The 144,179-nt window shown below is 38.9% G+C and overlaps 2 protein-coding genes across 19 annotated transcripts; one reads left to right on the top strand and one right to left on the bottom strand.

Moving 5' to 3' along the window:
- The first annotated feature begins 35,315 nt into the window (after positions 1–35,315).
- Positions 35,316–46,410, top strand: LOC112670174 (regulatory factor X associated protein). Its single transcript, XM_049101460.1, has 5 exons — positions 35,316–35,537; positions 35,641–35,764; positions 35,853–36,658; positions 42,141–42,248; positions 44,393–46,410. Exons 1-5 carry the CDS (start codon positions 35,316–35,318, stop codon positions 44,501–44,503), a joined length of 1,371 nt encoding a protein of 456 aa, XP_048957417.1. The 3' UTR covers positions 44,504–46,410.
- Positions 46,411–62,535: 16,125 nt separating this feature from the next.
- SMAD9 (SMAD family member 9) lies at positions 62,536–138,246 on the bottom strand. Of its 18 annotated transcripts, none has more exons than XM_049101265.1 (11): positions 136,013–136,423; positions 127,609–127,816; positions 120,578–120,664; positions 102,939–103,024; positions 102,632–102,820; positions 90,055–90,822; positions 83,608–83,871; positions 80,175–80,285; positions 78,428–78,649; positions 71,333–71,589; positions 62,536–66,002 (listed from the first exon to the last, which is right to left on the bottom strand). In XM_049101265.1, the coding sequence occupies exons 6-11, from the start codon at positions 90,464–90,466 to the stop codon at positions 65,859–65,861; spliced, it is 1,410 nt and encodes a 469-aa protein (XP_048957222.1). In that variant the 5' UTR covers positions 90,467–90,822; positions 102,632–102,820; positions 102,939–103,024; positions 120,578–120,664; positions 127,609–127,816; positions 136,013–136,423; the 3' UTR covers positions 62,536–65,858. The 18 variants fall into 18 exon arrangements, with proteins under 18 accessions (XP_048957222.1, XP_048957225.1, XP_048957224.1 ...); XM_049101268.1 differs by having other exon boundaries at positions 102,650–102,820; XM_049101267.1 differs by lacking the exon at positions 102,632–102,820 and having other exon boundaries at positions 102,897–103,024.
- Positions 138,247–144,179: the final 5,933 nt, after the last annotated feature.

Raw genomic sequence — 144,179 nt, 5'->3', positions numbered from 1 at the left:
AATGTCTCTCTGGAAAATGTAATAGAATTACCCAGGAGTTTTCAAAGATATGCCATTGTGAGTCAAGATGTTACTGAAGCATCCATCAGGTATACTGAGGAGGAACAAAACTGAGAGGAAATGGTATAGAGAGAGCTCCCAATCAGCATGCCCATGACACTGTGCCTTAAATGGGCTGCAGGTCTGTGGCAAGAAATTGATACTCTCAAGCTTCATTATAGCTAGTAGGGTTTTTTTTTTTTTCAGTAGATTCTTAAGGGGTCAGAGCTATCCAGTTTTCTTCAGCCACAAACAGCTTCAATGTGAAACTCCTTGCAGAGTGGCCAAAGCAGAGCAGGATCTGATAATGTGCCCTGTGGAACTCGCACTGTCCCGTTGTGGCCATCAAGAATTTGAAGAGATAATTATTTTAAAAGTCTTGGTTAGGGGGACATAAACCATAGGAGACTCTTAACTATAAGAAATAAACTGAGGTTTGCTGGAGGAGAGGTAGGTGAGGGGATGGGGTAACTAGGTAATAGGTCTTATGGAGGGCATGTGATGTAATGAGCACCGGATGTTGGAAGCAACTGATGAATTACTGAACTCTGTATCTAAAACTAATGACACAATATATGTTAACTGATTGAATTTAAATAAGATAAGTTATATAAAAAAGGTCTTGTTTAGGAATTGCAAGCCATCCAAATTTATTCTATGAGGTCAGCATTACCCTGATACTAAAATCAAATAGAGACTCCACTAAAAAGAGAACTACGAGCCAATATCCCTGATGAACATGGATGCAAAAATTCTCAGTAAGATACAAGCAAACCAAATCCAACAGTACATTAAAAAAGTCATTCACTACAATCAAATAGGACTTATTCCCGGACTGCAAGCATGATTCAATATTCACAAGTCAATCAATGTGATGCCCCACATTAATAAAAGAAAGGATAAGCACCATATGATCCTTTCAATTGATGTAGAAAAAGCATTTGACAAAGTACAACATCCATTCATAATAAAAACCCTCAACAAAGTAGGAATAGAGAGAACATACCTCAACACTATGAAGGCCATATATTAAAAAACTCACAGCTAATATCATCCTCAGTGGGGAAAAACTAGGGGCTTTCTCTCTGCGGTCAGGATTAAGATAGAGATGTCCAATCTTGCCACTATTATTACTATGGGAAGTCCTAGCCATAGCAATCAGATGACACAAAGAGATAAAAGATATCCAAATCAGCAAGGAAGAAGTAAAATTTTCACTATTTGCAGATGGCATGATACTCTCTATTAAAAACCTAAAAGACTCCATCCAAAACCTATTAGAACTGATACACGAATTCAGTAAATTCGCAGGATACAAAATCAATGCACAGAAATCTGGTGCATTTCTAAACACCAACAATGAAAGAGCAGAAATCAAGGAATCAATCCAATTTAGAACTGCACCAAAACCATAAGGTACCTAGGAATAAACTTAATCAAAAAGGTAAAAGATCTGTACTCTGAAAACTATAGAACTGATGAAAGAAACTGAAGATAAAACCAATAAATGGAAAAACATTCCATGCTCATGGTTGGAAGAACAAATATTAATAAGATACCTATATTGCCCAAAGCAATCTACACATTTAATGTAATCCTTATTAAAATACCAATAGCATTTTTCACAGAGCTAGAATAAACAATCCCAAAATTTGTATGAAACTACAAAAGACCCTGAATAGCCAAGGCAATCTTGAAAAAGAAAAGCAAAACTGGAGGCATCACAATTCTAGGCTTCAAGTTATATAACAAAGCTGTTGTGATCAAGACAGAATGGTACTGGCATAAAAATGGACACATAGATCAATGGAACAGAATAGGGAATCCAGAAATGAATCCTCAACTATATGGTCAATTAATCTATGACAAGTCAGGAATGAAAATCCAATAGAAAAAAGACAATGTCGGGACACCTGGGCGGTTCAGTGGTTGAGCATCTGCCTTTGGCTCAGGGCTTGATCGCAGGGTCCTGAGAACGAGTCCCACATCAGGCTCCCCACAGGGAGCCTGCTTCTCTCTCTGCCTGTGTCTATGCCTCTCTCTCTCTGTCTCTCTTGAGTAAATAAATTATTTTTTAAAAAAGAAAAAAAGACAATGTCTTCAATAAATGGTGTTAGGAAAACTGGACAGCAACATGCAAAAGAATGAAACTGGACCACTTTCTTACACCATACACAAATTCAAAATGGATGAAAGACCTAAATGTGAGACAGAAAACCATTATAATCCTAGGGAAGAACACAGGCAATAAATAAACTCTTTCATATTGACTGTAGCAACTTCTTACTACATATGTCTCCTGAGGCAATGGAAACAAAAGCAAAAATAAACTATTGGGAATACATCAAAATAAAAAGCAGGAAACTATATACAAAACTAAAAGGCAACCTATGGAATGGAAGAATATATTTGCAAATGATATATCTGATAAAGGGTTAGTATCCAAATTTTTTAAAGAGCTTATCAAACTAAACACCCCCCATAATGAATAATCCAGTTACAAAATGGGCAGATGACATGAATAGACATTTTTCCAAAGAAGACATGCAGATGGCCAACAAATGTATGAAAAGATGCTCAACATCACTCAAGGAAATACAAATCAAAACTATGATGAAATCTCATCTACCACAAATCAGAATGGCTAAAATTAACAACATGGGAAACAGTAGGTGTTGGTTGAGGATGTGGAGAAAGGGGAAGTTGCTTATACTATTGGTGGGAAAGCAAACTGGTGCAGCTACTCTGGAAAACAGTATGGAGGTTCCTCAAAAAGTTAAAAATAGAATTATCCTACAATCCAGGAATTACACTATTTACCCAAAGGATACGAAAACACTAATTCAAAGGGATACATGCATCCAGTGAACATACCAATGTTCATAACAGCATTATCAACAATAGCCAAATTATGGAAAGAGCCCAAATGCCCATCAACTGATGAATGGATAAAGAGGATGTGATACACACACACAGACACACATACACAGGGATATTACTCAGCCATAAAAAATGAAATCTTGCCATTTGCAATGATGTGTCCATCTGTCCTATTACCTGGGCTCAATTTCGTTTCCTCCAACTCCTTCAGGAACTTTCTCTATCAAGTGTATGCCTTCATCTGCAGTTACAAATATCTCATCTTTAAACTTGCCTCTGCACTGGCTATTTACCTTAGAAATACACTCAAGTCTGACATCCCCTGATCCAGCTAGAGAATATTATGTGTCTAGCTAGAGAATATTATGCTAAGCAAAATGTTGCTTGGAGATTTTACTCAAATGTGGTATTTAAGAAATAAAACTAACATGGGGAAAAAAGAGAGGAAACCCAAGAAACAGACTCTTTTTTTATATATAGGAAGAATTCTTTTTTCTTAAGATTTTATTTATTTATTCACAAGAGACAGAGAGAGGCAGAGACACAGACAGAGGAGGAGCAGGCTCCATGCAGGAAGCCTGATGTGGGACTCGATCCCGGGACTCCAGGATCACGCCCTGGGCCAAAGACAGGCGCCAAACCGCTGAGCCACCCAGGGATACCCAAGAAACAGACTCTTAACTATAGAGATTATTATTTTATGGCGTGGCCCATGATATGAAAAAGGTTGAGAAGCACTGAGATAGACAAGGGGTATAAAATCAGATCCTTCTGAAATATCTACATTACAGAAGAAGAGATAGTGAGGAAAAGACACAAAGAGAGTAGGTATCCAACATTTGGGAGCCAACCCCTGCCTCAAAAGGTATAAAATTCTCCAAAAGAAATGGATGTAGATGCTGGGCCACCAAAACAGGTAACATTTGTCCAAAACAGCTGAGCAAAGCCAAATGTCACAGAAAAGTGAAATAAAGACTGAAAAATATCTACTGGATTTGATAATTAGAAAGCACTAGAAATTCTAGTAAGGTCAGTGACAGGACAGGTAAGGACAACTCTCTCTTCCACACCATAGAGAGATGGTGGGGCAAATGGGAGAAGATGTGGACAGAAAGAATAAACTGTTCTTTTAAGAAGGTGATTTTGAGAAAAGTGGTGGAAGTGGAGAGGGCCAAGATCAGGGGACGTTAGACTTGAGTATATTTCTAAGGTAAATAGCCAGTGCAGAGGCAAGTTTAAAGATGAGATATTTGTAACTGCAGACGAAGGCATACACTTGATAGAAAAAGTTCCTGAAGAAATTGGAGGAAACGAAATTGAGCCCAGGTAAAAGGACAGGTGGATAGATGTTCACTGGCTGAAGAGAAGGCAGGCAAGGATATTGCAAATAATTTTACCAATGGGAAATTAGGAAGTTGAGGTGGCTGTGCCTGGGATATCTCTTTTCTCTGTTTTCCAGGGATATAGACAAAGACATATTAGAAATGTAAAAACTGGGTTTGGCAATCAGAAGGTCACTTGTGACCTTTGCAAAGGCAGTTTTATTGCTTTATTGAGCCAACAGGTATTTATTATACAGGTGAATAGGGTACTAGACTGGAGGTCCTGAGATAGGAGTCCTAGATTTTAGATTTAGCTTTTCACTAAATTAGTTCTTCATAAGTGAAGGTATCTTTGGGGACTTACTTCCCCAGAATGAAAGAACTGGAGAATATGATGACTTCAGCCATGTTCAACACTTAAAATATTGTCTACTATATACAAGGCGCAGGACTGGCCAAGTTTGAAATACAAAGATGCAATAAGAGGCAGTGTTAGGACCTCAAGGGCATTGTTACCTCCAAAAGCAAATTTTACTAATAAGAAGTCATTTTGTTCTAGGAAGTGTTCCTTCCTGGGTAAAGGTCAGTTGTCAGGGGAAAAGCATTGGAATTTACATTTGAAAAGGAAAAGTGTGACCAATTACTAGTATGATTTTTAGAACTCCTCAGTATCAAACCTGGATTAAACATTTCAAGAGCTGGGATGCCTGGGTGGCCCAGGGGTTTAGTGCCTGCCTTTGGCCCCAGGGGTTATCCTGGAGACCTGGGATTAAATCCCACATCAGGCTCCCTGCATGGAGCCTGCTTCTCCCTCTGCCCAAGTCTCTGCCTCTGTGTGTGTGTGTGTGTGTGTGTGTGTGTGTGTGTGTGTCTCATGAATAAATAAATAAAATCTTAAAAACAAACTTCAAGAGCTTTGGCAACCTAATAATGTTATTTCTCAACATGAGAAATCTGAGAAAGAAACGAGTCACAGATTTAGGGGTCTTAATAAGTGGGAAAATTGGGTATTACTTTGAACACCACAATTATTTTCTGACTCTGTCCCTTGGATATTTAGCACAATACACTAAATGGAAAGTTGTGACTGCATATGTTCTATTTTTTAACACAATATAGATTCTGCCAACTTCTGAGCTAAAGGAACAGAAAATATAGGCATACATAATGAGGACTGTCGAAATTTGGTATTAAAAAAGATGTATTATGTTATCTGATACATCTTCCCATCAACATTTTCATTATAATGCATTCTTTTGTTCTATCCTATTGAGAATTTCTAGCTGTCTGTTTGTACATTGATTTTGTACCTCCCACCACAAATCTTAGGAACATTGACAAGCACCTTCCCATACTCTAAAATGCTGCAGTATGAGGAGGAGGACATTTCTATTGCTATAATCTTCATAAAAAATGCTCACGTGGCTAATGCATTCAGTCTTTCCTATCTTGTCACCCCTTTTGAATGTAAGGATGTCGAGGCTGAGTTCTTTCTCCCAAAAAGGATCCATAGTACAGCTCTGATTAGATTCAAAGTGCTACCGAGCTCTTTGTGGAAGAAAGAGTATGTTAGGAGTACAGATTATTCCCGAGGTGTGTCCATACTATTTTAATCGATCATTATCAAGATATGCAAATCTCCCACCATTGATAATTAATTCTCTGTGGCAAATTAGTTTGTGATTGCTTACCTCACCTCCTCCCAAAGTTCCAGTTTCTATGTCAAACATCACTGAAATTCTCCCTAAGGGGATGGAGTTGCTTCCTTGTTTCATGTCTTAACACATGACTGTTGAATGAGAGGCAGTTGGGCAGCCAACTGACTGCAGAACTGAATTCAGAAAACCTAACTACAAGCTCCTCTCCTGCTACTTATAAGCTGTGTAATGTTTAGCAATTACTTAATCAGAAGTTCAATTTATTCCTCTGTAAAAGAAAGATTAATAAAACCCACCTAATCTATAACATGGGGCTGCTGTGAAGAAAAAAAGGAAATAGCTGACATAGAACATTTTATAACCTACTCTTATGACTTGACTTGTTATGGTGGGACAGCAAAGACAAGTAACCTGAGTGCTGGTTTTCTTTCAAGTAGGCCAGACCTTTCCTTGTGCCTGGACTGCTTCCTCCTCTGAGCAAGGCCACCTGGGACCACCCCTTGAAGGTTAATGGATGCAAGGGCCAACCCCGCTTCCTACACACCTGTCCCCATATTCTGGTGTCTCAGGGACATTAGGGCTGGGTTTTTTTTTGGGGGGGGGGTAATTTCAAATCTCTGTTCTGGAGCCCTATTCTTCAGAATTAGAGAAGTAAGAATAGTAATTTGAAGTAGATTTTTATATTTTATTTTATTTATTTATTTTATTTTATTTTAATTAATTAATTTATTTATGATAGTCACACACAGAGAGAGAGAGAGAGAGAGAGGCAGAGAAATAGGCAGAGGGAGAAGCAGGCTCCATGCATTGGGAGCCCAACGTGGGATTCGATCCCGGGTCTCCAGGATCGCGCCCTGGGCCAAAGGCAGGCGCTAAACCGCTGCGCCACCCAGGGATCCCGATTTTTATCTTTTATATAACAAAAAACACTATTCAACAAGGAATCATTGGTGTTCACATCAAACAAAATTATGACACTTAAATTTATCTAAAGCTTCCTGTTTCTGTTCAACATACTTACCAAATCAGTGCACAGCTCCATCCTATTTTGGAATCTGGGATGGGGCCCAACCTGGTCTAAGAGTAGCAGAGCACAATAGACTATTGGATTTTTTCCCACCAAAAGTCACTGCTGTTATATTTATATAATGTGATGAGCTTCAATTAAAACTCCTGAAGTAAATTTTCAAATATTCTGAACCCACAGCTATCCTCTTAGTCAAATTAGGATCCCAATGATAGACAAATTCCCTATGTTAGTGAAGATCAGTTATGACTGTGTATCTGTTCCTAGAGTAAAAGCTGAACCATTGACTTCAGAAAATAGCATCCAGTATCACTAACATGAATTGCCCTATGAATATGTCTAACTTCCAAAGAAAGAGATATCTCCTCAAAAATCAATGTTTTAAAAAACAGTTATCTTATATTAATCTCTTGAAATAATATGACATTTTATGATACCACGTTAGTATCCAATCACTTCTTTTAGAAAGTATTTATATTTCTCTTAATTTCATTTTCACCACATGATTCAAAATAAATAGCATTCAATTATAAACAATGTTGTCACATGTATTACCTCATTTTAATCTCAATTACTGTCCCTATCTCACAGATAAGGTCTCCATGTCATAGCATAATGCTCATGCAAAATATATATCTGAATGAATGAATTAATAAATCAATCAATTTTAAGTGACTTGCCCAATCTTTAATAGCTAGAAAGATCAGACTTGAACCTATAATTTTGACACACTGTTCTTTTCCACTGCATCTTACCCCCCCTCCCCACCCCCCGCTCTTGCTAACAAAAACGTTTAAGGTAATTGTCATATATAATACAGATTTACAATCACCTGATTATACTTCCTCTCAAGCACATATGGAAGTGCTGATTCTAGATTCCAAGGATATACTGAAATGGAGTTCATTATGATTAAGAACTAGAAATTCTCTTGCCTTTCTCTCTTCCCTGGATACTCCAAAGAAAGTGTAAATTTTACATTTCAAAACAGATTGTTCCCTTATTCCAATCCTAGAACTCTTACCATTGTTGAGAATCCTAGTAAGTCACATGTAAACATGTAGTTGCAGGCTAAGGATTAGGTAGGAATGTAATTCGGCAATAACTGCTTTAGAAATCAGCTAGATATATTATGTAGATTGTGCATCCCTTTCCCAGTAAGATCTAGGAAGGAAACACAGCAATCATGCAATAAAGAGATTTCAATTTCCTTCCTACAGAGCAAAATTTCTTTAAAAATCTGAAGGTCATAATTGAGAGGACTCCTTTATCAGGCTACTGCTAGATATCATGTTATAATATCATCACACTGAACAGAGAGAGAACAGAGTGTAAAGTGTGATGAGGAATTGAATGACCACTAAAGAGGCCAGATGTCCTGATCTTAGCCCTTTCCATAATATTTTAAATATAATCACAGGGGCGCCTGGGTGCTCAGCAGTTGAGCATCTGCCTTTGACTCAGGGCGTGATCCCGGAGTTCCGGGATCAAGTCCCACATCAGGCTCCCTGCATGGAGCCTGCTTCTGCCTTTGCCTGTGTCTCTGCCTCTCTGTGTGTGTCTCTCATGAATAAATAAATAAAATCAAGGGGCAGCCCAGGTGCCTCAGTGGCTTAGCGCCACCTTCGGCCCAGGGCGTGATCCTGGAGACCCGGGATGAGTCCCACACGTCAGGAACCCTGCGTGGAGCCTGCTTCTCCCTCTGCTGGTGTCTCTGCCTCTGTGTGTGTGTGTGTGTCATAAATAAATAAATAAATAAATAAATAAATAAATAAATAAATAGTCTTTAAAAAATATATATCACAAAGCAAGTTCTGGGCAAACGCCAATGTAAAATACAGTATACCTCATACCTCATTACATATCTTTCACAAAATAATGATCCATTTTCTCCTGCATTAAAGACAGGATAAATCAAATAGTACTACATTACCTGATGAGATTATACCCTGACGAACATAACTCTAAGCATATCCCATTTATTGACTGGCATTGAAAGGCAGGTAAGATTTTACCCACTGAAAAAAAAGATAATCAACAGCCTGTATGTGCTATATTCATTTTTCAAAGTAACTGAAGGGCTGAGATCAATTTCCAAGTTTTTACTCACACATTCATAGACTCAGAGTGAGGGTTAGGACTCACAACCAATTCTTGAAACATATGGGTGAAATGGGATATTAATGAATCCTTGATATGACCTTGATATTCTTTATAACCAGTCGCCAAACACATTGGATCCACTGCAGTGCGGTGGAACATGTGTGCTGTGCCATTTTTGCCTTTGTGGTTGTTATTCAAGACATTCAAGAGTGGAAATGTACAATTTCATTTTGTCAGAGAACTTACAAGAAATGTATCCTCCATCTCACCCTCTCTGCCCCAATAAAACGCAAAGAAATCCTGCATACTTCTGTTGCTCACTTCCATGTGATGTGGCACTGAGCATTGCAAAGCCTTAGGCTGTGCATATACTTTCCTAGTTCCTCTAGGGGGTGGGGTGTGCTGGGAGAATGCATGAGAATCACAGATGTATATGGTCTCCAACTGCAAATCCCCTTGGCAGCTTCCTGGATTGGGGGTGTGTATGGCCCTGTAGTAAATGAGTGAAAGGGCTATGGCAAGTCTAAACTTGATCCTTGCTTCCATATGGAGTCTTCCTCCCCCTGTCCCCCCACACACAGAAAAAAGGAATAGACATCATTAAGTCATATACCTTTTAGCAGAAGCAAGTGTAAAATATGCTATGACCTAACTGAGCAAATTAAAAAAAGAAAAACATTTAGGTGATGAATTACTTTGGTTATGGTATTTTCCTGCTAATTAAAGATTTAGCAAAAAAGTTTCTGTTTAAATGCTTGTTATTTTACGTATTTCTACATTATATTAGTTGATTTCCTACCTTAATATGTACAGCATATTCAAACTGTTCTATGACAGGATTACATAGTTCACAGGAAGAGTAGAAGATGGTACCATGATGAGTATTACACAAAGTGTTATGAGAGTATAGATTAGAAGCATAGGATGCTTATCGAACTCAAAGGGGTAAAAGGTACAGGGAGAGAGAGGGAATGTCTCTGTTTTTAGGCAGTGGTTCTTAATGTTCTGATGGCCATAAATCCCTTCTCTGACAAACTATATACACAGATGAAATTCTGTATATAATTCCGCCTGAAGCTATCTATGGAAACTGGGTCATATACTCTTAACTCTTAAAGTTCCTTTATTTATTAAATGTATAAAAACTAATTTACTTCGGATACCTAGGTGGCTCAGTGGTGGCTCAGTGGTTGAGCATCTGCCTTTGGCTCAGGTCGTGATCTCGGGGTCCTGGGATTGAGTCCTGCATCAGGCTCCCCGCAGGGAGCTTCTCCCTCTGCCTATGTCTCTGTCTCTCTCTATGTCTCTTGTGAATAAATAGATAAAATTTTTAAAAAACAAAACTAGGGATCCCTGGGTGGCACAGCGGTTTAGCGCCTGCCTTTGGCCCAGGGCGTGATCCTGGAGACCCGGGATCGAATCCCATGTCGGGCTCCCGGTGCATGGAGCCTGCTTCTCCCTCTGCCTGTGTCTCTGCCTCTCTCTCTCTCTCTCTCTCTGTGTGTGACTATCATAAAAAAAATAAAAAATAAAAAAGTCTTAAAAAAAATAAAAAACAAAACTAATTTACTTTCAATTTACTTTTTCCCATTTCTCCAAAGGGTGACACACAGGAAATAAAAACAAAAACAACTTTTCATCTTCATTTCTAATTAATAAAGCATTACTTTTAGCCTTACATTTACCTAGTTATTTTTCTTCATAAGATATTTATTCAAATATGTTTTTTAAAACTCCTCTAGGACCCCAAAAAGCAAGTAGGGAAAATAGTGTTAATTTATACTTCATAGATCAGACAACAGAGCGCATGGAGTTAAGTTTCAGAGATAAGACTAAAACTCTTTGCCCTCTGGCTTGGCTTTCTTTCTACCAAGTCAGCATTCAAACTACCCTCTGAGCACCCTTTTGGGAATCCATGGAGATAGGGAAACTCAGCGTTTGGGTTTTACCCATGATATCCACTTGTTTCTTATTTCTACATGTTGGGTTTCTATGTTAGTATTTGAATAAAGAGTTACATTTATTTGGTTACATTAAACATTTTTTAATTAATGCACTTATTTCTTCTTTATTCCATATAGTATTTATTATTTACTGTATAATGTGAAAAATGTAAATACTTGGGTAAATGTCAAATCTATGATATAAAAACTATACAAAGTGTCATCATAAAACCCTAGATTAAAAGAAGCTAGGCCCCTTCCTTGGTAAGACTTCTGAACTTGGTAGGAATGAACAATTTGAAATGAAACAAGTCCAAGGACTGATCCCAGTCTCTGGAATAGTGGGTGCTGAAGTAATGGGCTACATCTCAAGTAAGAGCTTAGCTCTCTTTCCTGGATATAGCAGACCAAGCCTACAAAAGGCAGCAACTGAACCAAAACTGAATAAAAAGTTATTAGAAAAAAAAGGAATAGTGAGGGAGCACTTAGGCTGCGGTTGGGAGGATGGGGGAGTGTGGGAAAACAGTTCACAAAATTGATGAGAAGGAAGAGAGTTGAAGAAAAAACAGAAAAATATATGAGAAGGAAAACATGATAGCTTTATGATTCATTGTTTATCAGGAGAAGGAAAAATAAAGGAAAAGAACAATTTCCAGATTTTCAGTTCCATGGAATAGGTATATGCTAAGCCTGAAAATAGCAAGAAGCAGTGAGTCTGGGGAGGACGATGAAGAATTTAGTGTGGGATATGCTTAAGGTGAGTGGCTGTAGGATATCCATGGAAAGATGTAGATCTGACAGTGCGTGTATGAGTACCTAATGGAAAGGTCTACGTGAGCTGAAGATATTTAGGAGTCACCAGCATCCACATGCCTATTAGAGCTATGAGAGCAGAAGAGAAAAGCCAAAGAGTACACGACCTGGAAAGAAAGGAAGCCAGGGAACACCATGAAAGGGCCTGTGACAGAAATGATAAGGGGAAGCTGAAAAGATGGGGGTGGGGGGAAGCAACTAAGTAGTATAAAGAAAAGGGAGTTTCAAGAGGAAGACATTCACATTCAGCAGAAAGGGCTTCTACACATTGAAAAGAATCCTTTGAATTTAGTAATTAAGCTGTTGGTAAACTTACTGGGGGCAGATTGATAGTGTGAGATGCTGGAGTTTAAGAAATTTGAATTGGAAAATTCAAATGACAATAAAATCCAGTGGGAGGCGGGGTGCCAAAGTAGTAGGACTCTAGAATAGAAAGAAATTAAAATCAATAGAGTTAAAGGCACAGAACTAGATGTTCTGTTGAAATATTCCAAGATGGCTAGTTGGGAGTGAATAAATAAGGTGCCAGTCTCCAGTGGAGGTTGCAGATAACTGGCCCACTTATTGAAAGAGTGTGGAGGAAAGGACAGGGTGTAGTATGGTCACATTGCCTAAGCGTTAAAAGAGGACAGGAACTGACATGAGAAGTGGAGTAAGATAATAAGAATCAGCAAATGGGGATCTCAGTTGATGCTGAACAATCATACTCTCCACTAGCAGCAAGCCTGAAATTTCTTGGGTATGGGAAAATAATAATTCCTCCCACTGGAGCTGGAAAAGATATGGTATCTTGTAGGGATGACAGGTAAAGAGAATGTTCTATGAAGATGTCAAAGAAATAGAGGGTGTTCCTTAGAACATGATTCCCCAGTCCCTACTTGGAGTAATTGTGATCCATTAAAGTGTAACAAGGAGATGGGGTGCTGAGTTGAAGAGTAGTGGGTATCTATATAAGAGATGATAGGTGATGAGGATGAGATGTGAAGGAACTTGACAGGAAGCAGGGATGGAACTGATTGGCCTCAACTTCCCAACACAGGCTGTTTGGGTGTCCAAGTGGACCTAGCATCCCTCATGGCAACTGGGCTTAGATAGGGTGGGAGGGATGGTGTGCCCCTTCTAGCTGCCTGACTGAATCTGTTTGCTTCTGACCCTGAGAGAAAATGATTAGAAAGAGAAATGAGATTTAGCAATTCAGAGTTTTGTCTCTAGGATGGTTAAGTCAAGAATAGGATAAATAGAGACGAAAAGTTCATCTCAGCATTTGCACCTTTCTATTCCCTCAGGGTTACTTTTTTCCTCCTTGAATCACCATCATGACACTTTTTCAAAAAACTGGTTTTCATTTGCCAACATGGCTTCTCTGAAGTCAACAGAAGAAATATCAGGTATCCATCCCACCTTGATGCCCAGAAACCAAGGAACAGTAACTGACAGGGGTGGAGAAGGGGAAAGTCAGGGGATTCCTGGGGGGATGGTCTAGATGGGGAGATGTCATTATTAGAGGAGGTGCAAGTGTTTTTCCTTCATTCCAAACTTTTCATATTTTATTGCTACAAGGATCAAGAAAGAGTTCTCACTACTCTTAAAAGTTCTATGTGCTTTTTTTCACCATGCCCTTTTCTTCCAGAGTCATAAACAGTCACCCACCATCCCCCTTCCTTCACAAATACCTTTATACTCACTGGGTATTTCTGTCTGAGCCCCTCACTGAGCTCGAGACTTAAGGGAGCATATCAAAATGTCCTTAGTATAAAGGGGCAATGATGGCTGAGAGGTAGTGGGGAAATAAAGCCCTGGAGATGGAGTAAGAAAGCCTGGGTGTGAGCCTTAGCTATTCCATTTAGTAACTTCATGGACTCAGGCAAGATATCTAACCTGATTACTTCAATTTTCTCATTTGTGTAATGGAGATAATAATGTGTACTTCAGAAGGATTTTATGATAATTACATGTCATGTGTCAAATTGCTTTTGAAATTATAAAATCCCTACAATGAAATATGGTAGGTGGAGGAATAAAAGTCCCAATAGAATTATTTGGATATTTGTAGAAGACAGCACACTCCCCACCATATGTTATAGCTGATACTTGACTTATGGTTTTACTATTTAACAGATATAGAAAGACCTTAAATCACAGTTCCATGTAAACAGTCTCAGAATTTCTTCTCAGGTAAAGTAGGCCAACAGTCTGCTCAGTAGTATTTTGTAGGCTAAAACTGCAAGTCACAAATACTTACTCTTTATTCCTTGTAAAGGGCTTCCTTAAGTCAGGCAAGATTCAAATAAATAACTTCATTTATTGAACCATGGGAAAGACAGACCAAACACCTCCTATAGAGATAGGAAAGTCTTACATTTTGTTAGCCTCAAAGAACTTTTGGTTGTAACCATATAGATGTCACTGTGAGAGTTGAACTTTTTCATGTATTGCTATCCTAAGCCCCCTTATACCATTATAAAGTCCTTTCCAACACTAAAAATCTGAATACATGAATAATTTTTGAATTGCAGCAAGTTTTCACACTTGTGAGTAAAAGCCAACCTCATTAAAAAATTACAAAGGAATACTGATTCCAGTCCAAGAAAGGCATTTTATCTGAATTGCTTAGAGCACTCCTTATTCATACTGTGAATCATGGGTGTAAAAATACAGATTAAAAAAAAAACTGTCAGAAAATGCGAATGTCTTTAAAAACATCTTTATGTGAGAAATTATTAATATACGATGGTGAGACATCAAGTAAAAATGAACTGCACAGATAAGCATAAGCAGACATTACTCTTAAAGCAATTTACATAGGATTTGTATTTATTTAAATTTCAATGATTACTAACATGTATCAAATATTTGCTTTGTAGAAGGTATAATTATAGCCATTATACCTTTATTAATTCACTTAATCCTCACAACAACCTTCTGGGTTTGAGGAACCACCAAGCTGTTTTCCACAGTGGCCACAATCATTTTTTTTTTTTACTTCCTTTTAAGGTATTCAGTTTGAACATTATAAATAATACAACATAGTATTTTGTTACTATAGTATTATCATAGTGCTTGATTAAAAGTCTGCAAATCTTTGTAGTAACATATTTTAAGTTGAAAAATTACCTCAAAAAAGTATATATGAAATTGTCAAACTCACAGAAGCAGAGAGGAGAATAATTGTTGCCACAGGTTGGGAGGATATCATACAACATAGTGCCTATAGTTAACAATATAGCATATTATATACTTAAAATTTTACTAAGAGGATAGATCTTATGTTAAGTGGTCTTTTTATACATACATACAAAATATATTAATAGTAAATAACAAGGGCAGGAGAAAATTTTTGGAAGTGATGGATATGTTTATGGCATAAATTATAGTGGTGGTTTTTTTTTTTAATTTTTATTTATTTATGATAGCCACAGAGAGAGAGGCAGAGACACAGGCAGAGGGAGAAGCAGGCTCCATGCACCAGAAACCCAACATGGGATTCGATCCCAGGTCTCCAGGATCGCACCCTGGGCCAAAGGCAGGCGCCAAACCACTGCCCCACCCAGGGATCCCATAGTGGTGGTTTTTAAGAGTATATACTTATCTCCAAACTCATCCAGTTGTATGCATTAAATGTATACAGCGTTTTTATATTTTTTATTTTTTTAAAAGATTTTATTTATTTATTCATGAGAGACACAGAGATAGAGAGGCAGAGACACAGGTAGAGAGAGAAGCAGGCTTCTTTCAAGGAGCCCAATGCGGGACCCAATCCCTGGACTCTGGGATCACGCCCTGAGCCAAAGGCAGATGCTCAATCACTGAGCCACCCAGGCGTCCCTATACAGCTTTTTAAAAAAGATTTTATTTATTTATTTGAGAGAGAAAGAGAGTGCATTCAAGTGGGGCAGGGGCAGAAGGAGAAGCAGACTCCTTGCTGAGCAAGGACCTCAGGATCACAACCTAAGCTGAAAGCAGATTCCCAACCAACTGAGCTACTCAGGTGCCCCTGTCTAAAGCTTTTTGTATGTCAATCACACTCAATAAAATCATGGGTTTGCACTAAAGGAAGCAAATGACCACAATAATTTCAGGCATCTAAATATTCCAAATGTGAAATATCTTTTAAAAAATCAGCAAGTTGCAATATGCAATCTTAATTTTTTTGAAGGGTAGAGATGCTTCTAGTTACTTAACAATCCATTTTATCTCCTGTCTTGATTGTTGATATCTCCTGGTCCTTCCAAGAGAACACTTGTTAGAGGTGAAATAAAATGACTCTTTTAAGGATCTGAGGGCCTCATTACTACCTGAGTCTGGTGTACATGACTGCTGTGGGAGTTTTGATAAAAATTCCAGATCTCAGCAGGTGAGTGTATGTGGGGAGAGTGTTGCCTGTTTCTTTCTCTTTCTGAATCTGGTATTCTTGCCCTTTCACTGCTTCTATGAAATCCCAACATCCTTCCCATACACTGTTTTCTGTAATCTCAGCCAGGGTGGGTTTCTTTTGTTGTCACCAGAGAAGCCACCATTCTCCTGGCCAGCTCCTACTGTTCTTTCAGGCCCCAGCACATATGCTGTTATTTTTATCCTGTCCTTTACTTCTGTCCCTTTCTTCCCCTACTTCAAATGGTTAATGAGAGGAGTGAACTCATATTACTTATATATTATTATTCATTCTCATAACTCTGTTTCCTTATTTTCAACAGTTTTGTTTTATGTTGAATTTTTTGATTATAGTTACACAGTAGCTATATATGCTTAAGACCCTATACTTCATTGATTTTGGTTTTCTACTCTTCGGTTCTTAATTTTGAACCCCTCAGTCAACAGGGTATCCACAAGCAGTTTCTAGGCCTCTGTCTTTGCACAGAAACATACTTTGTCTGAGAATGGAATTTTTCATTACATTTCCTCATCTTAAAATATTTACAAATTTTCCATTATATTTAGGAATTCAGTATTGCAAAGAAGTCTGAAAAAAGCAACTTAATTTTGTTCTCTTTTAAGGACAGCTATTCCTCCTCCTTGGAAAAAAATATATGCAGGATTTTATAAATATTCTTGAATTTTTTTTGACAAGGCATGTCTATTCTGGATATTTAGAATTAATTTAGAATTTGCTTGGACTCTAATGAGCCATTTTGCCAAATTGACTGCTTTTTATTTTTTTAGCATATGGAGTTATTCTATTTCCTGTATTAATCAGGGTATAATCAAGGATACAAATTCAGAGGGAATACTATTTATTACCAGGAGAGAAGCTTTAGAGTTTCAGGAAAAGTCTTTCCTTAAAAGAGGCAGAGTTTTAGCTGCACTATTTCTCTGCTTCTACTATGTTTTTTCACCTAAATTGGCAAAGATAGTAAAGTTCAATGTGTATTTCACAAAGCAATGGCATATGAGATTTCAGCTTTAAATTGTTAATGTCAGGCTCACATAGGTAGTACCAGATCTCACCTCTTGAATTCTATTCTACATTCAGAGCAAAAGAGGATTTTTTAGAGAGGTTAATTTTAGACTCATGAGGATTGTCAACAGTCTTGAGTCACCCAACAATGCAGAATCAAGTTGGCTTCAAATTTAATTCCATGAGCTCAAACCCAGGCTTTAGGATTCATTCTAGAATTATGGACTCAACCATAAAAGGATGATAGATTTTATTAATAAAACAATAAGGACAAATGGGCATTTATTGAAAAATATGCCATCTTCTTATATTACACTAGAGAAATAACTGAAAGAAATTCTTGCTGACCCAAAGAAAACAAAAATGCTGACAGGTTTAGAATACTGTCTCTAGGGAACATGATTGCTCCAAATACCACAGGAAAGCAGAAGAGAATTAAAATAAAGGAAGAGACAGGTTACGGTAGAGAGAAAATATTTCCTTAGAGTAGGGTTGAATCTTAGGGGACATATTAAAGAGAAATTAAACTAAAAAGGAGATCTTAATGGCCTTCAGATATAAAAAAGAAAGGAAAATGCAATAAGGTCTAACTGGTTTTAAAGAGGATATCAGATTTAGGGAAGATGTTTAGTTATCATTAGGTCAGAAACAATGAGTCAAAAAGTTTCAAAATTATCCTAAAAAAATCTATTATAGACTGAACTGTGTCCCTTGAAAATTTATATGTTGAAGTCTTAACTTCCATTGTGACTGTATTAAGATAAAAGGTCTTTAAAGAGAATAATTAAGGTTAAATGGGGTTATAAGGGAGGGTCACTGATCCAATAGGAGTAGTATTCTTGTAAGAAGAGGAAGAGATACCAGGGATGTGGACACAGAGAAAAGACCATGTGAGGACACAATAAGAAGAGACACCTGGAAACTCAGGGGCTCTCGCTCTCTCTATCCCTGTGTGCACAAAGAATAGGCTATGTGAGAACAGAGCAAGATGGTGGGCACCTATAAACCAAGAGAAAAGGCCTCGGAATGAAATCTACCTTGCTGGTACCTTGATCTTGGACTTCCCAGTATCCAAAACTTTAAATAATAAATTTCTTTGTAAAAGCCACCCAATCTGTGATATCTTGTTATGGTAGCTCTAGCAGATTAATACAAAACTGAGACCAAAAAAAAGTCCACTAAAATAACACATGAGAGAGCTAGGGTGCAGGAAAGTATTAAAAGGTAGATTCTTAAAATTGCTAATTGAGAATCTATAGTAAAATTAATTGATTTCCTAGCCTTCCATTCTATACCCCTCTAATCCACTCATTTCTAAGAATCTAATTGTGTCAGTTCCTTACTCCAAAGCCCCCCCACACACACACACATACAAAAGCCCAAACTAATTAGCTTAAAAGACAAGCCTTTCCAATACCTTGCTCATCACAAGTGCCCTCCTTTATGCCCTTCACCCATCTATCCCAGCCCCCCACCCACTTCCTCCATCAACCCTCAGTTTATTCTCTATTGTTAGAGTCTCTTATGGTTTATTTTCCTCTTTTCCTTCTCTCCGCTTTCCCATATGGTCATCTGTTTTCTTTCTAAAATACCACATATGAATGAGATCTTATGATATTTGTCTTTGACCTGTTTCATATAGTATAATACATTCCAGCTCCATCCATGCATGGCAAATGATAAGATTTCATTCTTTTTGATGGCTGAGTAATATTCCTCTGTGTGTGTGTGTGTGTGTGTGTGTGTGTGTGTGTGTACACATATCTTCTTTATCCATTCATCAGTCAATGGACATTTGGCCTCTCTCCATAGTTTGGCTATTGTTGATAATACTGCTATAAACATCAGGTGCATGTAACCCCTTCAAATCTGTATTTTTGTATCCTTTGGTTAAATGCCTAGTAGTGCAATTGCTGGGTTGTAGGATAGCTCTATTTTTAACTTTCTGAGGAACTTCCATACTGTTCTCCAGAGTGGTTATACCAGTTTGCATTCTCACAAACAGTACAAGAGGATTCCTATAAGGGGCATTTTTGGTTATCACAAGATTGGGGGTTTGGAGGAGCACTATAAACATACAATGGGCTGTTCCAGGGATGCTAAATACCTTGCAATATGCAGACAGTCCTTTATAAAAAAAAAGGCATCATGTCCAACTTTTGAATGTTCCACTAGACTTTCATGTAGGTGAAAAACTTATTTATAACTGAGTTGAGATTCAAACTCTGGTTTATATATCACCCAAAATATGATTGCATGCTGTTATATAATGAATTCACAGGAATATAACTACTATCTAAATTGAGGAAAGAATGTACTTGGTTTTTGTTCAGAACTTTACCAAGTTATTCCCATTTCAGAAAGTCCGGTTACCAACAGTAGCACTGTGAGGGGTATTTGAGTCAGTCTGTATTTGTCACTAGAGAATCATGGTGATTATAAGTAAATGTACAAATTTCCTTGTTTGGATCTTATTTCAAATGTCATACATAAATTTAAAATGTAGGCAAATATTCAGTTAAGTATTTGAAATTGAATTTTATAGCTATTTGAACAAATGAAGTCACCAATGTACCTACTTTGCCAATTCATTTTTCTAACCAAGCTAACGAACCCATTCATATTAAGTGACTATTTTACAAAGGAACATGTTGATCAAATTGGAAAAGATACATACATATTTAATACATATATATTGGAAAATACCGAAAACTGCAATACCATCACTGGAATGTATGACAATGTTCCTTGCAAAAGAAGATAGATCTCGTTTCCTTCAGAGCAATGTAAATGATCACAAAATATACTATGCTACACAATATTCAAGAAAAATTAATCTTAACAGCTGTCTAAAAGACTACTACAAAATGATGAAAATAAATCCTATTAAATGATTTCCTCTATTCCAATGTACTATTGCCTTAAGAAAGTTACAAAAGTTGAAACCATCTGAACAATAAATCTTTATTACAAGTAGATGAAAAGCATCCTGTCTCACAGAGAGGCTTTACCATTTGCATATGTCAAGTTAGAAAGGGCAGAAAAAATTGTAGAGAAAGTGTTATTTTCAAAATTACTGACAGTGAATAAGAAAGAATTATCAATTTTGAAACCCTCAAAATTATTTAAAAGAAAAAAACACTTTCCAACATCATAGCTTATTTAACAGAGCATTAGCAATGATAGTTTAGAGCCAGGACACCTGCACCCCAATGTTTATAGCAGCAATGTCCACCATAGCCACACTGTGGAAGGAGCCTCAGTGTCCATCGAAAGATGAATAGATAAAGAAGTTGTGGTCTATGCATACAATGGAATATTACTCAACCATTAGAAACGACAAATACCCACCATTTGCTTTGACATGGATGGAACTGAAGGGTATTATGCTGAGTGAAGTAAGTCAATCGGAGAAGGACAATCATTATATGGTCTCATTCATTTGGGGAATATAAAAAATAGTGAAAGGGAATAAAGATGAAAGGAGAGAAAATGAGTGGGAAATATCAGTAAGGGTGACAGAACATGAGAGACAAGGGGTAGTGGAAGGGGAGGTGGGAAAGGAACAAGGGGTAGTGGAAGGGGAGGTGGGCGGGGGGATGGTGTGACTGGGTAACGGGCACTGAGGGGGGCACTTGACGGGATCAGCACCAGGTGATATGTTATATGTTGGCAAATTGAACTTCAATAAAAAAATATATACAAACAGAAAAAAAAAGTGTGTGCATTTATTTCATTAGTAAACAATACTTTCCATCTCCACACATTTAACCCTTAACAAAAGATAGAATTACATTAAATCTGCATCTGTAGAGAAGATGAGTTCAGAAAATGAGCTTAAGAACATAAAGCAGTGGGATCCCTGGGTGGCACAGCGGTTAGCGCCTGCCTTTGGCCGAGGGCGCGATTCTGGAGACCTGAGATCGAGTCCCACGTCGGGCTCCCGGTGCATGGAGCCTGCTTCTCCCTCTGCCTATGTCTCTGCCTCTCTCTCAATGTGTGACTATCATAAATTAAAAAAAAAAAAAAAAAAAAAAGAACACAAAGCAGTGTGTTTTCTTTGGGAATAAATAAAATGATATATGAAAAAATGTTCTGTTACTCTTACTTTCCTCAACACAGTACTGAGCTTTGCCTACCTGTTAGGAATACAAATGAAAATGATTTTAATATCCGAGGTATTTCCTCATCTTCAGTTATTCTCATACATTGCCACGATGTATACCTTCTTGGGCTACCACCTGAAAGTATTTTTAAATTCAACTCATGTTTAACTCAGCATTTATGTTAAAAAGCAATAGTCATGAGATCATGAATTTGATATGCTAAACGTACACTACTCATCAAAATACAACTATTAGTATTAAAGTAAAATAAAAAAATATATATAGGTTAAAAAACTCAACTGAAATGATAAATAAAAGACAGACATTACTTGGGGTAATGACATTTATAAATTTGTTCATTTTCTAGTAAATTCACATTAAAATAAATGCCAATTTTGAATGCCAATATTAGCAAAATTAAAAATATATATATTGATATATAGCTGTCTAAAAACTAAACACAATTTTTCTTGCAAATGTTCCTTACTTCTCATATAACTACAGTAAAATTCTTAATTTAGTAGTGTAATTATATGTCAGATTTTTAAAATTATATAATTCTATAATAAATATGTTTCACAAATGCATGTAGAAATAATTAATTTCAGAAATATATTTCTACTGTCTAATTGGTTCTGATTTGAGTTATTATGTATCATTAATATTCCCTATAAAATCACAGTTTGCAAATAATAGCTGAGATGCATCATATATACCTAATACTTAATCTGAAGTACTGATTTTTCACAAAATGTATGTTCTTAATAGAAGGGAAAAGTATGTATTTTGAATATATATATAGCTTATACTAAGTGATAACTATATTTGCAAATGTGAATATTAAAGGAAATCAGGAAGAAAGAAGCACCAAATGTTTTTAAAAAGTCATTTTGTTATTCATCGGTAATAATTACTAAGAATTTTTGAGATAGAGTCCACGGATCAATGAATGTTCAAAAGTAATCCCTTCAATGGTAGATCATCCATAATCTATCAAATGTCAATAAGGAATCTGAATGTCTTATCCAAAGAAGATGGTTCTCGACAAATTTTTTAAAGAAGATTTGGATCACATTATGGACTTCTGTGGAATTTTTTGATGTAGTCAATGAAAAAACAAATATCAAATTTGAAATAATGCAAAAGAGTGAGGTACATCCTCCAAGCCATATTTGAAAAGGTACTTCTCTTTATTCAATTTATAATTATTTTAATTTACATATTATATTTTAATATGTATATTTTTAAATAGACAGAAAAGCTGAAAAACCAGGACAATAAACACCTATATCCCCACTACCTGGATTCAAGAATTTTAAGTGTTTTGCCTTAATTGGCTCCTATTTGTATGTATGTATATTTTGGCTAAAACGTTTTAAGAAATATGTAGATATCATGCTGCTTTAACCCCTAAATTCTCAAACATAAATCTCCTACATATATGGATATTCCCTTATATGGCCACAACAGCATTACCACATCTACAACAATTTGGAATAATTTACCATATCATTTTCAAATGTCTCCAATTGTCCTCAAAATACCTTTTATAATTTTTTGTTTTTAACAGGGACCTAATCAAGGTTCACACTTTGAATTTATTTTGTTACACAATTCTTCCAGTCTCTTTTAATCTAGAACATTTCTTGAACCTATCTTTATTTTTTATAAAAGATTTTATTTATTTATTCATTAAACATACAGAGAGAGAGGCAGAGACATACGCAGAGGCTCCTCGCAGGGAGCCCGATGTGGAACTCAATCCCAGGACCCAGGATCATGCCCTGAGCTGAAGGCAGACACTCAACCACTGAGCCACCCAGGCGTCCCTTGAACCTATCTTTAAAAAATAAATTGTAGCATTGACTTTTTTCCAGTAGGCCACTTGTTTTTTACAATTCCACATTCTGGATGTTTCTGATTGTCTCCTTGTGGTGTAGTTTAACTTATTCCTCCCTCTCTCCCCTGTAAATAGGAAATTCGTTCTACAGGCTTAATTAGATTCATGTTTAACGTTTTTGGCAGAATACATTATATGCGATGCTTATCTTTCATAGGAGGTAGGAAAGAGCAATTCTTCCCATATTAAACTAATGCTATTACATGGGTAAAGAGGGACAGTCAGATGTCTCCACTGGAAAGATTTTTATAGCATCAATGAGCTCCTTCTTAAATTTTAAGGAAAGGGGACCAATCTTATTAAAGTTGAAGGGAATTCTCATGGCTTTTTCAACAAATGAAGTAAAAAATAACCTGGCTCACTGAGGACTTTCACAGTTTTCAGCTTTGCAGTATAATCTATCTCACATGAAGACAGATTAAAAGATACTTGACTCAGAAAGATATTGCTCTCATTTGGATGCAATGATAATTAGACTTAAAAACAGTTAACATTTTACAATAGCAGAGAGGGCAGTTTTAAACAGATATAGAATATGTCAGCCAGCATTTTCAAAAGAAATGAATTTATCTTCAAAAGGACTTGAAGACAAACTAGGACTTAATAAATCTAATTAAAAGGTTTAGGATCCACCTAAGACTTTCACACCCATCTGTCTGAAAATAACCCAAATTATGGCAAGCACTTCCTGCTGTCTATATAGTTGAGAGTGGTTTCAGTCAGTATGCTCATTGCAAAGATGTGACAGGACATTTTAAACTAACTTTAATAGACTCAGTACAAAATATTAAAACACAGACATCTCATTGAATTTCAATGAAATTTTTCAAATATTTCATACTTACATATGTTAAAATTTTTTAAGTACTCTTATAAGACATACATGTTATAAACTTATATTTTGAAACTATGTGCTTATTTTTTGGTTACTTGTTTTGTTTTGTTTTGTTTTCTATTTAACTCTGATACTGAGGTCCCAGAGAGAGGCTTAATCTCTCCATAGCCTCTTATATGACTACTTCTTTTACTAGTCTATTTTTTTTACTAGTCTATTTTTATTCATTGTTGCTTATTAAAAAGTAGTCTTTGACATATTTTTAACTTTTAGAAGCTGAGTGTATAACTTAATAAATTATAGAATTTTTAATAGAATAAATGTTTTCTGAAATGTCTTATTTATCTTGGTATTCCCAAGGCTTATACCACTGTGTAAATAATAGAAGTTTAATAAATGTTGCTAAAAACAAAACCACACACCATAAATGGCATCACTTAAGATAGGCATCACAAGGTCCCAAGTCAGTAAGCCAAGACTTAATATCTAATCTAATCGTAGTTTCAACCCACCAGAAATATAACCTTTAACCAGTCAACCTGGGGATTTCCTGGTCAGTACTAGGAAATTTACTGACCACTTTGGTTTCCCCTTAGGAGGGTAACTTTGCCTAAAACAATGGGTTTTTTGCTAATAATTTCTTCTTTTCCATTACCTCTACCATTAAAAACCTTTCCTTTTCTGTAGCCCCTTACATAACTCTAAATATACTAAAAAAAAAAAAAAAAAAGTTGAAATGTATACTGAAAATAGGTGAACTTATGGTATGTAAGTATCTCAAAGTTTGTTTTTTTTTTAAAGAATTATTGACTGATTAAATAAATCACATAACTTGTAGTTCCTAACCTTGACAAGTCATCTAGGACTTTATCAAAAGTCTGGCCAATTATGATTTTATTTTTTAAAAGATACTATTTTTTTAAAGATTTTATTTATTTGACAGAGAGAGAGAGAAGAGTGCGCATGCACAAGTAGGCAAAGCAGCAGGCACAGGGAGAGGGAGGGCAGGCTCTCTGCTTAGCAGAGATGGAGGCTTGATCCCAGGACCCTGGGATCATGACTTGAGCTGAAGGCAGACACTTATGGATGGAGCCACCCAGGTGCTTCCAATTATGATTTTGTAATTTCATTTGAAATGTTAAGTATTCTCAGATTATCAGATACATTTTATATCCAAAGCAAAATATAAATTACAATTTTACTTTACTTAACCATTCAGAACAAACTTTATTCAGTGCACCAATTCAGCAGCATAATATAAATTCAAGAGAAAGGAAATACGGAGTCATTTTCTCCTATATCAATAACTTACATGAAGCTCAAACAAGAAAATTATACTTAAGAAGTAAGGAATAACTTGTTCAAGGCAGGTGCCTTGTGGGCACAGCTCCACAGAAACCTGTTATAGTGAACTGCATAAGGAATATGCCTCTGATATCACCTCAGGAGGAGTTGGTGTGTTTCCTGAGCTGGAGCCAAGGTTCTGTTGAATCACACTACCACTGGATCTTAGATCCTTACCATGCCAGGGGAGGAGCTGGTGCCCTCTGCTTGCAATTTAAAGCCCCATAACCCAAGGGCCTTGGATGGATCCCTCTCCTAGTATCTGGGAGGTTAAATAACATGCTATTAATCAATGAATGGGTCAACCCGGAAATCAAAACATACTTTGAAACAAATGAAAATGAAAACAACAGTTCAAAATTTCTGGGATATAGGAAAAGCTGTCCCAAGAGGAAAATTTATAGCAATACAAGCCTACCTGAAGAAGCAAGAAAAATCTCAAATAAACAACCTAATCTTATAACTAAAGGAGCTCGAAAAATAACAAAATCCAAAACCAGTAGAAGAAAGGAAATAATAAAGATTGAAGCAGAAATAAACAAAATAGAAAAAAAAAAAAAGAACAGAACAATGTATTCAGGAGCTGGTTCTTTGAAAAGATCATCAAAATTGAGAAACCTTTAGCTAGACTATCAAAAAAAAAAGAGAGAGGAGATAAAAGAAAAATTAGAGAGAGAGAACTCAAAATCAGAAATGCAAGAGGAGAAATAACAAACAACACCACAGAAATACAAAAGATTACAAGAAAATATGAATAGATGCCAACACACTGGACAACCTTGAAATGGATACATTCCTAGAAACATATAACCTACCAAAACTAAAGGAGGAAGAAATAGAAGATTTGAAAAGACATAATCACCAGAATTAAATTGAATCAGCAACCAAAAAACTCCCAGAAAGGTCCAGAACCAGATGGTTTCACAGGTGAATTGTACCAAATCTTTAAAGAAGCATTAATATCTATTCCCAAACTATTCCAACAAAAAAAAGAGGAGGAAGGAAAGCTTCCAAATTCATTCTGTGAAGTCAGCATTACCCTGATATCAACACCAGATAAAGACACGACAAAAAAATAACTGTAGGCCAATATATCTGATGAACATAGATGCAAAAATCTTCAATAAAATATTCTCAAAACAAATGAACAATATATTTTAAAAAATCATTTACCACAATCAAGTAGGATTTATTCCTGGAATACAAGGGCGGTTTAATATTTGCAAATCAATCAATGTGATACATCACATCATTAAGAGAAAGAATAAAAACCATATGATCATTTCAATACATATGCATAAAAAGCATTTGACAACATCCATTCATTGATAAAAAGTCTCAGTAGTAGGTTTAGAAGTCATTTATGAAAAATCCACAGCTGGGGCACCTGGGTGGCTCAGTGGTTGAGCGTCTGCCTTTGGCTCAAGTTGTGATCCCAGGTTCCTGGGATGGAGTCCTGTATCAGGATCCCCATAGGGATCCTGCTTCTCCCTCTGCCTGTGTCTCTGCTTATCTCTGTGTGTGTCTCATGAACAAATAAATAAAATCTTAAAAAAAAATAAATCCACAGCTAACATCATACTCAATAGTGAAAGAAACTGAGAGGTTCAGGAACAACACAAGGATGTCCATTCACACCACTTTTATTCAGCATAGTACTAGAAGTCCTGGTTATTGGAATTAGATACAAAAAGAAATAAAAGGCATCCAAATTGGTAAGGAAGAAGTCAAACTTTTACTCTTTGCAGATGACATGATACCATATGTAGAAAATCCTAAAGATTCCAAAAAGAACTACTATAACTGGTAAGTGGATTCATTAAGCTTACATGATACAAAATCAATATACCGAAATCCATTCTATTTCTCTATACTAATAATGAAGTAGCAGGAAGAGAAATTAAGAAAATATTCCCATTTACAACTGTACCTAAAATAATTTTTATTATTTAGGTATTTGTACCTAATAAAAATATCTAGGAATAAACTCAACCAAAGAGGTGAAAGACCTATATTCTTTTTTTTTAAGATTTTATTTATTTATTCATGAGAGACACAGCGAGAGAGAGAGAGAGAGAGAGAGAGAGAGAGGCAGAGACACAGGCAGAGGGAGAAGCAGGCTCCATGCAGGGAGCCTGATGTGGGAATCGATCCCGAGACCCCAGGATCACGCCCTGGGCCGAAGGCAGGTGCTAAACCACTGAGCTACCCAGGGATCCCCAAGACCTATACTCTTAAAACTATAAATCACTGATGAAAGAAATTAAAGATGACATAAACAAATGGAAAGATATTCCATGCTCGTGGATTGCAAGAATATTGGTAAAATGTCCATATTACCCAAAGTAATCTACAGATTTAACGTAATCCCTATCAAAATACCAACAGCATTTTTCACAGAACTAGAACAAATAATCCAAAAGTTTGTATAGAACCAAAAAGACCTGAATAGACAACACAATCTTGAAAAAGAACTAAACTGGTATACTGAAATTTCAAGATATACTACAAAGTTGTAGTAATTTCAAGATATACTACAAAGACTTCAAAGACATACTACAAAGCAATTGTAATCAAAACAGTATGATACTAGCACAAAAACAGACATATGGATCAATAGAACAGAACAGAAAGCCCATAGCTAAACCCACAATTATATGGTCAATTAATGTGCAACAAAGGAGGCAAAAATATACAATGGGAAAGACAGTCTCTTCAACAAACGGTGTTGGAAAAACTGGATAGCTACATGCAAAACAATGATACTGGACCACTTCCTTACACTATACACAAAAATACACTCAAAATGATTTAAAAACCTAAATGTGAGATCTGAAACCATAAAAATACTAGAAGAGAACACAAGCAGTAATTTTTCTGACATTGGCCATAGCAATATTTTTCTAGATATGTTTTCTGAGGCAAGGGAAACAAATGCAAAATAAAATATTGGGACTACATCAAAATGAAAAGCTTCTTCACAGCAAAGAAAACAATCAACAAAACTAAAAGATAACCTGATGAACAGGAGAAGATATTTGCAAATGACATATCTGAAAAAAAAAGGTTTGTATCCAAGATATATAAAGAACTTATACAACTGGACACCAAAAAAACAAATAATCCAATTTAAGAATGGGCAGAAGATATGAACAGACATTTCTCCAAAGAAGACATACAGATGGCCAACAGACATATGAAAAGATGCTCAACATCAGTCATCACCAGGAAATGCAAATCAAAACCACAGTGAGACATTACCTCATACCAGTCAGAATGGCTAAAATAAGAAACACAAGAAAGAATGTTAACAAGGATGTGGAGAAAAAAAAGAATCCTCTTGCATTGCACTGTTGGTGGGAATGCAAAATGGTGCAGCCACGGTGGAAAACAGTATGGAATTCCTCAAAAAATTAAAAATAGAACTACCATATGATCCAGTAATCCCCCTACTGGGTATTCACCCAAAGAATATGAAAACCCTATCTGAAAAGACATATGACTCATGTTTATTGTAGCATTATTTACAATAGCCAAATTATGGAAGTAATTCAGGTGTCCATCAATATATGAATAGATAAAGAAGAGGTGGCACATATATACAATGTAATATTATGTAGCCATAAAAAGAATGAAATCTTGCCATTTGCAACAACATGGATGGAGCTAGAAGGTAGGATGCTAATGAAATAAGGCAGTAAGAGAAAGACAAATATCATATGATTTCATTCATATGTGGAATTTAATAAACAAAAAAATGAAATAAAAAAGAAACAAACCAAAAAAAACCCAACTCTTAAATATAAAGAACAAACTGATCGAGACCAGAGGGAAGGTGTGGGGAGATGGGCAAAATAAATGAAGGGGATTAAGAGTACACTCATTGTGATGAGCACTGAGCAATATATAGAATTGCTGAATCAGTATATTGTACTGCTGAAAGTAATACAATGCTGTATGTTAATTACAGTGAAACTAAAATTTAAAAAATAAAATATAATTTCCCAAGATTGGACACCAGCCATTCATCATCCATAAACATACTAATGCTGCCTACCTGTTTGTCTCTGTTATCTGGCCTTCCCTCACCAAGAGGCTGTGACATTTGCCTAGTTTGAAGACTGGCCCCATACAAAGTTCCAACAGAATGCAAGATTGGTTTTCAGTACCCTACTTGTCACATAAAGTCCCCTAGAATTTTGAAGGCAGAACCTCTGATCCACAGGATAAAGAAGTTTCCCTTACCTTGCAGGAACATTAGAGTTATATTTAGACTGAAACCAGGTCTGTGAGTCAGTGTTTTGGCTTGGGTATCCGAAGACCAATCCTTTTATATGCTAGATGGATTCATATTCTCAGCTTTTCTCTTGGAATCAATGTATTCATTGCCTACTGCTTTATAATAGTAGACCATAAAAAAATATATGAACAATCTAAGTGGCACAAGATAGGATTTCCAAAATTACAACGACTTTCCTTCCTGTTGTCTCACAGTTCCTGCCGAGCCTCCAAAGATGAGAACAACAGGTGTTAAGTGCTCACACATAGGCGCCAGGATATCAATGTGGTTCCAAGCTGGTTCTGTAATCTGAAACCCATTCCCGACTGTCATCCTCCCTTTGCATGTAAGAGAATTTAAGAGTATGACAAGAATGAAAAGGATTGAAGAGGATTTTTGGAAGGGAGTTGCACGTGAACTGTGTGTTTTCCCGTTGCATCTTTCAAGATGAATGTTCTGAGCTTAGAATATTTCAGAGAAATTGAACATATACCCTAGAGTTCAGGGGATAACAAGGATTGTTAACTGAATCTTCCTTAAAAGTGGCTGAAGCTGTCTTCATAACACAGTGAAAAGGTAGGAACAAGAACCAGTGCTCTTCCATCCATCAAGGTAGCTGACCTTGAGTTATCCTGAAAGGACCATGTCCTGTGTTTTGAGGTATACCGATCTGTTAGCAGAAAGATGCTACAGAAATGATATCACCAAAATCAGGAGAACAGAACTCACTAAAGCACCCACCAGAAATAAGGCCAGCATTAGCGCCTCTATCACATGAAGGACTCTACCTGTGGATTACAATAACACCTGCCACATAAGCTTTTGTTCTTCAAAAGCTCCCCTTATCCCTATGCCTGACTTGGAGGGGTCAGAAATAGCAATTATAAATAGGGAAGAAAGTGGAGGGTGGGAGAAATGAAGTTTTGATATTATACTTTATCTGGGGTTAAAATCTGAAAATGAGACTGTTCATTAATCTGTGAAAGTGAACAGAAAACAATGGGATATTCCCAAAACATTGTCCAGGGGTGGAAAAGAAAGCAGATACATGAGGTTTAAAAACGGCAGCAGAATATGTAAGTACTTTCCAAATCCTACAATTCAGCTCATTTAACAAACTGCTTAGCCTGCTGTTATCCTTAATTGAGCACTTATTAAGTGCCAGAATCTTTTATTTTTTAATACTTATAGTAAACATATGAGACAGGCTAGTTCTCACAGTCTCCTGCTAATTTAGGAATAATATTCTTTTGGGGTTTATTAAAAAGAAATTTTAAAGGGATTTCATAAAGAAAAAAAGAAAATATAAAGATGAGCTCCATTGATGAGGAGCCAGCACAACCATGTTTTCAAATGCTTGGATAACAGGTAATCCTCTCCCTAAGATAATTCCAAACCCGATCCTCCCAAGTGGGTCCTTAAATAAAACATTTCTTCTCTGAGAGGCAAAGCCTCCAGTTCACCTCTTATCTGGACAAAGTACTTATGAATTGAGGTGGATTTACACACAAACGATGATGATTAAGCTCTGTATTTCTCTTTCTTCCTGTCAAAGGCTGGGAGTGGAGCAGCAATGTGTTCACATGGGCATATGTTTTTGTAAAATTTGCAGAAGTAAGTGATTTAATCCTAATTGAGACCCCTGTCTTTTTCTACTTGGACTTCCCTCCTGTCACATTTCTTCTTTTGCTGGGTGGTATTGAATAGGCTCTAGGCATGTGGGGATCTGATTGGGGGAAGTTGAGTTGTAATACAATTAATTTGGGTTTAGTGGGATATATTTATGTGGTTCATAGTTAAGGGATTGCTAACTCACTTTCTCTCGTAACTCTTCATGTAGTAGAGTTTTCAGGAATGTTCCTACTGACTCTTTGGGCACCAAGACAAGAAAGTGTAGGATCAGAGGTCGAGTCACAATAATGATGTGACAAATGTGTCCTATGGCTCCTAACATGAGACACTGGAAGACAAAAAGGGTTTGAAATGTATGGATCCAGGTACCAATTGGAAAATTATTCCAAGTGCAGCAATTTTCCACCAAGTGGAAAATTATTCTAGTCAGCAAACCTGTAATATCATAAGCCCAAGATTTGGCTTCTATCAATAGCTAGTCAAACAGAAGTTCTCTCCTGTTATGAATATGGCATATGCAATTATAAATATAACATGTATTTCCCCCCATTTTTTATGGGAACTGTACAAAGTAGAATTTACCAGAATGCTGTGTTTTTAGGCATAAACCTAGCAGTACAACCAACAATAAGTACATCAATAGGTGAAATACATGTTTTATGTATCATACGATTGTGAGTCTTTCCCTGGCTTCCTATTCTCTTTCATGTGTCCTTTCAAATCACCTGATATTCCCTTGGTGAAGCTGTCATGCTAAGGCTGATGCCAAAACAGAGCTTAAGGCCATCAGACTGAGGTGTCTCAGAACAAATGTTACTTCATACATTGTGCTACCAGAGTTTGTCTCTTTAATCTGTCATTAGCATGATGTTTGTTTGTTTTGTCTAAAAATTATCTACTAAGATGGACCATTGATAAAGTAACCCATTCACACTTTTGGAAAAAGTAATGCTTCTATAAATTGATGGGGTATAATGTCTTATTTCAGTTAATCTTAAAAAATCCTGATTACAAAAACAATTTAGTTGTATAATTTAAACTAAATCATGAAGCCCCCAGGAGTTTTTCATGTTCTCCCTGTCTCCACACACAGCTCAAGCAGGATGAGAAGATAACCTGTTTTTCAATGGAACCCAGACTTTTACCGCCATACTAGATGGGTCCAGTTGCCAGCTCTATGTTCATATAGTCAAGTGCTGCCTCTCATTATTCTTCCTGGGACCAAACTTAACTGAATCACTTAGAAATAGTTTTTTAAATGTTTCCCTGTTTATGTTCAAATGAGGACTCAGTTTGGTAGTATATCTGATAACATCACAAATGCTATGAATATACATCATATGGTGATAGAAGAACTCTCTGTTTAAAGAACCAGAGGAGGTCATCTTTTTTTTAAAAAAGAAGATTTTATTTATTTATTTGAGAGACAGAACACGATGGGGGGCTCAATGGCAGGATTCCAGAATCACAACCTGAGCCGAAGGCAGATGCTCAACCACTGATCATTGAGCCACCCAGGTGCCCCTAGAGGAGGTCATCTTGTAGAGATTCCCCTGCTCTTCTGTATTTTACTAATATTTAGGTAATATATTTTGTGACATTTGTGTTAGGCTAGATTCAAGGATGATTTAGGGTATGAAAGATCAAATACATAGGCATGTAACCTCTGACTAAAGTCAAAACATCAGGCACTAACAGGATATTTCCTCTCCTAAAAGTCCTCTACTCTTACACTCCTAACATAAATATCAAAGTATTACATACCCAGCAACTCTTTGAAGTCCTTTTTCTTTCTTTTTTTTTAATTTTTATTTATTTATGATAGTCACACACAGAGAGAGAGAGAGAGAGAGAGACAGAGGCAGAGACACAGGCAGAGGGAGAAGCAGGCTCCATGCACTGGGAGCCCAACGTGGGACTCGATCCCGGGTCTCCAGGATAGCACCCTGGGCCAAAGGCAGGCGCTAAACCGCTGCGCTACCCAGGGATCCCTGAAGTCTTTTTTCAAAGGAGGTTATCTCCTAGCTCTCCTAAACAAAATGCACACAATGTATCGAGAAGTCTAAGCATAGTCTGTTTTTTGCTATGGTCATGCATTTATCTATGGACTGATAGATACAGGAAATATAAATATGGTCTTAATAAGCCTTTTGCTTATTCTAGTTGGCTATCAAATAGGGTAATATTAGTGTGAGGTGTAAAATTTAGTGATTCATCACTTACATATAACACCCAGTGCTCATCACAAATGCCCTCCTTAATACCCATCACCATAAATCATTTTCTTAAGCAAAGGAAGAAGCCTAAATCAGAGTTAAGTTATATTAACACTGAGAATGGACGATTAAAGCAGTGCAGGAGTCAATTGGTCCCTGCTGGCCCATATCATTAAGTTGCATGCTTACCATGGGTTGGGTTTATGATACGTAAATTATCTCAATAAAATTAAAAAAAAACCTGCTGTCATTTATTGAATACCATAACAGGAATTTATACTACGATTTAAATAAAACTGCCCTCAGTGATACGCTTTGTAAAATTTTTAAAAGGAGTTAACTGATAGAAAAATGTTTAGCGTATGTTTTACAAATGATAAAAATCACAAGGCTCTTTATTGTAAATTCCATACACCCACACTTCAGTGTGACTTGCTACTTCTTGCAAAATCCACTATCAGTTTTTATAATTATTTCACCACAGCAGTGTCATGAATTCAAACTATAAATAAATGCTTGATTTTTATCCAATACAGCAAAGAAGTTGTTCACATTACTGACAGAGTGTAGTTCTGAGATGAATGTTGGCTGATATTTTTGCTTATATGAGTAAAACAAAAGTGAAACAATGATGATGTGTTCCAGAACTTATTCTTCAATGATGTAATAAGCAACTTCTTTGCTGAAAACATAATAGTTTCTAAATACTGAAAGAATATTTCCTTAATTTTGGGAGGCTACTGACAATGTGACAGCCACAGACATCAAACATTTTAAGTTGAATCTTCATTAACATTTTCACTATCACTTTAAGTCTGAAGACACTCGACAGGGAGTTAAGTTCTGCTTTGTGCATCATTTGACAGTTTCGATAGTACCAAATACTCTTAACCATAGGTAGTTTCAAGCAACCAATGTGACATCCCTGAATGCAGAGTTGGGACGAGATGCACAGTGTCGCATCACTAGATTTGGGATCCCGGGGTGGCTCAGCCGTGGAGCGTCTGCCTTCCGCTCAGGGCTCAGGGCTCAGGGCTCAGGGCTCAGGGCGTGATCCCCGAGTTCCGCAACCGAGTCCCACATCCGGCTCCCTGCAGGCAGCCTGCTTCTCCCTCTGCCTGTGTCTCTGCCTCTCTGTGTCTCTCATGAACAAATAAAATCTTAAAAAAAAAAAAAGTGATGAGTTTTGAGATTTTAAGCTTTTAAAAATAATTTGTTTATGTAATTTAATTTTTAATAATGACAGTGTTTAACTTCCGGCTCATTAAATTCCTGATATTTTAACAACTGGTTCTCATCGATTTGGTCTAGCACACCACTGCCTGACCCTGTCACCACTGAGAAAGCCAAAGCTCAGAGGCTGTCACTAACTAGACCTGGTCACACAGGGCAGTGCCACCCAGGTCTGTCTAAGTCCACACTTTCTTCTACCCGCCATACCTCTCTTGGAAATGCAGCTGCTGATCTACTCACACATCAGCATCTAAACGCCTTAATGTGCGCGCACTTATCATTGGTTGGATAGTCATCGCTTTCCTTGGCAAAAGGTGGAGTGCAAAACCCGACGAGGCAAGGAGCAAGGGATAAATGGAAGGAGCACAACCCCTTGACAGTTTCGTTCAAGACCTGTCAGGATCATTTCCCCCCCGTGAGATTTGGCTAATTTAAGATTTAGCAACCAGCAAGTGGGCAACAACTGGCAAAAATGACAGATCATTTATTGTTCTCTTTTTTAACATTTGTCATCCACGGTTGCCTTTCACGCATTTTCACTGCTATGAATGAAAACGTCATTAAAAGACCTACCCTAGCAGTCATAGCAAATGACAGTAAATGTCAAGAGAAAAAACAAATTTATCAGGAACAAATCATGTCGGATCTCAACACAAATTGAACTTGGGCCCCAAGTGTCCTTCTCCGCTATCCCATTTTCAAACGGGCCGCCTCTGCCGTCCTGGACTGATGCCCCGAGCCCCGGGTTGGGACACCGCCCACCACACCCCAGCTTCGCATTCCCGACTCCAGGCAGCGTGGGGCGAACGATGGTCAGTAGCGTCCGAACGCCACAGACATGAAATCGCTCAGGAACAAACTCTGCACCGTGGAGTTCCAGCTCACAAGTGTTCTGAAACTTTTTAAACACAATAGGTTGCAGCAAAAAAGCGCCGTCTTACCGGGCGCCCAGGAGCTTCGCGTCCACACACAGCGGGCAGCGCGGCCGCTGCGGCGCCGACCAACCCGCCGCCGCCGCCGCCAGCGCCGCGCTTGCGCAGTCAGTTCCTGCGCGGGGGACTGAGCCCCGCCCGTCAGAGACGCCGCGTTCCCAGAAAGGCCCCTGGCGTGGGAACGCTCCCGCGCAGGCGCAGGCCCAGGCCCAGGCGCAGGCGCAGGCGCAGTCGGGGCTGCCCCGCGGAGCCGACCTGTTTCCCGCCGGCTTGCGCGGACTCTGGGGTGCGGAGAGCCGTTGGGCCCTGCGGGTGCTGAGGGGCTGGGGTCGTGGACCCCGCAAGGTGTCAGCAGCACGGAGGTGCAGGGTGTCGTCGACGGTGCGGGGCCGGGCGCAGCCTGCGGCGCGCTCCGCCCCGGGGCCCCCACCCCCGCCCCCGCCCCCGCCCCTGCTCCGGGCCAGGCCCTGGCTCCGGCCCCTGTCCCGGCCGCCGCCTCGCAGTTCGCCCTCCTGGTGATGCACCCCTGCGGCGGGCAGGACGACTCCGCGGCCGAGGGCGTCCCGAGGCGGGCTCCGGCCCTGGGGGACGGCGCCGGGGCGGGCAAGCCCATTCGGTACCTGTGCGAGGTGGCGGGGGCCGGCGAGGAGGAGGCGGGGGACGACGAGGCCGACCTGCTGGACGCTTCTGACGCCCCGGGGGGAGGCGAGAGCACGGCTAGTTTGGAGGACCTGGAGGACGAGGAGACCCACTCCGGGGGCGAGGGTGGCAGCGGCGGAGCCCGGCGACGGGGCGGCGGCGGGGGCAGCACGAGCAAGACCTGCACCTTCGAGGGTTGCAGCGAGACCACGAGCCAGGTGGCCAAGCAGCGCAAGCCTTGGATGTGCAAGAAACACCGCAACAAGATGTACAAGGACAAGTACAAAAAGAAGAAAAGTGACCAGGCCCTGAACTGCAGTGGGGCCGCCCAGGCCGGCAGCACAGGAAACGTCAGACTGGAGGTATCAGACCTTAGCCGGGGCCTTGGGCTTGGGGGAGTGGGAGGTGGTTAGAAGAAACTCCACTCTTAGCCGCCGCCCCAGATGGGCCGGGTTGCTGTAGCTGGACTTGTGGCTGAGAGTGAGTGAGTACTTGTCCTAAATTAAAGTTTATACAGACATGTGCAAAAGCCTTAGCAGTTCTGTTGCATCCTTGTGATAGATGAATAGATGTCCGCGGAAATGATGTGACACATCAGCAGCTCCGGCATTTCAAACATCTGGGATATGGGCTGGAAGGAGAGATAGTAAGTGATTGATCTGGTTCATCGTTAAAGGAGCAAAGAGACAGGAACCTCGATGAAATCGTACTTTGGAGAAGGTGATCTTTTCTGATTTCATTACCCTATTCACAGCATCCTGTTGTCAGTATCCCTATTCTTAAGCAAGCTGTTCTAGTACCCCTGTGCTTGGTATTCTGTTCTTGGTGTCCTGTTCTCAGTTAATCTTATTCTTTGTACTGTGTTCTCAGTAAATCTGGTCTCGGTAGCCTTATACTTAATAGACGTGTTCTCAGTACTCCCATGCTTAGTACCCTGTACTTTATACCTTGTTCTCAGTATCCTTGTTCTTAGTACCCTATTCTCACCTTTTTTTAAAGGTAATAATTACAGAATTTTTATTTCTTTTAAGTTTTTTTTTTAAGATTTTATTTATTTATTCCCGAGAGACAGAGAGAGGGACAGAGAGAGAGAGAGAGAGAAAGGCAGAGAGAGAAACAGCCTCCATGCAGGGAGCACAATGTGGGATTCGATTCCGGGACTCCAGGATCAGGCCCTGAACTAAAGGCAGACACTCAACCACTGAGCCACCCAGGTCGTCTCTGTCCCTTACTAGATCTTTTCTTAGTGCTCTTAGAAAAGAAAATGGAATAATAATAATGAGGTGTAAATCTCAGAAAGATTTTTGGAGTGTTTGATTTGAACTATGTTGAAGGTTAAAGCCAATGCTTTACAAAGCATTGCTTTTTTTTTTGTTTGTTTACATGCATTTATTTTATTCTATTCACATTGTACAATTGTTATACAACCTACAAAAAGTACAAAAACCTAATCCATTTTCCAATGCCAAGTCAGAGCAAAGTTACAAGGAGAATTTGGGTGTCCTGCACAATTCATACTGCCTGTCACATGATGTATTTAAAGCTGTAAGTATTGCCACAGGAGAATCTCTTGTCTTTGCAGCGACCGCACAGATCCTGTCGATGAGGCCTCCTTAGATCAATTATGTCTTTTCTTTTGAGGACAGGAACAAGACTTTGAACAGGTCTGACATTGGATTGCTTCTACTCGATAAGGGTTAAAACTCTTTTGGCATTTGCAACATGGTTGTTTGAAATAAACCTTATTAGTTCCAGAAATCTCCATTCTATCATTTGCTGGTTGTGTGACCTTGAACAGGCTATTAAACTCTTAAGCTCAGCTTCGTCTGTAAAATGGGTATTAAAATGGTATGTGGTTCATAACATTGCATCGGATATTTCACATTGAGGGTTCACACAGTATCTAACAGAAAGTAAAAGTCAGTAAACCTTAGCCACTATTATTGTCATTATTAGTGGTATACTTAGAAGTTATAGATAAGCAGGTATTTCATCCTGTGTGCTTTCCTCCTTTTAATAAAAGCTATAGTTCCTCAGTACATTTTCATTAAAATATTTAATTTTGTTAAAAATGATCCAGAAAATTTTTTAAACTGATAGCTATCCTACGATGTATTTTCAAACTCTTTAAATTTCTTAGTTTTTGCTAGACTTGAACAGCTGCCACATTGCTAAAATTTTAGACTTTGGAATAGTTTATAAATGTGATGTTCTAAAGATTTTTAAAATCTATAGTCATCAGTATGTCACAGTTCCCACTGATTAGAGTCCGAGTGACATCTCTTTCCTTTTCATCCCATTGAGTCTTAATCTGTTTAGGGTAAAATGACTTATTTGAGAATCTGATGAAACCTAATGGACCCTTTTCCCAGAAAAATACACATAGGTAGGCACTTAATTTTGCATACACATTATAGAGTTCAGGACCCCTGTGGATCTTAGGTTTAAAACCTGTATCCACATCCTTGTAAAATATATTTTAGCAAATCTTGGATTACACGTAATTATGGAAATAAGCATTTCACTTACTACAGACTTAGTAAGGGCCATTGTTTGCCCTCTACACATTCCAAATTCACTTCAGAATTCTTCACAGAAAGAAAAGATAATGCACTTCTTTTCAAGAAAGAAGTATTTTATTTATAGCTACCTTCTCCTTCTAACTATCCAGCTTTTACATCTACTGTTTGAGGAAAATGTATTAAAGGCAAATAGATACTGAATTAAGTCTCCCTCACCACCTCCCACAAAAAGAACCCTAATAATTTTCCTATTCTAAAATAATTTATATGAGTTTTTTTTTAGGAAAGAAAAGTAACTGCTATAAGCAAAAATTAATACCCTGCTATACCATTTGTCTTATGTTATGGGACACTCTACCAGTTCTGAAGAGATGTCAAGAGCTATAAGTCTTTGTTGAACTGGGTTGTAAACACAATAACCAGCAGAGACCATCAGGATAGTTAATAAGGGCCAACTATGTAGTATTACTTTAATAGTGGAGAGGATAGATCATTATAGGCTGGGATACTCTGGAAAGGCTGCAGAGAAAATATAACTCAGTGTACACCAGAAAGGGTGGCTAATAGTTTATGCTTAATCAGCTAAGTTTCTTACGTGCCAGGCACTGTGCTAAGCTATAAATGGAGTCTCATACCCTTTAGCAATGCTACATAGATGCTATATATTTTTTTCTCTTTTTTAAAAGATTTTATTTATTTATTCATGAAATACACAGAGAGACAGGTAGAGACATAGGCAGAGGGAGAAGCAGGCTTCCCGCAGGACTTAAATCCCTGGACCCCAGGATCATGACCTGAGCCAAAGGCAGACGCTCAGCCACTGAGCCACCCAGGTGTCCCTAGGTGCTATATTTTATGGAAACTAAGGTACAGAGATTAAGTAACTTGGCCTAGGTCATATGGCCAGCAGGTATTCAAACCCAAGCAATCTGATTCTAGATCCTTCGCTCTATACTATATTGCTTCCCTCAAATTTTTTTTTTTAATTTTTATTTATTTATGATAGTCACACAGAGAGAGAGAGAGGCAGAGACACAGGCAGAGGGAGAAGCAGGCTCCATGCACCGGGAGCCCGACGTGGGATTTGATCCTAGGTCTCCAGGATCGCGCCCTGGGCCTAAGGCAGGTGCTAAACCGCTGCGCCACCCAGGGATCCCGCTCCCCTCAAATTTTGATAGATGAAAGAGATACACCTCTTAGTAAAGAAAGGGAAGTGGGAATACAGAAGACACTTTTGGGAAGAAGCAAGGAGACCATTCTAACTAAAGCAGAATATTTATGTGGAAAACTCATGAAAAATAAATTTGGAAAGAGAATTTGAGGCTAGTTTTTGTATAGTATTGAATGCCAGACCATGAGATTTGGGTTTGGAGTCTTCAAATGAAGTTTCTAATTAGGAAGTAACAGGGGATCTACTCTAATAGGGTAGATTAAAGTCAAGGCCTATATATTTATAGGTTCTTTAGGAGATTATTGTAGTAAGACTGATAAGTGGTGATAGGGATCTTCTGTAGTGTGAAAAGCAAGATTAGAAATTAAGGTTTTAAAGTCATTTACATAAATCAAGTTTAATAAGGAACAAATATATATGACATTTAGTCCATGCATGTAAAATTTATGTTATAGAAGAGACACATAAAGGAACTGGGGTTAGAAGAATAGACTTAGGAGAGTGATCATTATCCTTAAATATCTAAAAGGCTATCATTTGGAAGAAGCAGTAGGTTTATTTTGCATAGTTCTATGTAACTAGTACTTTTAGGTGAAAATCACCAGTTCAGTCTACCCAAATGTTGGAGTTATTTAAAACTAAATGGGATGCCTCAAAAGTTGGTGAGCTCCTTAGGACAAAAAGTGTTGAAAATTTTTGAAAAGAGAATCCCAACATTGTAGAAATTTGGACTAGCTGACTCAAGGTTATTTCTGTGATTTTGTGACATTAATATTGTGAAGCTACATCATGCTTTGAGGTTGTAAGAATATAGGGTACTCTGCCATCAAGTCAGTTTCATGATTCCATTTCTTCTCCACATAAAAATGAAACTGCCACACATAGTTAATCCAGTGGAGAGAGAGGAAGAAATTATTTTTGTTTTTATCTGGTTATCAGAATGATAAACTTCCCAGACTAAAAGAGAGAAAGTAGAACTTAGAGGCCAGTCGAGAGAGGTCAAGAGAAGAACAGAGCTTCAGTAACCACCTAAATGAAGAGCAAAGGGAGAAGAATAAATTTACGTATGGAATTGCTTGATGGTAAAACACTTATAGTTTTAGACTTGTTTAGATGTTTGTTTGTTTGTTTGTTTATTTATTTATTTATTTATTTATTTATTTATTTATTTATTTATTTATGATAGACACAGAGAGAGAGAGAGAGGCAGAGACACAGGAGCCAGGAGCCTGACGCGGGACTCAATCCCAGGACTCAAGGATCACGCCCTGGGCCAAAGGCAGGCGCCAAACCGCTGAGCCACCCAGGGATCCCCAGTTTTAGACTTGTTTAGTCAGAATTTTTGGATGTGGTCAGTATTTTATGGTTTTATAAGAATCAGAATATCTCCATTAACTACAGTATTTAGTTATGCCAGGAAAACTGTAAGTATTTAAAATTCTGTCAAGTAGCGGGATACAATAATTAGGGCTGCTGATTTTGTTTGGGTAAGCATGTCTTCAGAGAATGGTTTTCATTTTAGGACTTGGCTATTTTGTCTATACTAGTGGCAGGAGATTATTTGTACCAGTGCTTTCCAGTCTTTTCAAATCCAGTTTGTCATTTTTTTCCTAATGACTTCCAAATTTTGAAAGCTTTGTATCGTGTTTCTTTACTATTTTACTGCCCCCCCCACCCCATTTAATTGTCCTTAACTGGACAGAAAAATTATCAGTGTCTCTAGCAATATGTAAATTGCCTTTGAGTTTATGTATTCCATCCAAAGGCAGGCAAACTTTGTTTTGGCCTGGATAGCTTTATCAGAAGGGAATGTTCAGTTTCCACCTGGCATTTTTAGTGGTACTGAAAATGGCTCACAAATAACTCTTTGGTCCTCCCACTTTTGCCTCAAAATCTATTGATTTTGAGACCTTCAAGAGACTGGAGATCTGTGGTTGGAAATAGTGGAGGGAGATGGAGTGAGGAGTATTCTGTAAGATTAATTGCCAACATTTTATCTATGACTTAGTGAGGGATTTTCCCAAAGTTTTACAGGGACCGGGCAAGAAGGAAGAGAAGCTGAGGACCCATTCATTACATCATTAAAAGTGTACAGTCATGGATTATTATGTTGACTGTTAATCTTATTTACATTTTTATGATTTATTCCAGGAAAGTACAGATAACATACTCTCCATTGTTAAACAAAGAACAGGAACCTTTGGGGATCGTCCTGCAAGACCTACTCTTTTAGAACAAGTGTTAAATCAAAAAAGACTGGTGAGTATCTGTAAAGTACTTACAAATTTATTAACAAAAGTTGTTAGAATTATTTAGGTTTTTGGGATTTTAAAACTTGTTAAACTGGTCATCAGAAGAATTGTTCCTCTGCTAGTACACACTGGAATCTCCTAATGCTTTCTCAAAACTATATGAGCAGAAACACCTTTATTCCTATATCTTCATTGACTAAACCTTGAATATTTGAGCAAGATGGAGTTTTTTGTTTTTTTTTTTAATTTTTATTTATTTATGATAGTCACGAGAGAGAGAGAGAGGCAGAGACATAGGTAGAGGGAGAAGCAGGCTCCATGCACCGGGAGCCTGATGTGGGATTCAATCCCGGGTCTCCAGGATCGCGCCCTGGGCCAAAGGCAGGCGCCAAACAGCTGTGCCACCCAGGGATCCCCAAGATGGAGTTTTAAAACAGACTTTGTTCTGAATTCTGTGGTTTATGGAATAATGCTTTAGTGGTATGGAAGTAGAATGAGACCAACATTTGATAAAGATCTCTATTAGAAATTTGCTAGAAGGCATCAGAATTCAATCAGAAAAGGAGAGATTTTTTTCAATAAATATGGAAATAATTGGGTAATAATTTAAAGACAAAAAAGAATTTAGCCATATCACTATACATCAAACTAAATTCCTGATAAAGATTTTAAAATAAAAAAATAGAATTGAGACTTAATCTTAAAACTTTTTCTAGCTTGAAAGAAATAGACGAAATTATAAAGAAATGAATACTGTAGTCAAAAATGGTGGTGAAAATACAAACTCCAATATAGCATACAGGAAAAATATTTGCAACACATATAAGACACTATGGTTAATATGGTTGACATTTTTAGCTTACAAAAAATATTCATATAAATTGATAAAAAATTTTTGGCTTCAATACATTGCAAAAAATATATACAGAAAAAAAGCAGAAATGCTCTCATTAAATGATATAAAAAGGTATTCAGTGTCAGTAAAAATCACAATAAACAATACCACAAATGAAAATTATTTAAATGATCGCAAACAGTGATGTTAGGGTCTTCATGAAATGGACACTGTTGATGGTATTGTACATTCATATCAGACTTCTAGAAAGCAGGTGTTATCAGGAGTCTCTAAAATGGTCATCCCTTTAGCTCAGCAGGAAATAAATCCTGTATATGGATAAAGTTAAGCATAAAGATGATGCCAGAAATGTAATTATCACAAATAGAAATAGTTGAAACAACTAGCTGAGTATACTATCACACTTTTACTTAATAGAATATTGGTACATCTTTACAAATAACTTTTTTATTGAAGTATAGGTGACTATAAGTTTTAAACAAAACAAGTAACTAAAAAATGTACTGTGCTGTAATGTTAAATTTTTAAATCAGTGTTTAATGATAGTTTTTCCACCTTGCTCGGTTTATCTTTTTTAATTTTGGGGAACCAAATTTTCTTTTCCTCATCAATATATATAAGTATTTTATTATAGTAAAAGCATATTAATCACAGTCTGTTATATTTGTTATATGACTATATTTAAAAATGGTAGGTGTACAAAACTATATTTTTTAGATCATTCTGTCTTTTCTGAAATTTTTGTGATATGCTAATACTGCTTTTATTAATACCTGTATACCCATACACACACACACACACACACACACACACTCTTTAATTTCTTCAGAAAGACTTAATAGGCTAAGTCAGTGAAATTGAATCCTTAAATGGGTCTCCAAACTGTCATCTAACTGCCATTTTCACAAGTGGCCCCTTTTCATAACCTTGTTTTTCTTTGCTGTAATCCTGGGCCAGTGCTATTTTTGGCTGTTTGCTCTTATGCTTCATAGATAATATATATGCTGGCATCACATATAAAGCATTTCCTTTGTATACAGAGTCACTGATAAGATTAGGCTTTACCCATTACTCTTAGGTTTTAGTATTTGATGTATGACATCAAATTTTATTATCATTAGCTTGCAGTTTAATACAGTGCATTGGGTGCAAGTGTGAGTTCATTTCAGGCACAATTTGTTTTATAAGCATATTGTGCCTTGGTAGAGAGACCTAGCAGAGTAATTTTATAGCATGAAGACAATCTAAGCCTTAAGAATGATGTTAATAAGTATATTTTCTTTCTTCTTTTCAAGTCATTACTAAGAAGTCCAGAAGTGGTGCAATTTTTACAGAAACAGCAACAACTATTAAATCAGCAAGTTTTGGAGCAAAGACAGCAGCAGTTTCCAGGAACATCAGTGTGAAAGAATTTATCAAGAAGATTCACATGTTTTTTATTTTGTATAGTAGATGGACATATTTTTATACTAAAGATAAATGGGATAAGATATTCTAGTAAAGCATAAACAGTCGTTTTCCTATAAATGTATGTGTGCATTTGGGGATAAATAAGTATTGCACTTTGTGCATCTAATCCTTCCATATTGCCATGAATTTGAAGAAACAGCCTATCTTTCCAAAGTAACATTTAATTACACTTGTTTTTATAAGCATAGTGTTTCACTTCAGTCATTGTTACTGAAGGTAATGAAGCAGTTACTTTCTGTGGAAGTCACAAAATTAGTACATATTAATCTTTGATCATTAGTTCAGTGGTTCTTATTAAGGGCAGTCAGAAAGGATGGATATGTTTTTGGTAGTCACAGTGACCTTGAAACTCCTAGTTTTTAGTGAATGGATCAGGAATCCTAAATGTCCTACCATGTCTGGAATGACCGTTCACAACTAATGATTATCTCACGCACAATGCCAGTAATCCTCCTCTTAAGAAACACTGATAGTTTGAAAATGAGTGGGAAATATCAGTGAGGGTGACAGAACATGAGACACTCCTAACTCTAGGAAACGAACAAGGGGTGGTAGAAAGGCAGGTGGGCGGGGGGATGGGGTGACTGGGTGATGGGCACTGAGGGGGCACTTGACAGGATGAGCACTGGGTATTATGCTATATGTTGGCAAATTGAACTCCAATAAAAAATATACAAAAAAACCCTACTGATAGTTGTGATACTACTTGTGGTAATAAAATGTAGTTGGGGTACCTAGAATTGGGTTCTTGAAATAACTTTTTCTTCACAGTTAAGACTGGAGCTGTCAAAGAGGTAAGTGTATTTTAAATATATAAGGAAAATGATCATTGTTAGTTATCTGTGAAATTAGGATGTGTATTTCTTTCCCAGAGATGTGCTGGTAAAACCTAGGAGAGGAGTTTAATAAGTACACTGGAATGAAAGCCTCTCTCCTAAAGTTGGCTTCTCGCTTCATGTTAACTACTTGTGTTACTCTTTTAAAGCAGACTTGTTGAATTTGTGAACAGGTATAGATGTATCTCATTCTACCAATGTCAAGACGAAAACCATTTTTTAAAACTCATTTCCTTTTCAAAGTAAGAATAACACTCCCGCATTTTTTCAGGAGCTTTCAAAATTGAGCTAATTTAAGACCATGTTATTCCTGAAGTAATGTTCAAAGAATGATGGGTCATCTGGATAGATACTTTTTTCTTGCATTGTCTCCTAGGAAAACTTTTAAAAGGCAAACCTATCAATAAGAGTCAAAAATCAAATGTCAAGAGAGTATTTCCGGGCAGCCTGGGTGGCTCAGCGGTTTAGCGCTGCCTTCGGCCCAGGGCATGATCCCACGTCGGGCTCCCTGCATGGAGCCTGCTTCTCCCTCTGCCTGTGTTGCTACCTCTCTGTTTCTCATGGGTAAATAAATAAAATCTTTTTTAAAAAAGCATTTCCAATGTTAGATAATTTATGTTTTTTAAGTTTGTGCAAAAGTGTGTTGGTTTCTTAGATTTAAAGCCCTAAAATGTATATTAAAAATTTATTTATTTATTTATTTATTTATTTATTTATTTATTTATTTATAGATTTTTATTTATTTATCCATGAGACACACACACACACACACACAGAGAGAGAGGCAGAGACACAGGCATAGGGAGAAGCAGGCCCCACAAAGGGAACCTGACGTGGGACTCGATCCCAGGGTCCAGGATCAGGCCCTGGACTGAAGGTGGCACTAAACTGCTGAGCCACCAGGCTGCCCTCTATTTATTTTTTATGTGTGTTTTGTGTCTGTATATATGTGCAAAAACACAGATTTCACCAAAATTATTCATTAAAATCTAGTTGTAGACCTTTAAGTTGTCTGATTCACTTATTCTGTTCTTTAGTTTTTTTCATCCTGGGTGCAGAGGAATTCATTTACACTTGTTATTAACTATTCTCTTAGTTCTAGTGTTGGAGCTTAATTGAATCCCTACAGTGTAAGTTAACTTTTATAGTGGCAAAAAAAAATAAGCTTATCCTTCAAATAGAATAGGAGGGTTAGGAAAGAAGGGACAGTAGTAGGCCAGGGAATGCTGAATTAATACAAGAGCGATTGAATTTATGTGTACATAAATCCTTATCTCTGTATATGCTTACAGATAGATCTTTAAAGCAGTACAGTTTTTACTTATTTTGGGTAGATTTATTGCAGTATGTCTCTAATTACTTACCCTTCCTATACTCCAGACTTGTGCAAAATGACTTTGCCACTTCTCCCACCAAGAAGTTGACTTTATTCATCTACCGTTTAAATCTGAAGGACTGGCCTTGTGAGTAGGTTTAGCCAATAGAATGTGGAAGAAATAATACATGCCAGCTTTGAGTAGATTTCCAAAGATTTTGAACACTTCCACTTGATCTTTTAGAAACCTACTGAGCTGCCGTGGTAAAGAGCCAGACATGTGAGTGAGGCTGTGCTAGACTAGCTGTCCCCCAACTAATCTGCCACCTGACAGTAGATGCAGTTTGATCTCAGCCCAGATCAACCATATCTAGCCCAGATTTGCAGAACCACCCAGCTGCCCTGAGGACTTGTAAGGAATAATAAATATTTACGATTGTAAGCCACAGTGTTTGGGGGTCATTGGTTTTGCAGCATTCTTGAGAGTAGGTAACCGATATACCTAGCTATATAGTTCTTGCTGCTTTAACAATGGTGTAAAACAAAAATTTGTTACCTCCCATAGTTCTGTATATAATTCTTAGAGTTTTAAAATCTGTACAAATGCTTTCAAGCTAGGTGTGGTATAGACTGTACTTCCTAAAGATGGCTACCACTAGGTCTCCCACTCCACATGCTCTTACGTGATATGGCCCAATAAGAATCGGATTTTATTTTCTACCCCCTTGAATGTGGGCAGGCCCTGTGACCGTGTTAACAGAATATAGCAGAAGGAATGCTGTGCTAGTTCATTTGAGGCTAAAGGAAAGGAGATATTATAAATATAGATGTGGTATATTTGTAGCAATAAGAGCATAAAGGAATTCACAGCTCCCATTTTCCAACAAAGTCAGAAGTCAACTGCCAAGGTGGAGTGGGGAAAGCTTTAGGAAAAAGGGGAAAATTAGGAATATACATTGAAGTCAATGAGAGAGATGGCTAATAACTAGTAGCCTGCTAATAATCCCCTGATACCTGTTTTTCCTTTCTTTCATACTAATAGAATTTTGTGTTGGGAATATAGCAGCCACACAACAACATAGCTGATTCTCACATAATACCATACCAAAGAATCCAGACACAAACGATGTGTGGATGATTCCATTTATGTAAAGTACAAATGCAAGTGAAGCTTACTGTCAGAATGCAGGCATGGATAGCCTTAGGAGGGGTCAGGGCCCAGGAGGAGACAGGGACCAGGAGGAGGCATGAAGAGGCTTCTGGGGTTTCTAGTATTCTTCTTGTCCTAGATGCCAGGTATGCATGTGTATTCTGTTAATGAAAGTTCAGCAAGCTAAACATTTTATATATCTATATATCTGTGTGATTTTTACATTTTCCAGTATATATTTTGTATGGCAAATTTTTTTTGAAAGGTTTTCATATCTTCATTTTTATTTGATTCTTTTTTTTAATTTATTTTTTATTGGTGTTCAATTTACTAACATACAGAATAACCCCCAGTGCCCATCACCCATTCACTCCCACCCCCCGCCCTCCTCCCCTTCTACCACCCCTAGTTCGTTTCCCAGAATTAGCAGTCTTTACGTTCTGTCTCCCTTTCTGATATTTCCCACACATTTCTTCTCCCTTCCCTTATATTCCCTTTCACTATTATTTATATTCCCCAAATGAATGAGAACATATAATGTTTGTCCTTCTCCGACTGACTTACTTCACTCAGCATAATACCCTCCAGTTCCATCCACGTTGAAGCAAATGGTGGGTATTTGTCATTTCTAATAGCTGAGTAATATTCCATTGTATACATAAACCACATCTTCTTTATCCATTCATCTTTTGTTGGACACCGAGGCTCCTTCCACAGTTTGGCTATCGTGGCCATTGCTGCTATAAACATCGGGGTGCAGGTGTCCCAGCGTTTCACCGCATGTGTATCTTTGGGGTAAATCCCCAGCAGTGCAATTGCTGGGTCGTAAGGCAGGTCTATTTTTAACTCTTTGAGGAACCTCCACACAGTTTTCCAGAGTGGCTGCACCAGTTCATATTCCCACCAACAGTGTAAGAAGGTTCCCTTTTCTCCACATCCTCTCCAACATTTGTTGTTTCCTGCCTTGTTAATTTGCCCCATTCTCACTGGTGTGAGGTGGGATCTCATTGTGGTTTTGATTTGTATTACCCTGATGGCAAGTGATGCAGAGCATTTTCTCATATGCATCTTGGCCATGTCTATGTCTTCCTCTGTGAGATTTCTCTTCATGTCTTTTGCCCATTTCATGATTGGATTGTTTGTTTCTTTGGTGTTGAGTTTAATAAGTTCTTTATAGATCTTGGATACTAGCCCTTTATCTGATATGTACATTTGCAAATATCTTCTCCCATTCTGTAGGTTGTCTTTTAGTTTTGTTGACTGTATCCTTTGCTGTGCAAAAGCTTCTTATCTTGATGAAGTCCCAATAGTTCATTTTTGCTTTTGTTTCTTTTGCCTTCGTGGATGTATCTTGCAAGAAGTTACTGTGTCCGAGTTCAAAAAGGGTGTTGCCTGTGTTCTCCTCTAGGATTTTGATGGAATCTTGTCTCACATTTAGATCTTTCATCCATTTTGAGTTTATCTTTGTGTCTGGTGAAAGAGAGTGGTCTAGTTTCATTCTTCTGCATGTGGATGTCCAATTTTCCCAGCACCATTTATTGAAGAGACTGTCTTTCTTCCAATGGATAGTCTTTCCTCCTTTATCGAATATTAGTTGACCATAAAGTTCAGGGTCCACTTCTGGGTTCTCTATTCTGTTCCACTGATCTATGTGTCTGTTTTTGTGCCAGTACCACACTGTCTTGATGACCACAGCTTTGTAGTACAACCTGAAATCTGGCATTGTGATGCCCCCAGATATGGTTTTCTTTTTTAAAATTCCCCTGGCTATTCGGGGTCTTTTCTGATTCCACACAAATCTTAAGATGATTTGTTCTAACTCTCTGAAGAAAGTCCATGGTATTTTGATAGGGATTGCATTAAACGTGTATATTGCCCTGGGTAACATTGACATTTTCACAATATTAATTCTTCCAATCCATGAGCATGGAATATTTTTCCATCTCTTTGTGTCTTCCTCAATTTCTTTCAGAAGTGTTCTATAGTTTTGAGGGTATAGATCCTTTACCTCTTTGGTTAGGTTTATTCCTAGGTATCTTATGCTTTTGGGTGCAATTGTAAATGGGACTGACTCCTTAATTTCTCTTTCTTCAGTCTCATTGTTAGTGTATAGAAATGCCACTGATTTCTGGGCATTGATTTTGTATCCTGCCACACTACCGAATTGCTGTATGAGTTCTAGCAATCTTGGGGTGGAGACTTTTGGGTTTTCTATGTAGAGTATCATGTCATCGGTGAAGAGGGAGAGTTTGACTTCTTCTTTGCCAATTTGAATGCCTTTAATGTCTTTTTGTTGTCTGATTGCTAAGGCTAGGACTTCCAGTACTATGTTGAATAGCAGTGGTGAGAGTGGACATCCCTGTCTTGTTCCTGATCTTAGGGGAAAGGCTCCCAGTGCTTTCCCATTGAGAATGATATTTGCTGTGGGCTTTTCGTAGATGGCTTTTAAGATGTCGAGGAATGTTCCCTCTATCCCTACACTCTGAAGAGTTTTGATCAGGAATGGATGCTGTATTTTGTCAAATGCTTTCTCTGCATCTAATGAGAGGATCATATGGTTCTTGGTTTTTCTCTTGCTGATATGATGAATCACATTGATTGTTTTACGGGTGTTGAACCAGCCTTGTGTCCCAGGGATAAATCCTACTTGGTCTTGGTAAATAATTTTCTTAATGTACTGTTGGATCCTATTGGCCAGTATCTTGTTGAGAATTTTTGCATCCATGTTCATCAGGGATATTGGTCTGTAATTCTCCTTTTTGGTGGGGTCTTTGGTTTTGGAATTAAGGTGATGCTGGCCTCATAGAACGAATTTGGAAGTACTCCATCTCTTTCTATCTTTCCAAACAGCTTTAGGAGAATAGGTATGGTTTCTTCTTTAAACGTTTGATAGAATTCCCCTGGGAAGCCATCTGGCCCTGGACTCTTGTGTCTTGGGAGGTTTTTGATGACTGCTTCAATTTCCTCCCTGGTTATTGGCCTGTTCAGGTTTTCTATTTCTTCCTGTTCCAGTTTTGGTAGTTTGTGGCTTTCCGGGAATGCGTCCATTTCTCCTAGATTGCCTAATTTATTGGCGTATAGCTGTTCATAATATGTTTTTAAAATCGTTTGTATTTCCTTGGTGTTGGTAGTGATCTCTCCTTTCTCATTCATGATTTTATTAATTTGAGTCTTCTCTCTCTTCTTTTTAATAAGGCTGGCTAATGGTTTATCTATCTTATTAATTCTTTCAAAGAACCAACTCCTGGTTCTGTTGATCTGTTTCACAGTTCTTCTGGTCTCAATTTCGTTGAGTTCTGCTCGAATCTTTAACAACTCCCTTCTTCTCTTGGGTGTAGGATCTATTTGCTGTTTTTTCTCTAGCTCCTTTATGTGTAAGGTTAGCTTTTGTATTTGAGTTCTTTCCAGTTTTTGAATGGATGCTTGTATTGCGATGTATTTCCCCCTTAGGACTGCTTTTGCTGCATCCCAAAGATTTTGAACGGTTGTATCTTCATTCTCATTAGTTTCCATGAATCTTTTCAATTCTTCCTTAATTTCCTGGTTGACCCTTTCATCTTTTAGCAGGATGGTCCTTAACCTCCACGTGTTTGAGGTCCTTCCAAACTTCTTGTTGTGATTTAGTTCTAATTTCAAGGCATTATGGTCTGAGAATATGCAGGGGACGATCCCAATCTTTTGGTATCGGTTCAGACCCGATTTGTGACCCAATATGTGGTCTATTCTGGAGAAAGTTCCATGTGCACTTGAGAAGAATGTGTATTCAGTTGAGTTTGGATGTAAAGTTCTGTAGATATCTGTGAAATCCATCTGGTCCAGTGTATCATTTAAAGCTCTCGTTTCTTTGGAGATGTTGTGCTTAGAAGACCTATCGAGTATAGAAAGAGCTAGATTGTAGTCACCAAGTATAAGTGTATTATTATCTAAGTATTTCTTCACTTTGGTTAATAATTGATTTATATATTTGGCAGCTCCCACATTCGGGGCATATATATTGAGGATTGTTAAGTCCTCTTGTTGAATAGATCCTTTAAGTATGATATAGTGTCCCTCTTCATCTCTCACTACAGTCTTTGGGGTAAATTTTAGTTTATCTGATATAAGGATGGCTACCCCTGCTTTCTTTTGAGGAGCATTCGAATGGTAAATGGTTCTCCAACCTTTTATTTTCAGGCTGTAGGTGTCCTTCTGTCTCAAATGAGTCTCTTGTAGACAGCAAATAGATGGGTCCTGCTTTTTTATCCAGTCTGAAACCCTGCGCCTTTTGATGGGGTCATTAAGCCCGTTCACATTCAGAGTTACTATTGAGAGATATGAGTTTAGTGTCATCATGATATCTATTCAGTCCTTGTTTTTGTGGACTGTTCCACTGAACTTCTTCTTAAAGGGGAATTTTAAGAGGCCCCCTTAAAATTTCTTGCAGAGCTGGTTTGGAGGTCACATATTCTTTTAGTTGCTGCCTGTCTTGGTAGCTCTTTATCTCTCCTTCCATTTTGAATGAGAGCCTTGCTGGATAAAGTATTCTTGGTTGCATGTTCTTCTCATTTAGGACCCTGGATATATCCTGCCAGCCCTTTCTGGCCTGTCAGGTCTCTGTGGAGAGGTCTGCTGTTACCCTAATACTCCTCCCCATAAAAGTCAGGGATTTCTTGTCTCTTGTTGCTTTAAGGATCTTCTCTTTATCTTTGGAATTTGCAAGCTTCACTATTAAATGTCGAGGTGTTCAACGGTTTTTATTGATTTTAGGGGGGGGGGCGGATCTCTCTATTTCCTGGATCTGAATGCCTGTTTCCCTTCCCAGATTAGGAAAGTTTTCAGCTATGATTTGTTCAAATACATATTCTGGCCCTCTGGCCCTTTCGGCGCCATCAGGAACCCCAATTAAGCGTAGGTTTTTCTTCCTCAGGCTGTCGTTTATTTCCCTTAATCTATCTTCATGGTCTTTTAATTGTTTGTCTTTTTTCCTCAGTTTTCCTCTTTGCCATCAACTTGTCTTCCATGTCACTCACTCGTTCTTCAACCTTGTTAACCCTCGTCGTTAGGACTTCCAGTTTGGATTGCATCTCATTCAATTGATTTTTAATTTCTGCCTGATTAGCTCTAAATTCTGCAGTCATGAAGTCTCTTGAGTCCTTTATGCTTTTTTCTAGAGCCACCAGTAGCTGTATAATGGTGCTTCTGAATTGGCTTTCTGACATTGAATTGTAATCCAGATTTTGTAACTCTGTGGGAGAGAGGACTGTTTCTGATTCTTTCTTTTGAGGTGAGGTTTTCCTTCTAGTCATTTTGCTCAGTGCAGAGTGGCCAAAAGCAAGTTGTATTGGGAAAAGGAGAAAGAGGAGAGAAAGAAGGAAAGAAAAGAGAAAGAGAAAAAAAAGGAAGAAAAAAAACAAAAAAAAAGAGAAAGGAAAAGAAAGAAAGGAGAAAAAGGGGTGGGGGAAGGAAAATCAAATAGCAAAACAAAACAAAACAAAACAAAAAAAGAACCACGGGGGAGTATCTTCTGATCCTGTGTACTTTAAGTCCCTTGGCTTCTCCTGGAAGTTGTCAGTCTAGCTGGTCTTCTGGGGGAGGGGCCTGCTGTGCTGATTTTCAGGTGTTAGCACTTGGGGGAGCTGCTGTGCCCCTGCCTGGTGCAGGGCTCAGTGGGGTTGTTTACCCCGTGAGGCCGCAGGAGGAACAGCCCCAGTGGCGGGGCCAGCTCTGGAGCCCTGGATTCAGCCCCCGCAGTAGCTCCGGAGCTCTCGGTCTGCAGGGCCTGGAGGCTCCGGGGCGGGGCCGCTGATCTGCTCAGATCCGGGCAGGAGCGTCCTCGCTGTCCTGGGCCCTCCCGGCCTCTGCCTGTCCCGGGGGTAGGCCGGATCCTGGGCTGTGTCCCGGCGCCCTGTGCTCCGGGGCCTGCGCTGTTGGATTCGCGCTCCAGCCCCGCAGCCCCCTCCGCGGAGCCGCCCCCGAGCCCCCGAGCTGCTCCGGTCCCGCCGTGCGCGCTGCAGCCCTTAGGAAGCTCGGCGCACTCTCCCGGGGCGCAGGTGTCTGTTAGTGTCCCCGGGAGCCCGAGGGCATCCCCGCCCTCCTGGGTCCTGCTCCACCTCCCCGCGAGCCCCTTTCCGCCCGGGAAGGTCGGTGCAGCTCCTGCGTCTCCGGGACGGGGCTCTCCTGTCCTGGGGACACTCGCCCCGGCCTCAGCCCGGCTCCTCGCAGGCCCCTCCCCCTTGGAGCCCTTTGTTTCTTTATTTCTTTTTCCCCGTCTTCCTACCTGATAGAAGCGCGAACTCTTCTCACTGTAGCATTCCAGCTGGTCTCTCTTTAATTCTCAGGCCGAATTCGTAGATTTTCAGGATGATTGGAAGGTTTTCTAGGTAATTTGGTGGAGACAGGTGATTTGGGGACCCTCCTCTTCCGCCGTCTTGCCCCTCCTCTGTATGGCAAATTTTAAAGTGGTGTTTTTTTTTTTAAAAAAAAGACTATTTGTTAGCTGTCCTTGAAATTCACTGAGACCGCGTGAGTAAATTATGGCCAGTGAGGTAGAAGCAGAAGTGATGTGTGTAACTTCTAGCTAGTGCCCTGTAAAAGAAAGCAGGCAGCCCACTTTCCTCTTCCCCCTATCTTGCTGTTTAGAGTGTGGACAAAGCAGCAGATCACCTGTAAGCCAAATGAGGATAATTCACTAGGAATAGGGAACAAGGTAGGAGGAGCCTAGGTCCTTGGATGGCCTCGAGGAGCAGAGCTATCATCCTAGCCTGAAACCCCTTGTTTTTGGAGGACTACCTGAAAGAGAAATGGAATATCCCAGGTCTGCCATGATTATTATGTTTCCGTTATATTTAGCCAAACTATATCCTAATACTGTAGGTAAAAGGATTACTGAACAGCATTAAAGATTTGGCATACTGGAAACCAGGAATCTGTAATGTCATTCTGCAGTCATGTGACGCTATTTCATAGGGCTCAACCAGCCATCATAGGAAAGATATATTGCAGGCTTGATCTTGGATTCATTTAATGGAAGAAGAGCACAAGGAGTTTAGGATGCTTTTGAGAGAGTGCTTTCAGTAACAGAGTTCAGGCTGAGCAGAGAAGAAATGAGGCCAACAAGGAAGGGGTTCTCAATGAAATTGCCAAGCCAAGTTTCAGAAGAATGAGAGAACACAAGATATTTAAGCTAGGAAACTAGCAGTATCCCTTACAATGGATTAGTGATGTTATTATATTCTATAACAATACATTTCAGTAAATCAAGCTCTTTGAAATCCTTGTAAGACTATTCCCAGGCTTCCACTTGAGCTTGATTTGGAGGGGTGGATAAACAAGCCTGTAGGATTTCATGACAGAAACATCATTCCAGGAGGGGTCACTTCAAGGAGAAACCCAGAGTGATCTATTTCAGCTCATCAACCAGCAGCTCTAGAGAATTACAAAAACTTGCTTAAAAGTAATAATAAAAGAAAAAAGAGAAAACTATAGATTTTTTGCTTCAGAATAGTTCATCCAAACTACTGTGAAGAAAAAGACAACCAACCAGATGGCCTCAAAAGAACAGTCAAAGGCAATATTGGCCAAAAATTATGTGTATTTTAAGTAATTATAATTAATAAGACTTAATTATGAATAGACAAATGCAAAGGATTCTAACCAATCTTACCAAAAGTAATATATAAAGATATATTTGTACACAGAGAATTTGTATTCAAAACTGGGAGTTGCTTCCATAAAGGAAATTTGGGGCACTGGTGGTACGGAGTAGAAGAATGGAGATGGAGATTCAGTGGTTAGGAGACCAGCTTTTATCAAAATAATTCTTTGTGCTACTTAAATTTTTACCAGTGCATGGAGGACTTTTCAAATATGTTTTTATTGCAAACTGAAATCCTGTTACAAATTAAGAAGAATATGCTGTTTATGCTTTTTCCTTTGCTTTCTGAAGAAATGTTCTTAGTAATCTACATTTCCATATACTTAGCACTTATTTATAGTGCAGTTTCCCCCTGGAGTTACCTACCATCCGTTCAGAGGCCCAAATGTAAGCTTCCCTCCTGGAGGTGCATAAAGAAAGGAGATTATAATCTAAAGACAGCATGACAGAATGATACCATTTTCTAGCATTTTACACTTTTCAAAAACAATTCTGGCTACTAAGTCTTCACAACAACCCTGTAGTGTATGCACAAGGGTTATTTTGTAGATGCAGAAGCAAGCTTGCAGAGGTTGTCACTTGCTCAAGATTGCATAACTAGCTGGATTCAAATCCAGGACTTGTGACTCTGAGTTACTTACTGCACACTGTTGTAAGTACTGTGAGCTGTGCACATAATCACGGGGAGACCAGTGCAGTTTGAACCTGGATTTGACAATGGATGCACTATCAAATAAATAAAGCTTTTGTATATTAATCCTTGAGTTTTGGAATGTGTTAGAAGACAAATATAACTTCCACCTGGTTAAATATAGATATATTTTAAGGATTTATTTATTCATAAGAGACACAGAGAAGCAGAGACAGAGAGGGAGCAGCAGGCTCCCAGCGGGGAGCCCGGCAGAGGACTCAATCCTGGGACCTTGGGATCATGACCTGAGCCAAAGGCAGATGCTAAACCACTGAGCCACCCAGGCGTCCCTTCATCCCAATTATATTACTTTATTTTTTAAAAAATATTTTATTTATTTATTCATGAGAGACAGAGAGAGACAGAGAGAGAGGCAGAGACACAGGCAGAGGGAGAAGCAGGCTCCACACAGGGAGCCTGACGTGGGACTTGATCCCAGGTCTCCAGGATCACACCAGGCAGTGCTAAACTGCTGGGCCACCGGGGCTGCCCCCAATTATATTACTTTAGAAAGTACTTCATGTGTTGATTCATTTGAACCTCAAAACATGGCAAGTCTCGTCCCTGTTTTTGGATGAGGAAAGAAATTCAGAGAAGTTAAGTGACTTATAGAACAGGTCTGACTGTTGGTTGCAGAGCCAAGACTTGAACTTAAATCTTGTCTCCAAAAGTGATGCTCTGCCCACAATAGAATGTTGTTGCTAAAGTAGGAGCTAACACTTCTAAGTGCCTAGTTTCAAACACGGAAGGCACTTCAATCTACGCTAAATGTTTTCAAGTTTCTGTATGCACACACATACATAATTTTATACAAGTACATGAATCATATTGCATATACTGAGGATTTCTGGATTAGGCTCTCCCTTTTGTTTCATTTTTTGGTTCCCCACTCTTATCCTTCCATGTATTGTCCAACTTCAGATAACCTATGTCCACAACCTAGCATGTATTCTTCCTTTTCTATATTTTGTAAGACACATAGGTACACATATAGCAACTGTTGGTTACATAAAAATGTGAGCATATTATACACATCAGCATATTACTTTTTTATGTCCCAGTACTGTGTAGATAGAAGTCCTCCTGAGTCTCTGCTAGAGTTCTGATTCATTCCTTTACATGGCTTCAGAGCATCTCATGATGAGAATGTATCATCACGTTCAATCATTCTATTGTCAATGGCATTCACTTGCCCAGTTTTCTGCCACTATGAATAATGCCACCTCCCTGTAATGTATCCTTATGTACTGGTATGTACTGGTAGTTCGATAGCCTTGGAATAGATTCTCATAATTGGGATTGTTGGGTGGAGGGAATATATAGATTCGTGTTTAGATGATATATTTCTTTCCCCCTAAAAAGGCTCTATTACTGCAAATGTCTACTAGCAACAAGGGAGCATTTCTTTTCCTATCTTTGCCAGCAGGAATTACTGTTCTTTTTTAACCCTTCCTTGATAGATATGGACTGCTCGTTGTTACATTTATTAGCATTTCTCTGAATAGTGGAAGATTTGAGTACCTTTTCCTATGTGCTTGTTGGTTATATAGATTTGTTCTTCTGTGAATCACCTAGTCCTATCTTTTGTCTATTTTTTCATTAGGCTCCCTTTGTCTACTCAGTATGCAAAAGTCTGGTGAATATTATCAAAACTCTGTCATTTTTAAAAAAGATTTTATTTATTTGAGATAGAGAGCCAGCACATGAGTGGAGGGTGGTGCAGAGAGAAAGGGAGAAGCAGGCTCCCCACTGCGCAGGGAGCCCAATGCGGGGCTCCATCCCAGAACTCTGGGGTCATGACCTGAGCCAAAGGCAGACACTTAACCGACTGAGCCACCCAGGCAGACACCCAAATTTTTATTTTTCATTTTCTCCCCAAATTTAAAATTTGCCTGTTTACTTCTTTTGTAGTATTTTTGCTATAAGGTTTTAGTTTTTGTATATTTCAATATATCTTTTGTGGCTTTTGGTTTCCAGTGTTGGTTTAAAAGATCCAATTTCGGACCTTTCAAATGATTGTTGATTTATAATTTCCTGTTTCTTTTTCTAGAATTAGAAAAAATAATTAGTACAGGTATGTCAAATTGTCTTCATTTATTTTCTGTAACTAATTAACATGGAAAATTTAATACTCTTTTTCTTTTACCTTTGTGACTCCTTCAGCTTCTCATTTTCTTTCATTCATCTAAAAATATTATAGTCATGACAACAGATGCTGTTGAATGGCATCTACATTTACCCATGTTCAGATAGCAATTTATTAAAAAAAGAGCAATTTATTTTAAAATGGGCTGAACTGCCCCACTATAGAAAAAAGGTCTGATTAAAATGCTGTTTTTATTGAGTTTAAAGTTAACATGCTTTTAAAACTATTTTAGTGAAGATATTTGAACTATTTAATAGATGAGTTGATCTCATCTTCTACTCAGGACATGGACTACTTTCCTCTATTAACATTTATTACTTCCCTTCCAAATAATCACTTGTATTATTCTAAAGCATTAGAGATGAACAGTTTTTGTTATTGTATACTGCAGCAAAATAAGTCTTTCATCTTTACAGCTTTACCCTAGTGATATAGAAACGCCTTTCTTAAGATGTGAAAAACAACCATAAGAGAAGTTATGGCTAGTGAGATTTTGTCTTCCTCTCTTGTAATTGCACCTTGTATCATTTGCTGTCCTCAAATTGGAGACCACAGCACTAATAAGATTACTATAGGTAGCAAATGTCTGTGACTAGTGAGTAAAGGGTGATTTTGATTGTTGCTGGCACAAGAGAGGTGAACAAAAGATAGAAGGGACACAGGAAACATGTAAGGAAAAGAAAAGGGAATCTTGATATGAGAGGAATGCTTGGCTTTTCTCAGGCACATTCCTGGACACAAGGATCTACTCCTGAGCACAAAAGGCAGGGTGTTCATGCCACAAAGTCTATTTTATTGTAGGTTTTTTTTAAAGATTTTATTTATTTATTTAAAGAGAGGATGTGCTCGTGCAGGGGGAGAAGCAGAAGACGAGAAGGGGGAAAGACTCTCAGGCAAACTCCCCACTGAGTGCAGAGCCTGACACTGGCTCAATCTCATGACCCTCAGAGATCAAGACCTGAGCTGAAATCAGGAGTCAGTTGCTTAACCGACTGAGCCACTCAGGGACCACCCCCCCCACCCCGAAATCTCTTTTAGAAAGAAAAGGCCGGCTTTTAAAGTATAATAGCCTGGAAAAAAAAAAAAGTTCTCTGAGCACAACACTGCTAAAAGCAAACTTGAGTTTTCATAGTAGCAGACAACTTTTGAGGATCTTAGAAAAATACGGGTTTCTCTAAGACTGTTTCACTTTCTGAAGGAAATAATGCTTGTCTTAGTTACAGTCCCCCTACAGATGATTCTAATCAATGTGACAGAGAAGTTTAGGTATGTATGTGTATTTTTATATAATTATAAGTAGTAATACATTTTTGTGCAAATGTTTAATATTAATATAATACTATTAATATATCCTGTTTATTAGATCTTCAAAGGCAACTGGTATAAAATCATATTAGTGCTGACTGTGGTCTCCAATTTGAGGACAGTAAATGGTACAAGGTGCAATTACAAGAGAGGAAGACAGAAAATCTCACTAGTCATAACTTTTCTGGTTGTTTTTCACATCTTAAGAAAGACTGTATACGTTTCTATATCACCAGGGTAAAGTTATGAAGAGGAAAGATTTGTTTGTAGGTACTTTCAAATAGGCATGCCTGCATTTTGTGAGAAGAAGCTACTCTCCCCTGAGGCCTCCTGATGAATCAAAGACAAAGTTCCATCAACATTCCAAACATAAGAACGATGGTTATGACCACTGTTTCCATTATTCAACACACCACCCCAAAGCATGATGGCTTAAAATAACCACCTTTTTTGTTGTGTTACTTACATGCTGTGGGGCGGCTGAGCTCAGCTGAAGGGTTCTGGTGATCAGGCTTGGGGTCCCTCATGAGGCTGCATTGAGATGGGAGCATGGCTGTGATTGGAATGTCCTCTCAATCCTCCAAGTAAGACTTGGCAAACCATTACACTCTGCCCTAGGCCAAATCCGACACGCAGCCTATTTCTGTTCTGCCGCAGGCTAAGAATACTTTTTACATTTTTAAATGGTTGGGAAAAATCAAAGGGAAAATGTTTCATGATGTGAAAAATACTGAAATTCAAATTTTGGTGTTCATAAAATTATATTGGAGCCCAGTCATGCTCACTGTTTACATCTTGTTTACAGCTGCTTCTGCACTGCAGTGGTGGAGCTGAGCAGTTGCAACTTTTGGTTGCCACATCAGAATTCCTTATACTTCTTTCTAGTCTTTACCAAAATTCACATTTTAAAAATAAGTGCTTGGAATGAAAATAATTATAACTGTTTAACTGTCAGAACTACCTTTCTTTGCTACTGCAGTGCAGCTAGTATCTATTTCCAAACCAAATTATAAGCATGCGGCTCATACCCACCAACTCCAGCTCCAGCATGGTCACTGGGCATACAATTGGAGGGCTGCCATTATTTTATTTCAAAGAGGAGAAAAAAGGGGCGCCTGGGTGTCTGTCAGTTAGGCATCTGCCTTCAGCTTAGGTCACGATCTCGGGGCCCTGGGATGGAGCCCGACTCATTGTGTGTGGGGGTGGAATCCCTGCTCAGTGGCGAGTCTGCCTCTTCCTCTCCCTGCCCCCCTGCTCATGTACTCTCTCCTTTGTGCACAGTCTCTCAAATAAGTAAATAAAATCTTAAAAAAAAAAAGGAGAAATGAAATATTTGCTGATGTTTAAAAAGGGGAACTGGAAACAAATATCAATTCTGCCTTTACAATGTGAACCCCAAATGCCTTTCTAAACAGTAGCTGGAAAATGATGAACATGAATAGATACAATCCTTGCCCTTAAAGAGCTCCCAGTCTGGCAGACAGTTGGACAAGAAAATAGTTTGATGCAGGAATTAGTAACTGACATTTGATGAGCACAAGTATGATGGCAGCACAAAAAGGAGGCATCCAACCTGGTTAGGAAGGTCTTGGATGACTTGCTAAGGGAACTGATGGTAAGGAAGACAAATTGGATTGGTCCAGAAGCCTTCCCAGGTGCCTACCTTGGGCCTGATGGAGATGTCACTGCTTGTTCCCCCAGCAACCTGCCACAGTTGATAATGCAGTGACCTTTATTGGCATACTCGTTCATCTTCCTCCCCAAACTGGGAAATTCCTTTCAAGGCATAAACTGTGTTGTTATTGCATCTACAGTGCCTGCTGTACATTTATAGTGGCTCTGCATAAGAACGATCTGATAAATGAATATGCACAGGTTTCTAGGATGATGAAAAGATCCCTTCTCTAAGATAGGTTAATGTTTAAAGACTGTCACGTAGGTCTATGCCACGATATATTACCAAAAAAACCTGTACTGGTTAGTGTTTCAAGTGCCAATACCAAGCATTAGAGGCAGGAACAGGGTCAGGAACCATGAGGATGCAAAAGCAGATAAGACATAATCACTGTTCTCTATAAACTCAGTTTAAACTGGAGGTCTCATAATCCCTGTCTACATCTAAACCAGAATAGCCTTTCCTTTGCTTACAGTTTGGAAGTCTACAAATCTCTTTTGAATAAAGGCCATACTTAAAAAAATAAAAAAAGGAAAACCTTGATCAAGTTAGTAAGAAGGCTAATCTTTCGAAATATTTACGTGTTTTCCCCTTCATTTTAAAACTAGAGGGAGGGCAGCCTGGGTGGCTCGGCGGTTTAGCGCCGCCTTCAGCCCAGGGCCTGATCCTGGAGACCTGGGATCAAGTCCTGCATTGGGCTCCCTGCATGAGCCTGCTTCTCCCTCTGCCTGTGTGTCTCTGCCTCTCTGTCTCTCAAGAATAAATAAATAAAATCTTAAAAAAAAAAAAAAAAAAAAAACAAAACAGAGGGAAATGGAAGGAAGAGAATTTCTTCCTGAATTTTATCTTACCTTTTCCTCACTAGTCATCCTTAGCACCTTTCCTGGTATGTAATATATGTATAATGAACAGATGTTTACAATAATAAAATTGTTCTTTCCTATATATAGCAGTATCACTTAATATTTGCCACTATCCAGGAAAAAAAAGCTTCTATGCATATCCTCTAAAATTACCACAAAGTATCTTCAAGATTCTATATTTAATGCCAGGGATGCCAAGATGTTTAATTTAAAACCATTACCTAATTTCTCTATAGCATGTTGGATTTTAAAAATATCTCATTTTCAAAGTAAGATGGTTTAAGATCATCTTAAGGACCCATATGCAGTGACGCTTCTATGATGTTTGTAGGGAAAAATGAACCAGAAACTATATAGGTACAGTATTGTTTATTATAAACAATCATATAACAGTATATAAGTGCATCTGAAGGATAACTGAAGCCTAGATATGATCATCAAAAGCATTACTTGACTCGAAAATAGTTCCTTTTTTGTTGGTTTGTGTTACATTAATTTGAACATGTGCCAGGATCCTCTAGCCTTGTCATACAGTTCAACTGCTAAATCATAACAGGGGAAGACAAATTTGGAATGCATGTTATATTTTGCTTTAGTTGTTGAATATATATACCAGATATTCAGGACATATTCAAAGTTAAGCAGGTGTTTAAATTCTAGCAGGTTATATTTACAAAATGCTGTTTGTGTTGCTTCTAATCCCTTTGTTATTGCTTCTAATCCCTTAGAAGACAATGAAAGGGGGGATTCTAAGTGCTAGTGCTATGTTGTTCAATTTTCCTGATTTATACTGAATGTAAAAAAACAAAAACAAGTGACATCTTTATAGTTCCAAAGCACTGGCAGATAGTAAAATATCGTTTAAAACAAACTTCTCACATCTCAGTTTTTAAACAGGAAAGAACAACACAACAAATGTTCTGGGGTTAAGAGCAGGCCAAAACGTCATTCTCTATTGCACAACCCTTGTCCATGACAGTCTTAAAAATGTTTGGCATTGTTGGTGCCTTTAAATGGCTTAGCATGTCCACTTTGCTAGTTATCCTATAAAAGAATGCTATTACATTTTTTTTGATTGTCCATCTCAAGGAATGAATGCTAAATGAGCAAATGTAGAAGTCTGAAGGCAAACGCTGCATTACAACTTTGGACAATTCTTGCCAGCAAAAATGTTAAAAGGCTGAAGAGAATGTGACTAGTTACGGTGACTGAACGGTTAACTTTTTTGAATTTCACTGTAGCCTAATGTGGACTTTTTGTGAGATGGGACTGGTGATGATGCAAATGTACCACTTTAATCATTTGTTTTTCAAAGGAGTAACACAGGCTTGCTGGAATATTTTGTCTTGGTTTCCCAAACCTGCATGAACATCAGGTTTGTTTATTTTTTTAATGTAATTTATAACTAATCAGTTACAATTAATTCTGCAAAGGTATAAGGTTATCAGAAATTTGAGCATTTGTGAAGAGATCAAGAAAGCTATGTTAGGTCTCTGGAGCAAAAACCATGTGTCCTTGATATTCTCACAGACCTGTACTCATATGAGGAAGACTCACCATATTTATGCCTTTTCCAAGAAAAGGGGAAATGGGCAAAAATTGGAAAATAAGGGAGTAAGGGGAGAAAACAAACAACTTTGAAGCACTGAAGAAAAGTAGCGTCTATCCGAGGAAGACTTCATCCCTTACCTGATTGCTGAGAAGAGAAGGGAAGTAAGTTTCAAAATACAGACAATTAAGAAATCAGTTATATTTTTTTCAAGCAAAAATAAAGATCGTAGGTTTGGCTTTGTATGAAAAGTTCTGAAACATGAAGATGTTTACTAACAGGTTTACTAACAGACTCTCCAGAATCTGGGACTGTCTCTGGTTTACACTTGATTCCACAGTACCTAACACTGTTCCCCGCCATATAGGGGCACAGTACATAGTTGATGAACCAATGGACTACAGGATTTTCTAAACACTAAACGGACCACCTAGTTTTAATGTAGGCTGTACTATTTTCTATTGCATATAGGAAAGTTTCTATTAGATAACACTAGTCCTTACAAGAGGCAACCGTAGGAGCTCACGCAAATATATCTTTTTCACAGGATCATTTCTACCTTGAATACAATTTAATGAGAAGCAACTACTGTGTGCACTAATGCTAAAAAGAGCGGAGATAGGATGCATAAATGAAGAAACCTCTTGGATTACTGAAGTACCATCTGTTATAAGTATAATTACCTTCTTAAGCTATACATTTTCGAGAGGGTGTGAAATATTTCTCGAAGCAGTGCAGTGTTTAGTGGGTAGGGATTTTATATATATATATAAAATTATATATATATAAATATATATTTATATGTAAAAGTACCTAGAAATGTGGGGAATGTTCCTCTCCTCTCTTATCATCCAAGAGTAAATAAGAACAGGTTTTTAATACGTATATATATATATGTATATATATGCATATATATTTATTTATTTAAATGTCCCACTCTTCAGTACCACTGTTCCCCAGAAATTCTAGGGGTTATGAAATTATTATTTCATTTGGGAAGTTATTTCCAGGTATGAGGCTTCAGCTTTATAAGAGGCTACCAGATGTGCTCAGCAGACCGAGACACTAAGTTAAATAACTCCTACATTTGACCCCAGCAATGTGTCCAGATTTTCTCAAGGCTTCACCACGGTTTTAGTCATCTGTAAATAGTATGTGCCAACATGTAGGGGAAATGTGCCCTTGCTTCATAAAGTCTTTTAATGGGAATGTGAGAAGGTGTGAATAAACATAGGATGCTTTTGTCCAACCGTCTTATTTTACTGCTTCGTCCCCATCCAGAAATTACGCACACGGTCCTCCAGCTCCCTGTGCAGACTCAGAAGTCTGCCAGACTGCCTGACTGGAAGAACCAGGAAAGCAGGGCCCTGGTTCTCCTACGTGGAAAGCAAGTGTCTCCCTGGGTGATTCTTGGACTATGTTCTGGTCTTATTTTGTAATTTGAGAATATACCTCATTTCATGTTATTTTCATATGAATCTTCCCATGTATTAGACTCTTTTTTTTTTATAGTGGCAGATCTTGAAACAACATTGACTCCCAGCTTCACAGTCTCTTTTCCAATCACAGTTTAAATTTATCTTAAATGTACCATTAATATTAGCACAATAGTCCAGCTATAGGTATTTCAACTTGAGAAATAAAATAATTTATGTGACTCATCTTACATAATTGATTTTACAAGCTTGGGTTTTTTCCCCTTCTTGCCAATAGCACTGAAAGTGAGATTGTTTAAGTGATATGGGTTTGGTTGCTTTCTTTTATCCAGAAGTGTTACTTGCTTTAGTGCTGCTAGTACCCTGATCTGCAATAAACAGTTTTGATATTTTTCTGGTAGGCCACACAACATGCCTTATAATGACATGGCTGACTAATGCTGCCTTTTATTCTGCCAACATTTTTCAAATTCTATTGACACAGTTGCCTTTTCTAATCACGTTGTACTGGCACCAGGTTAACTAAAAATTCTAGCACAAAAAAACTGGTGATAAAAATATGAACAGTATATATTATATGTATTTACATATGTACTTAGAAACTTCTGTTAGTTGCAAATCTGAAATGGTATAAGCCACTGCCTGCAATAGCATCTATTCTATAGAAATGTAGATTAAGACATAACGGGCTGTTAAGACACTGAAGAAATCGGGTTATGTGGAGAACCCATCTGAGTGAGAACTTTGTCCAACCACTGCAGTGGTCCGTGAAGATGAATCTCAATCCAGCAGGGGGTGCTTGTGACATCCTGGCGATGATACTCCGCTCCCCAGCCCTGAAAAGGAAGAACAGAGCCTAGAGTGATGGTGTCTGACTTTCCTGTCAACCTCCAGAGATGTGAGCCAAGCATCAGTGCACACAGAGCCCATGCACCAGAGCAGCTCCTGAAATCTGAGAGGGCATGCACTCTGCCCTCCTGTAAGTACAGGACAATTTTTGCATTGAGACATCCTAAGATGAGTCCAAATCAGAAGATTCCCTCTGGGCTCACAGCTAAATACATGGACATAAAGATGGTCTGGTCTCTAATCACATCAGAAACACTGGCAAATCATTTTTCTCTTCTACAAGGAAAGGAGCCTGACCTTATGTTCAACCCCTTACTGCTGAAGACAGTGTTTTACACAAAACAGATGCTCACTACAGACCAGTGACTGGATCTGAAAGGCGTAAAGACAGAGTGAGGGTGCTTTTGATTATTCAGGGTTGGTTAACAAAACTTGTTTCTTCTCTATCTCTTTCTGGCTCACTTTTATTACCATTCATAGGAGAGGCTATAAAAATAAAAAAAATTGTCTATCTTTTTTCTCTATTATACATCAGTGACAAATTACTTTAAAGATGAAGAGACAGGGATGCCTGGGTGGCTCAGTGGTTGAGCGTCTGCCTTTGGCTCAGGGTGTAATCCCAGAGTCCTGGAATGGAGTCCTGCACTAGGCTCCCCGCAGGGAGCCTGCTTCTCCATCCTCTGCCTATGTCTCTGCCTCTCTCTGTGTGCCTCTCATGAATAAATAAATAAAATCTTTTAGAAAAATGAAGAGAGATCACAAATCACTGTTATTGGGAACAGTGATTATCAGTAGTACAGAAAAAATTGGATCTCAACACAACCATGCTGCCTGATGATACCTCACATTCGTGACTGCAAGCCTCAAGGGCACCTCTGATGCCACCTGCAATTGAACGACACTCCCCCAGTCCCTGTGCTCTCCAACTACCCCCCCCATGCCCCAAATGACTGCTCACTCCTGCTCCTTTTCCCTAAAACCTCTAACACCTACTCCCCAGTCTGTTTGTGAATGATAATATTTATTTTTAAACTTTATTTGAATTCAATTTAGTTAACATATTGTGTATTATCAGTTTCAGGGGTAGAATTTAGTGATTCATCAGTTGCATATAACAGCCAATGCTCATCACATTGCGTGCCCTCCTTAATGCCCATCACCCAGTTACCCCATTCCCCCACCCACCTCCCCTCTAGCAACCTGTTTGTTTTTAAAGTTCAGTGTCTCTTATGATTTGCCTCCCTCTCAATTTTCATCTTATTTTAACGAAGCATGAAGCAATCAGAAGAGTTTCTATAGCATCTGCACCAAAACACTCAGCCTTTTTTACTTCTCACTACAGATTATCTGTGCTTCCAAATAAGCCAGTCCATCTAGTGGTGCATAAGACTCAACTGCCTTCCCAAGGACATAATTCCAGCAAATCTCCCCACTCTCTCCTACAATATTTTTTTTTCTGCTGGATCATTCTCATCAACATAGGAACATGCTGAAATATCTCTCATCTTCAAAATACTTCTTTTGGCTCTAACACTCCCACTACTTACTGCCCTATATCTTTGACCCCTTTTCTAGCAAAAACTCTCAAACGAGTTGTCCAAACAGGCTGTATCAATTCCTCTCCTTCCATTCCTTCTTAATTCCATTTTGATCAGCATTTCAACCCCAGCCTTTAACAAAACTATTCCTGCTAAGATAAAAAGTGACCTCTATATGCTAAAACTAATGATCCACTCTCTCAGTCTTCGTGTTACTTGGGCAGTATGTGATTTAGTCCATCCCCTCTCCTCACCATACTTCCTTCTTTTGGTTTAACGAGCACCTAACTTTCTAAGTTTTACTTCTGCATTGGTTACTTTTTCTCAGTGTTCTTTGCCAGTTTTCTCTTTTCCCCCATCTTTTAAGGTTGAAGTGTCCTAGGGCTCCGTCCTAGAACCCCTGATCTTCTCTGTTAAACTCAAACTGTTGGCAATTCCACCCCAGCTCACAGATAAATACTGTGCAGATGCTGACAATTTCTAAATTGACATCGTCAGCCCAGTCCTTCTCTCTCCCTAAATCCAGACTCGTACATCTAACTGCTCAGCATCTCGACTTGGATGTGTGTTGGACATCACAAAGTTATTCTAAGACTGAAGTCTTAATCTTCTATCTATACCTGACCCACCTGCATTTTCTCCATCCCAGGTGGAGGTAACTTCATCTCTCTCACTCCTTTCTTATACCCCACATGGAATAACCTGCACAACTCAGAATCGCTCCCCTTCTTACAACTTCTGTAAGAACGCTCCTAGTGGGAGCAACCATTATCTCTCATCTGTACACTGCAATGGCCTTCTAGCTGGTTTCTCTGCTTTCCTCCTTGCCTGCATAATACCTGCAATCCATGTAGCAGCTACAGTGATCCTTTAAAAATGAGTCAGATCATGAAATTCTCTGCTCAAATCCCTGCAGGTGCTCCCCATTTTGTTAGAGTAAAAGCCGAAATCCTTGTGGTGAATCTCACCCTCCACCCCCACTCTCAGCTCCCTGGCTCACACTCCAGGGACCCTGGCCACCCTGCTCTTACAAATGTCAAGGGTATGCTCTTGCAGTATTGTTTGCCCTTCCCTCTGCACCTACTGCTTCCCCTCCAGATACTCTTATGACTTAACTCCCTTGTCTCCTTCAAGTCCCTGAGGCCCACTCTGCCCATCGTTTTAAAACTTGCAACCTACCCCTCCCCCAGCACTCTAATTCCCCACAGCCTGCTCTAAGTTTCTCTTTCCATTCACGTTCTTTGTTATAGCTGTTGTTTAACATCTGTCTCTCCCTCCTGGAATATTGATTCCATTAGGGCAGAGATGTTGACTGATCACTGATGTACCTCAATGTCTAGAATGGTGCCTGGTGTGACACATGGTAGGTGCTCAATAGTATCTTATTGACTGAGTCCTAGACTCAGTTAAAAATCAAAGCTAAAAGATGCCTTAAAGATGATCTAGTCCATCACCCCTCAGTCGTAGCCACCAGTGTTTAGTCTTGTAATTTCTTTTTTAATTTTAGTAATGTATTTTATTCAATTCGATATATCTAAAATATTATATCAATACATAATTGATATGATATTACTAATGAGATATTTTACATTATTTTTATTTGTACTGCCTCCCCCCACCAGCCCTGGTTTAGTTGAGATATATTGATAGACACTGTGTTAGTTTTAGGTGTACACATAATGAGTGGATATATGCATACATTGCAAGATGATCACCACAATACGTTTAGTTAACTTCTATCACCTCATATACTTACACATTTTTTCCTCCGTGATGAGAACTTTTAAATTTCTTTTAAACTAATCAGTTGTGTTTTCTGTAAATTATATAGCTTTATGAAATAGATCTAGCTGATCTTAGGGCAATCATATATGCTGGGTTATATGACAGTGAAATAATTACTTCTGATGTATTGGCATTTCATCCTCATTTTAAAAACATGGACCTGGAAAAAATAACTGTTGAATCAAATGATTGTTCATTAATGGCAATTCAATGCCCTCTGCTGGCTGCAAAGCATCAGAACATTTAAAATGATTTCTAGGTATTTGCTAATTGCTTTACAATATAAAAATGCTTTTAAAGCCTAACAGTAAATTTGAGTAAAGCTGCTTTGTCATCATGAAAGAAATGGTTTCAAAAAGCCATTTTTAAGTTGGAAACTATATTCTTGATTGCTATTTTTACAATAATTACTAGAATTAGAAATACAATAAAAATAAGAGTATAGGGGATCCCTGGGTGGCTCCGCAGTTTAGCGCCTGCCTTTGGCCCAGGGCGTGATCCTGGAGTCTGGGGATCAAGTCCCGCATGGGGCTCCCTGCACGAAGCCTGCTTCTTCCTCTACCTGTGTCTCTGCTTCTCTCTCTCTCTGTGTCTCTCACGAATAAATAAATCTTTAAGAAAAAAATAAGAGTATAGAAAAATAGGACAATTATTTTTTTTAATTTTTTAAAAAATTTACTTATGATAGTCACAGAGAGAGAGAGAGAGAGAGAGAGAGGCAGAGACATAGGCAGAGGGAGAAGCAGGCTCCATGCACCGGGAGCCCGACGTGGGATTCGATCCCGGGTCTCCAGGATCGCGCCCTGGGCCAAAGGCAGGTGCCAAACCGCTGCGCCACCCAGGGATCCCAGGACAATTATTTTTCATGGTAATTTCAAAGGATTAATAAATCTTACATTGAAAACAACCCAGAAGGGATCCCTGGGTGGTGCAGCGGTTTGGCGCCTGCCTTTGGCCCAGGGCGCGATCCTGGAGACCCGGGATCGAATCCCACATCGGGCTCCCAGTGCATGGAGCCTGCTTCTCCCTCTGCCTGTGTCTCTGCCTCTCTCTCTCTCTCTCTCTGTGACTATCATAAATAAATTAAAAAAAAAATGTGTTTAAAAAAACAAAACAAAACAAAAAAAACAACCCAGAACAAGCCATACTGACTTCTTGGATGGATATGCGACAATGTGAAAACTGTCACATGTAACCAGATAGTTTGATAAATAAACTCAGATATTCAAATATTAGAATTATCTGCAAGTGCTTTGCAAGAGATAAAACAGCCAAAGACTTCAGCATGCAAATCCAGTTGGTTGTCTTTCCCACTAACTTCCTCAGTTCTCCAAAGCCTTAAGATCCACGTCAGTAAGATCTAATTTGAGAAATTCAACAAATATTCATAAAGAGAACATCTACTAGTCTCTCAGAGTTAATCACACTCACCCTAATATTTCTATCCCAATTTGTTTGTGCCTCATAACAGCACTTAATGTACACTACATTGTATTAGAGCCACTACTGTCTATTTTGTAGCTTATTTATAAATATTATCTCTCTGTCAGCCTGTATGCTTGCTAAGAGAAAGGGCAATGTTTTAATTCAGATAAATTTAGCCACATTTATTAAGAGACAACAGTGCTCTTAACAATGTGAGAGATTAAAAAAAAGCCTCTGTGGCATGAAATCCTATAAAATTATCATTGTCACTTTATCTTCTGCATAAAAAAATCAGATTACTACCTTAACTGGTTATTTCTTCAAAAGTGAAATGTTTAAGAGTGTTTTTGTAACTGCTAAACAAGAGAGCTGACCCTCACGGAGGAGCTCTTCCCAAAAACAACTATGGAGTTCCAAAGGAAAATCCCAAAACAACAATAAGAAAAACACCCTGTTGCCTACTTATACTGGCTGTATAGCTGCCACATCACCCAAAGAATGCTTTTTGGTTCGTCTTATTTTGTTTTTTACACTTTCTGTCTTAATATCTGAAAGCAAGCACTCCTTACCTTAACAAAGCTCATGCGGATAGTGCACATCTTGGTTAACTCATACACGACTTCGAATCCGTGGTGAACTGACTGAGCGAGCAGCTGTGCGAAGAGCTGGTTGTTGAAGATCTTCAGACTGCAGCCACTGGGGATCTTGCACACAGTGGCTGGGTGGAAGCCATGCTGATAGTTGCAGTTCCGGCTCTGCACAAAGATGCTGCTGTCACTCACACACTCGGCGTACACCTCTCCCCCAACGTAGTACAAATGCACACCTACGAGGTACAAACAGGATCCTCAAGCACCAGCACCGTATTTAGTTTTAGGTTAACACCATTCCCTTGTCATTGCGACCTCAAGGTGTGTGACTGATTACTGGGAAGTTAATTTTAATATCACCAATCATGGTAAGAAGTGATCTACATGCCAACTTGTTCTAATTTCAGTCTGTTGAGTTTTTTCCCATGAGTCCATTTAAAAGTGAACTGTAACCCATGTTTACAATGGTTGCCAAGGCTCTTGTGTGCCACTCCTTCCATCACTCTTGAATTCCTGTTAATTCACTCTAAAAGTAGGCTCTCGGAGGGCCTGGGTGGCTCAGTGTGAGCATCTGCCTTTAGCTCAGGTCGTGATCCCAGGGTCCTGGGATCGAGTTCCGCATCAGGCTTCCCCAGGGGAGCCAGCTTCTCCCTCTGCCTGTGTCTCTGCCTCTCTCTCTCTCTCTCTCTCTCTCTCTCTGTGTGTGACTATCATAAATAAATAAATAAAAATTAAAAAAAGGCTCTCATAATATTAGATGCAAAGTAAATACACAATTCAGAAAACATCACAGAGTCCTTCAAGTATGTGTATCAATAAAAAAATAAAAATTGGGCACCAATAGTATCATGGAAATGTCACTGGAGTGCATACACTAAACCTGCTTCAGAGGAAACAATAAATGCAGTTTACATTTTATTTTAACAATTATGAATCCATTCCTCTTAACAAGTACCTTAAAGAGATTAATTCCATTTAAAAACTTGCCCCCTACTATGATAGATAACAGAAATAATGCCTGTATTTTACTTATGAACAACAAAATTCTTGCCACCGTTTTAGCTGTAAAGACTCACAATCAAAATGTAGCATCTCACCCTCTGGGACTTAAAAAGCAAAACACCATCCTGAGATTAGTGCTGCCCACACTAATTTTCATTCCAGATTAAATCTGAGTTGATTCTCTTCCTCCAAGTGTCTGGGTTTAAGACCTAACATGCACTATGGCAAGGGACTGGGAATAGATAAAATGAAGAAATTCTAGCCTAGTAAATATTAAATACCAGCACAATTTTCACTAGTTCTAGCCTCGTGAATATTAAATACCAGCACAGTTTTCCTCAGTAGAGGAAAACTCCACAGTTAACCTTTCTGCAGAAACAAAATTCTCCAGCATCATGTGTGAACGTGACTATAAACACAATCACCATGTGGTCACAAGGGGTTCACAGAAATAATCCAGAATATACTTCGAGTGATGTGTTTTGGATCTCCTCAAACTGCAAATACTCATTTTTCAATAACAGAATTTACAGACCTCCAAGGGGTCCTGCAGAACTGTGCATGTAGGAAACCAGAGCTGGCCAGCTGCTCAGGTTCTAAGGGGCACTTGTAGCGACTAGGCATTAGCTCTGACTGCCTCCCAGCATATTGTTTCCTTTTCCCATCTCCTCTGCCTTAACACAATTTAAGAAACGAATGGTTCTCAGCACTCCGTATTCCAGCCACATGGCTGAAGAAACCGCTCAGGAGTCACAAAGCTAAAAGCCCAGCACGTGATGCTCAGTCCCAGGTTCCCCTTTCACCACCTACTCTGGACGGGCCTCCCTCCTCTTTTTTTCCTTAGCTTTCAGATTCCTCTTTTTTCTCGTGTCCCTTCTCACTCTCCCTGAATAGCCTGGGGTCTGGCACCCAGGGCCCCAGCTGTGAGGAGTAGTCGTGATGATGGTCCTCTTGGGCTAGGCCGTAGTCACCTGGCTGCAGGGACGTGGTGGGGGGGAGGCAGGGGCAAACACAAGCAGACCTCCTTTGCCAGGCTCTGCGAGCTCCCAGGGAAGGCCTGCCTCTGCAGTGGTTGTGGTTTTTCAAAAGAGGGTGAGCCAGGAAGGGAGTCAAGAGAATGAGATTGCCAAGGGTTCAGTATGTATTTGAACTGAATGACTTTCAAATTTATAAACCTCCTAGAACCTACTAAGGAGAATGGATAGGATTTTTGTTATCTGACTCTGGTCTTTACTCCGAGGATGATTTTCAATCCTGTTGAAGTGTTATCCACAACCACAGCACAGTTGGCAGTGTAAGGAAAGCAAAGAAGAGCAGGGGCCGGCAGGCAGTAGTTTGGTGTTCTGAGTGAAGAGAGAGGGCAGAGCGAACAGGATGAGCACCCAGAGGCCTGAGTTGGCTCAGAACAGCAAGACGAGGGTGGAATTGAACCCCAGGGTGAAGGAGGACTGGGCTTTGGCATCTAAAGAAGGCAAGTAGGTAAATGATTTAATTTACATCCACTTGATAGGCCAAAAACAGTGGCTTTAAAGGACTTGTATTTTAGATTCAAAATCTCCATAGAGAACAATGAGCAATAAGGATGTCCAAAGAAAGTGCTTCCTGAGATGCCAGAGAGGACCGGGGCAGTGTGGTCCTCAGGCAAGCCCTTCTCATATCTCTTGGGCTGCATCCCTCTATATCTGGCCTTCCCATTGGTGGTGAATGCTGCTCACGTTTTATGGGATGAGGGATGAGGTTACTTAGGACCAGAGACATTGTCAGTTTGATTTGGATCTGCTAAGTAAGGAAGCAAGCGTGGTCCCCTTTGGTCCTCTCCTATAGACTTGAAAGACAGAGAAATGACAGGAAACACTGGGAAGAATGTGGGTTGCTTAGTTTGGAGAGCCAGTTCTGCGGCTCTGGACCCTAACAGGGGAAAGAGAAAGTCGGAGTCCAAGAGTGTTAGAAATGCACGTGGGTCCTCTGCTGACTGGGAGGGATGGGCAAATACCAGCACAGCAAGTCAATCTCATTACCCCACTGTCCTGCTCAGAGACTCCAATGCCTCTTCATTCCCCTTAGGATAACCCCAAACTGACTGGCACAAACTCAAACCCTCATTATAGGTTTGTAACTGACCTTCCCCCTGCCTTTGGTGCTCTGTCTTCTGCATACCATTTTAAAAACCTGGCTGAATAACTGGAATCATCAAGAGCTTTAAGAAAGTGTGTATTTCTGGGTATAATAACGGTACTTTTAGAAATTCCTTATGTAGCTATATACATACTTAAATCTATGAAGAAAGGATATGAAGTCTAAGATTTACTTTAAAACACTCATGCAAAAAATCTTGTGGAGGCACAGAGGAAAAAGAATGCACAGAACGTGAATCATCACTGAAGCTGGAGTTGGTGATATGAATAGTCATTACGTGATTCTGTCTACTTCTGTATATGGCTAAAATTTTCCAAATTAAAAAATGTTTTGGGTAGCCCGGGTGGCTCAGCAGTTTAGTGCCGCCTTCAGCCCAGGGTGTGATCCTGGAGACCTGAGATCGAGTCCCATGTCGGGCTCCCTGCATGGAGCCTGCTTCTCCCTCTGCCTGTGTTTCTGCCTCTCTCTGTGTTTCTCTCATGAATAAATAAATACAATCTTTTTTAAAAAATGTTTTAATGTGTGATCAAAAAAGCAACAACATAAAAGCACTGACTTCCAGATCCATGCCAGGGCTTTGGTTCAGAGGACAGGGCCTCCACAGGATGGTGCCTGCAGCTGTGCACTGCAAGACTTCGGGATGTACTTCAGCCTTCCAAGATTTCTATCATCGTTATGAAGCTTCTCCAGAAGATGGCAGTAACTTCTCTAGAGAAAGGGACTCCTAATTCATTCACACAAAGCCATCTCTGGGCTGGTGGCAAGGTCAGTCCCCTAAATCTGAATCTGAAAACTTTAAGTCTGTTTGGACAATATGATGAACAAACAGGTTTGGGTCCAATTGACTACACTCAACAGCCTGCCTCAGTCCTCATGCTCAGCTGCTCTCCTGGGCCGGGCTGCACCGTGATACTTCTCTCTCAGCACAGCTACAGCAATCCCGGCCTGTCCTTACAGACCACGTCCCATCCCTCTCCCACCCTCACATGAGCAAGAAAGCCCACTACAGAGAATTTAGAAAATACAGAGAAGGGCAGCCCCGGTGGCGCAGCGGTTTAGCACTGCCTGCAGCCCAGGGCGTGATCCTGGAGACCCTGGATCAAGTCCCACATCGGGTTCTCTGTATGATGCCTGCTTCTCCCTCTGCCTGTGTCTCTGCCTCTCTCTCTGTCTCTATGAATAAATAAATAAAAATCTTTAAAAAAAAGAAAAATACAGAGAAAATTCAGAGACTTAAACTCAGTCACAGTGCACAGACCAGAAATAATCAAAGCTAACATGTTATATATACCTTTCAGTCTTCTTTCTTTTTTTTTTTTTTTAAGATTTTTAATTTATTGATTCATGAAAGATACAGAAAGAGAGGCCGAAACACAGGCAGAGGGAGAAGCAGGCTCCTCGCAGGGAGCCCGAATGGGGACTCAATCCCAGGACCCTGGGATCATGACCTGAGCCAAAGGCAGACGCTCAACCACTGAGCCACCCAGGTGCCCCTCAGTCTTCTCTTTCATGGGTGTGTTTTAAACCTTTCACCCTTCCCCTACTAACAATTTAATTTTATTGTAATAGCCAGGGGATCCTTTTAAATGGAACATTCAGATCTGTAAACTCCCATGATCTGGTCTTGTCTTCTCTTCTAGACTTTCCCATTCCCTTACTCATTTTATTCCACTCACCCTGGCTCCCCTGCTGTTCTTATAGTATACCAGACAGGCTTCTAAGTGTCTCAATTAATTAACTCCAAGAACAAGTTAACTTATTCACTCATCTAGGAGGGCATTTTGCTGCAAACTTATTCAGGCAGGTGTTCCAGGAAGCCATGCTGCTCAGAACCAAATGATCCAAGGTCAGTCCCTTGATCTCATAAAAGACTGATAGGTCTTCCTTTAAAAATATTCTAAGCCGGGGATCCCTGGGTGGCGCAGCGGTTTGGCGCCTGCCTTTGGCCCAGGGCGCGATCCTGGAGACCCGGGATTGAATCCTACATCGGGCTCCCGGTGCATGGAGCCTGCTTCTCCCTCTGCCTGTGTCTCTGCCTCTCTCTCTCTCTGTGTGACTATCATAAATAAATAAAAATTTAAAAAAAATTCTAAGCCGGGCGCCTGGGTAGTTCAGTCGGCTAAATGTCTGCCTTTAGTTTGGGTCATGATCCCTGGGTCCTGGGATCTAGCCCCACATTAGGCTCCCTGCTTAGCGGGTAGTCTGCTTCTCCCTCTCCCTCTGCCACTCCCCCTACTTGTGCACATTCTCTCTCTTTCTCTGTGTCAAATAAATAAAATCTTAAAAAAAAATATTCTAAGCCAACTTTTTTTTTTTTTTGCCATGCTTTATGGTATGGCTTGTAAGCTCCCCTAAAATTTTTTTTTCCAAATTAAAGCACTTCCAAAACAGCTTTCTGAGAAAACTGTGACTTTGCCTTGGGGACCACACGGGGGTGGAGTGCCCTTCCATCCAGTGCGCACTTAGGTGGACCTCAGGGTTTTCACGAAGGGCCGTCAAATCCTAGCCCTTGTTGTTCCTATGGTTTCTTAACTTGGGGATTAGCTCTCGGCCAGTAATGCAGAACCTCCACTCCCCATGTACTCAGCAGCAGCACTTTCAACAAGCTACCTGCAGAAAGATTCCCAGAAGGCATTCAATACTCTTCATATTTGAATTCCATCTTTGGATCAAGTGGCATCAGCAGAAGTCCAAACGCAGAACGATGTGGAGAGCAAAATTTTTATCACAACCACAAAGCTGACCTTCAGTTGTATTCTCCTTCCCTGCTCCCCCCAACCCCCAATTTCTGATTTTCTATTTCTCATTTATCATTTCACTGCAAAGGTTTCCTATAAGCTACTTCAAAGTCACTATGGAAAAATATAGGATAAAAATAAACAGAAATATCACCAGTAGAGTCAACACCAATCAATGGCTGGTAGGTCTCCTACCAAAGGAGACATTTAAGAGGTATTTTAGGAAGAATATTAGAATGTATTACCAAGTGCAACAATGAATCTCCCCTGGAAATTTGAAATAAAAGGTTTGCAGGGCCACCTGAGTGGCTCAGTGGTTGAGCATCTGCCGTCAGCTCAGGTCCTGGGATCGAGTCCCACATTGGGCTCCCCGCAGGGAGTCTGCTTCTCCCTCTGCCTATGTCTCTGCCTTTCTCTGTCTCTCTCATGAATAAATAAATAAAATCATTTTAAAAAAAAGAAAGAAAAGATTTGCAGCTATCTTCCTGAGGTGGTCGAAGGGCTGGATGGGGAGAGAAAAGATAAAATGACTCTAAAGGTTCTGTACACCGATGATTCCACCACAGTCATCTGACATAAGAGTGGACAACCAGGTATCAGACACTACCAATTACTCTAATATAAAGAAAATGATTTAAAGATCAACAATGAGGCCTCACACTCAGCTGGGATTTATTACTGTTGGTCACGCTGATGAGACAGGATTCAAAGCTTCATTGGTCCAGACCTCAGTGAGGCCTATGCCCATCTGGCTTCCTAATAATGTCTGACCACAGGAGAAGCAAATTACTATCAGAGGTTTCCATTCAGAAATAAGTCATGATTTTCACTACCCAGCTTCTATGTCTCCAAAGGTCACTTTACCTGATATATATACCCAGCCAGAATTCTTCTTCTGAAGTTATCTTATTTAGCATCTTTAAGGCAATTTGAAAGTCATTCATGATACTTCTATTTAATAATTTCATCCTGCTTTCATATTTATCATCTGGTTTGTTTTCATAATACTCATCCTACGCCACCCTCCAGAAGACGCTATGCTGACCCCAGAAGCAGGAAGACCAAGACCCTGAAAGCCTATATGCTCTCTGCAGGTCTGCGACCATCCTTCTAGGTTATGCAGCCAATACGTGGCTGGTTTCTCTCCCCACGTTTTAGTTCAGAAGAATATAGAAAGGAATTATGTATTTGTTTTTACCCTTTCCTATGTGTCTCCTGGTGTTTTCTATTGTTGAGTTTCTGTTTACGTTAGAAAGAAGTCCAAGGCAGAATCTGTTCCTGTTATTTGAAGGGTCTGTGAATCCATCTATAAGCACACTTCGGGAGGATGCCTGGAACGTCTCCCCAACTCGGTTGTTCAGTTCATAGTAGGCAACCGAGCACCAGTGCTGAGGTTCCTCATAGCAAACTGGTCGAAAGTCTGAAAGAAAGAGAGCCGATAGCACATCACTACCATCATGCGGGGCTTCCCATCTCACGATCCCACCTGGATGCTTATATTAATGCTGTTAACCAGACAAGGATGCTCTCTGTGATCTTTTCAAACCTGTCACTTGATGGAAGCTATGTGCAGTTAGCTCATCTGGTTAACACACTTGTGGCATACACATGAGGCATAGAGGCCACGGTGCTGTGACTCTGCCATGCTTAGAGCACTTGTGATCATACTTAGTATTGAGGGGGTCTGACAAACAATGATATGAACAGATCAGCATAGATTCCATCACCCCTAAAGGAGACAGCTCCAAGGAAGGTGGCATGTCATCTTCCTCTCTACATGTGAAAGATGGCATATTACTGTCACTGTACCAAACAGGAGTCGCTGTGACAAGAGTATGTACCATTTTCTAACAAACTAAGGATGAAAAGTAAAAGTTTATGTATGAAAAAAGCCAAATCAAAAGCACTGGATAGGACTTTAAATTATTAAACAAAGGGAAAAACTTCTATGTAGACTCCCATTCTCCACTGTATACATATGGAGTATGTATGTGGCATAAAACATTTTTCAAGACAGCTGTATCTGCCATTAGGAAATCCTAATGGATTTCCATTTCCTAATGGAAATCCTAATTTTCACCTCGATTTTTCAAAGCTAAGTAAGTTGCCAGTAACCAAAGTTCAGAATTCTTTCTTTGCCATGCACACTCTTTCTCTTTTTATTGATATTAACTCTCTTTTCTTTGAATATCCTAGTAATTCTTATATCTAGAGTGTGTTCCTATGTGCACTAAAACAGAAACTTGTGAAACATAAATTAGAGGGTTATCATTTGATTTACAAAAGGAACTTTACTTATAAAAGACTTCACCCTGGCAGACTTTAAATCGTAAGTTCCGTTAGACCCTCTCTATTCAATGTGGTTCCTGGAAGGGTAGCCCCTGCATCACCCGGAAGCTTGTGAGGAATGCAGATTCTTGGATCCCACCCTAGATCCAAGGAATCAAAATCTGCATTTACATAAGATCGCCTTGCGGTGTATGTGAACGTTAAAACTGAGCAGTATTTATTTATCTAGCCTATTTAAAGAAACAGGTAAAATTCTGTAGAAACCCTACTTATATGTTTGCATATATTTCTAAGAGCACCCCTCTAAGCTAAATCAAAGACAGCACCACAAAACTATAGTATAAACACAACTGGACAAAATTTCTAACTTAAATACCTATTTCTGTACTAGACATCAAGAACTACAAGTATCTAAACATTGAGGTTGAAATTAAAAAATAACTTATTCTAGTAACCAGGATGATAAACATTCACTCAATGGTGCTGAGGAATGCCAAAGTTAAAATGCAAAGCCATGCTATGTGCCCCTTCAAACACATGTGAAATAGCAGGCTGGCTACCTTTTGTTTTATTTTTTTAATTTGTTTTGTTTGGGGTAATGGGAGATGCACTTCAAAAGCTGCTACACTGAGCTAGCTGTTCATCTACAAATTTACCTCTTTTAGACACTGACAGCACTAAATGACTATCAGTTGTGGCATCTACTGGCTGGCCATTCTGGGTCCCTGGGGCTCCTGTGGCATGATAAGGCAGGGGTGGTGTGTCAACTAAAAGAAAGCAGTAAAACAGAGGCATGTCAAACTGATAAACTACACGAAGAGAGTCAGATCCAACCTTTCTTGCTGTGAAACTACTGGGCTGGGTGGATAGTGTTATTGTTCAAGAGAGGCCTGTAATGTAATAAGGCTATTCTGCAGTGACTTTGTGAGTGTCACACAGAAGAAACTGGTTATCCTGACATCCTCACTCAATGGTTGATTAGTTTTTCCCTCTGACTTATGAGTTATCTAAGTTCCAATGACCTGCATGATAAGATTTTCAAATCGAGGAGCTATTCTAGCTTTCTCAACAGCACAGGCGTCTGTTTGTCTGGCTTTCAAAACAGAAAGCTAAATCTTCTTTGAAGTCAGCTTAATTTTTTGATTCCTCTATTGCTATGGATTGTACAATGGCCACAGAGATGCTCTGTCTCTGAGATGTTCTAAATATGCCCCCAAAATGCCTTGATTATAACCTTGTGCCCAAGGTATACGAAGGGCTCCTCTCCCCAAATGTCAGTTCCTGTAATTGGACAGTGATCATGGTTAGGCACATGCTGTGCATTCTGTAGATAATATCTTATCAGAAAGCAATTCACAACACAATAAAAACTCCCACAGCAGAGGAAAAACTCTTGAGTGAGAGTCTCAGAATAGCTGATTCCTCTTGTATATGTTCCTAAATGTCAGTTCAGAATAGTCTTGTTAACGTTAGTGGTGGATGGAGTTCAGTGGCATGAAAAGTTGAATTGGTCTAACTTTGTTGAATTGAATTTTATCCATTCAAGTAGTTCCCACACTTAAGTGTGCATAAAAGTCACCAGTGAAACTTGTTAAAGATGCAGATTCCTGGTCCCACCCCTCAGAGAGTCTGAGCCTGGAGATCAGTGGTTAGATGTAGTCACATACATTTAACAGGCACTGCTGTCAATTCTAATGCACACCACTTTGTACAACCATGGATAAGGCATTTCCTCCTGAGAAAATAAATTATGACCTTGGTGGAAAAGTTATAAAGCAAGGTCGCTTTTCTGCAGGTCCTTGAGTAAGTCTATCTATAAAATTCAGGGGTTGAACCATAACACCGTATCTACTCCTAGGCATATGCCCAAAGGAGCTGAAAGCAGGAACTCAAGTAGATGCTTGCAAGCCAGTGTTTATAGCAGAATTATCCACATTAGCCAAAAGGTGGAGGGAAAAAACCCAAATATCCATCACCCAATGAATGGATTGTTTTTAAATGTGGTATACCCATACAGTGGAATATTGTTCAGTCACAAAAATGAAGTAACTGACACAGGCTTCCACATAGTTGAACTATGAAAACACTATCCTAACTGAAATAAGCCAGACACAAAAGGACATATATTATATGATTCCACTTCTTTGAGGTACCTAGAATAAACTAATTCATAGAGACCATAAGTGGATTGGAGGTTATCAGGGCTGGAACATGGGGGAGGGAAAGAATCAGGAGCTACTGCCTAATGGGTAGAGTTCTGGTTAGGATGAAAAAATTTTGGAAATAGATGGTGGGGATGGTTGCACAGATCTGTGAATGTGCTTAATGCCACTGGATTGTACACTTAAACATGGTCAAAATGGTAAATTTTACATATCTTCCCACAACTAAAAGGTCAACATATGAAAAATTACTACATTGCACACTTTCAGTGTGTGAACTGTATGATTTGTCAATTATATCTCAATAAAGCTGGTAAAAAAAATTAAGGGGCTGAACCAGTTAATTTCAAAATCTCCTATTAGTCTCACCTATCTATGGGTCTGTTACTCAGGTTGCATTTTGCTGTTAATCATTCAGAAAAGAATTAATTTTCTTTGAAATTAAAAGAGCCATTCCCTCAATGAAAATGAACCAGCTTCTGCATAAGATATTGAGTATACTTCCTCAAATTCTTTGTCTTCTTTGCCCATCTGCACATCCCTTCCTTAGTTCACTCCTTATGATTACTTGCCCGGACTGTGACAGCCTCGTTGCTTTTTTGCATGATTGTTCTCAACAGTTATTACCTTTTGAGGGTCAGAGGCTATTGTCAGAATGAATCATCACTGTACCCCTAGCAGTAGCACACTGCTTGGTGCTTCATCAGGGCTCAGTCATTACTTATGGACTCAATCAAATCTGTATCTATAACCCTGCGTTCCAAATGCCTGTGTGGTGAGTCATTTACTCTGCAATCACCTAATGAGTAACTACTGTGTTTTAGGGTCTGCATTACACAAATAAAAGATGACTGGCAGTTGAATGGGGGAAATACATAATGAGGAATATTATCATGTAGTGTGATAAATGCAATAGCAGATGTGTATGGAAACAGGAGCTGTTATTGCTGAGGCAGCAAAAGGAAGACCTGAATAACTTAGAAAGGAAGGGGCAACTCCTATCTTCCCACATTTTATAAGGTCTGTGAGGACAGGGGCAACTTTTACCAATCTTTTAAGCCTCCTTTCAGCTGCCTAAGGCAGTACTTGAATGTGATAAAAGTTCCATAAATATCTGTTAAATAAAAGAATATATGAACACATGAATGAAGCAGATTATAATGTCTAGCACCAAATGGGTTTATGCATGCCTTCAAGAAATTGTCACTCAGGATATAATTTATTTCACACTCACAAGGTGCATATAAATCTCTTCTTCATCATCTAACTTAGACCTACTTTATAGGCATGGCAGCCCGTGCAATTACGACAATGTCCTTAATCTCCCTTTTGCACAGGATATTCCTTCCATAGGCTTTCTCATTCAGCACACGTTTACTGAATAGGTCTGTCTTCAAGATGCTGTGCTGGCTTCACACAACGCAAAAGGAGAATGCAATGACTAGGTGAGGCCTGCCCCTGCCCCAGTGAAGCTATGCATACTTCTTTTGGAGGCAGGGACTCCCTGTGTTTACTGAAAGAGACAGCCAAAGAAAAGGCCAAGTACGGACCCCTGGACCCCTCACGTTGCTCGCTCTCAGGCCAAGTCTTCCTGCTTGGGGTTAAAAGAAGCATTTTATAATCTTATTTCTGCTACCTTAAAAAAAAAAATTCCTGGAAATTCCCAGAGATGTTCAAATCCATTTAGTTTCTTCCAGAGGATTAGAACCAGAAACCACATCAAAGATATGTTGTAGCTCCAGAAAAACTGTTCCCAGATGGCCCCGATCTTAGAGGTGGCAGGGTCCAAAGGCCCACAGGACCTTGCCATATAAACTATAAAGTTCCACGTGAATCCTAGTAACAGGGATTGTAATTATGATGGTTCCACCATAAATATTTGAGTTGGGTCATATGCCACGGAGACAGACAGTGAGCTTTTACTGACCTGAGTGTTGATAGGGGCTCTCTGGCTCGGAGGGGCTTCCTGGGGAGTGAGGGTAGCCAGCAGTGCATGGGGACTGTGAGAACACGTGCCCGGGCCCCGGCGAGGGAGGGAACGCACTGCACGGAGGCTGCTGGAAAGAGTCAGGATAGGTGGCGTTGTGCGGCATGAGAGGCTCACTGTGGAGGGAGGTGCTGCGGAACTTGGCTAGCAGGCTGAGCTGGGGGTTATATTCACTGTGCCTTGGCACGAGTACAGGCGGCAGCACTAGGATGAGAAAGGAACCAGTGGATTAGAACTGAACATTGGCTCGTTGGCACAAAATCCGGCAGACGCTTGCTATTTGTGTCTGTCCATTTTTTGATAATAAAACCCTGATTTCTGGGAACTACCCATCCACCATTCTTTGTGCTTATTGTAAAATTGTCAATTAAGGTCCCATCGTTTCCCAGAAAGTGATTTTGGGAAGCGAGCTAAACACCAATGTTTAACATTTAAACACTCTTTTTGCAAACTGCATATTAAACAGGGTATCGAAGAAAAAAGTTTAGAGGAGAACCATTCCACTGTCAGCACTCTAAAGAGACTGCCTATTCAATCTTACCACAGAAATGACCAGAGCTGCCCTATTATCTGGCTTTCTGCAAACCTAATTGTGTCTTCCTTTGATTCTGCCAATAAAGTGGTTTGTATTTTTTATAAAGGCAAAATCGGTTTCTAAGTGATGCCCAAAATATTTTTCTTTCTTTTTTTTTTAAAGATTTTATTTATTTATTCATAGAAACAGAGAGAGAAAGAGAGAGGCAGAGGGAGAAGCAGGCATCATGCAGGGGGCCCGATGCGGGACTCGATCCCAGGTCTCCAGGATCACACCCCAGGCTGCAGGCGGCACCAAACCGCTGCGCCACCGGGGCTGCCCCCAAAATATTTTTCTTTTACAGACCATGTTGAATTATTCAGATGGCCAACCTGGATTTTGGGCTCAGTAGTGCTGCTAAAGTTCAAAACAAACAAACAAACAAACAAACAAACAATTTGTCTTTACCAGAAAGATTTAAAGGTACCTAAAAATGTTAAGTAAAAGAAAAACAGAGTAATAAAAAATAAGTAAAAGATAAGCAGTAATAAAAAAACATAAATAGGGGGTCCCTGGGTGGCTTAGTGGTTTGACGCCTGCCTTTGGCTCAGGGCATGATCCTGGAGTCCCGCATCGGGCTCCCTGCATGGAGCCTGCTTCTCCCTCTGCTGTGTCTCCGCCCCTCTTCTCTCTGCGTCTCTCATGAATAAATAAATAAATAATCTTAAAAAAAAAAAGAAAAAGAAAACATAAATAAAGCCTACACTATGTAGTGTTTTTTTTAAAATCATAATTCTATACAAAAAGTCAACAATGGATGCAATTCTCAAGGGCAAGTATTATCCAGCTATTCCTAGTTCCTATTGACTTCTAAAGTGTCACAGTGCCTGGCAGAAAGAAGATACTCAATAAATGTTGTTATGGTATAACCTGTGACCAATGTAAGTTCTAGAAAGAGGAGCAGGGAAAACAGAGAGAGGAGGTGGTCAAAGGCAATTGCAAAGCTCTTCTAAGGGAAAATAATTCTTACCGCCAGCTCCCACGACTAGAAACCAACAAGAGCCAAAAAATAACATAAACTGTAAACTAAAATATAGTTATCAGAGATTTAAAAAGAAGAAGGAATTTAATATAAATTAGCTAAATTCTCATCTTTTTTATTAGTAAAATTATCTAAAGGTGCAAAGTCTGGAAACAGATCTGTAAGGCATATTATATGTAGGGTTATCTCCAAAATTTTTAGCAATTAATGTATAAACATTGTCTAGGTATGTAAGTGTATTACCTAGAGTTATTTCCATAATTTTTAGTAATAATGGAGGAAACAAGGAAAGGAACTAACCAAGAATGATTAAAAGAGGCTGTTCTTAATTATACTACTGATGTGTTACCACACGCAAGTATTGATGAAAACTTTCATAAAAAGTAAATGCTGGGGATCCCTGGGTGGCTCAGTGGTTTGGCACCTGCCTTCATGCCCAGGGCGTGATCCTGGAGACCTGGGATCGAGTTCCGCATCAGGCTCCCTGCATGGAGCCTGCTGCTCCCTCTGCCTGTGTCTCTGCTTCTCTCTCTCTCTCTGTGTCTCTCATGAATAAATAAATAGAATCTTAAAAAAAAAAAAGTAAACGTTTTGGAATAAACAGACAAAAACAGTAATAAAATAACAGTAACATCAATCACAAAGGCTTCCCTACCATCATACCTTTATGTCTTTCTTAATAAGCAACAGTTTTTTGTTCTGTTCGTCTTTATTTTCTACCTTTCTTAAGGTAGAAAACATCCAAACATTTAAATGAAAAGTTTTAAACTAAACCACCACAGTTGAGGGCAAAGAAACAAATTATTTCTTCCCCCTTTATTTTTAAGAATATTTTTAAAATTTATTTATGGGACTCAATCCCAGGACCCCAGGGTCATGACCTGAGCTGAAGGCAGATGCTCAACCACTGAGCCACCCAGGTGTCCCTTCTTCCCCCTTTAAAAGCCAGTATGTGCATATACACGTGTAATGAATGACATTACAGAACACTCAACATCATCATGCAAAAATGAGCTGGATGATAAGCCATTAAATTTCCTTTTATCTGTTCCATGAATATGCAGCATTAAAAAGATGACTCTCTCTGTGGATAGTCTGAAAGTGAAGGCCTAGCAAAGTAAACGGTATATGGTTTCTTTTGCAATGATGCTTCATCACAATGCTAACAAGTTTCAAATAAACATTCATTTTTCTTTTCTGGGTGATGAAGAATTGGAATAATCTCTGTGATTTCAGTTGTAATGTAAAATACCTACAATGTATTCCTAACATTAATAAACATAAAGCCTCACACTGAGTGGAGACTTCTGTTTCTTTATGGGCTGAAGATCTGAGACACCAAAAGAAAGAAAAAGGGTTTGTTTTCTTTTCTTGAAACAAATGTCTTGATAATGTATTTTTACCATCCATGTAAAACCAAAGGCAGTGATTTTTGTAAAGAAAACCGATGGTGTCATCCTGGTTTTTACTCAGCTTGACTGGCTAGTTTACCTTACATTTACACTGATCATATTTTTAAATACTTCCACTCAAAACATAGCTGTCCTAGTCCATTTGGGCTGTTATAACAGAAATACCATAGAGCGGGTGCTTTATAAACAATAGAAATTTCTTTCTCCCAGTTCCAGGGGCTGGAAAGTCCAAGACTGGGGTGCAGCATGATCAGATTCTGGGGAAAGCCCCCTTTCAGGCTGCAGATTCCAATCTTTCATGTCCTCATGTGGTGGAAACGGATGAGGGATCTCTGCGGGCTCTTTTAGGAGGGCACTAACCCCATTCATAAGGGTCTGTCCTCATGACTGAATCACGTCCTAAAGCCTTCACCTCCTAGTACCATCACCTTAAACATTAGGTTTTCACAACAAGTAAATTTGGAGGAGAGGACATAAAACGTTCGACCCATAGCAATAGCTATCCCTAATTACTAAATTCTATTTCTAGTTCAAAACTACTGCTTACCAATATAACATAGTGAGATTACAGACATTGGTTTTGATTTTATGCCACCTTCTAAATACAACACTATCTTAACAACAAAGCATTATATGGGTGAGAACAGTAGCAGGAGTTACTGCCCATATGGGGTGCAACTTAGAGCTGAAAAGCTTTTGTATCTCTTTCAAAAGTCATGTGGTTTTGAAATACAGGTATTTTATGTAAAGAAGAAATTATACTTCATTTTGAAATAAGCTCCATTTGCATGGAGTAAAATCAGCATATGCTGTGAAAACACTTTTTGCATAGAAGCTAGGCCGAAGCCATTCAAAGTGAGATTCCAGGACTGGTAACACTTTACCAGCTGCTGGGTACCAGTCAAGGAAGAAATTGAAATTGAGAGTAAACATTTAGAAACTTTAATAGCAATTTGACAGAGTAATTTTATTCTGTTGAAATGCAGATATTGTTAAAGTAAAAACAACAACAGCAACAAACTGGGCTTGCATTTGTAAGTATTTTTAAAATTTCATTTGCTAGTAATCATTTGTATTACAAAAATATTGATATTTGAAGGATTGGAAATTTAAGAATGAAAACTGGTCCTACAGAGAGTTAGAAAAGAACTTAAATAGATAACTTAAGTGGTTGTGTGAGTAAAAATAAAATCAGAGTGCAGCCTTCAATGTTCCTAAAATGGGGGTAGGAGTGTCAGAAAAATAGATTTCAAATGCAAAACTTAATTAAGCTTTATGAAAACTAGGAACTCAGTAAACTTGCTTAACATTCTCATCCTCAGTGTTTTCAAAATATTTACTTTAAACATGGCCAGAAAGTTAAATATAAATTTACCTTTCCTGACAAAAAAATCAAAGTTAGGAATAAAAAATCCTGGGGTAGCCTAACTATTAAACTTAAAATTAATACAATCTCCACCCATCTTTCATTTCAGAAACTCAATAAAACATAATGATATGAGATCTATTGGCCATATGTAAAAATATTCACATTGTCATTTCTAAAAAAAACCTTATATAAACTAAAATACCAAATAAACCTTTAAAATTATGTTTTCTAGAGGTGCCGGGGTGGTGCAGTCAGTTAAGCGTCTAACTCTTGCTTTCAGCTCAGGTCATGATCTCAGGGTCATGAGATCAAGCCCCATGTTGGGCTCTGCGCTCAGCCTAGAATCTGCTTGAGATCCTCTCTCCTGTGCCCCTCCTCCACTCGTTCTCATGCTCTCTCTCTCTCAAATAAGTCTTTTAAAAAATTAGAAAATAAAAGTAGGTTTTCTAGTATTCATAAAGAAAACCAGAGACACTTAACAAAATATTTGCAATGTACATTCCTCAGGAAGAGAGAAATTATTACTTAATGAACACTTTTTTCCCTGGGGTACATTGTAAATGCTTAATATTCAAATTTTTGAAACAAACAGATGTCAAGTCATTGTCATAAACTCGGACCTGAATGACTTTTTTTTAGTATGCAGAGAGAGCCCAGAGAGAAGCAGGAAAGAAAGGAAGAAAGCTAAGACCTATACAATCTAGTGAAAACTTTTATCTGTTTTATCTGTTCCAATGGATTGACAATTTCTCCTGCTTTCAACTGCCTGGCTTGGCCTGTAAGAGGCATCTCTTTGCATGTACTTGAGACACAGAACTACATTCACATAGTCCTATAAGATGCTCTGCAAAAAAATTTGTGAAAATGCATCATCCCGCTGACAAAAATCATTCCACTAATGTCCCTTTGCTCCCCACCTATCAAATTTTGTGCCTTGCTACATACACAATAAATTTTTTGCTTTCATGCTGGGGAAAAAAAAAACCCCAAAACCTTGCCAGGACTTTCTCAACAGTCTAATACAGGGACTCAATCCTGGGATGAAGTGACCATGAGAAGCATCCATACCCAGGCAGTGTTACAATACAAGAGCAAGATTTGGGAGCCTGAAAGGTCGCCTCCCTAAGATCACAGGCAGCTAGGAATGACTTCTCCAGTACTGCTGTCAGGTTAAGTGAACCCCGGAGCCAGGCAGCCGGCTGGACTCCCACCATGGCCTGCCTGCTTGACAGAGCCATCTCTTCATGGACACAGGCCATCTCCCAGAGCTCATGTGCCAGCCTCTGGTCTCCTGGAATGAGGCAGATGGCCAAATAGGGAGACAATGCTCCTATTAGAACTGTATCCGTGTAGCTAGTGAGTGGAGAACACTCAATCCAAAGAGAAATGTCCTCAAACCGTTACAGCCAGTGTGAAGGCCAAAAGTAAACACCAGACTTCAAAAAGGGGGTGAAATGTGTGTCCACACACACATATATGGGCCTGTAAAGAGTTACAGAACCATACTTTCTTATATTTAAAGCCACATTTAAGAACGATTGCCAATCTCACCTAACCCCTGTTGCTTTCATTCCTAGGAGGATTTCCAGCAGTTCTTTCACTGTTCAGCCCCAGATATGAGATACTTCCCGTACCTGAGCCTGGGAAATGACAGCAAAAACCTTCTTTAGCTTACTTCGGTTTCAGTGAGGGAGAGGGGATGGGAAGGAGGATGCTCCTTTTTTACAGTTAATCATATCAAGGCCATATTAAGACCTTCTAAGACCCTAAGAACTGGAAAGACCATGACAATGGTAACTCCAAAATACATCAAAGCATCATTTTTTCAAAATCACAAAACTTCCAGGTATACCAAAAGTAATTTCTTTATAGATTTTTCTGACTACAAAAGTTTGGATTACTTCCTCAAAACTGCACCCTCTTCTCTTCCTTTTCTTTTGGTGGTGGTGAGCAGAAGGGGTCTTTGTCTTGCTGATGCCCCCTCAGTCATCAACTGGGACTTAGCTCCTTAACTTTTAAAATAAACCGTGATATCGGGAAGAAAACTCACCTGGAGTCTCCACCCGCCGGTAGTGATAGGGGTTAATGCACACCTCTTTCTGCTTGGAGCCGAAAGGGAACTCACAGCATTCCAGTGGCTTCAGCTCATGGTGAGACTGGAGATCAGGCCAGCGCCACACTCGGCAGTAAATGACATGGGGCAAACCCTTGCGGTGGGACACCTGAAGCCGCCCGTCCAGGGACCGGGGAATTGTCACACATTTACTGGGCTGCCCGGGACAGCTGAGGGCCCTCTCCAGTTCATCCATGGCTCCTTTCTTTTTCTTTAACTTTTTCACTAAAGAGTCTACCGCCTTCTCTGCCCACTTTTCCTCTTCATCTCCCTGCTTCCAGCCTAGCAGTCTCTTCACTGCTGGGCTGGTGAAGGAGAAGAGGGAGCTGATGGGGGTGCTGGAGTGCATAAGAGGTGCACTGTGGGCAGTCCAGGGCAAACACAAACTGGACAGACAGCCCTTTAGGGGCTCCGGGGCCTGCAGGAGGTACGAGGCAAGTAATTCTGCAGGGATGTCATAGGTACAAGCTCTCTAGGGATGTCACAGGTACAAACTCTCCAGGGATGTCACAGGTGCAAGCTCTCCAGGGATGTCACAGGTACAAACTCTCCAGGGATGTCACAGGTACAAGCTCTCTAAGGATGTCACAGGTACAAACTCTCCAGGGATATCACAGGTCTTCCTTTTCTTCTGGAAGTAACTGACCGATTCAGGTTGGGAACTGTGTCAACTTTCTCCTAGGCCCTAGAATGGGCCGGCCAACTCTGAAAACAACAAGACAAAACTAATCAGCTTCATCAGGATAATTTTCAGAAAGAATGAAAGGTTGGATATGAGGGAGAAAAGACTTCAAATGGTTCAGACTTGAAAACTCTTAGTCGTCTTTGGCTCTTCCCTCTCTGCTATGCCCCTTACCCAAGTCTTGGTAATTCTACCTTTAAATGTCTTTCAGATTTTGAAACTTCCTCTCCGTTCCCACCAATATCTGAGGCCTAGCCCACCTCACCATGCCCCAGATTACTGCAACAACCTCTGAAGTAGCTCTTCTCTTCTAATTCTAATCCATTTACTCCCAAATACAATTTTTAATGAATCATTTTACTATTTGAGAAATTACAGTGGCTCCTTAATTTTCCAACTATAAACTTCTCTGCCTGGATTTTGAGAGCCCTATAATCTTTCCTCAACATGCTCATGCTTCTTCCTTTCTCAATTATAGTTTTTGCAAGTAATCCATCTTCACTGTTGGAAAAACATATAAATGGAATGGGAAAAAATTAGAACACTAATCATCTCACAACTCATGTATATTCTTCTGAACTATTTTATAGTACACTGGTTTTCAAAGGACCAGAGTTCCCATCGGGGGCCTCAAGGTCTTTTCCAACTACATATCTGTGTGTGCTAGATTTTCTTCATGTGTTTCAACTTAAAAAAATATATCACAACAGATTATATGCAAAAACAGGTATGACAATCCAAGTATCATCTATTAACCAGGCATTAAAGGAGGTTTGCAGAGATGTAAAACAATAATAGTCTTTTCAATAATTTTAAAATAATTTTTGTTACCATATAATGGGTTTATCATTCTCTTTTAATGCATCAATAAATATATTTTTTAAAGATTATTTATTTATTCATGAGAGATACAGAGAGGGGCAGAAATACAGGCATACGGAGAAGCAGGCTCCCTGTGGGGAGCTCGATATGGGGACTCGATCCCAGGACCCTAGAATCATGATCTGAGCCAAAGGCAGATAGATGCTCAACCACTGAGCCACCCAGGTGCCCCATGAATCAATAAATATTTTTAAGTTTCTCAGTCTTAATTCCCAATGTGGCAAAGATTGATAGATATAAGCCACGTAAATGAAGGTTCTTTGGAGTTCTTAATAATTCTTATGAGTAGAAAGGAGTAATAAGACCAGAAAGTCTGAGAACTGTTTTTTGAAAAGTTACACAGTCATGGTACATATGTACCATGCAGCAGCAGGTACTGCTGTCACATTTGTTATTGCCTGAAAATCAGGTGAATTCTTCTTTGCCCTATTATCCAAAGGAGACACTCTTTCCCAGTTATTCAACAGTCCCATTTAAATTTCCTGAGGTAGAACCAAACTTCCTCCTCTGTGAAAGAGTTGGCTTAAATAAAATTCTTTTCTTCTTCCATATTTCAGAAACCAGCTACCTTATTAACGTTTAAAGTGTCTGTTGGTGGGATCCCTGGGTGGCGCAGCGGTTTGGTGCCTGCCTTTGGCCCAGGGCATGATCCTGGAGACCCGGGATCGAATCCCACGTCAGGCTCCCGGTGCATGGAGCCTGCTTCTCCCTCTGCCTGCTTCTCCCTCTGCCTGTGTCTCTGCCTCTCTTTCTCTCTGTGACTATCATTAAAAAAAAAAAAAAAAATAAAGTGTCTGTTGGTAACATTGTGGAGCAAGTGAACTCATTTTAGTATTTTAGAATCAATCTAGCTCAAAATCTCCAACAAGTGCTTGTTTAGTATGCATTAAATATCATTTTCTCCTCTACTTCTCTGGAGAGAAAGTTGCACCTTTCCGAGTACAATTATATAAACTTCTCCCAATAAAGGTGCTACATAACCCCCTGCTGTCGTGATAGTTGTTAGGCACCCCGATGAGAAGGATATCAGCCTGGTTACACAGAAATTGATGAATTTAATAAATATAAAGCAACACCTGTATCACTTTATTCTTTGTACAGACTTTATTTAGCATCCCAGAGAGAGGTAAACTGATGGAAAGGAGACTTGAGGGCTTGATAGCTGGGTTTTTTTGCCCTTGGCAGTTTGACTTATACTCAAAGGAAAGGTTGATTTTGTGGCTTAACGATCATGAATTTATAGTTAAGTTACTGTGTTCAAGTTCTGTTTATTTAATCAAGACAGGCTGCTTTAAAGCAATGAAGAGGATTAGAAGCTTTAAAGAGAACACGACGCAGAATAACCTGGACCCTCAAAGAGCTTTGAATTCTGCTTAGTTTTACATAGGACTTCTAGAAGTAAATTGTGACATGAATATTTGTTTAGGTCAAGGATAGACAAAAGCTTTTTATAAAATGTTCAGCAGAGTTAAGCCAAATATACCCTTTAAAACAACATTTGTTCCATGAAATAGTAACAGTTCTCTAAACCGGAGTTCGTTGTTGTTGTTTTAAACTATGGGTTCCTATGTATTAATGCATGTGAAATCAATGTATTCAAATAAAATAGTTTTGTAAAAACAACAAGACGGACTATATTGTGGTGCAGCACACAAAGAAAGAGCATTATTCATTAAAACCTTCATTAAAACCTTCATTCAGAAGTATGTGCTCTGTGTGCGTAGATGTACACGTGCATATGCAGAGGGTCACCATGCAATTTGCAATGCACAGTGAAATGCAATTTGGTGTTGCGTATTACAATCAAGAAAGCTTAAAAAAAAAAAGAAAGCTTGAAAAGCACCACCCTTAAACCAGAGACCTTCAAACCATGTCTGTTCGAGGTTCACCTTGATGAGTGACTTTCTGGGCCACTATCTCTCCTCATCCCTTGGGGCAACACCGACTAGTCAAGAGCATAAGGTCTGAGGAACCCTGACTCGGTAGTCTGATCTCACTGCCACATTCTGAATCTTTATAACAGTCTCATGGTGCCTCCAAAACTATGCTTTTATTGATACAAGACCCAGCATCTGTTGCATTACACAGAGGACCTGGCATGGAGGAGGACCCCAAAGACTCAAATTTAGAATCTCAGGATATTTAACACCAAATTTGTAATAAAAGCCTCTGGGGTAGGGGAAAAAGAGGACAGAAAATATCAAAAAGTCAAGGTTTATTAAAGCTGCCTGGTGGGTACCCAGATGTTCAAATAATATTCTCTACACTTGCTCCTCTGTTTGATATATTTTTTAACAGAAAAAGTTAAAGTGAATCAGACTTGGACTCTCACTAACACTAAGGCTTCAGTTCCTCTTTGTCCATGGTGCCACTTAAAGCTCATTAAGGCTATTCCATTCTCACTCATATAAAGTTTTTGTCACTAACAGAACAAAGAGCCCCTTGTTTATTTCCAGCTGGCCATCACACTGACATCAACAGTGGAGCCACCCCACCCCCCACCTCATGCAAGCTTGTTCAGGAGTGTCAACCTGGCTCAGAACAGCTTTCCACTGTCAGATAATTTAGATGCCCATAGACTATCTGCTCAAACTTACCACGACCTCCTGAAACCACCACTGCCCTGGCTCACCATAATAATTAAAAGAGAGCACTCCCAGGGAGGCTATTAAAAAACTGTTCTACAAATAGAAGGGAGGGTTGTTAATACTGCTTATAGTTACTATAGTTCCTGTAAGGTACAAAGAAGAATAAAACAAAATAGACTATAAAGATGAATGTATGTGAAGGATTTATAAACAAAAATCTGACCAGATAATTTCTGCAAATCTAACAAGAGCTATGGCAGAGAGATGCCAGAGGTGGTTACAAGAAGAGTCCTTGGCCCTACACTGGGGGTTCTGGAAGGGATTTTGGAGATGATAATTGAGCTGCACTTAGGATTTAGCTCACAGTTAAAAAAAATAAGCTAACTTGGCAGATTAGGATAATTTTTTCCTAATTCTTTTTGTGGTTAAATTCTCACTTTCCTAAAAAATCTGTCTGTCCCTTGTCACAAACCAACTCTGTAGTTTCTCTGGGCCACCTCATTTCCTCATCTGCAGATGAAGTGGGGGGGGCTCATCCTCGCAGTAAGGGTCTGTCTGGGCAATGGTTCCATGACTCCATGATTATTGGCTGTACCTGCCACATGGGACTGTATGACTCATTCTACTATTAACACTCTGTTATCCCTCCCTGCACCCACTTCAGGATAGTCCAGTCTGAGACTGAACTGAAACCTTCAACTCATGGAACTATACTGCATACAGCAGGGCAAAACAAGAGTTTTTTTCCCCACAGTTGTCAAATTGACCCTTTTTATAGCAAATGTCACCTACCAACACAACATGATCTTTACTCTTCTTTCCAGAATTTTGTTTCTTTCTAGCATTGTTTTTTATTACCACTAAGGAATAAGAGTGAAAATGTATGCTTGGCATTACTGTGTTTGACATCACTTGTTGCACCTCCATCAAGGCCTTCATCACACCAGATCTCCACAAATGCCATCTGTTGGCCATGAGAGCTTTCCTTCTGTGGGCGGAAGGATAAAAGCACCATGCCCATCCCTCATCTGGTTACTCATGGTCCACTTCATGCACAGCACGAAAGAGTACTTTCTTTTTCAGGCATATGAGTATTACCCAACTGAGGGAGCAAAAAACTCATTTTCAAGTGTTTAAAATAAACAGGACCACTTAAAAGAAGAGCAGCACTGAACACACGCACACACCATGAGATTTAATGGTACATAATTCTAGAATCCAATTTGTCAGGCTGGATAAAAGTTTGGGAGATGTGAACCTTTCATTTTTAAGTTGTCATTTTAAATCAAACTCCTGTTAGCAGTTACTCAAGGTTATTTTTACTTACTGCCTCCTTGGAAGATTCAATTGGTGATTTTAATTCTGAAGAAACAAAAATTCAAGAAATTACCATTTAAGAAGAATATGTTGGCTACCTGCCCTGGAGCATGCCTAAGCTCTGCATACACAAAGAACCTCTGAACAATCCTGCATGGGCACTGCTTCTTGGTCAGTGTCGCCAAGAAACGTCTACATCATCTATCAGGCCATATGCCATAGTCAACCCAGGGGATCAGGAGGCAATCGTCTATTCTGCAAGGGACCACTCCAGAAACACTCACCATGACAAAATGTTGTTTCACCATGTGTTTTGTTTTCCTATTTTTCAATCTTATCAATTTTGACCCTCTAATCCATGGTATCTCTTCAAAAAAACAGTACACTAACCAAATTCAGAACTTGGACAACACTTGCCAAAGGAACATTCCCTTAAAGGAAAAGACTGTTTCCTTGACTACTTTTATAGCACTTTTTGTATAGTAGTAATTAATATGGTGATAACAAGTGCTTTTAAAGTGTAAAAACAGATCCAAAAAAAAAGTCTACCTAGAAAATAGTTGGTTGTTATCATCCCTATTGGTACATATATCATGTGTTATTATTCGGTACACCTGAGGAGAAATCAGGCTTCAAACCACACACACACACACACACACACACACAGGATGTATATTTCATTAATTTGACTTTATCTTCACTTAAATTAGCCTGTCATCCCTATGTGTTTCAAATGAGTGGCAATTACAAGTTTGCATTGTAAAGTGTAAATAACTACCACATACATATACCAGTTTAGTGTCACTGGATAAACCTACCAGTTGTGTATAAATGGAAATGGTATCATGATCTCATATTCTGGGAAAGAGGCTTTTCTAGCTGTGTTTTGAGCTTTCCTACAAATCCGTGAGGGGCAATTCCTGTTCACAGCCTGCTAGTTAGCATCTTGTTGTAGTATAGAACATCTTCCGACCACAATACCAAAGAAAGATGACAGAGATGCATCTTTATAATAAAGACTCTATTCAAGAGGGCCATGGTGGGGCTTCAAGTCATCTACTGGATATCTGAATTGTCTTCTCATTTTGAGTGATTGTTCATATATGGATTTTTCTAGGGAGACGATCCATAGGAATTTTCCCGCAAATTCTAAAAAGAACCTGTGACCTCTGAAAGGTTAAAAAAAAAAAAAAAAAAAAAAAAAAGCACGGAGTCAGAAAAAATGAGGAAAAGAAAAAAGTAAGAGAGAATAACAAGCTGAAGAGACTAAAAAGAACTGTTGATTAGTCTAAGATGGAGTACAGCCTTCAAAAGACTAGAGTCAGAGGGTTTTAAAAAGACGGCAGAGTATGAAGCACCAGAAATCTGTCTCCCCATCTAGATGATGATTATTACACTAGCAGGATCTGTATAACATAGCTACTTTGGAACTCTAGAACCAACTGAAGTATTGTAGCTTCCAGGGGAAGCGTCTGATGGTAAATGTGGCTCTTTTGGGTCAATTTCAGTTCTTAGCCCAGGAGCAATGACCAAACCCCTGCTGATTGGCAGACAGCTGTGCACGTGGTCCTGTAGCAATTTTGCACTCACTTTGTAGAAGGCAAAATGGACCTTGTCCTCCAAACATCACGGATCTATGTTCTGTGACCACTGACTGACTGCTGTTTTTGATTATAGAGATATAAATGGGAGGGCAGCCACTATAGTTGTACTTTCCCCCACTGTTGCAAGTCTCTCCTCCTCTGGATAAATGAGGCATTTAGAGCCAGCACCTTTTTTCCACCTCTTCCCTCCTTTTTTTCTTTTTCTTCTTTCATAAGCCAGACATTAAAGGCTAGGATATTCAAAAGCAACTCCGTATATGGGGAAAATTAGAAAGTGACTATGCATCTCTAGGGAAAGGAGCAGGCTCAGAGAAGACTTGAAAAGGAAGACCTTGAGTTTTACACCTCAGGCTGATCTTCAGCACAGAAACAGCTTACAACATTAAAAACAAAACAAAACAAAACAAACCCAAAGGCAATGACAAAAACCCTGGCAAAGGGAGAGAACTCTGATTTCCAGATTTTCCACATCATCAGATTCAGATGTTCAGGCTTCAATAACAAATCACAGGCATACAGAGAAATAGGAAAGCATGACCTATTCAAATTGAACTGTTCCTGAGAAAGACCCTATGGCAGATCTATTAGACAAATATGTCAACCCAACCATCTTAAAGATGCTTAAAGAACTAAAGGAAGACATAGAGAAATTCAAGAAAATAATGTATGAGGAAATGGAAGTATCAATAGAGATAGAAAACCTAAACAGAAACCAACAAGAAATTCTGGAGCTGAAAAGTACAATAACAGAAATGAAAAATTCACTAGAGGGATGCAAAGTGGGCCAGTAATATTCAAAGTGCTCAAAGCGAAAAACTATTAACCAAGAATCCTATATCAGGAAAAACTGTTCTTCATCAGTGAAGGGGAAAATAAGACATTCCCAATCAACATTCCCAACTAAGCGAGTTCATTACCACTAGACTTGTCCTACAAGAAGAAGAAATGATCAAGGGAGTCCTGCAAGGTGAAATGATGGACATTAGACACTAATGTGAAGCCATGTGAAGAAGTAAAGATCTAAATAAAGGTGAATGATGCATGGGCAATTGTAAAAGCTAGCATTACTATAACAAAGGTTTGTAACTCCACTTTTTGTTTTCTATATGATTTGAGACTAATATATATTTAAAAAATATTAGTCTAAAAGCTAGCACTACTGTAACTTTGTTTTGCAATTCCCTTATGTTGCTTTCTGTATAATTTAAAAGACTAATGCACTTAAATATTAGTTTCCTTCTTGAGGTATACAATGTATAAAGATGTAATTTTGTGAACAACTGAAAGGGATGGGCCTGGAGCAGTAAAAAAGCAGAATTTTGTATGTACTTCAAGTTAACCTGGCATGAACTCAAATTAGTATTATAACTTCAAGATGTTTAATGCAATTCCAACGGTAACCAAAAACAAAACAGCTGAATATATACAAAAGGAAATGAGAAAGAAATTTAAATATTTCACTTAACAGCAAAATGAACATAACACAAGAGAAGACAGTAATGCAGGAAATGAGGAACCAAAAAAGCTATCAGGCATATATAAAACAAACAGCAAAATGGCAGAAGGATGTCTCTCATTATCATTAATTAATTGTAAATGGGTTAAACTCTCCAACCAAAAGAGAGAGACTGGCAGGAGAGTAGAGTAAGAACACATGATCCAACTACATTCTGTATACAAGAGAGTCACTTTTGATCCAAAGACACAAATAGATTGAAAATGAAAGGTTGAAAAAAAGATATTTCATGCAAACATCAACCAAAAAATAGGGATTATTGTATAATATCAGACTAAATAGATTTAAATAAAAAGTGCCTACAAGAAAAAAAAAAGGCCTACAAGAGATAAGCAAGAACTTTATATAATTAATAAAAGGCTCAATGTGGCAAGAAGATATAACTATAAACTTTTATAAACAAATAATGGCAGTCCAGCAAAATTTATGAAGTAAAAACTGATAGAACTGAAGGGAGAACAAGAACAGTGCTACAATTAGAGTTGGAGACATTAATACCCTACTTTCAATAATGGATAGAACCATCACACAGGGTAAGTAAGGAAACAGAACTTAACATTTACAGAACAATCAACCCAACATCAATAGCACATCTACTCTTCTCAAGTGCACATGGGACATCTCCCAGGATAGACCATGTGTTAGGGAAAAAATTAAATAGATATAAAAAATGTAGTTTTCATACAAAATATCTTCTCTGACCCCAACCGGATGAAGTTAGAAATCAACAGCAGAAATAAAACTGGAAAATTCACAAGTTTGTGGAAGTTAAACAACATACTCATAAGCAATGGATCAGAGAAGAAATCACAAGGGAAATCAGAAAATACTTACAAATCAATGAAAAAGAAAATGCAAACACCAAAACTTATGAGATTCAACAAAAGCAGTGTTAAAAGGGAAGTTTATAGCTATAAACACATTAAAAAATAAGATATCTCAAATCAACAATCTAACTTACAATTTAAGGAACTAGAAAATGAAAAACAAACTAAACCCAAAGCTACTACAAGGTACAAAGCTGTGATCATCAACACAGTATGGTACTGGCACAAAAACAGACACATAGATCAATGCAACGGAATAGAGAACCCAGAAATGGGCCCTCAACTTTTTGGTCAAGTAATATTCGACGAAGCAGAAAAGACTATCCACCGGAAAAAGGACAGTCTCTTCAATAAATGGTGCTAGGAAAATTGGACAGCCACGTGCAGAAGAATGAAACTAGACCATTCTCTTACACCAGACACAAAGATAAACTCAAAATGGATGAAAGATCTAAATGTGAGAGAAGAATCCATCAAAATCCTAGAGGAGAACACAGGCAATACTCTTTTTGAACTTGGCCACAGCAACTTCTTGCAAGATACATCTATGAAGGCAAGGGAAACAAAAGCAAAAATGAACTAACAGGACTTAATCAAGATAAAAAGCTTCTGCACAGCAAAAGAAACAGTCAACAAAACTAAAAGACAACCTACAGAATGGGAGAAGATATTTGCAAATGTCCTATCAGATAAAGGGCTAGTATTCAAGATCTATAAAGAACTTATTAAACTCAACAGCAAAGAAACAAACAATCCAATCATGAAATGGGCAAAAGACATGAACAGAAATTTCACCAACGAAGACCTAGACATGGCCAACAAGCACATGAGAACATGTTCTGCATCACTTGCCATCAGGGAAGTACAAATCAAAACCACAAAGAGATACCACCTCACACCAGTGAGAATGGGGAAAATTAACAAGACAGGAAACAACAAATGTTGGAGAGGATGCGGAGAAAGGGGAACCTTCCTGCACTGTTGGTGGGAATGTGAACTGGTACAGCCACTTTGGAAAACTGTGTGGAGGTTCTTGAAAGAGTTAAAAATAGAACTGCCCTACGACCCAGCAATTGCACTGTTGGGGATTTACCCCAAAGATACAGATGCAATGAAAAGGCAGACACCTGCACCCCAATGTTTATAGCAGCAATGTCCACCATAGCCACACTGTGGAAGGAGCCTCGGTGTCCATCGAAAGATGAATGGATAAAGAAGATGTGGTCTAGGTATACAATGGAATATCACTCAGCCATTAGAAACGACAAATACCCACCATTTGCTTTGACGTGGATGGAACTGAAGGGTATTATGCTGAGTGAAGTCAATCGGAGAAGGACCAACATTGTAGGATTTAATTCATTTGGGGAATATAAAAAATAGTGAAAGGGATTAAAGGGGAAAGGAGAGAAAATGAAGAAATATCAGAGGGTGACAGAACATGAGAGACTCCTAACTCTGGGAAATGAGCAAGGGGTAGTGGAAGGGGAGGTGGGCGGGGGGATGGGGTGACAGGCACTGAGGGGGCACTTGACGGATAAGCACTGGGTGTTATACTATACGTTGGCAAATCAAACTCCAATCAAAAATATACAAAAAAAAAAACAAGCTAGTACAAGGAAGGAAATAATAAAGATTAGAGCAGATATGAAGAAATAGAGACCATGATTCAGCCAATAGAAAAAATATTCAATGAAACCAAGAGTTGGTTCTCAGAAAAGATCAACAAAATTGAGAAACCCCTTAGTTAGATGGACTAAAAAAAAAGAAAAGAAAGAGAAGACTACTCAAACTACTGAAATACAAAATGAAGGTGTGGACATTACAATTGATTCTACAAAAATTAAGAAGAGTGTAAGAGAATACTACAAACAACTGTATGCCAACAAATTTGATAGCCTAGATGAAATGGACAAATTCCTAGGAACACAAAAGCTATGACTAAATGAAGATTTTTTAAAAAATCTGAATAGATCTACAGGAGACTGAATTAATACTCAGGGATTTCCCAACAAAGAAAAGCCCAGGACCTAGTTGGCTTCACTGGGGACTTCTACCAAACATTTAAAGAAAAACTAATACCAATCCTTCCCAAATTTTTCCAAAAAACTGAAGAAATGGGAACATTTCCTAATTCATTCTATATGGCCAGCATTATCCTGACACCAAAGACAGACAAAGGCATTACCAGAAAAGAAAACTATTGGGGCACCTGGGTGGCTCAGTCAATTAAATGTCTGCCTTCTAAACATCTGCCTTTGGCTCAGGTCATGATCTCAGGGTCCTGGGATCAACCCCTCATTAGGCTCCCTGCTCAGTGGGGAGTCTGCTTCTCCCTCTCCCTATGTCTACCACTCCTTCTGTTTGTGTTCTCCCTCTCTCTGTCAAATAAATAAATAAAATCTCTAAAAAGAAAGAAAAGAAAACTATACCCTTTACAAGCATTGATGTAGAAATTCTCAACAAAATATTAACAAACTAAAGTCAGTATAGTAAAAGGATTATACACCATGATTAAGTGAGATTTATTCCTGCAATAGAAAGATGATCCAACATACCAAAATCAATCACAGTAACAGAATAAAGGGGGGAAAAACATGATCATCTTAATTGATGCAGAAAAAACATTTGACAACATTCAACATCTTTTTGTGATAAAAAAAAAACTCAGTAAACTAGGATAGAAAAAACTACTTCAACATAATAAAAACCATCTATGAAAAATCTACAGCAAACATACTCAACAGTGAAAGACTGTCGAAAGCCTTCCTCTGAGGTTAGGAACAAGGCAAGGATGTCCACTTTTGTCATTTCTATTCAACATCATACTGAAAGTTCTAGCCAGAACAATTAGGCAAGAAAAAAATAAAAGGCGACCACATCTCAAAGGAAGAAGTCAAATGATCTGTACTTGCAGATGATTTGATCTTCTACGTAGAAAACCCTAATGATTTCACATACACATAACAAGAAACAAATAAACATGTTAGAATAAATTCAGCAAAGTAGAAGGATACAAAGTCAACACACATTTCTGAGCACTCACAATGAACAATCTGAAAAGGAAATTACAGTACCACAAAGAATACAATACTTACAGGCCTCAGAGCCCTCACCAGAAGCTTGCTGCTTGTATCTCCTCTGCTGTGTTTCTTCCATCCTTCCCAAGTGCCTAGTTGTCTGCAGAATTTCCAAGAGTAGGATGAAGACTTTCCTCTTGAAAATTATTAGGAAAATATTTTTCCCTTAGCTAGATGCTGTGCAGCAGGTAGAGGAGGCCCTGGAAGCTGTCAAAAATGCTACAGATGAGCGAGACCTTGCAACCCCTTTAAAGAGCTGGGGAAAGAGAAGGTGAAACTTAACTATGTAGTAGCAAGAAGACAACAGGAACAGAAGGGTCCTCACTGGTGGGATGAGATGGTAGCCACGATAGAAGAATACCACAATGCTGCACACGGCCTCCGAAGTGTTTCTCCACCACCCAGATGTTGCTGGAAAAAGAGCCAATTGAGATTAGGTGTTTATAAAGGTCTAGGAGGCCACTGCTGGCATCTCCAAAGTTGCTCAAGCCACCTTGCCCACTGATGAAGCCAAAGGCTACAGGGCCATTGATGAGCTGAATGAGGCTATGAATGAGTTTGATATTAATGGTAATCCTGGACTCCATGACGTTCAATGAGGCCAGGTTCCAGTCTTTGCTTTCGGAGATGCTGAAGAGCATCATCAGCACACCTGGGGCTCATGGCCCACTAATCCCTCATGTGGTAAAGGGCACGAGGGGATCATAGCTGAGTGTAAGACCCTCCAACAGGCCCTGGACCTGGCTCAGTGAGTACATTAATAACCATTACAGAATGTAGAGATATAAGCATCTGAAGATCTCCAACAACACAGTCACAGATCAAGATATGGATTCTTCATAAAAGAATGATATTCTTAGGAACTTACTGTGTTCTCAACCCTGATATAAATATCATTATGGTACAGACTCTAGGGAATCTTTGATTTCACACATAGCCTAACTGGGGAGAGATACTCACACAATTGGATTGAGAAGAATTTGAAGCCTGTGTATTAGTATGGGCTAAAGAGAATATGGTACTTTTAAACACGTAGGGAAGATCCTTGTATTTGTAAAATGCTATCACATCACATTCAATTTTTTTTAATAAACTATGATTAGTTTTGAAATTCAAGGGAAAAAAAGGAATAAAATATTTAGGAATTAACCAAGGAAGTAGAAAACTTATACATATGAAAACTATAAAACATTGTTGGGAGAAATGAAAGAATACATAAATAAATGGAAACACATCCCATGTTCATGGATTAGAAGGCTTAGTATTGTCAAGATGTCAATACTTTGTAATCTACTGATTCAATGCAATCCTGACCCAATTCCCAAAGTTTATTGTAGAAATAGAAAAACTCATCCTAGAATTCATATGGTATCTCAAGGGACCTTGATTATTGAATAGTCAGAATAATCATGAAAAACAGGAACAAAACTGGAGGCCTCACACTTCCTGATTTCAAAAATTACTACAGAGCTACAGAAGTCAAAATGTGTGGTACTGGCAGAAAGACAGACGTACTGATCAATAGAATGGAATAGAGGGTCCAGGAATAAATTGTTGCATATACGGTCAACTAATTTTTGACAAAGTCAAGATCATTTAATGGGAAAGAATAATCTTGTAAACAAATGGTTCTGGGAAACCTGAATATCCATATGTAAAAGAACGAAGTTGGGCCTCTATCTTATACCACATACAATAATCACATGAAATGGATCAATGACTTAAATGTAAGACTTAAAACTATAAACAACTTTTAGAAGAAAACATAGGGCAAAAACCTCCTGACACTGGATTTGGAAACAATTTCCTGGACATGATACCAAAGGCACAGGCAACAAAGAAAAAAACACACAAACTGCATTTAATAAAAATTTTAAAAATTTGTGCATCAGAATAAAAAGGCGACCCACAGAATGGGAGAAAATATTTGAAATCATATGTCTAATAAGGGATTAATATCCAGAATAAGGAGTTTTTAAAACTCAACAAAAATCCAAACAACCTAATTTAAAAAAAGAGGACCCAAAGAAGATAGACATGCCTAATAAACACATAAGAAGATGCCTGGGGTGCCCACATGGCTCAGTCAGTTAAGCATCTGCCTTCAGCTCAGGTCATGATCTTCGAGTTCTGGAATTGAGCCCTGGTCGAGCTCCCTGCTCAGGACAGCTACTTCTCCCTCTTCCTCTCCCTGGTCCCCACTCATGCTCTCTCTCATTCAAATAAATAAATAAAATCTTTAAAGAAAAAAGATGCTCGACATCATTAATCATTGGGGGAATGCAAGCCATAACTACAATGAGATACCACCTCACACCCTATTAGAACCACTCAAAAAAGGAAAAGAAAAGAAAAGAAAAGAGAAAAGAAAAGAAAGAAAGAAAGAAAGAAAGAAAGAAAGAAAGAAAGAAAGAAAAGAAAGAAAAAGAAAAGAAAGAAAAGAAAGGGATCCCTGGGTGGCGCAGCGGTTTGGCGCCTGCCTTTGGCCCAAGGCGCGATCCTGGAGACCCGGGATCGAATCCCACGTCGGGCTCCCAGTGCATGGAGCCTGCTTCTCCCTCTGCCTGTGTCTCTGCCTCTCTCTCTCTCTCTGTGACTATCATAAATAAATAAAAAATTAAAAAAAATAAAACCCATAAGAAAAGAAAGAAAAAAAGAAAAGGAAAAGAAAAGAAAAAAGAAAGGAAAGAAAGGAAAGGAAAAGTCGAAATGTTGTTGAGATTGTAGAGAATTCAGAACCATTGTGACTGCTGGTGGGAATGTAAAAATAATACAGACACTGTGGAAAATAGTATGGCAATTGCTCAAATATTTTAAATATAAGTACCATATGATCCAGTAATTCTACTTCTGAGTATATACCCCCCAAAAATGGAAAGCAGTGATCTGAGGAGATACTTGTAAACCAATGTTAACAGCAGCATTTTCACAATAACCAAAAGATGGCAATAACTCAAATATCCATCAATGGATGAATGTGATATTCATCAATCAAATGTGATATTACACATCATGGAATATTATTCAGCCTTTAAGAGGAAAGATTCTAAGACATGCTACAATATGAATGAACTTTGAAGACATCATGCAAAGTAAAGTAAGCTAGACACAAAAGGACAAATATATGATTCCATTTATTTGAGGCTTCTAGAGTAGTCAAATTCATAGACAGAAAGTAGAATAGTGGTTGCCAGAGTTTGCAGGAGATGGTAGGGAGGAATGGCAAGTTATTTTAAGAGGTACAGATTTTTAGTTTTACAAAATGAAAAGAGTTATACAGATGAATAATGGTGGGACGCCTGGGTAGCTCAGTGGTTGAGTGTATGCCTTCGGCTCAGGGTGTGATCCTGGAGTCCCGGGATGGAGTCCCACATTGGACTCCCTGCTTGGAGCCTGCTTCTCCCTCTGCCTATGTCTCTGCCTCTCTCTCTCATGAATAAATACATAAAATCTTTAAAAAAACAATGGTGATGGTTGCATAGTAATATGAACATCATCATGAAGGTGTACAATATTATGAATGTATGTAATACCACCGAACTATTAATTTAAAAATGGCTAAGATGGTACATTTTGTGATATGTGTACCTTATTACAATATATATATTTTTAAAAGACTAGAGTTAATGGAAATAATGAAAACAAAGCTGAGGCTATGGTAGGCTTATGGCTAACACACTGAGTATTATATTAAGTTTTCACTTGCATTTCCTTATTGAATCACTGCAACTGCTGTGTGTGGTTATTATAACTCTACTTTATATTTCAGAAAACTGAGGCACAATAAAATTAAGTAACTTCTCCAAGATCACAGAACTACTAAGTTGTAGAGCCCAAAGGAGATGGGAGGAAAGCAACAATGGGTGTCTCTCCACCACCATGTTTAGACTGGGAGCAAGAGAGTACATGAACCCAAGGCCGAGTCTGAACTCTGTACTGAAATAGAAGACGATGACAGAAAGGGCATGCATGATAGGAAGGTAAAATAGAGGCCTTCCAAGGACCCCTCAATCTCCAAAAGAATGCAACTCTAAAGGGACATGCAGTTCAAGTAAAGGATTGGCTTTCTGTTGTAAAAGAACAAGCTCTGTATCTAAAAGATATAAAACCAGAGCCAAGCTTCATTTGTTAACCAGCATTCACGCATTTGCATATTTCAAGAAAAATACTTACCATCAATGCTTACTTTGTGCCAGGCACTGCCCAGTGGTGGAAAAGCAGACAGGGTGCTTACCCTCACACAGCTTAGAGTCTTGTCTGAATATTAAACAAGGAAATATTAATGAACCATAAAGTACTATGCAGTAAACGAACACAGTGTTGGGATAGAGAAAAGCAGAGGCGAGAGCCCTCCTTGGACTCACTGGGGAAGACTTCACTGAGGAAATAATAATTAAACCAAGAGGAAGAGGAAGTGTCAGCCTCTCTAGAAGCTGTGGAACACTCATTCCAGGCAAAAGCTCTAAAAGGATGACATAGGCATGGGTAGGACTGGTGCCCTTGAGAAACTGTAGGGAAATCTGTGTAGCCAAGGAGGAGTGGGCAAAGGGGGTGCTCAGCTAAAGGTGAGGCAGGGGCTCAGAGCTGGAGGCCGCTGGGCTGGACCTTGAAGACAATATATGGAAAATGGATTTTATCCTAAGTACAAAGGGGAGCCTTGAATGGATTTAAAAACAAATATGTTTAATGATTTAACGTATTTTTAAATGATCACAATGGCTGCTCATGTGGAGAACAAATCGCATGGGAGGCAAAGCATAGAAATCAACTAGAAGATGTCAGTAAAGTATGGGTGAGAGACCGTGGGCGCTCTAACAGGGTGGTAGCCATGGAGGAAGGTGAATTACTGGACTATTGTTTTTGCTTTGTTTTAAGATGGGGCTTCTAAAGAGCATCTTACATATTAAGAAGAATTAATCAGTAAAAGGGAGACAATCATGTTGCAGAAGATAAAGAGGAAGTGCAACCATGGACAGAAGAGGAGAGAAAGAACAGTATGGTCTCGGACCATCTGGTCATGGGAAGAATGAAGAGTATTCCCTCTGAAAGATTTTAATGTCTTGATGAAGTCTGAGTAAGATTGAGAGGAGCAGGGGTGATCAATCTGAGGAGCAAGGAAAAGGTGGGAAGTGGGGAGAGAATGGGAAGGCAGGCGTGCGTTCTGAATTATGAGATAGAAAACAAAAGGCAAGCTCCTATAGAGGACAGCCAGCTAGCATGACTGACAACAAAGCCTTTCTAGGTTCTTACTCTGAAGAACTTCAGGAAAAAAGAAATCTACTCTTGGAAAATGAACACTGCTCATTGCTCAGTTTCAGTGCTCCTCTAATCCCTGGGGTCTTTCCCCTTTATGACACAAGAAGGTGACCAGAGCCGAGAAAGAAGCAGGACAGCCAAGCAGGTTCTTGGGCACTTATCTATGAGAGTCCCAAAAATATCACTACAATAAACTCTCAAGGTATTAAGTTGGTCATGTTCCTAAAGTAGGCAGTACCTTCAGGTGGAGAAAAAAATAATACATTATAAACACTTTTTTTCTGGAATGTGCATGCTACTAATCAATCAGCACTTGAAAGTTAGGAAGACAGAAAAAATTCTGTAATGGTGATATACAGTATTTGTGCTCCTTACGGAAAGATAGGATTAACTTGATTTTCTTTTGAACACTTCAATAGAATAGCTTAGAGGAAGGGGCTGAAGATGAATATTTTCATTACTCATGAAACTGACATTAGTTGCTTTTGGGAAAGAACTACTGGTGCCTAGAGAGAAGAGTGAAAGATATTACTTCTCTATTTCTCTGCATTTTGTGTATACTGAAAAATAGCTCGAGTCAGAAAGATCCCGGCAGAAAACAGAAGTGAACAGTAGAAAAATGGAAAGTATTTTGCCCATTGTTATTCCAAGAATTGATTTTTCATACTTGAATCTCTTTCTGTATAAATTTTTCATTCATCAAGATGGGTATTTCCCACCCTTCCTCAACACATTTTTGAAGCAGTACCATGCAATTAGTCTCTCTGAAGTACTCCCCTATTTTGGTTCTGCTCTGGTTAAAACCACAGGAAGATTGGATTTCCCATATCTGTTCAGAAAGTGGTGTGCTACCACTCTGAAATATGGTTCCATGTTTCCCTCACTCCCAAAATAAGTCTTGCATTCCCAGTTAGACAGACAGTAGGTAGCAATCTTATAAATAGGGATGACCCTTTTTATATCCTATCAGGAGCTCTCATTAGTCCTAAAACTGTAACTGCATAGCCAGAACTCAGCAAAGAACCAAGATTATAAAAGCAAAGTAGGCCTTTATCTCACAGTAGGATCCAAACAGGGTATAACAACAGAGACTGTATGTTACTTAGAGCCTATTCTTAATGTATACCCAATTCCAACAGGCTTTATTATGTGCATTAGAATACTTTGACCGAAATTTCACTAAGCAGATATGTGTATCATCACATTACTGATAGTGCAATTACTTATTCTCTCTATATTTGTAACCCTTACTGTGTTTATAAAACATTCCACATTCTCAAGGAGAGTAAGAATCAAGGCCAACTAACTCAGCATGAATGATTTATCAATTACAAATTGAAGATCCTTAGAGATCTATTTTTACTGAATTGTTTATAAGTGGTGAGTAACTGCTGCCTTAAAAAAAAAAAAAAACAAAAAAAAAAACTTTCTGTCCCTTAGCAACCCCAGAAAGAATAAATCAGATCTTAAGCAATACAAGGCATCTTAAAGGTGTCCTTACTCCTTGCAATCCTGACCATGAAAATCTGCGTTTACCACAAATATAAATTTGAGAGAGACTACTGGTCTTACCAAATGGATCATAATAAATGTAGAAGTATTAGTCAATTTAGAAAATTCTCATTTGTATATAGCTTTTTTCAGGAATACATATCCTTCCATTTCATACATATTTACCAAGTCATGTTGCAGTTCCTAGAGTTAACTGCTAAACTTCACAAAGTTGACTTCTAAAGGTATCTAATTCTTTTTCTTTAAGATTTTATTTATTTATTCTTGAGAGAGAGAGAGAGAGAGAGGCAGAGACTTCGGCAGAGCGAGAAGCAGGCTCCCTGCAGGGAGCCCGACGTGGGACTCAATCCCAGGACCCCGGGATCACACCCTGAGCCAAAGGCAGACACGCCACTGTTGAGCCACCCAGGTGCCCCTGGATGTTACTTTTTAACCCTGAGGAGTGTTTAGGAACAACAGAAATGAGCTTCTCTTCAACAGATACAAACATCCAGGCGGCCTGGACAGCTCAATCAGTTACGCGTCTGCCTTCGGCTCAGATCATGATCCCGGGGTCCTGGGGTGGACCTCCGCGCTGGGCTCCCTGCTCAGGTGGAGCCTGCCTCTCCCTCTTCTCCCTGGTCATGCTCTCTCTTGCTATCTCTGTTTCTCTCTCTCAAATAAATAAATAAAATCTTAAAAAAAAACAAAACCGACATTCATTCTCAAGTTCTCTTTCTCCCCACACCCCCTCCCTCCTCACCTCCTGCCATCCCCCTCCTCCCCTCCCTCTCATTTTCTCTAAAAAAAAAAAAAATGCAGTTTAGTCCAAATATGGGGAATGTGATCAGGCGGCAAGGCAGGAATAGTACATCACCGTCATATTATGCAGAGGACAGAAACACGTATTTCAAGACTTCCCCTATTTTTCATTCAGAGACTCTCATATGTCAACACATAGGTAATGTATATGAGGCATACTAAAATTTTTTTTAATTAATCTCCATAATTCCAGTCTACAATTATCTTAAACACAAAAAATGATATCACTTTTCCTCTTTCTCACTTTGGTCCTTTGAGAAATACAAATCTACAGAAGAACGAATGGCTTACCAAAAACATTTCACTACCCTCCCTTGTGCTTAGGTGCACTACAAAAAGTAGGAATTATTTCTAAAAAGCCCTTAAAAATATCCTCCGTGAAGCCATTCTGAAGTAATTCTCAAAGTTTTTAGATTTAGCCTCTACTACGCACTGGGCGCTGTGTTGTGTGTAGTGTATGCTAAAACTGCACAGTAACATCCCAGATTAAAAACTTTCATTACCTAAGGAATTAAAAGAATTTAAGTCAGGACACAATGCCATTAAACTGCTTCAAAATATTTAGTCTTAAACGAGTAATAAAGAATATTTGTGTGGCTATTTTTGGCTTTACTAAATGGCTTATGGGAAGGTATTATTTTTATTTTATCTTTATTTGAAGCGTAGGTGGCAACAGAGTGATTTCCATCATAGAGGGTCTAAAACTCTGGCCCAGCCCAGAAGCATGTGTTTTCTTCATTGTACTGGTCTGGTGAGATTCACAATTGAAAAACTGGTACCCAAAGGACTGTTTCCCTGTTTCCTAGACCAAAGCTGGATGGACTCTAGGGCATGAACTTGAGCTGCTCCAACTTGTTCCATTTCTCCAGGTGGAATGCTTTGCAAATGCAGACATTGTATAACTGAGGACATGACGCCAACTAGAGTCCTAATGTTTCTGCATGTCAATTCATTTACTACTTCCACTCCACATCACATCTGCTAACCACTACTTTCCCACTATGCAAGCAAGTGCTTCTTTAGACATATAGCCTGGATTCTTACCATTGAGAAGGAATTCTAGAAACTAAACACAAAACCAAAAATTGAATATTTGCTAGAGAAAAAGAGAGCACATCCACTGTGATGTGATCTGTATATTCTCAACCCAGAAAAACACACATCCCAGAGAATGACAGAGTGCAAGACCACACTGCAAGAATATCTGTCAATGATGTTGACGATTTTGTTGAAATCTATACAAAATGGCATTAGTGGGTGACTAAGCTTGACTGTACCACTGACTTGAAAGATTAAGCTGTAGGGAAGCCAGCTACATCTGATAGGCATAAGACAAGTGCCTTACAAGGTTACGGCTGACCACCCATTAACCAAGAGGATAGCCATGAATAATGAAATTAGTCACTGTGCAGAGCAAAAATTCTTCTTATGTAGACATAGTTAATGCACCCAGGCTACCAAGTAGATTTTTACATGCTAAGGAGTCATGAAACACAGCAAAAGTCAGGAGAGAATCCACCCACACACAGATGCAAAGAAGGAAAGACATTCTCTACCTTAAAAAAGATGACAGGGCCTATAGACAAGCTACATAAAGTTCTTACTAGTGCAGTCTTAGATTTCAGGCTGGGAGTATAAAAGGCCATATTTTGGCAAAATTGAACCAAAACTGCTCATCAAACAGCCTGCTTATATACATTTAACCAACCCTTTGAGCTTTAAAATTGACATCATCAACTGTCCATAAAAATTTTAGTCTTTTTTGAATGAAATATGTCATACTATTCAGGGACAACATAGCTATTTTCTCAATAAGTTTAGAGTTTACTTAGCAGACAATTTCTCAGTAATGTTTAATTATAAAATAATCAAGCACAAGGCCATGGCTGAGATAGATCAATAATTGCATATCTGAGCATCAGAGCAAACAGAATAACAAGGAAGATATACTTTTAAGCAAAGAAAATGTGAGACATCCTTAAGCAAACTCTCAGAATACAGGACAACTCCGTATTCTCCAGTCTCTTAGAAGTCCTGGCACTTTGTTCAGTAAGAAATTTTTAGTTGTAAAATTAGAACATATGTAAAAATAATATATCTTCATTTGGTTTACTAAGTTAATAGACTTCTTGCTGAAAACCTAATTTTGTCTGAAATATAAGTGTTGATAAGAATATGATTAACCAAATTGGTACGAATGGATGGATCACGCACTTTGGAAACAATCTGCCATCAATTTTTAAAGTTAAAAATTTCATATCATGAGATCTAACAAATTTCACAGCCCAGTATATGTACTAGAGTAGTTTTCAATCCTCAGAGAGAAACGATTAGTGAAATTTATTTATTTATTGAGTTTATTGAGTCTTTTTTAGCATTTTTTAAAACAGGCTGGATTTTATCAGAGACTGCTCAGAGTAGGGGAGAATATATCAAGTTTTTAAAGAGACAGACACATAGAGAGATAGAGATATTTATGTCCTGTTGGATTACAGTTAAAAACAAAACAGCTCGAACGTCACTACCCTAATGACACTATTGGACATACTATAATATTCATAGCAGTATTATTCAAAATAGCAAAAATGCAGAAATAACCCAAACATCCATCAACTAGACATGTAAATATATAGAATATTATATAGTAATAAAATACATTAACTATACCCACAAGGATTAATCTTAGAAACATAATGTTAAGTGAAAAAGAAAGTATAGCCTAAAAGACTACACAGAGTATGGAATCATTTTTATAAAGTTTAAAAACAAATATTAACTATCTTGGAGATACATATATATGTGAATAAATTATAGTTAAAACAGGGTAATGAAGACACAAAATTCAAGATATTAATACTTGAGGCAAAGGAGTAGCACAACAGGAAAATATAGCATCAGTAATGTTAATGTTAAATCTTATATTATTATATTACCATATATTATAATAATGTTCCTAATTTTTATGTATGCATCATATATTCTTTTGAAAGTACTATTATATAATAAAATATTTAATTAACTTAAAACAAAATATCAGAGGACATGTATAACATGGTCCGTCTTTGTTAATTAACAGTATTTCTTAGTAAATCAAAATTTAAGAACCAAAGTCCAATCAAAGATTAAGAATAAGAAAAGATTCTACTCTACAATCAGAAGAGCCTCAGAACAATGAATAAAAAGATGAAGAACAAGTATTTCTTAAGCATCCACTGAACACAAGTTATAAACTTACAAGCCACACATGGAACACTGAGTGAGCCTCTAAGATTTCATTATTTGTTATGGATCATAGCCCGTCCCACCACTCATGCCCTCTGTACTTCAAGACCTCCAGAGAGTCTTCTTATCCCCTACCTGAATATGATCCCTACCATCGCTGGTGATGCTCCACACTTCCCATGTGTCCCTGACCCTGTGTGGCCTCCCACTGATTCAGGTCCCAGCAGAGAACTTGACCTCCTCTGAGGCTATGATCCCTTTCACCTCCACATGAAGTCGCCCTGGAAATTCTGAGGCAATCCATTAAAAGATGGCAGTGAGGGCTCCTGGGTGGCTCAGTTGGTTAAGTTTCAGACTCTTGATTTCAACGCAGATCATGACCTGAGACTGAGCCTAGCCTGGAGCTTGCATAAGATTGGATTCTCTCTCTCCTTCTCCTTCTGCCCTTCCCTGCCCCTGCCTCCACCTCGCACTCTCTCTTACTGAAAATATATAAATAAATAAAAAAGATGGCAGTGATCCACGCCCTTGATAGATTTGCCACCCGAAGAATACTCCTTGGCTGTGATTTATAATCAGTTCATCTACATCACTCTCTCCTTCACATTCCTGATAATGATGGCTGTCGGCTTTCTCTGCATGATCTGGTAGTGAGGGACTCCGAACTGCCCAGCAGCCACCCACCCCATCTCCTGCAGTCAGTTCCAGCCAGCACTTGTTGGCCTTAGATTAACCAGCTAGATCTCTCTACCACTCCATCAACCTTAAGTCCTCAAAAATCTACATCTTCCTCAGTTTCCCAGGTCATCCCTTTTCTAATGAGTCCCAATGCTCTATATCCACACAGACCAACCATTCCTCTACTATAAACAATATTCCAATTATCTGGATATATATCCCCTTACTAAAGCTCCTCTAAGGGTCTAACAGAGGTTTCTCAATCTCAACACTACTTCATTTTCTCCCTTTGATTTTAAAGATTTGGGGTGAGGGATCCTGCCCATTACAGGCTGTTTAACAGCATCTCTGGTCTCTATCCACTATATGCCAGTAGCACACCCTCTGCAAGATGTGACAACTAAAAACGTCTCCTGATATTGTCAAGTGTTTCCTGAAGGGTGGGGGGTGTAAAAATCACCACTGGTTTAACATAAACCATAATTCTGCTCAATAATCACAAGATCTTTAAAAATTTAATTTTAGATTATTATCAAGTGAAAATGAAATAGAATTCCAGAGAAAGATGTGTTTACTGTGGTTTAAATAATCAGAGGGAGAGAACTTGTTCTGCAAATGGTTCCACGTTAAGTTTTGAAATCTGGGCACCGCAAATTTAGTGCTTTATTTTTTTTTTTTTAAGTGATCCTAGGGAATGTTACCCAGTAAAGTTGTTTAGGCTGAAGATAATAGAAAGGTATGGATCATGGTTTCTGTACTCAGATATTAATCCATTTAAAAGAAATAGTAGGGCAGCCTGGATAGCTCAGTGGTTTAGTGCTGCCTTCAGCCCAGGGCTTGATGCTGGAGACCCGGGATCGAGTCCCACATCGGGCTCCCTGTGTGGAGCCTGCTTCTCCCTCTGCCTGTGTCTCTGCCTCTCTCTCTCTCTCTCTGTGTCTCTCATGAATAAGTAAAATATTAAAAAAAAATAAATAGTATTTTCCTGGGCAGCTTGAAAGTTTGTGATTTAGTGTTATTTTGAACCACACTGGCAAAATCCAAAGGGTGCAGACATGAGTTTTTGTCACAGAAAGAGAAGAATCACAGTTGTACTTCCATCAAAAGAGTAATGCAATTACAAAATAGATTTGAAATGACTTTGTTTTAAATTGACAAATATAAAAAAGAGAAAACTGACCTCTTCCTCATTCTCTTGTTCCAATCCTACCAATCTTACCAATCCTGTGGATTGTTTACTTTCTAAACATCCTTCAAAGCCATCTCTTCCTCTCTATCCCTCTCAGTTCCCTCCATTCCTCCCAAAACCCTTCTACAAAACATCAGGTTTCTAACACACATCTTACTAACATTCTCATTTAAAAATGTACCAGAACTCTCTGCAGCATGTTTGCAAATGTTAAGAATTTCATATCTTCTCTTCCCTTTCCTATCTTGTCCAGTCTTTCCTTCTTTTTTTCTCCTTTCCTTCCCTCTTTAATTGGGATAGAAAGGGCATTTTCTCTCGATTTAAAATACAATTTGTGGGCAGCCCCGGTGGCGCAGTGGTTTAGCGCCGCCTGCAGCCCAGGGCATGATCCTGGAGACTCTGGATCGAGTCCCGCGTCAGGCTCTCTGCATCGAGCCTGCTTCTCCCTCTGCCTGTGTCTCTGCTACTCTCTCTCTCTGCATCTCTATGAATGAATAAATAAATAAAATCTTAAAAAAAAATACAATTTGTGTTCATGAAAAAAAAACTGGATATGGAAAAAGAAAGTTCAAACAGCCACTCTTCATCAACACAGAGATAATAATCACTGTTAACATTTTTGTGACTTTTCAAATCTTTTTTTTGTAAATAAACATATTTTTAAAAGAGCATTTGTTTATAGATATGTCTCATATTCTTGTTCAATGAGAGATACATTGTAAGCATTTTCATGTTAGTAAATATTTTCTTTTTAAAGTTTTGTGGTAGTCAGAGTAATATTCAACTTTTAATTCTAAGTTGCATTTTTACTTCACTTGCAATACTTTCATGTGCCATAATTTGGAAAAACAAAACAAAACAGATTTAGAGCACTCCTTGTACAGATTTTCTGAGCCTGCTTTCTAGAGTTTCAGAGTAATTGCTAAAACAAAAACAAACCCAGATGCATTTTGCCTCTAGTCCTATGTAAATCAGTCAAGTCACTTTATAGTTCTAATTACATAAGTCCCACATCAAACTACTATTATTACAAAAATTAAAACATTATAGATAAGGTTAAGTTTCATCTGATCATCAACCACAATGCTCAAATCTTCATGTACTTCTTGATGTGACTACTGTTAGAAGTTTGAACTTATTTTTAGGTATTTTACTTGCATATTCATCTACAGATAGATACAAAAAATATAGCATCAGTTTGAATTTTAAAATGTTTAATCATTCTGCAATTTGGCTGAGGGTATTTTCTATGTTAGTAGTATATAAATCTACTTCATTCTCTTTAATTGCTGCAGAGTATTCTATCTTATGACAAAGTCATTTTCTGCTTAAGCACAAACTGCCATTCAAATAAATCTACTACAGTGCAAGAAATCTAAAATATATTCATGTCTGCTTGTTTTAAAGCTGGCATCAATTTAAGGAATGTGGGGTATCCTGAGAAGAAATTCTAAAACAAATTTGACTCTTTAGAAAACAAACTGAGAGTTGCTGGAGGGGAGGTGGGTGGGAATGGGCTAGATGGGGGATGGGCATTAAGGAGGGCATTTGTGATGAGCATTGGGTGTTATACGTAAGCGATGAATCACTAAATTCTACTCCTAAAACCGATATTATACTATATGTTAGCTAACTAGAATTTAAATAAAAACTTAAATAGATAAGTAAAATAAAATAAATAGCAACATATAATAAAATTTATCATACATTTTTGACGCTAACAGATGTATACAGTATGTATGTATTTGGTTGCACTGCAATTGATTCACAATTTTGGTTTTTAGATTATTTCCCATTTATCTTTATTTTAAATAATGTTACAATAAAAATTGTTTACTTGTCAAAAAATGCAGAATTTGATCATCTATTTTGGTAACCTAGAAGAATGTCTATTATTTATTTTAATTTCTACTTTTTGGGACACCTGGATGGCTCAGTGGTTGAGTATCTGCCTTTGACTCAGGTCATCATCCCAGGGTCCTGGGAAAGAGTCCTACATCAGGATACCTGCAGGAAGTTTGCTTCTCTCTTTGCCTATGTCTCTGCCTTTCTGCGTGTCTCTCATGAATAAATAAATAAATATTCTTTAAAAATTAAAAAATAGAAATAAAAAAATTATATTTTTCCTATTTTTGATAAATGTTAATGAAAAAAGCTACCATGTAATTGGTTTTAAAAAAAGGTGTATTACATTTGCATTTTCAGTTATAATTGCTTAATTTATACAGAGCCTGAATTACAAAGAGGTATTTATACAAAGTTCATTAGTGGGAACATTTGGGGGTGATGGAAATGTCCTATGTCTTAATAAAGGTGTGGTTTACATGGACATATACAACATAGTTAATTTTTGATCTTACAGAGAAAGAAATTGAAGTTTTTTTTTTTTAAGATTGAAATTCTGAAGTGCCTATATCTATTAAAGAAATTGAATTCGTAACTAAAAACTTTTCCTGAGCCTAAATTCCTTCATTGGCAAATTCTATCAAACAATTAAAGAAAAAATAATAGAAAGACAAATTTTTCAGAGTATTGAGGAGGAGGGAAACTTCCCAACTCATATTATAAGACCAGCAGATCGACGTGGATGGAACTGGAGGGTATTATGCTGAGTGAAATAAGTCAATCGGAGAAGGACAAACATTATATGGTCTCATTCATTTGGGGACTATAAATAATAGTGAAAGGGAATAGAGGGGAAGGGAGAAAAAATGGGTAGGAAATATCAGAAAGGGAGACAAAACATGGAAGACTCCTAACTCTGGGAAATGAACTAGGGGTGGTGGAAGGGGAGGAGGGCAGGGGGTGGAGGTGACTGGGTGGCAGGCACTTGACGGGATGAGCACTGGGTGTTATTCTGTATGTTGGCAAATTGAACAACAATAAAAAATAAATTTATTATTAAAAAAAAAAGTAAGACCAGCAGAATCCTGAAACAAAATCTGATTAGGATATCACAGGAAAACACAAATATTACTCAGGAACACAGATGTAAATATCCTTAACAAAACATAAGCAAATCACATCCAGCAGTATTAAAAAGTCTAATACCTCATGACCAATTAGTATCTAACAGAGAAATGCAAGATTGGCATTACATTTGAAAATAAATCAATATGCTTCACCACATAAACAGAATAAAGGAAATATGCCACATTATCATCTTATTTTTAAAAGACATATTTATTTGAGAGAGAGTACGTGTGCACAAAGCGGGGAGGCGTAGACTGAGAGGGAGAGAAAAATGCAAGCTGACACCTGCTGAGCACAGAGCCCAACGTGGTGTGCGTGTGTGTGTACGTGTAATCATACATAATACAACAATTAGTTCATCAATTCAACCATTAGTTACTCTGAATTGTTTTTACTTTTGGACTATTATAAATAGTGCTGCTATGAACATTTACATTCAAGTATTTGTTTGAACCCCTCTTTTCAATTCTTTTGGGTATAAACCTAGGAGAATTGCTGGATCATATGGTAATATTACAGTTAACATTTTGAGAAACTGTCAAGCTATATAGAAAATAGCAGCTCAACCATTTTACATTCCCAATAGAAATTCATGTGTTCCAACTTCTCCACATCCTCATCAATACTTGTTATTTTCCATTTTTTTGTGTATTACAGCCACGCTAGTAGGTACGAAGTGGTATTTCATTCTGTTTTGATTTCCATTTCCCTAATGATTAATGGAGTTGAGCATCTTTTCACATGCTTATTGGCCATTTGTATATCTTCTTTGGAGAAATGTCTGCTCAAGTCCTTTTCTCATTTTATTTTATTTTTTATTTTTTTCAAACAGGGCTTGAACTCACAACCCTGAGATCAAGACTTGAGCTGAAAGCAAGAGTCAGATGCTGGGACACCTAGGTGGCTCAGTTGGTTGAGTGTCCGCCTTCAGCTCAGGGCATGATCCTAGAGTCCTGAGATAACATCCCAGGATCAAATCCCAGGACTGAGTCCCAGGACCACGTCCCACATCGGGCTCCCTGCAGGGAGTCTGCTTCTCCCTCTGCCTATGTCTCTGCCTCTCTCTGTGTCCCTTATGAATAAATAAATAAGATCTTAAAAAAAAAAAGTCAGATGCTTAACTAAGCCACTCGGGGTCCCCTCTTTACCCATTTTTAAATTGTATTTTTTATGTTGCATTCTACGAGGTTTTTTTTTTTTCAATATATTCTGGATTTATAGATACTGAGATAGATGATTTGCAAATATTTACCCCTTTCTGTATACTGCCTTTTTGCTCTCATGATAATGCTCCTTTACATGTAAAATTTTAATTCTGATGATGTCCAATTTATTTACTTTTTCTTCTGTTACTCATGCTTTAGTATCATATTTAAGCATCCACTGCCAAATCCAAGGTTATGAAGATCTATCCCTATGTTTTCTTCAAATAATGTTATGGTTTCAGTTCTTAAATTTAGATCATTGATCATTTTCATTTAATGTCTGTATATAGTGTATATAGTGTTTGTATAGGGGTCCAACTTCATTGTTTTGCATGTGGCTATCCAGTTGTCCCAGCACCATTTGTTGGAGACTATTCTTTCCCTAATGAATGGTTTTAAGACCTATGTCAAAAATCTACTGAGCACAAATGCTTTGGTTTATTTCCAGACTTTCAATTCTATTCCAATGATCTCTATGTCTATCCTTTGCAAATTCCACAGTTTTGATTACTATACCTTTCTAGGATGTTCCAAACTGGGAAGTGTGAGCCCTCCAACTCTGTTCTCCCTTTTCAAGATTGGTTTGCATTTTACTTCTTTTTATTGTTTATTGTCTCTTTTTCCTCCCCACAATATAGACTCTATTAGGATGTGAATTTTTTGTCCACTGCTGCACACAGAATAGAGCCTAGTATATAGTAGGTGTTCAATATTTGCTAAATGAATGAATGGGTTCTTGAGAAGATAAGAGTCATTTAGAGCTCCCAGAGAAGAATGGAGGTGGGAGGAGGAGAAGAAAGGGAAGGAGAGGAAAGAAGAGAAAACCATGGTTGAGCAATTCCTGTCAAAGAAGAGTTGAAATGGCAGGAAGGAGCGGCGATATAAGGCCTGAGGCCCCAGCACCAAGGGACCTTTCACAACCATACTGGCAGGAAGGCATAAGCAGCAGTAGCCACTCTGGTGTGTAAGTCAGTCTTTGGCAATTCAAATGTGCTACAACTAAAATTCATGTAGTTACTATCAGGTTGAACACTTTATATTAGTCAAAAACAAAACATCAGATAAATTAAACAATAACTACAAGTTGTTTTCTGTGAACTGAAAGGGCAAACAGCTTTTGCATCTTACCTCAAGGGTCTCCACAGCTTTCAGTATATGTAAATAATTATTCTTGATAAGTTAATGTAATTTTACAATCGGATCACACAACATTCCCTGCAATGTAAAAGTACCATACTGACCATTAAAAAAAATTCTGAACAAAATCTTAAATAAATACATCTATCACATTTAGTCAAATTAAATAACTGGGTAGTGTCATTAGCAAGTCTGAACACTACTGTACTAATGGGACCAAAGCCAGTGAAGAAATAGCAGAGCTAGAGTACATGTAGAGCAGTTTATAATAAATGCATTGGCAAATTTTCTTTGGTGTTCATTATTTTCTTTTTCAATTTTCCAAATTTCAAAAATGTAGATCATTAAGGAAGAATGAAGAGATCACTCCTGTCAAATATATATTATATAAACTTCCAATGAATAATTGTATTTTTCTTACATAATAGCAAAATTGCTACCATGAGATTAAACAATATATTGCTACTCCACAAATACAGCCATATGGTTCCATATGTTTCTAGGTTCCATTACAGTACACTTACCAGTTAATAAAGAAACTGCTAACCACAGGATGCAAATATGCCTCTTATTTAACTTTTTCAAAATCAATGAAGTGTTACTGATATAATTTGGCAGAATCTGACTTATTACAGGATTTAGATATGCATCTTCTTATCCTCTTGGCACTGATGATGATTTAACACAGTATGTGAAATATATAAACTAGCACTAAAACTGCACAGCTCTGGGATTTGCCAGGTGCTAATTGCTCTACTCAAGCCTCAGGGAAAATGCACAATTGCCCTGGGCAGTCATCCTAGGTTTAATTATGGTCTGGGAGTTCTATTCCTTGGACAAAGGTGACAGCCTGGAGAGAGCTTTGTCTCAACTTGGTCTTCATCTCAGCAACTACAAAAAAGACCACAGGCAGTTCACCACTTCCCCTGCAAATTCCACTCCAGCGAGCAAAACTGTTATTTATCCTTCAAATTCAGCTCAGGTAACATAGGCCTCTGTGACTTCCCCAGGTGGAATTCTCTTCTCAGTCAATACCTTATGCACATTACTATTTTCACTTTTGGATCATAATTTATTTGTTCATAGATCTCTCTTCTTTTAGATGACGAAGTCTTTAAGAACTTGACCATCTCGTTCATCTCTGCAGCTCCAGTACTTTGCATAAGATTGGCACTTAATAAATATTTATTACTAATTACATTAAATGACTATGTCACCTAGTGCTGGTGCCTGGGAAATAGTCGATGCTTAATAAATTTTAACTATCAGATATTTTCTTCCTCTCCTCTACTCAAAATTTCACTTTTTTCTCCCCTTATCCCCAGTCTGCTGTTAGAACTCAGCTCAGGCTCTCATCACCTTAGACCAGTGTGGTTCTCAATGAGGGATGACTTTGCTGCCACTTTTTTTGGAGATATTTTTGGCCGCCACAAGTGGGATGAAGGGAATATTTGGTATTTGGTGCATAGAGGCCAGAGACGTTGTTAAACATCCTATAACTCAGAGAACAGTGCCCATTACAAAGAATTATCCTGTCCCCACTGCCAGTTGCTGAGGCACTCCTTCTAGACTTTAACTTCTTGAAATTGACTCCTGGTCATTTCCCTCTAGCCCTATTCTTTCTCTCCTCTAATCTATCCTTCCTAAAATCTCCTTTGATTGAGATATAACTGACATAAAGCATTATATTTGTTTCAGACGTATGACATAATAACTCAGTATTTACATGTAGTACCAAATGATCACCACAATAAGTCTAGTTGACATCCATCACCATCTTTTTCTTGTGATGTAAACTTTTAAGATCTACTCTCTTGGCAAGATTCAAATGTACAATGCAGCATTATTATTATTACCTATCTCACTATTCCATTCCATTCTTGGTTTGTCTATTTTATAACTGGAAGTTTGTACGTTTGGTTCCCCCTTCACCCATTTTGCCCACACCACATCCCCAGCCTCTGGAAACCACCTATCTATTCTGTAAATATCTATGAGTTTGTTTTTTTTTTTTTTTTTTTTAAGATTCTACGTGTAAGTGAGACTAAAAATAAAAATATTTATCATCCTTTTCCTGTTCAAAAGGTCTTACACTTTTTTTTTAAATGTCTTTGGTTTTTGGCTTAGTTGCTGATGGATTTTCAACGCTATCAGTATGTCAAAAGTGGAACTGGAACCAAGTCTTAAAAATTCCTATTCCTAATTTGGGTGCTTTACAACTCTCATGAAAACTTTTAAACGAGAAGTACACAGAGGGGAAAAAACAGACTCTAAGGGATGGCAGCTAATTTTTCTTCAGTGATCCAAATTTCTAAACCTTGTACAAAGGCCAAATGTCCCTTCAAATTTCATTTGCAGTTTAAATTCTGTGTCACTGAAAGTTACATCACACACTGAACTGCTATCTCTTATGCTGGCTAACTATCCCCTAATCTAACCATGGTTTTGCTCAAAATTAATGTGATCTAAGACTGGTGGGCTTTAAAAACAAAGAATTTTTAAAAAATATGTGATTCCATTTATATGACCACATTATATGAAATTCCACAGAATTATTTTTTTCCCACATAATTAATTCTTAAACATGAAAAATCACATACAGAAGTAGATGGAAAATATATACACAAAATTTTTTTAGAAATTTTCCATTAAAAATAACACTCCATGTAAATCAATAGCAGATCAGGGATTCATATCCTGAATATATAAAGAACACCTATAACTCAGCAACCAACCAACAAACAATTCAAAAGTGGACAAAGCACATAAACAGACATTTCTCCAAAGAAGATATATAAATGGTCAACAATAGGATTGCATGATAACATCATAACATCAAGAGTCATTAGGGAAATGCAAATGCAAACCACTATGAGATACCACTTCACAATCATTAGGATTGCTCTTGTCAACAAAACAGAAACTTACAAGTGTTGGCAAAGATATGGAAAAATGACAACTTTGTGCACTGAATATAAAATGGCTTAGCCACTGTGGCAAACAGTTTGGCAGCTTCTCAAAAATTAAATGTCGGATTACCAAATGACCCTAACTGTACTCCTAGATACACACACAAAGGAACTGAAAACAGGTACGCAGATACCATATACCAATACTCCCATTAGTATTATTCACAACAGCCAAAAGGAGAAAAACCACCTAAGTTCCATCAAGAAGTGACTAGATAAACAAAATGTGGTATGTATGCACAATGCAATATTATTCAGCCTTAAAAAGGAAGAAAATTCTGATACAGGCTATCTAATAATAAAACTTGATGATGTTATATTAATTAAGTTAGCTAGGCACAAAAAAGCAAATTTTGTTTGATTCCACTTATATGAGGTAGCTAGGATAGGCAAATTTTGTAAAGATAGAAAGTAGAACAGAGGTTAACAGGACTTGGGAGAAAGGAGAATGGGGAATTCTGTTTAATGGAGACAGATTTAGAACTTGGGAGGGTGAAAAAGTTCTGGAGAAGGGTGGTAGTGATAGCTCACAATAATGTGATGAATTTAATGCTACTAAACTGCACACCTATGGTAAAAATGGTAAATTTAATGTATTTTTACCACAATAAAGAAAAATTTTACTCTAAATGTTATAATAATTTGCTTTATCACTACCTTGAAGGGATTTTACAAATAGTCTCCCTCTACCAAGATTTGAGGTTTTGTTTTTTTTTTAAAGTCTAACTTTGAGATGGAAAATGTCATTGGTACATGGAAGCCTTGGAAGAAATTAGAATCCCTGATAACATAAAATGCAAGGAAATCATACACATCCCAGGCCCTATTATATAGGATAATCTCCTTCCAAAAGCCCATACTCATTGAAGGACAGGCATAGTTTCATGTAATACCTGGCACTCTCTGCCTGCCTTTCAGATCCTTTCTTCCACTTAATGTTGATACTCATAAACATATCAATTTTCTATGATGGTCATAGCTTAGGAGAGAAAAGAAGTACTATTTTAAAAATCCCATTTGCTTCTACATAAAGAAAAAGGGAAAAATATGGAACAATGTCCAGAAAGATTATTTTTTCAAATGAGATCTATTTTCTATCCCAGAACCAACCAATAGCAATTTTACATACTGTCAGTCAATGTTATTGAGCTTTATTTTCCTGGAATCAGTTATTTTTATAATATGAACTATAAAATTCCTTCAGTCAAAGCAAATAATTATATTCAATATCCATAGATTCAAGGACTGTGAGCATTCTGAAAAAAAGCAGAAATATAAATCTTTTCATGCTTACACATCTGATATTCATTTAGTTATTAAAGATTTTATTTATTTGAAAGAGAGAGAGCTTGGGGGGGATGGGAGGAGGGGTGCAGGGAGAGGCAGAGGGAGAAGCAGACTATACTCATCAGGGAGGCTGAGGCGGGGGCTTGATCTCAGGACACTGACATCATGGCTTGAGCTAAAATTAGGAGTTGAATGCTTAACCAACTGAGCCACCTAGGTGCCCCACATTTGATACTTAAAGTTGTATTAAAATCTACTAATATTCCAAAATCCATATGCCTTCAAATCCATTAGAAGGTCTACAGATTTATGGGATGCCTGGGTGGCTCAGTGGTTGAGCGTCTGCATTCAGCCCAGGGCCTTATCCTGGAGACCAGGAATCGAGTCCCACATTAGGCTCCCTGCATGGAGCCTGCTTCTCCCTCTGCCTGTATCTTTGCCTCCTCTTTCAGTGTCTCTCATGAATAAATAAATAAATCTTAAAAAAAAAAAGATTCGCTCTAAAAAAAATAATAATAATAGGCAGCCTTGCGCTCATAACATGAGGTGCTGAGGTTAACTGATGTCGTTGGCATTTATTCTTTTTTTTTTTAAAGATTTATTTATTTATTTATTTACTTATTTATTCATGATAGACACAGAGAGAGACAGGCAGAGATACAGGCAGAGGGAGAAGCAGGCTCCATGCAGGGAGCCCGATGCGGGACTCGATCCCGGAACTCCAGGATTGCGCCGTGGGCCAAAGGCATGCGCCAAACCACTGAGCCACCCAGGGATCCCTGGCATTTATTCTTAGTAAGCCACTGGGAAAGTCTTGACTTACATTCACTTAAATCCCTGGGAAATGGTTCTCTTGACAACTTGTCTAGTTTGATTTTTCAGCTAGAATGTCAGTGTTGATTGGACATTATTTCTTAGGTTTCAGTGAGGATTTAGAATTATTTTTAAAAATAAAGAGCTGAGATAAATTTTTAATTTTTTTTATTTATTTATGATAGTCAGAGAGAGAGAGAGAGAGAGAAGCAGAGACATAGGCAGAGGGAGAAGCAGGCTCCATGCACCGGGAGCCCGACGTGGGATTCGATCCCGGATCTCCAGGATCACGCCCTGGGCCAAAGGCAGGCGCCAAACCGCTGCGCCACCCAGGGATCCCCTGAGATAAATTTTTTATTGTTGCTCAGTATCACTTCTTTTGGAGACAGAATTATTATTCTCTTGCCTGTTTGATATTTTGTTTATGCCAAATGTAGTGAAAGGGAAGAACAGGCAATAGAGCAACAAAGAGCGTTTCTAACAAACATGCCTAATAATTTGGGCCATTTTTAAGGTAGATTCAGAATATTATACATGTTTTTCCATGTATATTGTGAATATTAAGAGCACGATTGAAAATGTTAAGGATAAGTAACTCATAAAACTGTTGTAAGAGAATGTCAACACCATCTTGGGAAGATTACAGCATAAGTTTCTAGCATTTCCCACTATATTCTTCACATTATCAAGATATGCTTGGAGATGTTATACACCACCCCACAAGTGTGCTATTTTAATATTCTAGTTATCTCCACCCCACAAGTGTGGTATTTTAATATTCTAGTTTAGTATATGTGCTGCCAAAGTGAGCACAATATTCTAGTTTAAAATGGCCCATAATGTAAGCAGTGCCTCCACAAACAAGAGGCAACATGATATATTGAATATTTGGAGGAAGAAAACTTGAGTCTGAATGCTAGAACCATCTCTGAGTGTGACCTTTAAGTAATTAACCACTTTGGTCCTGTTTCCTCTTCTGAAAAACTGAAACAAAAATCATCACTTTTCATACTGAGAGGAAATGTGCAAAAGCAGTTTGAAAACTGTACACTAATATAAAGATACTATTTTTCATTATTAACAAGTAGTTCTATTCCTTATTCCCCCTGTACACCTCATCGTACAAGTAAAAGGTGCCGAAAAAGAAGAAAAAAGAAGGAAAAAGTAAAACAATCTCAGAAAAAGAGCAGAGGCAAAAAAAAGGAAAAAAAAGGGGGGGATAATTGTTGATATAAAAGGAAAAACAGTATGTCAACTATCTCAACATATTAGCATCACATTAGAAATCAAAATTATGACATCATTTTCTTCCTACTCAGCATGCAATGCTACTCTTCACCCAGCAGAGCTGGTGGACAGATATTTCAGAGGCCATAAAACATACTTTCTATATGATTCCAGGACCAGTCAGAAAGAAGGAGAAGGCTGAGAAGATAAACAGACCCCGACAGAAATGAGGTGGTCACTGTGTAAAATTCGACTATCCAGCAGTTCCATCTGTAGGAAACCTAATTGTGAACAAGCCACAAGCAAGAAAGGGTTCTACCTGCCAAAACAGGTGTTACCAAGTCTGTACAGAAAAGATCACATGGAAGCCTTGGAAGAAATTAGAATCCCTGATAACATAAAATGCAAGGAAATCATACACATATGGACCTATTTGCAACTATTTTGGGCTACGTTTAAAAAAGCATGCTTTTACAATTTCCAAGTTTACAGCATATCAGAGCAGCACACTGGGAGAAAGATGAGGAGATGCTAGTAGGGGGCACAGGACAGCAAAGGGTAACCAAAAAGGGGAGCTGTATCCCAAGTAAAGGGACCCAAACAAGCCAAACCAAACCAAGCAAACAAACTACTAAAAAACAGCAGGTCTCAAAGGCACAAGAATTTGAAGTCCCTGCTTCTGGGAGGACAGGACCAGCCCTTCCTTCCAGCTCTAGACTTCCTTACCATGCAGTTTGTAAACGGAGTTCTTCAGGATTCTGGAGACAGTGGAGAGACTCGGTGAGATGCAGCAACCAGAGAACAGCCGAACGGAGCTGGGCACCAGCGGGGTGGCGGATAGATTAGACTCTAGCTCTCTGCAGATGCCACCTTCCACCCAAGCAGCTCGTCTTCATTCAGCTTTACTTAATGTGGCCCCTTGGATGAAAGGGCCCTGTTGGTTTAAAAATAAATTTTTTTCATTAAAATTTGACCACTACTAACCCTCACACTCCAGGATCCTTAAATGCAATTGGTTCCAATGTAGCAATGGAATCTGTGCCAGGAGTTGAGGAGAGGGAGGCATGGGTGGGTAGAGCAGAGAGGACTTTTAGCGCAGTAGGAACTATTCTGTATGCTACTACAGTGGTTGATTCTATCATCTGCACATTACACATTTGTGCAAATCCATAGAATGTACAACACCTATGGACTTTGAGTGATAATGATGGGCCAGGGTAGGTTTATCAGTTGTAACAAATTAACTACTCTAGGCAAGGTTGGGGGGGCAGGAAGTATATGGGAACTCTCTGTACTTTTCACTCAATTTTTTCTGTGAATCTAAAACTGCTCTAAAAAAAAAGGTTTACTTTTTTTATTTTTTAAAGAGAAAAAAATGTAACCTATGGAACCTGTAAGCTTTCTTAAACCAGGTTTTCTTCCTGCGTTCCATATTTTCTGTTAACACCACTCTGCATCCACTTGCTCAAGCTAGAAAGAGAAAAATCCCATGGAAATTTTATTCCTCTTCTTCCTCAATCACACATTCGATAGGTCATTAAATCCTGTGGATGGACCCTCCCACATATTTCATTGCTATGCCTAATCCCAGGCATCCCTAATGAGTCTGCTCCTCACAGGCAGCTGTGCCCTACTGAGCCTCCCCTTATCCACCCCTGTCCCCCAAAGAAAGTACCCCCTTTGGGGCCACTAATGCCCTGTCATTCCAAGTCCAGAGCAGATCCTGTCATGCTTTTTAGGGACACACCTTTCTGTGAGACTGAAGCAGAATGGGACATTAACTCTTTGCCGGGGATAAGATGAAAAATATTTTATTTGTGCATTAAAATGTTTGTTATCATAAAAAATCACACACACAAATTTGTCACCAAATTTCTCTTTTTTAAAGATTTTTATTTTCTTTTAGTTTTGTCTCCAAGTTTCTTTTCTTTCTTTTTTTTTTTTTTTTTAAAGATTTTATTTTCTTTGAACTAATCTCTGTATTCAGTGTGAGGCCCAAACTCACAACCCCCGAGACCAAGAGTTGCATGCTCTGCCGACTAAACCAGCCAGGCAACACCCTCCCCTCATCTCCAGATTTTTACTATGGGCATGCATTTATATATTTTACATGAAAAAAAAAGGAAACAAAAAAACAAAAACAGTATCCTGGGTAAGATTTAATGCTTTAGCATCACTTTCAAACTGGGATCTTCACAATCTTTCTCCTCAGATTACATTCCCAGTCTCATCAATCCTCACTCCTTTTGTACTTCACAGCCTCCCCTCTGCCCTGAGACCTGTGTGCAGCTACATCCTGGAAACCTTCCCCGCAGCCCAAGGCAGTAGCATTAATCAGCTCTCCACAGCTCCTCTGGCTTCCACAGCACCTACCATATACGTTCAGGAGAGCACAATGACACTTGGCTTCCTTACATTGGTTATTTGTTTTCCCCAGAGACACACTCAGCTCCTTACGAAAGCCACAGGCCACGCCACAGAGTGGTCTGAATTGCCTAACACTATGTCTGGCATGCAATAAATGTTGGATGAATGAAGGTAAAATCCAGTTTCATCAATAACGTTCACTACTGTATTATTAAGCCCTATATAATTAGGCTACCTTTTGACCTACAGCCCATCGCTTTGCTGATGTAGTATAACAAATCCCTTTGACAAGTAGAAGCATATAATGCACTCCCTCCTTCCTGTGCATTTAGCAATCTTTCTACTTACAGCATTGTTATATAGAACACTAACCTGTATATGAATACCTGCAAAGTGCTAAATAGCTATAAATAATATTTAAAATTTTTAAAAAATGGTGTGTGGGTAACTTCTAAAGTTTTACTGATGTGTGTGTATTGTGGGAGGTTGAATTTCCTGGCCAAGGGCTGCTTGAGTGGTGGTGATTATAAACTGATGGAGGAGAATCACTCATAACTGTGTTATGAATCACTGTTTAGGGAAGTTCAGCTTTTTATTTATTTTTTTTAATTTTTATTTATTTATGATAGTCACAGAGAGAGAGAGAGAGGCAGAGACACAGGCAGAGGGAGAAGCAGGCTCCATGCACTGGGAGCCCGATGTGGGATTCGATCCGGGTCTCCAGGATCGTGCCCTGGGCCAAAGACAGGCGCCAAACTGCTGCGCCACCCAGGGATCCCAGTTCAGCTTTTTAATTGTCAAAAGCATTCGTGAAGCAGTGGAGATGGTGTGTCAACCACCATCTCACCAACTTCCCTAGGTGTTGATGTGGCCATTTAGAAGCACCATGCCACTTCAATCTTTCTTCAATCTCTTTTTTAAATTTAAATTCAATTAGCCAACATATAGTAACATCATTAGTTTTAGATGTAGAGTTCAGTGATTTAGCAGTTGCATAGAACACCTAGGGCCTGTTACATCACGTGCCCTCCTTAATCTAACCATCTGTCTTCGATCTCTTTCAAACTCACCTTTGATGATGTGATTCTCCTGTTCAAATCCTTTAGTATTTCTCTTTGGACCACAGGCTAAAATTTAAGTTTTCTCTTGCCTACAGATTTAAAATCCAAGCTCCTTATCCTTTCCTCTGCCTTATCCTACAAAACACCAAAGTATCTTAGGGAAGAAACAGGATGGTGGTTGAAGGGAGAAACTAAATGTAACAAGTATCAATGATGAGCCAGACACCAATGCCAGGTACTGGTATTTTAAGATAAGACACAGTCCCGTCCCTCTCTGATATCACAGTCTACAGGGGAGACAGAAATCTAAACACATTATTGCCAGACAGGTGATAGATTATTATAACTGATATTAAAATGGTCAGGGGTGGTTTTTTTGTGGGGGGAGCCATGCACACTCACTCTTGAACCAGTAGAAGGTAAGGGGAAAAACCAGAGAAGCAAAGGCTCTCCTCTTGACAGACACAGTAGTACAATTTTAGGCCCAGGGACGTCTTCAGCATCCTTCAGTTCTAAACAAGGATTTACTGCAGGAACCTTTATTCCGATTTTGTATTTCACTTTTATTTAGAGCCCTAAGCTCCAAATGGGACTATTGTAATTATCCTTGTCAAGGGTGACTCAAAACTCACATGCAGTAAAAATGGAATTCTAACCAGGAAAAATACAGAGAAATCCAAACAGATTACTTTTTTTTGCATAAATAACATTGGATACATATTCTGATATTTGCTTTCCTGACCTCTCTTTCTAATTAGGCTATGAAATCCCGGAGATCAAGATTTTGTTTCCTTTGGTACTTTATTTTGTTATATGGTCCTTAAAGTTTGGGGCCTCATAGGCAGTGTAAGTATAATAGGCACAGAATAAACAATTATTGAATGAGTGACCTATATAAGACCTCCAAATTTGTAAGTCTTACTTTCTAGCACAATTACTACATGCACAAAATCACATTTTAAAACCCCAAACGTAATCCAGACAATATTTTGAAAAAAATTAAAAATGTGTATTTGCAATCAACTTAGATCAATGACAACAGAAAAGAAGTGCCACTCTTTGAAATAACACCTAGGCACCGACCTGCCATTATTTGCAAACACTGCCAACACCTAATGACTGCTTTGTGTAAAACAACCAACAAGCTCTAAGGGAAGCATTTATGAACACAAGGGTTCTCTTTGACAAACACCTGATCTAACTCTTGCTCCTAAAAATGAAATTCTACTACCACCAAGAAATAGGGAAAGAATGATATAAATGCATCAACAAGTGAAAGAAAACCACAGAAGAACTAAAATCTTTTTTAGCTTTAACACATTTTCTCATCTTCCACATTCACAGGCTTCTAATAGTCATTCACATCATTAATCACAGCCATTAATCATAACTGTAACAATAATCACTCATATTATTAATCATAACCATTAATCACTGGCAGTACCACTTTATGAGCCAGTTGTGCCAATTTTTTTTTAAAGATTTTATTTATTTATTCTTGAGAGACACAGAGAGAGAGGCAGAGATGCAAGCAGAGGGAGAAGCAGGCTCCATGCAGGGAGCCCGACGTGGGACTCGATCCCGGGTCTCCAGGATCACACCCCAGGCCAAAGGCAGCGCTAAACCGCTGGGCCACCAGGGCTGCCCCAGTTGTGCCAATTTCTGGGTAGTCATTTGGAAACTGGAATTCATTTTCCCAGAAAAACAGTGTCCTGAGGGCTGATATATTCCCCGGCCAGGCCACTGAGGTCCTCTGAGCTCCTGATACAGGCAGCTTCTAATACTGCTAACACCAGCCCAAATAAGCAATGTAAGCGTTTGGCACAGGTAAGCTTGCCCAAGCTAAGGTGTCTCGAACCCTCGCAACTGCCCCAATGCACAAAGTTTTCAATGAACTCTTCCTCCTTCCTACTCCAGCCAAACTCCAGTTCCCTCCTGTGTGATTCCCAGCAAAGACAAAGAACAATATGGATCAATGAATTTATAATGAAGCATAAACAGAAGTCAAATATTCTACCATGAGATGGGAAACTCCGTTAGAATCTGTGAATCCTTTTCCGAGTTATTTTCTAAAGTGTGTGGCTCCCAAGTCGGTTAAATTTAGATACAAGAATTCAGAAAGTAACTCCCAGCACTTCAGTTGAACTTTTCCATCCATCAAACTCTCCCGGAAAAAACAAAATCTGCAAATCTGATCTTAGAGCCTCCACAGCCCACAAGTACTTAGGACAAATCCTTCTAGGCTTCTGATCAATTGTCCCAAACTACAGTTCTGGATCTATCTCTCACCCTACCCATGTCGCAATTTCTGCATGTCATCAAGTCAAATCAAATCAAATCATAGTCATACACACTACCAAAGCAAATCTCCGTGTGATCAGCTTCCGAGCAATTTAAGAGATTAGAAATGAAAAATTTTAGGCCACGTGGAAGATGATATTCCTGGAGTTAAAGCGGGTTGGGATAAAGTGGACTCATGGCCCACTCCAGCAGAGGAAGCACTCTCAGGATCAGTGAGTGAATCTAAGCTGTTGCTACTTACAGAGTGTTTATACTTCCACTTCTCCCAAAGCCTCTCTCTAGGTTGTTTCAGAAGGAATCTCCAGTGTCAACACGTCTGGGTGGCTCCCAAAGCACACGTACACTTTACAGATAATTTGTCTAATGGTAGAAAACTAGAGTTTTCTCCAGTTCACTGGAGTTCTGGGATGAATGCTCATCCCTAGTAATCTCAGTGTTTATAAACCAAAGACTGCTTTGCACTAAACCCATTTCATGACTGAGGAATCCATGCTTTCCATTTAGAGTCCTTCAAAATTAAATTTGAAAAGGGGAAAAGAAAGTGTTCAAATATTAAATTTCCCCAAGAGGCAATTCATATACCAAAGCAATTCCACCAATGATATTATGTAATCAGAATACAGAGACAGAAAAAATCTGATATTTAGTATTTCCCCCCCCAGAAAGAGAATCAAAATTGTCTTTACAGGAAAAATCAGAACTTTGTAGGACTTCCTTACATTTATTTTATGGGTTAAATTTTTATCTTTGAATTAAATATGAGTTAGAACATGAAGGGGAAGAACCAAAATCTTTTATGTGTTTATGTTTTTAAGATTTTATTTACTTGAGAGATGGAGCACGAGAGAGAGACAGAGACAGAGAGACAGAGAGAGAGAAAGAAAATGAGCAGGGGGGAGGAGCAAAGGAAGAGGGAGAAGCAGTCCCCCCTCCAGTGAGCGGAGAGCCCCTTACAACACAAAGGGCTCAGTCCCAGTACCTCAGGATCTGACCTGAGCCAAAGGCAGACACTTAATCAACTGACCCACCCAGGAGCCCCCTTTTCAGTGTTTATGACTTCTTAAATGATAACAAAGCTCTACACACACATTTATAATTCATTTCTTACTATTTCTGCATTTCATTTTAAGTTTTGAATTTAAATTTTATGTCAGAGTCTCTTTGATTCTTAGAAAACTGGTTTTGAGTTGATCATACTTCCCAATTAAAACTGTAAAATTCAATGTATTATAGAGGCATGATATTTATACACAAATTATATTTTTACATTATACTATCTCTATTAATTATGAGTCACTTAACAGAATATGACGCATTTTAAGAAATGATTTAGTATTGTTTGGTAACACAATGAGCAAGGCACAGAGGGAGATTCAGCTCTCTGAAAAGGCTGATAAGAAGACCCTTTATACATCCAACCTGACCAAAACACCTCATCTCAGTAGCAGTCTTTTTTTCTTTTGTGAGCATAGTTTGAAATATATACACTAAAAACAGTATCAATTTTTATCTGGCTGGGGTGGGGGAGAGGGATCAGCATATCATGTTAGCAATTTTCGGTGGAATCACATTAGAGTTTCATTGTGGTAGCCGTATCACATTAAAATCTGTTTTTTTTTTTCTAAATGCTTTCCATTGTGTATTTAGTGAATCTGATATGGAAAATTGCTAATGCAATAAGAGTATCATATAAGCTTTCCTGACTGTAATGCTCAGCCACAATATTCAGGAGAAGACGTTCAACTAGACTGGAGGCATTTCAGAGCTAGCTCTCCACAGTCTCTGAACAAAGACCTCAGCTTAAGTTCAACATTGGCTTCTGGAAAGATGGGCTGCTGAGACCTACTGTATGGGGGAAACTCTTTTACAGATTTTATTTCTGGAAAAACCATGGGTTCAGTGAAAGATGTGTCATTTAATTAATATTTATTGACTGAGCACTAGGCTGGACACTGCGATTGGCATTACAGAAATGAAAAAGATAGATGAAACATGGTCCCTTCCTTCACAGATCTTGAAAGCACTGACTGATGAGAAGAAATAAATGAGCACATGAGTAACTTAAGATGAGATGTGGCAAGAGTGGAAGATACAAAGAGCCATAGCAGCTGAAAGGAGAACACACCAAAGCCAGGGTCATCAGAAAAAGTTCTGTGAAGGCAGCACCTGGACAGGGCCATAGAATGTGAGGAAGACACAGATAATCTAAGGATCTAATGCTAGGTTGGGAAGCAGGGGATGGCATTCTAGGCCTTAGCATGAGTAAAGATGCAGAGAAAAGGAAGCCTGGGCATGTGTAGGAAACTATAATTCATTATTTTAATGACAGCATAAAATATGGAAGGAGTGGGAAGATAAATCCGGAAAAGTTGTCTGGGGTCAGCCTGAGGCTGCCACCAAAGGAGAGTAGTGCAGAGTGTTTGGGATGGTTTGGGGTGGAAGTGACACGATGCAGTCCACTGGCAAGATTAACACCCAGCTTTCACGGGTATGATGGCTTTTAATGCTAACAGATCTTGTGAAATCTTAACAACTTTAGTTAGCACACGTTTCTTGAGACACAATTTACAGGAATATTTATTTTAAAAAGTTAGTTTATTGCCAAGGGGTAATTGTTTATTTTTTGTTATGGGACTACTCATAACATGGACCTTCACCAGCTTAACAGAAAAAAATCTCTATAAAGCATGCTCAAACTATTAGAACTACTTATGAATTTACCGTTTGCTTTTTTTTTTTTTTTGCTTTAGAATAACTTTTCAACTCACTAGCAACAGTAACCAAGGAAATATAAATCCAACAGCCTAGAATTACAACTATTTGAAGAGATTCATGCTTTCAATGTACTGCTATATTTATTCTTTTATTCTGGAAGCTTCTCTGTTTCTGAATTCCCCTCCAAATGTTAGAAGCAATAAACAAAATCTGCACTCAGGTTTAAAATGTAATTAGTATGTTTTGCAAATTAAAAAAAAAAAAAAGATCTTAATTTTCCATAACCTTTACTTTCCCTTAAAGCAAAGTACAGTCTGCGGGTAAGTACTATTTCTGACTTACTAAAGGCGAATATGATGAAATTGCTGTTTTATTTATTGCAAAAGGAATGTGAGATATAAACTAGTTAGTTGCCTAAGTGCCATAGTGACCACTCCTGAAACATCAGCTCTCCCAATCTGGCAAAGGAAACTGAACTCTCATTAATCGGAATTAAACTATCCACAACACCTAAAACGAATATTTCAATCTTTATGAAATAATTTCTCGACAGATTTCTTTTCTCCTTCAACTGGCCACATGGACAGAAAGGATAAACAAATTTGCCTGCTGTTTATTACTGATAGATATCCTTGGCAAGGTTTCGTTAAAAACAACAACAACAACAAAGCTCTTCTTTCTCATACCATGTCTTGAGCAATCAGGGATGTAGTAGTTGACATCTGTGAACATTCTCTGATTAGCCATTAACTGAAGATATAGAAATAAGAGAAAAATATTTTAGAGGGAGAAAAGTCATATAGTTCATGCTGACGTTAAGACACTGATGATGATATCTCACAAAGATGTGAGAATCATAAAGTTCTTAGGCGTTTAACCTAAAATTTGCTTATACCTTTGATCTTCAGTAAACACTGTACTGATAAAAATGAGTTTGTTCAGATTAAGAATATGTTGGCACTCTCTTAAACATAGCTTAAAACCACAGAGCTGAAGCATAAAACAACTGGGACAAAGATAGCCAGTCAAGCATAAAAATGGGAGTTGGTTGTGTCAGAATAGATTAAGAGGCTGAGGGCTGTCTGCTAAAGACAGTTGTCTTGCCATCAATGAAGGCAATTATTATCACTAAATGTTATTTTTCTGATATATTATTATTTTAAACTTTTGTCATATTACATTTAAAAATGCCCCTTATTTATAAACTATTACATCATTTTCTTATCTGCAGTGTCCGTCTTGGAAAACCACAAACTTGAAAACAGTCCAAAATCTTGTTCATGGTTTCCTACAAGCATAGAAAGATTCACTTATTGAATTTGGAGTTAGGAGAATGTATTTGGGTTTTACTTTTACTTCCTTTTTAAACATAGATCGCTATTTTAAAATATAAACATCCCATGGCATTCCCTCACACCGACAGGACTCCTGAGGCAGAAGATAGATTTGGAGCGTGAACATTTCACTCACTCAGAGGGATGCCCCAAAAGCTCTGCTTAGTAATGGCCAAGGAGGTGGCACTATTAAATGCCTTATGACTTTACAGTTATCCTTATGTATCCTTACAGTTATTCCTGCAAAAACCACACTTGCAAAAGATCATCCGAGAAATTCGGCAAACCACTGAAATGCACTTGTAAACTGGATCCATTAAAAGCAGCCCACAGCATCTTGCGCGTGTGCATCCCGCTGTTAACTACCGGGTAGATCATTCACAAGCAATTTTATTCTGAAACTAGATTTGCATTCTTTGCAGGCTCTTTCTCAGGAGTGCCCCTCCCAACCCAGAAACGAGTCAACGCAGTATTTCTAAATTATCGTCTGAAATTTCCACTGTCAAGGGTGGGAGGAGGAAGGAATAGGAAGGGAAGAGGGTCGGCGATTAGCCACCCGTGAAAGTGTTTTCCCCTCGCGCTCCTCCCTGCGCTCACAAGGCTGGCGTCAGGGAGTCTCCCGTCTGTCCCCCGCCTCGCCCCCTCCTCTCCCCGCGGCGGGCACCGAATGGGGGCGGAGGAAGGGAACCTCGCAGCTCCCCACACGATCCAAGCGCCGGCCCGAGACACTCCAACAACATTCCGGACTTTTTTTTTCTTCCCGCTTCGCGTGTCTCAAAGGTAAGCAGAGCAAGAGAGCCCAGGACACGGAGGCCAGCGAGGCCGGCTGAGTCACAGTCACCGCCCCCACTCCGGTTGCTCCACTGCCCCCCGCTCTTGCTGAGCTCCGAGTCTGGGCGTCCACGGCGCCTGTCCCCGGCGCCCGTCCCCGGCGCCCGTCCCCGGCGCTCGACCGCCGCGCGGTGCCCGGCCCGGCCGCCCGGGGCCAGCGCGCATCCCTGCCCCCGCCCCGGCCCCACGCCCCCGCCCCCGCCCCCCCGCCGCGGGACGAGCATCTGCCGCAGGTCCCAGGTGCCCGCGGCCCGGGCGCGCCGCCAAGGCTCCGAGCTGCCCCCTGCGGCCCCACCCGGCCCCACCCGGCCCCACACAGGCTCCACCGAGAACCGCGGGGATGCAGAGTACAAAGAACCGAGTCACACACCGAAGGGCCTCGAGACTTCCCCGGGGAACGACGCAGCCGCACACGCGCGCACACACGCGCGCACACACGCACACACACACCACAAGCGCGCGCTCGCCCGGAGCGGGCCGGGAGGGCATCGCTTACCTGTCCCCGCGGTGCCACTGCTCCCTCCCCCACCCTAGGCCTGGCTGCCCCCCGCCCCCGCCGTGGGTCCCCAGCCGCCCGCTCCGAGCGCCGCGCACTCACTGCGAGGCTGCGCGCGCCCAGCGGCTGCAGGGCCCGGCGGCGGCGGCGGCGGCGGCGGCGGCGGCGGGGACCGAGACAGCGGCTGCGGCGGCGGCGGCCCCAGCCGGCGTCAGTCAGACTGGAGCCGCGAAGCCTCATCGCCCGTATTAGTGCGCCGACCTGGAAAGCGGCCAGCAGCCCTGCGCACGGGCCCGCCCCGCCTGCCGCCGCGCGCCCCGCCGCCGCCCCGGGAGCCCGCGAGGCGGGGGGAGCGCGGCCTGCCCCGCGGCCACGTGCGCGGAAACTTGCTGCGGCGGCGCTCGGCGCGGCCCCGCGCTGCCCCCCCCCCCCCGCCCCGGCCCCGGCCCCGGCCCCTGCGGGACCCCGGGCTAGCCTCGGCGGCTGATGGAGGCCCCGGCCGCCCCGCCTCTCGCCGCCCCGCCAGTCCCGAGATGTCTTGTGTCCGCCTGGAGCCTGGGGCCGGGAGGGCCGTTGCCAGAACTGGAGGCACAGAACAGCAGATCGCGGTGGACCTCCCTCCCCCAGCAGCCACCCTTTCTGACACGTGCCGGGCCCCGACGGTTACCGTTACCTGCCGTGCGTTCCTTACCCGCTTTTCACGCTAAAGGGATCACTGCCCCCATCCGCAGCACCAAGCAACTGGTTTTGCACCGGCACGGGCAGAAGAAAACCTAATCACTGTAAGTGGTTAGTGGTGGTAAAAACTAGTCATGTAGTTATGTGGATTCTCATTTCTTTATGTATATTTATTTGCTTAACACCCTAGCATATGATATATAATATTATTTAATAAAGATACACCCTGTGGGCGCTGAGCAACGTTAATGCACCAGCTTCTTGCCTCAGGGCCTGGCTACGCCCTAGGCAGCTTGCTCTTTGAGGTCACTGTGGACTCCGGGAACCTACTCAATACATTTAGGAAAAGCCCTCAACATACTGATGTTCCCCATCAGCCAGTAGCCCTTCACGGAAAACATAGCATTGAGCATCAAGAGGACAGTATTCCTTTTGCTCCTATGTATAGAAAAATCATACCTCCAAAAGGCCCTGATGCCTGAAATGTAAATGCAAGGCTTCCAATTTAACTGCTTTTTCTACTTCTGAAAGCACTGTGCTTTCTTGCCCTGGCAGATGCCATTTTTGCATTATCATACTGTTGTGATTGACCAATGACCTTGTATGAAAAGGCATTTGTGTTTGAACCTTAAACTCGAATTTAATTAAGTCCTACACCTGACCCATTTACCTCTATCTCTGCTCCAGGTCGGGTGTTAGGATTGAAACTGCTATGGGTGTGAAACACCAGGAAACGTTTGGACTGCTAAATGCTCCAGATAGGGCTTGATGTGCACTTTATGACAAGTAAACTGATTAGGTCCTCAGAATTAATACCTTGTGGCTCACAAGGTTGATTTTGTTTTGTTTTTAATGTTATTGAGAAAAGAAATGGCCAGTCACTATTTCAGCTTCCGTATGTGCATTAGATGATGTAGAGGACACAATGCAGAGCAAGAAATTATAACCTCTGCAATGCTGGCTCATGCTTCTGGCATGGAATCTTTTTAAGTTCACAGAATTCTCTTGGCTCTTGGCAGGACTTGGATTTGCAGATTCTTTGTGTGTTGTCTGTTTGTTTGCTTTTTTTTTTTTTTTTTTTTTCTGTACGTTATCATTTACATACCAAGAAATTTTGGCACCTAAAAGTTAGCTTGTCACTTATGCAGTTCCTATCATTTACTCCTGAAACCTAGTATAGAAAGTTCATCCATTGTATACAAGAACAATAAGATCTGGTAAGCTCCAAGGAGAAAAGACCCACTCCTGGAAAGAAGGCCCAGTGTTGACACTCCATTTTTCAGAAGCTAACTATCCTTGTGATAAGAAATCCAGACCCTGCTGATTTTTTTTCCTCTTGATTTCTTGATTAGCTGCAATGTTACACTTGTTAGAAATTTTACCAAACAACTATGTAATGAGAATCATATGAGGGGTGAGACTCAGTCACAGGTTGTGATTTGGTGGAACCTTCAATAAAATTTTGGTGCAAGACCTGAAAATCACAGTGAAACTAAGCTCTCCCTTTTCTGAATTGCAAGGACTTGGTGCAGCATGAGCAACTATAGCCTAGAGAACAGTATTAGGAGGTGTGTCCTTACCCATGAGAGAGTATCTGTCCTTTTCACTTGTTATATATGCTCAACATAGGACATGATTATGATAAAGGCTGTAGTCATCCATACATACAAAGATTCTGCTCTGTGCATCTGCTGTACCTGATGTTTGTTCTAGCATTATAATCGTTTCACTCAGAACCACAACTACGAATTGTTGCCTACACATCCCTTTCACTTCTAGTTTCTTTCATATATTTCATCTGTAGTTCTGCCCTAACTTGGCCCTTTTTCTGACTCCCTCTTGAACTTTTCTTCAAGCCATCATTCAGTCATTAACCAGTATTAAACCCTTTCCTGAGCACAGGTGCCTGGGCAAGTCACGTGGACACAGAGCACTGGTCTTAAGGAAACTAGGTCTCATTAGGAAAGACACGTATCAATGATTATCATACAACTTCAGTGTGTCACTTAGGGGTGAAGGCACAAGGGAGGTGTCAGGGAATCGCCACAGAAGCAAAATTCAGCTACATCCTTGGGAAGTGAATATGAATGACCACTGTCTCATAGCCAGAGAACCCCTCCCATACTCACAGTCTGGGTAGATGCAACCCTGTGGGTGCCAGCTTTGTAGCAGAGTGCAGCTGCATTTTAGCCCCCTTGGCCAGGAGCTCTGATGGAGGCACGCAATGCAAAGGCAGTCCAGAATGCCTACTATGTGCAGAATACTTGAGGTTTTTATGTATGAAAACCTGAGTTCCTAAGAAAACTGTCAAACTAGTTGGATAAATAGGAAAAGTAATGTTATTAAGTCAAACGAGATCGGGCACGTTCAGGTTGGTATGGCCGTAGACAAAATAACATTATTAGATAAGAATATCACCAAATAAGCATTCTGGGATTGCAACGAGGGAGTCATAAAGCATCTTGATTTGGTGGTAAAGAGTGAAAGCTAGTTCTTATTGTGAGATTCTCCCTGCCAGGACCAGGTTAGGCTTTATGCACATCATCTTGTTTCACCCGCATGATGTCTTGGGATGGGAATTATCCTGTTTTGCAGTTGAGACATCTGAGGCATAACCAAATGTCCCCAAGTAACTGACTCAGAACTCAAACTCCAGTCTGCCCGACTCCAAAGCCCAGACGTTTAACCTGTGACTACACCTCACTGTCTTCCTGGAACTTGAAGTTGAATTGAAAAGTGAGCAGATACGATATGGGTGCAAGTTAATATTGGAACTAATCAGATTCATCCATTCAATTCAATTGTTGCTTAGTAACATATTATTTAGTGACTAGGTAAGACTGAAAAATTTTTGTCTTCTTAACCATTTTAAGTATACAGTTAAGTAAAGTATATTCACGTTGTTGTACAAGAGATCTTTATAACTTTTCATTTTGTGGATTTGGTGTTCCACAGTCATAGCCATTAAACACTAAATCCCCTCCCTAACCCTTGCCAACCACTTTTCTACATCCTATGATTTTGACTATTTCAAATACTTCATATAAGTGGTATATTATTGTACTTGTCTTTCTGTGATTGACTTATTCACTTAGCATTACGTCCTCCAGGTTCATCTACATTGTAGGATTTCCTTCTTTTTTAAGGCTTCATAATATTCCGTTGTATGTATATACCACATCTTCTTTACCCAGTTCATCAGTCAGTGGACATTTGGGTTGCTTCCACCTGTTGGGTAATGTGAATAACGCTGCAGTGAACATGGGTGTGCAAATACCTCTTTGAGATCCTGTTTTGAATTATTTTGGGTGTATACCCAGAAGTGGGGCTGCTGGATCATATGATAATTCTGAGTTTAATCATTGATGACCATTTTACATTCCCACCAATAATATACACAGGTGTTTCAATTTCTCTGCATCCTTACAAGCACTTGTTATTTTCTTTTAATAGTGGTCATTCTGATGAGTGTGACAGGATATCTTATTGTGGTTTTGATTCGTCTTACTCTTAATTTTACTAATGTTGAATATCTTTTCATATGTTTGCTGGCCATTTGTATATTTTCTTTGGCGAATTGTCTATTCAAGTCTTTTGCCCATTTTTTAATAAGGCTATTTGGGCTTTTTTGATGGGTTGTGAGAGTTCCTTATATAGTCTAGATGTTAATCCTTTATCAGATATGTGATTTGCAAATATTTTCTCCCTTTCTGTAGGTTGCCTTTGCACTCTTTTGATTATTTCCTTTGATGACAGAAACTTTAAAGTTTGATGTAGACATATTTTCTGTTTTGCTTTTGTTGTCTGTACTTTCAGTGTCCATATGTTCACTGCTAGTATATATAAATAAATTGTTAATAAATGTTTATCTTATATCCTGTGACCTTGCTGAACTCACTTATTAGTTGTAGGATGCTATTTTTAAAGATTCTCTGGAGTGTTTTTATATAAACAATTGATCATATAATCTACAAATATACACAGTTTTATTTCCTACTTTCTCACTTACATTCCTTTTTCTTGCCTTATTGCATTGACTAGAACTTTCAGCATTATATTTAATAAGAGTGGTGAAAGGGCATCCTTGCCTTGTCCCTGACCTTAGAGCAAAGTATTAATTTTTTCCCTATTACATTTAATGTTATCTGTAGATGCAGATTCACTTTATCAAGTTGTGGAAGTTCCCTTCTAGTCCTGTTTTTCTGAGAGTTTTTATCATGAATGGATGTCAAACTTTCCATTTTTTTCTGAAATAATTGACAAATATTTTTTCTTTTTTATCCCATTAACATGATGTATTATATTATTTTTTTCTTAAGATTTATTTATTTATTTATTCATGAGAGATATATAGAGAGAGGCAGAGACATAGGCAGAGGGAGAAGCAGGCTCCCTGCAGGAAACCGGATTCGGGACTTGATCCCAGCACCCTGGGATCACGTCCTGAGCTGAAGGCAGACACTCAACCACTGAGCCACCCAGATGCTCCTATATTGATTAATTTTCAAATATTGATCCATCCTTGCATCCTATAATAAGGCACACTTGATCATAGAGCGTAATTATTTTTACATACAAAGTAATTTTGTTAATGTCTTATTAAGGATTTTTGTGTCTATATTCAAGAAGAATACTGTTCTGTAGGGGTTTTTTTTTTTTTTTGCATTTTCTTTGTCTGGTTTTGATATCAAGGTAATCTTTCATGAAATGAATTGGGAAGTGTTTCCCTCTTTTCTATTTTCTAGACCAAAGTATGTAGACTTGGTGTTAATTTTTTAATGTTTGGTAGAATTTTCTAGTGAAAATATAGTAGTCTAAAGATTTTTCTTAAAAAAAAAAAAAAAAAAAAAAAAAAAAAAAAAAAAAAAAATAAAGATTTTTCTTTTAAATTTCATATCCAATTCCTTTTAGTGTGGGGCTATAACTAATCAAATGATCTGTTTCATTGGTGCATTATATTATGTGTTTTTCCAAGGAAGTGGTCTGTTTTATCTTAGTTGCCAAATTTATGTGTATGGAGTTGTTTGTAGTATTCTCTTATTATCTTTTTGATGTCTGTAGGGTCACTACAGCATTATATTTAATAAGAGCGGTATCTCATTAAATAATTATTAAATATCAAATATTATTCAATTAAATGTTAAATATTAATAGTGATATTAAAGTATAACCACAGTGATACTTTCTCTTTCACTCCTGATACTCATAGCTGTGTCTTCTCTCTGTTTCTGTCATTCTTAACAGTGACTTGCCAATTTTATTGATCCTTTCAGAGAAGATCTTTGTTTCGTTGATATTCTCTATTTTTTTTTCTGTTTTCAATTCCATTGATTTTTGATCTTTATTCTTTCCTTCCTTCTGCTTACTATGTTTTGTTTTTTGTTTTTTGTTTCTGCTTTTATATTAGGTTGTTGAGGTGGGAACTTAGATTATCAGTTTGAGACTTTCCCTCTTTCCTAATGTATTCATTGAATGCTTTAAATTTATCTCTTAGCACTTCTTTGCCTGTGTCTC

Source organism: Canis lupus, chromosome 25 (assembly GCF_003254725.2).
Source record: "Canis lupus dingo isolate Sandy chromosome 25, ASM325472v2, whole genome shotgun sequence".
Classification (NCBI taxonomy): domain Eukaryota; kingdom Metazoa; phylum Chordata; class Mammalia; order Carnivora; family Canidae; genus Canis; species Canis lupus.
The sequence above is the reverse complement of the archived record's forward strand: the minus strand, read 5'-3'. Positions and strand labels throughout refer to the sequence as shown.

Excerpts from the sequence above, each read along its gene's own strand:
- LOC112670174 (XM_049101460.1), top strand. The coding sequence starts at position 35,316 with ATGACAGTAAATGTCAAGAGAAAAAACAAATTTATCAGGAACAAATCA. Across the intron at positions 35,538-35,640 it reads GCAGCGTGGGGCGAACGATG|GTTGCAGCAAAAAAGCGCCG; the intron begins GTCAGTAGCGTC and ends TAAACACAATAG. Across the intron at positions 36,659-42,140 it reads CAGGAAACGTCAGACTGGAG|GAAAGTACAGATAACATACT; the intron begins GTATCAGACCTT and ends GATTTATTCCAG.
- SMAD9 (XM_035718897.2), bottom strand. The coding sequence starts at position 90,466 with ATGCACTCCAGCACCCCCATCAGCTCCCTCTTCTCCTTCACCAGCCCA. Across the intron at positions 83,872-90,054 it reads CCGGCGGGTGGAGACTCCAG|TGCTGCCGCCTGTACTCGTG; the intron begins GTGAGTTTTCTT and ends TTCTCATCCTAG. Across the intron at positions 66,003-71,332 it reads TCCGCATGAGCTTTGTTAAG|GGCTGGGGAGCGGAGTATCA; the intron begins GTAAGGAGTGCT and ends CTTCCTTTTCAG.